General features: G+C 45.2%; 2 protein-coding genes across 7 annotated transcripts; one reads left to right on the forward strand and one right to left on the reverse strand.

Annotated features, from left to right (window-relative positions):
* Positions 1 to 5,893: 5,893 nt before the first annotated feature.
* Positions 5,894 to 7,117, reverse strand: LOC102998693 (nuclear envelope pore membrane protein POM 121-like). The gene has a single exon (XM_007168472.2). The coding sequence runs from the start codon at positions 7,115 to 7,117 to the stop codon at positions 5,894 to 5,896; it is 1,224 nt and encodes a 407-aa protein (XP_007168534.2).
* Positions 7,118 to 61,731: 54,614 nt separating this feature from the next.
* FLT4 (fms related receptor tyrosine kinase 4) lies at positions 61,732 to 102,299 on the forward strand. 6 transcript variants are annotated; one of them, XM_007169828.2, is made up of 30 exons: positions 61,732 to 61,812; positions 76,409 to 76,505; positions 77,203 to 77,447; positions 77,643 to 77,755; positions 77,880 to 78,042; positions 78,249 to 78,388; positions 78,684 to 78,852; positions 79,141 to 79,258; positions 82,008 to 82,162; positions 82,252 to 82,414; positions 83,891 to 84,020; positions 85,095 to 85,203; positions 86,218 to 86,580; positions 86,857 to 87,003; positions 87,103 to 87,234; positions 87,403 to 87,509; positions 87,797 to 87,932; positions 88,407 to 88,511; positions 88,858 to 88,971; positions 89,170 to 89,258; positions 89,400 to 89,550; positions 90,033 to 90,127; positions 90,521 to 90,643; positions 91,793 to 91,904; positions 93,170 to 93,269; positions 93,629 to 93,734; positions 94,351 to 94,502; positions 95,451 to 95,571; positions 96,612 to 96,697; positions 100,376 to 102,299. In XM_007169828.2, the coding sequence occupies exons 1-30, from the start codon at positions 61,746 to 61,748 to the stop codon at positions 100,572 to 100,574; spliced, it is 4,107 nt and encodes a 1,368-aa protein (XP_007169890.1). In that variant the 5' UTR covers positions 61,732 to 61,745; the 3' UTR covers positions 100,575 to 102,299. The 6 variants fall into 6 exon arrangements, with proteins under 6 accessions (XP_007169890.1, XP_057397733.1, XP_007169891.1 ...); XM_057541750.1 differs by having other exon boundaries at positions 100,379 to 102,299; XM_007169829.2 differs by having other exon boundaries at positions 83,894 to 84,020.
* Positions 102,300 to 121,896: the final 19,597 nt, after the last annotated feature.

Genomic DNA, 121,896 nt, shown 5'->3' on the forward strand with positions numbered 1-121,896 from the left:
TGGTGCCACTGACAAGGGGCTTTATGATGCTCTGGACACACAGACGCTTCAGTGGCATGACACAGAGAGTGTTCCGGAAGGAGGAAGGGGTGCTTCCCCCAAGCTTTGCATGGAAACTGGAACTGCTTGTGGCTCCTTGGGAAATGAAGGGTTGAGGAGCGTCCTGAGCCAGCACCTTAGCTGAAACATGAGCATTCTCATGACAGCCAAGTGAAGCAGGAGGATTCTCTAAGGGAGGACAGATGTAGTCAACAGAGGGGGGGGGCACTAGTCATAATAAGAGATAAAATGTATCAAACACTTAAGTATATGTCACACACTACAGTTAGCACTCTAGATGATTATCTTATCTACGTATAAAAATAACCCTACATGGAATGTGATATTGCACTACAAGAACAGAGTACAGCCTAGGTGCTCATGTCTGAGGGTCAGCTCCTATGCAGATGAGTCATGATGTCACCATTCTCAAGTTATTTGATTGCTCAGGGTCTCAGCTCCATCATCTGTAAAAGACAAAAATAGTTGTGATTACATGAAGAAGAATAAAAGGGATAATAAATGCAAAGCACTTGACATCATAGAGGGCTTATATAAACACAGTTTAACTCTCACTTATGATTATCTCCATTTTATCTGTAAGTAAACAGAGGATCAGTACCTCACCCAAGACACATACTGGAGTGTACAAGTCCACATTTGAATGACTGACCCTGAAACAAGAACAGAAAATCTTATCCTTGAAAATGCATTGCCCAACAGACTCAAAACTTAACAGTGTCATCAGATCACCATGCCTTAATATCAAAGTGGTGAGGTGATTTATGTATCAATCCAAAAACTTTGTACCTATCCATATTATCTTTCAAAAGTAACTGCCAGAGACCTTCAAGATGGTGGAGGAGTAAGACATGGAGATCACCTTCCTCCCCACAAATACATCAGAAATACACCTACATGTGGAACTCCTACAGAACACTTACTGAACGCTGGCAGAAGACCTCACTTCCCAAAAGGGAACAGATGCCCTCAGGCGACCTACACTCAGAGGCGGGGCCAAATCCAAAGCTGAACCCCAGGAGCTGTGCAAACAAAGAAGACAAAGGGAAATTTCTCCCAGCAGCCTTGTAGATTAAATCTCCACAATCAACTTGATGTACCTGCATCTGTGGAATACCTGACTAGACAATGAATCAGCCCAAAATTGAAGCGGTGCACTTTTGGAGCGACTGTAGACTTGGGGTTTGCTGTATGCGACTGACTGGTTTCTGGTTTTACGTTTATCTTAGTTTAGTATTTAGAGTTTATTATCACTGGTAGATTTGTTTATTGATTTGGTTGCTCTCTTCCTTTTTTTATATGTTTATATGTATATTTTTTCCTTTTTCTCTTTTTGTGAGTGTCTATCTGTATGCCTCTTTGTGTGATTTTGTCAGTATAGCTTTGCTGTAACATTTTTCCTAGGGTTCTGTCTGTCCGTTTTGGGGTTTTTTTTTTAGTATAGTTTTTAGCACTTGTTATCATTGTTGGATTTGTTTTCTGGTTTGGCTGCTCTCTTCTTTCTTTCATTTTTCTATTTTTAAATTACTTCTTAATTTTTAAATTTTTAATCATTTTTAAATTTTTATTTTAATAACTTTATTTCTTTTTATTTTATTTATTTATTTATTTATTTATTCATTCATTCATTTTTCTCTCCCTTTTCTTCTGAGCCATGTGGCTGACAGGGTCTTGGTGCTCCAGCTGGGTGTCAGGTCTGTGCCTCTGAGGTGGGAGCACTGAGTTCAGGATATTGGTCCACCAGAGACCTCCCAGCCCCACATAATATCAAACAGTGAACGCAATTAGGAATTGAGGAAAGTATATCATCTCCTACCTTAGCGATATCAGAACTATAAGAAAATACCATAAACAATTTCATGCCAACAAATTACATGACTTAGATGAAGTAGGCAAAGTCCTCAGAAAGCCACAAACTATTGAAACTGACTCAAGTAAAATTAGAAAACCTTAGACCTATAACAAGAGACTGAATTAGTACATGAAAATTTTCCCATAAATCAAAACCCAGAGCCAAATGGCTTCATTGGTGAATCCTCCCAAATATTTTAAGAATAAATTGTACCAATCCTTCTACAAATTCTTCCATAAGTAGAGGAGGGAAGGAAGCTTTCCCAACTCATTCTGCATGGGCAGTATTAACCTGATACCAAAAGCAGACAAAGGCATCACAAGAAAACAAAATTTCAGACCAGCATCGCTCATGAATACAGACACAAAAATACTCAAAAAATGTAAGCAAACTTTACTCCACAAAGAGTGTTTTACTTTGCAAATTAAAATCGACCAGGTTGTTGGAGGAACCCAAAATGGAATGCAGACTATGACAAATGAATCTAAGTGTGGTACAAATTGATTACATAACCTCACTGCAGGGTTGCTGAAAGGAGCTAAACCAAGTAATTTTTAAAAGCAGTGTTTGCCTGGATGCTGCAAGGCTAAATACAGAAAGAATTGTACACAAGCACTGCGGTAAGTTGCTCACAGGGTTGGAAATTGTGAAACTATGTGCATTCTTAGTTGAACACAGAAGTAAATATACTGTAGATAATTAAACCAGGTTTCTCTGGAGAAACTGTTGAAGAAGTTACACATAAGCAAAGGGTAACGTTTCTAAAATGAAACCTGGTTCTGCACTACCTTAGAGTCTGAGGTATCAGTATGAACTCATTCACACACACACACAGAGATGCATACACACCCACAGAAGCATAGAGAAATACAGAAATATATGTAAGTGTGTGTAAATGGGAACATATATTTCCAGTTCTGTCTGCTGAGAGGACCTAGAAAAAAAAAGCCTCCCTAGTAGCCATGAGCACACCGAAATGCCCAGGTTTTGTTTTTTAAATTCCTTCTCCAATAAAAGGAACCAAAGCTCCTTGGAAAAGTAGTTGACTCCAGAACTGGGGCAGGTAAAATACAAGATAACCCTGGAGCATCTTGTGGGGCTAGACAGTAAATAAATCCTTGGGAAAAGCGGGGAGGAAGATGCAGGCATGTTAAAGGGACTCAGTATCTGATCTGAAAGAACTCATAATGGTCAAATCTGGAACAATTTGAGCAACAAAATTAACAGCGATAATAATAGATATAGCCCAAATAAAAAAATAAATACTGATGAGTCCAAACAGATATAAATGACTGAATAAATAAATAAATGCAGAGAACTCTTCCTTAGAGAAGAATTCTAATTAAATGTAGAAGAACAAGAGAGGCAGAAAATCACCATTAGAACACCACAATCATAGATAATTGCTGCAGACAAGGTCCACTGGTGATGGCAAAATTAGTGGTGAAAGTTTAAGGATAAACAGGAGTTTTCTGTAGCATCAAAGTATGACTCACTTAAATATGTATTACATAGGGAGAAATAGTAACTACTCAGTGGAGAATGCTGGCAGATTCCACCTTAATCAGGTCATCAAGATGAATATTTCCCATATGCTGAGAAGGATACATCACCTATGTGGGACTTTTTCTTAAAAATCCATAACCTCAATGTACTCATGAGAAAACAGCAGACAAATCCAAATTGAAGAAAATTCTACAAAATACCTAACTGGTACTCTTCAAATGTATATAGGTCACAAAAGATATTAAGATAGAAAAATGGCCACAGTTTGGAGGAGACTAAGGAGACATGACAACTAAATGAAATGTGGGATTCTGGACTGATACAGGTACAGGGAGAAAATTTTACTGGAAAAATGGAGAAATCCAATTAAAGTCTGAAGTTTAGCTAATAGCATTGTAACAGTGTTAATTACCTGGTTTCAATAACTGTTCTGTAAGATGTTAACTTTAGGAGAAGCTAGATGAAGACTAGTTGGGGATCTCTGTACTATCCTGTAAGTCTAAAATTATATCATATTTAAAATTTTTTAAAAGACTAAAGTTGTCACAAGTCATTTCCTAACATACACTAGGCATGATCCAGCCCATAGTGAGGTCAGGTAGGCAGGTGACAAGCAGAGAGAGAAAAGGCAAGTGCCCTTCCAAAACACAGAAATCAGGACTCAGCATCTAGAGGTGTAAAGTGGTTCCAGATTTCCCAGCTGGGCCACAGAAAACTTGAAAAGTTAAAAGTCTGGCCACTCATACAAGCCAATTCTTCCTCCACATTGAATTCAAAAAGCAAAGATAGGAATATTTGATAAATGAGCAAAAAGTCATATACGTATTCAACATATATTATTATATGTAAGGTAATATTATATATGAATGGATAAAGAAGATGTACATATATACAATGGAATATTACTCAGTCATAAAAAGGAATGAAATTGGGTCATTTGTCGAGATGTAGATGGACCTAGAGACTGTCATACAGAGTGAAGTAAGTCAGAAAGAGAAAAACAAATATCGTATATTAAAGCATACATGTGGAATCTAGAAAAATGGTACAGATGAACCTGCTTGCAAGGCAGAAACAGAGACACAGATGCGGAGAACAAACATATGGACACCAAGGGGGAGGGTGAATGGGATGAACTGGGAGACTGGGATTGACATATACACTAATATGTATAAAATAGATAAAAATAGAGAACTAATGAAAACCTGCTGTATAGCACAGGGAACTCTGCTTAATGCTCTTTGGTGACCTAAATGTGAAGGAAATCCAAAAAAGATGGGATATATGTATACATATAGCTGATTCACTTCCCTGTACAGCAGAAACTAACACAACATTGTAAAGCAACTATACTCCAAGAAATAAATAAATGCAAATAAAAAGCAATAAATATGAGAAAAATAATAAATGTTATAATATTATAATTCTAATAAAATAAAATATGCAAAATCAAAAATATATATATTCTATACATAATGTATTAAACATGTATATGTATATGTTATAAGAATGTAATATGCACTGTTATACATATTACATATGAATATGTAATATATACATGCAATATTACAAATATTATATATTGATATTATACATTATAATCACATACTATACACACATATATACATATATTATATATTATACATATATACATATGTAATATATAATGTATATATACTGTGTATTCTTATAGGTTACATTATATAATATATAGTATACACATAATATATATTACATTATATATGACTTTATATATAAATATATATGACATATAAATATGTGACATATATGACTTTGTTCATCAACTGAGTGTTCACGTGGTACCAAATGTTCAGAGAGAGAGAGAGAGAATATATAGATTCTAAGAAAGATGGACCAGGGCTCAATTAAGAAAATGGAGAAGGTGGGAAGAGGCAACTATAGCAGCAGTGGGTGTCCTGCTTGCTCCTGCCTGGAGGAAAACTGGTCCAAAGCGTCCCTCTTCTGTTGCAAGGACCCTGGCCACTGGGGTAGGCCAGACTAACAACCTCAAGCCACCCAACTTCTAGGGGCACGTCTGACAGAAAGACAATAAGAATGGAACATTGTCTCTCTGGAGAGAACTGACTTGGTGGAGGAATGGGCCCACAGGAGCAGCACCTTGGGCTCCCTCAAGGGCAAAGCTGGACTCTCATGGTGTCCTGCAATGCTCCTCTGAGGAACCACTGAGGGGCCAAGCAGCAAAGTACTGGGGAACAGACCCTGGTGGGCCAGGGAAAAGGAACAAAATTTTTTTATACCAGGTGGAGCAAGACAAAAAGGGAAAACCAGGACAAACAGCCCATAGAATTGGCTGCTCCAGCCAGCTACGGGAAGTCCCTGGGCCTAGGGAGCTCTACATCTTCCAGAAGCTCCTCAGTTGTGAATTAGTGCTGGGGGCTGGCAGAACGGAAACAGGAAGGCTGAGGGGCTCTGCAGTCTGAGATGGCCTCTGTCTTACCCTTCCAAGACCTTGTTGATCCACTGGATCGCAGCTCTCTTCTCCAAGTCAAGGTCTTCAGCAACCACTGGATAACCAGGTTGGGGTGGTGGGGGCAAAATCAGTGGGCCATTTCGTCTCGACGGCAGCAGCAGAGGAATCTTGCGTTTCTTTTTCCGGGGCCTGGAACTGTCAGATGGCTGTGAGCAATTTAAGTTTTGTTTCTGCTCTAAGGGGCCATCCGCAACCTTTTCATGCTTGATCTTCCTCTGTGGTTCCACTGAGGCTGAAGGGCTAGACTGACAGCCTTCCTCCCTGGCTTTCTTTGAGAGCACACGAGGATGCGATGAGACTGGGCCCAGGAGCCCCGCTGTGCCTGGACCGCTCCTCTGCAGCTGTGGGAAACCTCTAGTGGAGCTGTATGAACTGGTGATGGCATTTCGTTTGCTGCACGAGCTCAAAAAGTAGGTCTGGGATTTCCTAATCAGGATATCTTCAGAGCTCTTGGAACAGAAGTCTCTCTTCAGAGGCCCAGGCCTGGGCACAGAGGAAGAGAGGACCCCATTGGCCATCAGGGGTCTAAACACGGACTGTGCATTCCCACCGGGGTTCGATCCCCTTCTCTGTTCGTCCTGACTCTCGGGAGCTGAGTGTTCTTTCTTTTGCTTTGTTAGCCCTTTCCTGCTCTCAGCCAGGGCTGTCAGGTCCTTCTCTTCCTTGGCTCTCAGTTGACCGCTTTCTTCGAGGGCCCTCACCAGGATCTCTTTTCCACAAAAGTTTGGGAGGTGAACAGACAGTGAAGACCACACACAGATGATTATCTGCTTCAGAGCCAAAAGGAGCATCAGTTTGCCCTTAGCAGGGGCCATCTTCAGGATCCCTGAGGTACAGAACATCTTGGAGCTGCAAGCAGACAGCAGTGGCTTCTGATGGCCACTCCAGGGCACTAAGGAAAAGACCCCCAGAAATAAACACCAGGCTTGCTGGATTGGATACTGCCACCGACGGGCTATGATAAACAGCCGACGGTGCCAACGACGACGGGGTGAAGCCACAGGATCCTCGTATGACAGCCTGTGAGCCAGGTCCAGGGTTGGGACCGCCGAGTGAACCCGGAAAGGGAGGGGAACACGGCGAGCGGGATGCGCAGGCCCGAGGCTCTCAGGTCTCCCCGGCTGGTCCCCGCCTCGCAGAGCAGGTAACTGCGGGAGAGGGCAAGGCAGGCTCAGGTAACCGCCCATGAGGCGCAATTCTGAACGGTCGGATCTTTAGCCGCTCGCTGTTGGCGTGTGCCGCCTGTGACGAGTTGTTGGAACGAGTGAGCGAAGAAAGGGGGCGCGAGACCCGCGAGAGGCCTCGCCTGCTTCCGGACCGCTGCTGCGGGCCTCGGGTGTTGGCACGTGGAGGACCGGCTCCCTGGGGTGCAGCCGCCCTTCTCGCGGCCAGGCCCCAGCTTCGTGGCGGGAAAGTGACGGGCGGTGTTCCCCCAACCCGAACGGCTCTGGGCTCAGCAGCGCCCACTCTATGCTGGAGCTCTGGGGTCAGCACCGGATACCCCAGGGGAAAGCCTTTCAGAACCCGTGCCACCGAGATCCTGCGGGATGGCATAGCCACCCAGGCGTCTAGGGGGCAGGAGGACCGCAGGAGGGAACACACTGGAGGCGGGAAGCCAGAGTAGATGTGCTGCCCCCCATCTTCCTCCCTTCCCAGAGAATCTTACCTTCCAAGTGCCCCTTCTCGGCTCTTCGTCGCCTTCCCTGGGAAGTAAGGTTTCCAAGACAGTTTATAATGACCAGAAGTCAAAACTTACAGGTAGAGAACTGGTATCTTTTTAGGCAGCTCTATATCCAGGAGCTATGTTATCTGGGACCTAAAACTTGAATTCCTGTTTTGAAGGTCATGCTTTACCTTCATCCTAATCTTTGTTTTCTGCCTCTTAGCAGATCCTATAGGCCTTTGTGTCATTCCTTTTCAGTAAGTCTGTGTCTATGGGTTGGGAGAAGTGACCTGGCAATTTAAATTGGAACTCAGAATTTGGCTCCCTATAAGTATTCTGACTGAAGTTAATATTATTAGTTGAATGGTGAATACATTAGAATATTCAGACTATATAAAAATCTTTGATGTTTTAGTAATTACCCCCACTTCTTTGGTTTTGTTTTTTGTTTTTTTGTTTTTTTGTTTTGTTTTGAAATCTTTTTGCCTTATTTTGAATTGTTATCACTTAGTGAATGACCCGTGACCTTTTACCAGTCCAGGTCATTTTTCAAAGGAGTTATTCCAGTCAGTGCTGCTCTCAGCAAGCAGAGGAGGGAAGTATGATTTTGTGTAGCCAACATCTAAAGGGCTATACTTAAATATTCTAGTGGGTTCTAAAATTCAGGAGTTTGACTTTCATTTTTATGCAAAAATTTTTAACAATATTGACTTAACCTCCCAGTGTTTTATCTGCCTGCTGTGCTTCAAAGCCCTTTTTAAAATGAAATAAAAGAAAAATTCATGATGGGTGGATATTCTACCACAATATGAATGGAGTTGTTCCAGGTATTTGAAGGTTCTCAGTTAAAGAATAAATCCTAATTATAGACGCATTAGAATTTGTTATCCAACGAATATCATCTTAAGGAATTTTTTCAACCATTAATTTTTAAAACAACTTTATTGAGATATAATTTACATACTATAAAATTCACCTGTATTAAGATTACACTTCAAGAATCTTTAGTAACTTTGTAAAGTGTGTAACTTTCACCAATATCTAATTTTATAACATTTCCATTAACACAAAAAGAAAACTCATGCCTCTTTGCAGTCACTTCCCATTCTTACTCACAGGCCTGGGCAACCACTAATGTACTTTTTGTCTCTATAAATTTGCCTCTTCTGGACACCTTTCATAAAAACAGACTCTTACAGTATATGGTCTCTTGTGCCTAGTTTCACTTAGCATGTTTTTGAGGTTCATCCGTGTAGCAGCATGTATTAGTAATTCTTCTTTGTTGTTGTTGTTAAACAACAGAAATATATTTTCTCACAATTCTGAGATCAAGTTGTCAGCAGAGTTGATTTCTCCTGAAGCCTTTCTCCTTGGTTTGTAGGTGGCCTGTGTCTTTTCTCCCTGTGTCTTCATATGGTCTTTCTTTTCTCTGTGTGTGCATGTCCTGATCTCCTCTTCTTATAAGAACACAAGTCGTATTGGGTTTAGGCCCACTCCCAATAACCTCATTCAACCTTAATTGCCTCTTTAAAAACTCTGTATCCAAATACAGTCACATTCTGAGGTACTAGGGCTTAGGACTTCAACATATGTATTTTGCAAGGATACAACTTAACCTATAACACTCCACCCTCTCAGCCTCCAAATTTCAAGTCCTCACATGCGAAATATATTTGTCCCATTCCAACAGCCACAAAAGTCTTAACCCATTCCAGCAACAACTCTAAGTCTAAAATTTCATCTAAATAGCATCTAAATCAGATATGAGTGAGACTAGAGGTATGATTCATCCTGAGGCAAAATTCCTCTACAATAGTGAACCTATGAAACAAAACAAGTTATGGGCTTCCAAAATACAATGGTGGGACAGGTATTGGATAGATACTCCCATTCCAAAAGGGAGAATTGGAAAGAAGAAGGCTGACAGGTCCTAAGCAAGTCCAAAACCTAGCAGGGCAAATTCCATTAGATTTTTAATTTTTTCAAAGATTTAGTTTATTATATCAACATCAGTACTAGAACTCACAACTTTTACTCTCCAGTCTGCAATATTTCTACAGCACACATTTGTGTGCTGACATTATTTGTGTGACATTAACATATGTGGCTAATTTTAAGAAACTTCTGTGGAAAGTTCCATCAGATTTTAAGGAAATCCACTTTGGCTCAATTTTCTGTCCAACAAGGGTGGTAGCTCTGCCTTCTTCTCCCTGCATTTTGTCCCCAAACCCTCTGGAACCAATGAGGAAACAGTCCTGCTGCCTGGGCCTGTGCGTTCGGGACCCGTGGTGGCAGTAGCAGCCCTGCTGACCCCTAACACACCTTTAGAGTCACTCCTCCCTGTACTCGAAGGATGATGCATGTTTGCATCCAGACATCTCTATCATCTAATTTTCTGCTTGTAGAACCCCAGAAGTCTGACAGCCTTCCTTCATTTCATCCCACCTCTGTCCTCTTCAGTCCAAGCTGACAGTGCTTCTGCTGTGATTGGATCCATGTCACATACCCATAATCTCTTTAGTAAAGACTGTCCAGCCACATCTTTGGTGTTCTCTCCTGAACACACTTTCTCATTTTTTTGCAATATGAATAGGCTGAGAATTTTTGGCCTTCAAGTTCTGGTTCCTTTTTGCATAATAATTTCTTTTTCAGTTGTCTCCCTCTCACACTTTACTATAAGCAGCAAGGAGAAACCTGGTCACAGCTTCAACATTTTGCTTAGAAATATCCTCTGTTAAATATCCAAGTTCATTACTGACAACTTTTACTTTCTACAAAACACTAGAACACAATTTGGTTAAGTTTTCTGCCACTTTGTAACAAGGACTGCTTTTCCCCCAGTTTCCAATAACATATTCCTCGTATCCATCTGAGACTTCCCCAGAAGCACATTTAACATTCATATTTGTGTCAATATTCTGTTCATGATGAAATATATATTAACAGATATATATAGCATATATATATATATATATATATATATATATATATGAGCAGATATAGTGATAGGAGCTTTCTGTACAGTACTCTCTTTCTGAGCTCTCAGAAGAATCACCTTGAATGACCATATTTAGTCTCTTCAAGACAATCTAGGCTTTTCTAACATGCTCCTCAAAACTCTTCCCATTACCTAGCTCCAAAGCCACTTCCGCATTCTTAGGTATTTGTTACAGCAATACCCAAATTCCTGGTACCAAAATCTGTCGGAGCTGCCATAACAAAGTACCTCAGAATGGGTGGCTTAAACAACAGAAATTTATTTTCTCACAATTCTGGAAGCTAGATGTCTGAGATCAAGGTGTCAGACAGGGTCGATTTCTTCTGAGGCCTCTTTCCTTGGCTTCTCCCTGTGTCTTCATGTGGTCTTTTGTCTTTATTACTTATTTTGGCTGAAAAATATTCCATTGTATATGTATATCACACTTGTTAATCCATTCATCAGTTGATGGACATTTGAGTTGTTTCCATTTTTTGGCTATTGTAAACAATGCTGCTGTGAACATTTGCATACAAGTCTTTGTGGGGACACTTTTTTTTTTTTGGAGAGGATTGTCAGATGATATAGTAGATCTATGTTTAACATTTGAAGAAACTTCCAAACTGTTTTTGCAAAGTGGTTGCTGCATTTTAAATTCCCACCAGCAATGCATGAAAGTTTCCATTTTGCTGCATTCTCACCAGCAGTTGTTACCGTCTGTCTCCATCTGTACCCATTTCAGTGGGAGAGAAGTGGTATTTTATTGTAGTTTTAATATCCATTTCCCTAATAACTAATGATATTAAGCATCTTTTCATAATATTGGCCATTCAGATTTCTTCTTTAGCAAAATGTCTATTCAAATATTTTGCCCATCTTTAATTGGATCATTTTCCAAGTTTCAGTTCTGTATGAATTCTGGTTACAAGTCCCTTATCAGATAAATAAGTTGCAAATATTTTCTACCAATCGGTGGCTTATGTTTTCACTTTATTGATGGTCTCTTTTTGAAACACAGAAGTTTTTAATTTTGATGAAGTCCAATTTATCATTTTATCACCTGTGCTTTTGGTGTTATATCTAAGAAATCTTTGCCCAACTCAAGATGTGATACTGTGATTTATAATAAGAAATATATATTTGGTCTTTGTCTCTATTCCTGGCACAGAGTTCTTGATAAGAGCACTAAGAGCATCTTTTTTTTCCAATGAGGTGACTGGGTGGACTCGTGGATGGTTCCTGGATGGGCACTAGTCACCAGAAAGACCAAACCATAATTAGAAGTTTGGGATTTCCAGCCCCACTGCCAGTTCTCCAGAGAGGAGAAAGGGGCTGGAAATGGACTTAATAATTGATCATGCCTATGTGAGGCAGCCTCCATAAAATCCCAATAGCATGGGGTTCAGAGAGGTTCCAGGTTGGTGAATATATCCATGTACTAGGAGGGTGATGTACCACAACTCCACGGGGACAGAAGCTCCTGAGTTTGGGACATTTCCATACCTCACCTGATATATCTCTTCATGTGGGAGATCATCTGTATCCTTTATCATATCCTTTATTGTATAATAACCAGTAAACATAAATACAGTTGACCTTTGGAAAACACAGGTTTGAACTGTGTGGGTCCACTTATACGAAGATTTTTTAAAGTAAACACTACTACAGCACTACAAGATCTGCAGTTGGTGTATGTGAAACCATAGATACAGAAGGCCAGTTGTAAAGTTATACTCAGATTTTCAACTGTGCAGGGGTCACCACCCCCAACTCCCGCAGTGCTCACTGCTTAACCGTGTTTCCCTGAGTTCTGTGAGATGTTCTAGCAAATAAGTGAATCCAAAAGGGAGGAGGTCATGGGAACCTCTGATCTGCAACCAAGTGGGATAGTTGTGGGGAAACTTGGGACCTAGTACTTGTGATTGGCACCTGAATGGGGGGCAGTCTTGTGGGACGGAGCCCATAATCTATGGGATCTGAGATGCTATCTTCAGGTACACAGTGTCAGAATTGAGTTAAATTGTAGGACACTCAGCTGGTGTCACAGAATTTCTTGGTGTGGGCAAAACCCTCACATACCTGGTGTCAGAAGTGTTGTGAGTGTAATAGTAGTGTGACAGTAAAGAAGAAACACACAAGAGGCCGGGTGAGGTTTTTCTTACACACAGGTCTCAAAGATTTATTCCTACGTTTTTCTTCTAGGAACTTTATAGTTTTAGCTCTTACATGTAGGAATATGATCTACTTTGAGTTAATTTTTGTGTATTGTGTGAGGTAATGGTCCAAATTCATTCTTTTGTGTGTGGCTATCCCGTGGTACTAGCATCATTTATTGAAAAGACTGTCCTTTCCCCCATTGAATTGTGTTGGCACATTTGTCCAAAACTAATTAACCATAAATGTAAGGGTTTATTTCTGGAATCTCAATTCTGTTCCATTGGACTATGTGTCTCATGCCACTATCACTCTGTCTTAATTACCATAGCTTTGTAGTAAGCTTTAAAACTGGGAAATATATGTTCTTCAACTTTATTATTTTTTAAGATTGTTTTAGCCATTCTTGGTTCCTTGCATTACCATGTGAATTTTAAGATTAGTTTGTCAATTTCAAAAAAAAAAAAAAAAGACCAGCTGGGATTTTGATAGGGATTGCATGGATTTGTAGAATCAACCTGGGAAATAGATCCATCTTAACAATATTAAGTCTTCCATCCATATACATAAGATATCTTTCCATTTATTTGGGTCTTCTTTAGCTTTTGGTACCAATGTTTTGTAGTCTTCTGTGTACAAGTCTTGCACATCTTTCATTAAATGTGTTCCTATGTATTTTATTCTTTTTGCTGATAAGTGAATGAAATTGTTTTTCTTACTTTCATTTTCAGACTGTTCATTGCTGTTGTATAGAAATGCAATTCATTTTGGTATATACATCTATCCTGCAACATTCTTGAACTCCTTTTTTAGTTGTAGAAGCACACACACGTGTGTGCGTGCATGCATGTGTCTCTTAGGGTTTTTCTATATATAGGAACTTGTTCCATGTGAATAAAGACTGTTTTACTTATTTTCCAATCTAGATTTTTTTTCCTTCTCTAATCTCACTGGATAAAACCTCCAGTGCAATGTTGAATAGAAGCAATGAGAGTAGACTTCCTTCTCGTGTTCCTGATTTTAGGTCGAAAGTGTCTAGTCTCTCACCACTAAGACCACTACGTATAATGTCACCTGTGGGTATTTTGTAAATACTCCTCATCAGGTTCAGGAAATTCCCTTCTATTCCTAGTTTATGAAGGATTTTATTATGAGAGGGTGGTGGATTTTGTGAAAAATTTTATGCATCTGTTGTGATGATCATTTGCCCTTTATTCTATTATTATTGTGAATTACGTTCACTGAGTTTCAGATATTAAACCAACTTTGCATTCCTAGGGTAAATCCTACTTGATCATGGCATATAATTTGATATTTTGCCAGATTTGTTTTGCTTTTATTTTGTTGTTTTGGGGGGTATGAAGAATAGTGGTCTGTAGTTTTCTTTTCTTGTGATTTGTTTATCTGAGTGGTATCAGGATAATCCTGGCCTCATAGAATGAGTTGAAAAGTGTTCCCTCCCCCTCTATTTTCTGGAATAATTTTTAAAGGATCGATATTATTTCTTATTTAAATTATTGAAAGAATTCACAAGTCTTCTCATCTGGGCCTGTGCTTTTTTATTGTGGAAATTTTTTGTAACTTTTTCTTTTCAAATAATTATACATTCACAGCAAAAAAATATATTTATACAGGAATATTCCATGTACCAGTTTCCCCAAATGGTGATGTGCACGTGTGTGTGTGTGTGTATCTCTATGCGATTTTATCACGTGTAGTTTCACATAACCAACACAACCAAGATTCAGAACTCTGCCATCACCACAAGGCCCTCTGATGCTACCCTTAATAACCACATCTACACTCACTGCTTTGAGAAGATTTTTAGTTATTATCAATATTTCTTACAAGAAGATTTAGGTTTTCTGTTTCTTCTGGATTCAGTTTTGGTAACTTGTGTCTTTTTTCCTAAGAATTTTCCATTTCATCTTAGCAGTCTAATCTGTTGGCATGAAGTTGTTTATACTGCTCCCTTAAAATCCATTTGATTTCTGTAAGGTTGGTAGTGATAGTCCCTCTTTCATTTCTGACTTTATCAATTTGTGTCTTCTCTCATTTTTCTTGATTAACATGGCTAAAGGTTTGTCCGTTTTTTAAAATGTTATCAAAGAACTAACTTTTGGTTTTATTAATTTTCTCTATGTTTTTCTGTTTCCTATTTAACTTACTCCCACTACCATCCTTATTAGTTCCTTCTTTCTGCTTACATTGGTTTAGTTTCCTCTTCTTTTCCTAGTTTCTTAAGGTGGAAAGTTAGGTTATTGATTTATTTCTCCTTTTCTAATATATGTGTTTTAAGCTGTAAATTTTCCTCTAAATATGATTTTATCTGCATTTCATAAATTTTGTTTCTTGTGTTTTTTATTTAATTTGGCTCAATTTCTTTTTTTTTTTTTTAATTTTAAATTTCTTTATTTATTTATTTATTTTTGGCTGTGTTGAGTCTTCGTTTCCGTGCGAGGGCTTTCTCTAGTTGTGGCGAGCGGGGGCCACTCTTCATCGCGGTGCGCGGGCCTCTCACTATGGCGGCCTCTCTTGTTGCGGAGCACAGGCTCCAGACGCGCAGGCTCAGTAGTTGTGGCTCACGGGCCTAGCTGCTGCGCGGCATGTGGGATCTTCCTGGCCCGCGGCTCAAACCTGTGTCCCCTGCATTGGCAGGCGGATTCCTAACCACTGCGCCACCAGGGAAGCCCTTGGCTCAATTTCTTAATTGTCAATTTCCTTTGTGATTTATTCTACTCATTGGTCATTTGAAAGTGTGTTAATTTCCACATATATGTGGATTTCATAAATTTCCTTATGCTGTTGACATCTATACATTAATTAATTTATTAAATTTATGAGAATTGTTTTATTGTATGGCATATGGTTTATCCTGGAGATTATCCCATGTATACTTGAGAAGAATTTGCATTCTGGTGTTGTTGGATGGAATATTTGATAGATGTCAGTTAGGTGTAGTTGATAGATAGTGTTGTTCAAATCTTCTACATTCTTGCTTATTTTCTAAGCAGATTGTCTAGTTGTCTTATTGATTATTGGGATTGGTATTGGAGTTCCAACTATTATTGTTGAATTGCTCACCTCCCTTCAGTTAGGTCAGTTTTGCTTCATGTATTTCAGGGTTCTGTTGCTGCGTTCATATATGTTTATAATTGTTATATTTCTTGATTGCGACTTTAATTGTAATAAAGTTTCATGGTGTCTAGAAACATTTTTTGTCTTAACATCGATTTAACCTGATATTAATATAGGCTTTCCTGCTTTCTTTTTGTTACTGTTTGCATGATGTATCTTTTTCTATAATCTTACTTCTAATCTATTTGTATATTTGAATCAAAAGTGTCTCCTTTAGAATCCTCTAGCACTGTTGGTGGGAATGTAAATTGATATAGCCACTTTGGAAAACAGTATGGAGGTTCCTTAAAAAACTAAAAATAGAACTACCACACGACCCAACAATCCCACTACTAGGCATATACCCTGAGAAAAACATAATTCAAAAAGAGTCATGTACCACAATGTTCATTGCAGCTCTATTTACAATAGCCAGGACATGGAAGCAACCTAACTGTCCATCGACAGATGAATGGCTAAAGACGATGTGGCACAGATATACAATGGGATATTACTCAGCCATAAAAAGAAATGAAATTGAGTTATTTGTAGTGAGGTGGATGGACCTAGAGTCTGTCATACAGAGTGAAGTAAGTCAGAAAGAGAAAAACAAATACCGTATGTTAACACATATATATGGAATCTAAAAAAAAAAAAGGTTCTGAAGAACCTAGGGACAAGACAGGAATAAAGATGCAGATGTAGAGAATGGACTTCAAGACACAGGGAGGGGGAATGGTAAGCTGGGATGAAGTGAGAGAGTGGCATGGACACACATACACTACCAAATGTAAAATAGATAGCTAGTGGAAAGCAGCCACATAGCACAGGGAGATTAGTTTGGTGCTTTGTGACCACCTAGAGGCGTGGGATAGGGAGGGTAGGAGGGAGACACAAGAGGGAGGGGATATGGGGATATATGTATACATATAGCTGATCCACTTTGTTATACAGCAGAAACTAACACAACATTGTAAAGCAATTATACTCCAATAAAGATGTTTTAAAAAAGGTAACAAACTGACAAAACTTTAATTACAATGACTAAGAAAAAAGAGAGAAGACTCAAATTATTACAATCACAAATGAAAGTGGAGACATTAAATGACCTTACACATATAAATAAAAAGGATTCCAACATAATTCTGTGAACAATTGTATGCCAACAACTTAGATACATGGATGAGCTAGAAACATTCTTAGAAACAGAAAAACTACCTAAATTGACTCAAGAAGAAATAGAAAACCTGAACAGACCTTTAAAAAAGCAAAGAGTTTGAGTCAGTAGTTAAAAACTTCCCAATAAAAAAGCCCAGGACCAGATGTTTTCAATGATGAAAACTACCAAACATTTAAGGAAGAATTAACACTAATTATTTTCAAACTCTTCCAAAAAACAGACAAGGAAAGACTTCCTAACTCATTCTATGAGGCCTGCATAACCCTGATAGCACAACCAGATAAAGCCACTGCAAGACAAACTGCAGAACAGTAAGCCTTATTAATATAAATACAAAATTCTCTACAAACTTTTAAGAACAATATCCAGAAGCTTATAAAAGAATTACACATCATGACGAACTGGGAATTATCCTAGGAATGCAAGTGTGGTTCAACGTCCAAAAATCAGTGTAATACAACACATTAATAAAGTGAAGGAAAAAATACTTGATCATTTCAATTGATGAAGGAAAAGCATTAGACAAAATCTAAGAAACTTTCATGAGAAAAATATGCAACAAACTAGGAATAAAAGGGCACTTCCTCAATATAAAGGGCATCTATAAAACCTCAGCTAAAAATCACACTTAATGATGAAAGACTGGAGGGCGATCAAGATGGCAGAGTTAAGAGGACATAGAGCTCACCTCTCCACTGCCCCAGCCCCAAACACATCAAAAATACATCGACATGTGGAAGAGTCCTCACTGAAAACTAACTGAAAACTGGCAGAAGGACATCTGTACAACCAAGCTGTAAGAAAGATACACATGTAATCGGGTTGGAAGGAAAAAATAGTAGTTGGATTAGGACCTGTGCCCCTGGGATGGGACTCAGAGGAAAAGGGAGATTGCATGAGCATACGTGTGCCCTGGGGAGTGAGCAGGTCAAGCCACAGACTGGGTGTCCATTCCTGGCGTCCTAGATGGAGGAGACACGTCCCCTTCACTGGTTGGAAGACCACTGCAGTAAATAAAAGGGTGGAATAAGCCTGGACTCTGCTCATGAGGAGCGCAGGCATGCTGGCTGGCCCCCAAGGCAAGGCAAAGAGATGTTCACAACAGAACGGCTTCACAACAGAACAGGGGTAGCAGAGGCAGGGTACAGTGTTTAGCTATGAGAGACAAAGGGGGCTTGCACCTGAGACTGTGTCTGAATGGAGCCATAGATACCTACAAAGGCAGTGCATCAAACCTGTCTGTGCCCAGGCCCAACTTGCTTTAGCACTCCCTTCCTCTGGGGAAAAATTCCAGTGCAAGGAGAGGGAAAAACACACACACTGAAAGGGAACAGAGTTAGCACAAGACTGACCCTCAGGGCTTCTGCTCCAGCAACTTGGGCTCAGACCCCTGACAGGGTGCTGGTGGCCACTGAGCAGAGAGGAAGTCCCACCTCACACTGGGCTCCAGCTCTAGCAACTCCATCTCCAGCCTCACCCCCTACCATGGTGATAGTTGCCAGCACACCCTGAGGAAAGATGTGACAGCCATCCACGTCAAAGCCAACCCTCCCACTAAAGGTATTAGGCACACACAGTTTGCATAGGGATGCTCCCACATAAGACTATCACTTCAAGACTGTTTCACACAATTCAGAAAATAAAAAGGCAGAGGAAATACTCTCAATTAAAAGATCAAGAGAAACCCTGAAAAAACTGATGAAATAAATAAACAATTTACCAGATAAAGAATTCAAAACATTGGCAATAAAAATGTTAACAGAATTAGGGGAAAGAATTGATCTAAACACAAAACATTTTAATAAGGAACTAGAAAATATAAAAAAATACCCAATTAGAAATTAATAATCCAATAGCTTAAATAAAAACACACTAGAAGTAATGAATAGCAGATTATATGATACAGAAGAAGGCATAAGTGATCTGGAAGAAAGAAAATGGAAATCACACAATCAGAACAGCAGACAGAAAAACAAATTTTTAAAAATGAAAGTAAGAGATTACTGTAATAACATTAAGCATTCCAACATTTGTATTATAGGGGTTCAAGAAGGAAAAGAGAGAGAGAAGGGGATCAAAAATCTATTTGAAGAAATTTTGGCTAAAATCTTCCCAAAACTAATGAAGGAAATAGATATCCAGGTACAGGAAGGACAGAGGGTCCCAAATAAGGGACCCCAAACAGATCCACAACAAGACATGCCATAATTAAAATGGAAAAAGTTAAAGAGAGAATTCTAAAGGCAACAAGAGAAAAAGAGTCATATACAAGGGAACACCCATAAGGCAATCAGCTGATTTCTCTGCAGAAACTTTGCAGCTAGAAGGGAATAGCATGACATATTCAAAGTGCTGAAAGGGAAAAATCTGCAACCTAGGATGCTCTACCCAGCAATATTATCGTTTAGAATAGAAGGAGAGATAAAGAAACTCTCAGACAAGCAAACACTAAAAGAATTCATCAATACTAAACCTACCCTTAAAGAAATGCTGAAGAATATAATCTAAATATAGAAGAAGTAAGAATCTATAGGAAAAGGAAAATCACACTAATAAAGGCAAATATACAGTAAAGATTGAAGATCAACAACTTAAATAAGCCAGTACATTGAATGAAAGACAAAGAAGTGTAAAAGCAACTATAATTAAATAAACAGTTAAGGGATAAACATTAAGATGTAAAATATGACATTGAAACCACAAAATGTGTGGGAGGGGAGTAAAAAAACGTAGATATTTTAGAATGTGTTTGAAAGTAAATGACTACCAGTTTAAGGCAAGTAGATATAGCTACTAAGTAAATATATGTCAATATATAGGAACCCCATGGTAACCAGAAATCAAAAACCTACAACAGGGACACAAAAACCAAAAAGAAAGAAACACAAGCACACTATTAAAGAAAGTAATCAAACCACAAGGGAAGAAACAAAAAAAGAAGAAATGAAAGGAGAAGAATTAGAAAAACAACTGGGAAAAAAGTAATAAAATGGCAATAAGTACATACCTATCAATAATTACTTTAAATGTCAGTGGACTAAATGCTTCAATCAAAAGACCTAGGGAGGCTGATTGGATGTGGTGCTGGGAAAACTGGACAGGTACATGTAAAAGTATGAAATTAGAACACTCCCTAACACCATACACAAAAATAAACTCAAAATGGATTAAAGACCTAAATGTAAGGTCAGACACTATCAAACTCTTAGAGGAAAACATAGGCAGAACACTCTATGACATAAATCACAGCAAGATCCTTTTTGACCCAGCTCCTAGAGAAATGGAAATAAAAACACAAATAAACAAATAGGACCTAATGAAACTTCAAAGCTTTTGCACAGCAAAGGAATCCATAAACAAGACCAAAAGACAACCCTCAGAATGGGAGAAAATATTTGCAAATGAAGCAACTGACAAAGGATTAATCTCCAAGATTTACAAGCAGCTCATGCAGCTCAATAACAAAAAAACAAACAACCCAATCCAAAAATGGGCAGAAGACCTAAATAGACATTTCTCCAAAGAAGATATACAGATTGCCAACAAACACATGAAAGGATGTTCAACATCATTAATCATTAGAGAAATGCAAATCAAAACTACAATGAGATATCATCTCACACCAGTCAGGATGGCCGCCCTCAAAAAATCTAAAAACAATAAATGCTGGAGAGGGTGTGGAGAAAAGGGAACCCTCTTGCACTGTTGGTGGGAATGTAAATTGATACAGCCACTATGGAGAACAGTATGGAGGTTCCTTAAAAAACTGAAAATAGAACTACCATACGACCCAGCAATCCCACTACTGGGCATATACCCTGAGAAAACCATAATTCAAAAAGAGTCATGTACCAAAATGTTCATTGCAGCTCTTTTTACAATAGCCAGGACATGGAAGCAACCTAAGTGTCCATCATCGGATGAATGGATAAAGAAGATATGGTACATATATATAATGGAATATTACTCAGCCATAAAAAGAAACGAAATGGAGTTATTTGTAGTGAGGTGGATGGAGTTAGAGTCTGTCATACAGAGTGAAGTAAGTCAGAAAGAAAAAAACAAATACAGTATGCTAACACATATATATGGAATCTAAGGGGAAAAAAATAAAGGTTATGAAGAACCTAGTGGTAAGACGGGAATACAGACACAGACCTACTAGAGAATGAATGGACTTGAGGATATGGGGAGGGGGAAGGATAAGCTGTAACAAAGTGAGAGAGTGGCATGGACATATATACACTACCAAACGTAAAATAGATAGCTAGTGGGAAGCAACCGCATAGCACAGGGAGATCAGCTCGGTGCTTTGTGATCACCTAGAGGGGTGGGATAGGGAGGGTGAGAGGGAGGGAGATGCAAGAGGGAAGAGATATGGGAACATATGTATATGTAAAACTGATTCACTTTGTTATAAAGCAGAAACTAACACAGCATTGTAAAGCAATTATACTCCAATAAAGATGTTTAAAAACAACAACAACAACAACAAACAGCTATCAGAATCAAAGGTCCAGGACCAGATGGCTTCACAGAAGAATCCTACCAAACATACAAAGAAGAATTAATACCTCTCTTACTCAAAGTATTTCAAAAAATTGAAGAGGATTCAACACTCCCAACTCATTCTATGAGGCCACAATTACTCTAATACAAAAACCAGACAAAGACACTACAAAAAAAGAGAAAATTACAGGCCAATATCTTTGATGAATATAGATGCAAAAATCCTCAACAAAATATTAGCCAGCAGAAATCAACAACATATAAAAATCATCAAGAATAAGGAGGGTAAGATGGCGGAAGAGTAAGACGCGGAGATCACCTTCCTTCCCACAGATACATTAGAAATACATCTACACGTGGAACTGCTCCTACAGAACACCCACTGAACGCTGGCAGAAGACGTCAGACCTCCCAAAAGGCAAGAAAATCCCCATGTACTTGGGTAGGGCAAAAGCAAAAAGAAATAACAGAGACAAAAGAATAGGGACGGGACCTGCACCAGTGGGAGGGAGCTGTGAAGGATGAAAGGTTTCCACACACTAGGAAGCCCCTTTGCGGGCAGAGACTGCGGGTGGCAGAGGGGGGAAGCTTCGGAGCCACGGAGGAGAGCGCAGCCACAGGGGTGCGGAGGGCAAAGCGGAGAGATTCCCGCATGGAGGAGCGGCACCGACCAGCACTCACCAGCCCGAGAGGCTTGTCTGCTCCCCTGCCGGGGCGGGCGGGGCTGGGAGCTGAGGCTCGGGCTTCGGTGCTAGCCAAGAGGGAAACCGGGAAAAAGTCTGCAGCTGCCGAAGAGGCAAGAGACTTTTTCTTGCCTCTTTGTTTCACGGCACGCAAGGAGAGGGGATTCAGAGCGCCACCTTAACGAACTCCAGAGATGGGCGCTTGCCGCGGCTATCAGCGCGGATCCCACAGCAACAGGGGCGCAGAGGGAAAAATGGAGAGATTCCCGCACAGAGGCTCGGCGCCGAGCAGCACTCACCAGCCCGAGAGGCTTGTCTGCTCACCCACTGGGGCAGGCGGGGGCTGGGAGCCGAGGCCCGGGCTTCGGTCGGATCACAGGGAGAGGACTGGGGCTGGCGGCGTGACACAGCCTGAAGGGGTTAGCGCACCACAGCTAGCCAGGAGGGAGCCCGAGAAAAAGTCTGCAGCCGCCGAAGAGGCAAGAGACTTTTTCTTGCCTCTTTGTTTCACGGCACGCAAGGAGAGGGGATTCAGAGCGCCGCCTAAACGAACTCCAGAGACGGGCACGAGCCGCGGCTATCAGCGCGGACCCCAGAGACAGGCGTGAGACGCTGGGGCTGCTGCTGCCACCACCAAGAAGCCTGTGTGCGAGCACAGGTCACTCTCCACACCGCCCCTCCCGGGAGCCGGTGCAGCTCGCCACTGCCAGGCTCCTGTGATCCAGGGACAACTTCCCCGGGAGAACTCATGGCGCGCCTCAGGCTGGTGCAACGTCACGCCGGCCTCTGCCGCCGCAGGCTCGTGCCGCATCCGTACCCCTCCCTCCCCCCGGCCTGAGTGAGCCAGAGCCCCCGAAGCAGCTGCTCCTTTAACCCCATTCTGTCTGGGCGAGGAACAGACGCCCTCAGGCAACCTACATGCAGAGGCAGGTCCAAATCCAAAGCTGAACCCCGGGAGCTGTACGAACAAAGAAGAGAAAGGGAAACCTCTCCCAGCAGCCTCAGAAGCAGCGGATTAAAGCTCCACAAACAACTTGATGTGCCTGTATCTGTTGAATACCTGAATAGACAACGAATCATCCCAAATTCAAGAGGTGGACTTTGGGAGCAGGATATATTAATTTTTCCCTTTTTCCTTTTTTGTGAGTGTATATGTGTATGCTTCTGGGTAAGATTTTGTCTGTATAGCTTTGCTTTCACCATTACCCCTAGGGTTAGGTCCGTCCGTTTTATTTGATTTTATTTTTTTTACTTAAAATATTTTTTTCCTAATAAATGTTTTCTTAATAATTTTTCTCTTATTTTTTATTATAAACAATTAATAAATCTATTTTTAAAAAAATAAAAAAAATTTTCTGAATACATTTATTCTTAATAATTTTTTTCTCTTATTTTTTATTATAATAGCTTTATTTTATTTTATTTTATCCTCTTTCTTTCTTTCTTTCTATTTTTTTCTCCCTTTTATTCTGAGCCCTGTGGATGAAAGGCTCTTGGTGCTCCAGCCAGGCATCAGGGCTGTGCCTCTGAGGTGGGAGAGCCAACTTCAGGACACTGGTCCACAAGAGTCCTCCCAGCTCCACGTAATACCAAACGGTGAAAATCTCTCAGAGATCTCCATCTCAACATCAAGACCCAGCTTCACTCAAAGACCAGCAAGCTACAGTGCTGGACACCCTATGCCAAACAACTAGCAAGATAGGAACACAGCCCCATCCATTAGCAGAGAGGCGGCCTAAAATCATAATAAGGCCACAGACACCCCAAAACACACCACCAGACGTGGACATGCCCACCAGAAAGACAAGATCCAACCTCATCCACCAGAACACAGGCACTAGTCCCCTGCACCAGGAAGCCTACACAACCCACTGAACCAACCTTAGCCACTGGGGACAGATACCAAAAACAACAGGAACTACGAACCTGCAGCCTCTGAAAGGAGACCCCAAACACAGTAAGATAAGCAAAATGTGAAGACAAAAAAACACACAGCAGGTGAAGGAGCAGGGTCAAAACACACCAGACCTAACAAATGAAGAGGAAATAGGCAGTCTACCGGAAAAAGAATTCAGAATAATGATAGTAAAGATGATCCAAAATCTTGGAAATAGAATAAACAAAATGCAAGAAACATTTAACAAGGACCTAGAAGAACTAAAGAGGAACCAAGCAACAATGAAAAACACAATAAATGAAATTAAAAATACTCTAGACAGAATCAATAGCAGAATAACTGAGGCAGAAGAACGGATAAGTGACCTGGAAGATAAAATAGTGGAAATAACTACTGCAGAGCAGAATAAAGAAAAAAGAATGAAAAGAACTGAGGAGAGTCTCAGAGACCTCTGGGACAACATTAAACACACCAACATTCGAATTATAGGGGTCCCAGAAGAAGAAGAGAAAAAGAAAGGGACTGAGAAAATATTTGAAGAGATCATAGTTGAAAACTTCCCTAATATGGGAAAGGAAATAGTTAATCAAGTCCAGGAAGCACAGAGAGTCCCATACAGGATAAATCCAAGGAGAAACACGTGAAGACACATATTAATCAAACTATCAAAAATTAAATATAAAGAAAACATATTAAAAGCAGCAAGGGAAAACCAGCAAATAACACACAAGGGAATCCCCGTAAGGTTAACAGCTGATCTTTCAGCAGAAACTCTGCAAGCCAGAAGGGAGTGGCAGGATATACTTAAAGTGATGAAGGAGAAAAACCTACAACCAAGGTTACTCTACCCAGCAAGGATGTCATTCAGATTTGACGGAGAAATTAAAATCTTTACAGACAAGCAAAAGCTGAGAGAGTTCAGCAGCACCAAACCAGCTTTACAACAAATGCTAAAGGAACTTCTCTAGGCAAGAAACACAAGAGAAGGAAAACACCTACAATAACAAACCCAAAATATTTAAGAAAATGGGAATAGGAACATACATATCAATAATTACCTTAAATGTAAATGGATTAAATGCTCCCACCAAAAGACACAGACTGGCTGAATGGATACAAAAACAAGACCCATATATATGCTGTCTACAAGAGACCCACTTCAGACCTAGGGACACATACAGACTGAAAGTGAGGGGATGGAAAAAGATATTCCATGCAAATGGAAATCAAAAGAAAGCTGGAGTAGCAATTCTCATATCAGACAAAATAGACTTTAAAATAAAGACTATTACAAGAGACAAAGAAGGACACTATATAATGATCAAGGGATTGATCCAAGAGGAAGGTATAACAATTGTAAATATTTATGCACCCAACATAGGAGCACCTCAATACATAAGGCAAATACTAACAGCCATAAAAGGGGAAATCGACAGTAACACAATCATAGTAGGGGACTTTAACACCCCACTTTCACCAATGGACAGATCATCCAAAATGAAAATAAATAAGGAAACACAAGCTTTAAATGATGCATTAAACAAGATGGACTTAATTGATATTTATAGGACATTCCACCCAAAAACAACAGAATACACATTTTTCTCAAGTGCTCATGGAACATTCTCCAGGATAGATCATATCTTGGCTCACAAATCAAGCCTTGGTAAATTTAAGAAAATTGAAATCATATCAAGTATCTTTTCCGACCACAATGCTATGAGACTAGATATCAATTACAGGAAAAGATCTGTAAAAAATACAAACACATGGAGGCTACACAATACACTACTTAATAACGAAGTGATCACTGAAGAAATCAAAGGGGAAATCAAGAAATACCTAGAAACAAATGACAATGGAGACACGACGACCCAAAACCTATGGGATGCAGCAAAAGCAGTTGTAAGAGGGAAGTTTATAGCAATACAAGCCTACATCAAGAAAGAGGAAACATCTCGAATAAACAACCTAACCTTGCACCTAAAGCAATTAGAGAAAGAAGAGCAAAAAAACCCCAAAGCTAGCAGAAGGAAAGAAATCATAAAGATCAGATCAGAAATAAATGAAAAAGAAATGAAGGAAACAATAGCAAAAATCAATGAAACTAAAAGCTGGTTCTTCGAGAAGATAAACAAAATTGATAAACCATTAGCCAGACTCATCGAGAGAAAAAGGGAGAAGACTCAAATCAATAGAATTAGAAATGAAAAAGGAGAAGTAACCACTGACACTGCAGAAATACCAACGATCATGAGAGATTACTACAAGCAACTCTATGCCAATAAAATGGACAACTTGGAAGAAATGGACAGATTCTTAGAAATGCACAACCTGCCGAGACTGAACCAGGAAGAAATAGAAAATATGAACAGACCAATCACAAGCACTGAAATTGAAACTGTGATTAAAAATCTTCCAACAAACAAAAGCCCAGGACCAGATGGCTTCACTGGCAAATTCTATCAAACATTTAGAGAAGAGCTAACACCTATCCTTCTCAAACTCTTCCAAAATATTGCAGAGGGAGGAACACTCCCCAACTCATTCTACGAGGCCACCATCACCCTGATACCAAAACCAGACAAAGATGTCACAAAGAAAGAAAACTACAGGCCAATATCACTGATGAACATAGATGCAAAAATCCTCAACAAAATACTAGCAAACAGAATCCAACAGCACATTAAAAGGATCATACACTATGATCAAGTGGGGTTTATCCCAAGAATGCAAGGACTCTTCAGTATATGCAAATCAATCAACGTGATACACCATATTAACAAATTGAAGGAGAAAAACCATGTGATCATCTCAATAGATGCAGAGAAAGCTTTCGACAAAATTCAACACCCATTTATGATAAAAGCCCCACAGAAAGTAGGCATAAAGGGAACTTTCCTCAACATAATAAAGGCCATGTATGACAAACCCACAGCCAACATTGTCCTCAATGGTGAAAAACTGAAACCATTTCCACTAAGATCAGAACAAGACAAGGTTGCCCACTCTCACCACTATTATTCAACATAGTTTTGGAAGTGTTAGCCACAGCAATCAGAGAAGAAAAAGAAATAAAAGGAATCCAAATCGGAAAAGAAGAAGTAAAGCTGTCACTGTTTGCAGATGACATGATACTATACATAGAGAATCCAAAAACTGCCACCAGAAAACTACTAGAAATAATCAATGAATCTGGTAAAGTAGCAGGATACAAAATTAATGCACAGAATACTCTGGCATTCTTATATACTAATGATGAAAAATCTGAAAGTGAAATTAAGAAAACACTCCCGTTTACCATTGCAACACAAAGAATAAAATATCTAGGAATAAACCTACCTAAGGAGACAAAAGACCTGTATGCAGAAAATTATAGGACACTGATGAAAGAAATTAAAGATGATACAAATAGATGGAGAGATATACTATGTTCTTCGATTGGAAGAACCAACATTGTGAAAATGACTCTACTACCGAAAGCAATCTACAGATTCAATGCAATCCCTATCAAACTACCACAGGCATTTTGCACAGAACTAGAACAAAAAATTTCACAATTTGTACGGAGACACAAAAGACCCCGAATAGCCAAAGCAATCTTGAGAACGAAAAATGGAGCTGGAGGAATCAGGCTCCCTGACTTCAGACTATATTACAAAGCTACAGTAATCAAGACAGTTTGGTACTGGCACAAAAACAGAAATATAGATCAATGGAACAGGATAGAAAGTCCAGAGATAAACCCACACACATATGGTCACCTTATTTTTGATAAAGGAGGCAAGCATATACAGTGGAGAAAAGACAGCTTCTTCAATAAGTGGTGCTGGGAAAATTGGACAGGTACATGTAAAAGTATGAAATTAGAACACTCCCTGACACCATACACAAAAATAAACTCAAAATGGATTAAAGACCTAAGTGTAAAGCCAGACACTATCAAACTCTTAGAGGAAAACATAGGCACAACACTCTATGACATAAATCACAACAAGATTCTTTTTGACCCAGCTCCTAGAGAAATGGAAATAAAAACACAAATAAACAAATAGGACCTAATGAAACTTAAAAGCTTTTGCACAGCAAAGGAAACCATAAACAAGACCAAAAGACAACACTCAGAATGGGAGAAAATATTTGCAAATGAAGCAACTGACAAAGGATTAATCTCCAAGATTTACAAGCAGCTCATGCAGCTCAATAACAAAAAAACAAACAACCCAATCCAAAAATGGGCAGAAGACCTAAATAGACATTTCTCCAAAGAAGATATACAGATGGTCAACAGACACATGAAGGAATGCTCAACATCATTAATCATTAGAGAAGTGCAAATCAAAACTACAATGAGGTATCATCTCACACCGGTCAGAATGGCCATCATCGAAAAATCTAGAAACAATAAATGCTGGAGAGGGTGTGGAGAAAAGGGAACCCTCTTGCACTGTTGGTGGGAATGTAAATTGATACAGCCACTATGGAGAACAGTATGGAGGTTCCTTAAAAAACTGAAAATAGAACTACCATACGACCCAGCAATCCCACTACTGGGCATATACCCTGAGAAAACCATAATTCAAAAAGAGTCATGTACCAAAATGTTCATTGCAGCTCTATTTACAATAGCCAGGACATGGAAGCAACCTAAGTGTCCATCATCGGATGAATGGATAAAGAAGATGTGGCACATATATACAATGGAATATTACTCAGCCATAAAAAGAAATGAAATGGAGGTATTTGTAATGAGGTGGATGGAGTTAGAGTCTGTCATACAGAGTGAAGTAAGTCAGAAAGAAAAAAACAAATACAGTATGCTAACACATACATATGGAATCTAAGGGGGAAAAAAAAGGTCATGAAGAACCTAGTGGCAAGATGGGAATATAGACACAGACCTACTAAAGAATGGACTTGAGGATATGGGGAGGGGGAGGGGTGAGATGTGACAGGGTGAGAGAGTGTCATGGACATATATACACTACCAAATGTAAAATAGATAGCTAGTGGGAAGCAGCCGCATAGCACAGGGAGATCAGCTTGGTGCTTTGTGACCACCTAGAGGGGTGGCATAAGGAGGGTGGGAGGGAGGGAGACGCAAGAGGGAAGAGATATGGGAACATATGTATATGTATAACTGATTCAGTTTCTTATAAAGCAGAAACTAACACACCATTGTAAAGCAATTATACTTCAATAAAGATGTTAAAAATATCATCAAATATCATGATCAATTTGGATTTATCCCTGGGTCACAAAGATGGTTCAACATTGGCAGATCAAAATGTGATAAACCATATCAACAAAAGGAAGGATGAAAATCACATCATCTCAATAGATGCAGAAAAAGCATTTGACAGAATTCAACACCCATTTATGATTAAAAAAAAACCTCTCATCAAAGTGGGTATAGAGGGAACATATCTCAATATAATAAAGATAATTTATGACAAACCTACAACTAATTTAAAACTCAAAGGAAAGCCTTTCCTCTAAATCCAGGAACAAGACAAGGATGCCCACTCTAGCCACTTCTTTTCAACATAATATTGTAAGTCCAAGCTGCAGCAATAAGACAAGAAAAGGAAACAAAAGACATCCAAATTGGAAGGGAAGAAATAAAACTGTCACTATTTGCAGATGACACGATACTATATATAGAAAACCCTAAAGCTGCCACCAAAAAAACTATCAGAATTAAAAAATAAATTCAGAAAAGTTGCAGGATAGGAGATTAATATACAGAAATCTGTTGCTTTTCTATATGCTAAATGAACTATCAGAAAGAGAAAGCAAGAAAACAATCCCATTTACAATTGCATCAAAAAGAATAAAATACATAGGAATAAACTTAACCCAGGAGACAAAAGTCTTATACTCTGAAAACTATAAAACACTGATGAAGAAAACTGAAGATGATACAAAGAAATGGAAAGATAGCCCATGCTCCTGGATTGGAAGAATTAATATTGTTAAAATGACCATACTATTCAAAGCAATTTACAGATTTAATGCAATCCCTATCAAAATATCCATGACATGTTTCACAGAACTAGAACAAATAAGCCTAAAATTCATATGGAACCACAAAAGACTCCAAATTGCCAAAGCAATCTTGAGAAAAATGAAAAAAACTGGAGGTATCACCCTCCCAGACTTCAGACTGGACTACAAAGCTACAGTAATCAAAACAGCATGGTACTGGCACAAAAACAGACACATAGATCAATGGAAGAGAATAGAGAGCCTATAAATAAACCCACACACCTATGGTCAATTAATCTATGACAAAGGAGACAAGAATATACAATGGAGAAAAGACAGTCTTTTCAACAAGGGGTGCTGGGAAAACTGGACAGCTCCATGTAAAACAATGAAATGAGAACATTTCCTCACACTATACACAAAAATAATCTCCAAATGGATTAAAGACCTAAATATAAGACCTGAAACTATAAGACTTCTAGAAGAGAACATAGGCAAAACACTCTGATATTTTGATATGGAAGCAACCCAAGTGCCCATTAGCAGACAAATGGATAAAGAAGATGTGGTATGGAATGGAATATTCCTCAGCCATAAAAATTAATGAAATTCTACCATTTGCAGCAACACGGATGGAGCTAGAGAATATTAGGCTTAGTGAAATAAGTCAGAGAAAGGCAAATACTGTATGATATCACTTATATGTGGAATCTAAAAATAATACAAATAAATGTATATGCAAAACAGAAACAGACTCACAGGTATAGAAAACCAACTAGTGGTTTCCAAAAAGGAGAGGGAAGTGGGGGAGGAGAGTAAGTTAGGGGTATGAGATTAAGAGATAAATTACAATGTGTAAAATAGATAAGTAACAAGGATATACTGTATAGCACAGGGAATTATAGCCATTATCTTGTAATAACTTTTAATGAAGTATAAATCTGTAAAAATTCTGAATTACTATGCTGTATGCCTGAAACTAATATTGTAAATCAACTATATTTCAATTAAAAATGATGCAAGACTGAAAGTTTCCCCCTAGGGTCAAGAACATGATAAGACTGCCCACTCTCACCACTGCTATTCAACATAGTACTGGAAAGTCTAGCCAGAGCAGTTCGGTCAGAAAGACGAATAAAATGCATTCAAGTTAAAAAGGAAGAACTGAAATTATTTCTATTCAAAGATGACATGGTCCTATTTATAGAAAATCCTAGAGAATTCACACAAACACACAAAGAAGATATTGATGCAAATAAGTGAATTTAGCAAAGCTACAGGGTACAAGATCAAGACACAAAAATCTGCTGTATTTCTATACACTAGTAATGAACAACCCAAAAATGAAATTTAGAAAACAATTCAATTGACAATAGCATCAAAAAGAACACATAGGAAAAATTTTAGCTAAGGAGGTGTAAGTTTTGTACAATTAAAACTGAAAAAAATTGCTAAAGACCTAAGTAAATAAAAAGACGTCTGGTGTTCATGATATGGAAGACTTAATATTGTTAATATGCCAGTACTCCTAAAGCAATCTACATAGTCTATGAAATCACTACCAAAATCCCATGGCAGTTTTTTTAAAAAGTAAAGGAAGAGCCAATCCTAAATTCATACTGAACTGCAAGGGCACTTCAATAGCCAAGTAATCTTGAAAAAGAAAAACAAAGTTGGAAGACTTGCACTTCCTGATTTCAAAACTTACTACAAAACAACAGTAATCAACACAGTGTGGTACTGGCATAATAATAGATACAGAGATATATGAAATAGAATTGAGAGTCCAGAAATAAACTCATATATCTGTAGTCAATTGATTTTCAACCTGGGTGCCCCAAACAATTCAATGGGGAAAAATAGTCTCTTAAATAAATGGTACCAAGACAACTAGATATTCAACATGTGAAAGAATTAAATTGGATTCCTATCTCACATGATAAATAAAAATTAACTCAAGATGGATCAAAGATCTAAATGAGAGAGCTAAGACTCTAAAACTCATAGAATAAAAGGGGTCATTCTGTGTGACTTTGGATTTAACTATGGTTTCTTAGATATGACATCTAAAGCATAAGCAACAAAGAAAATATAAACTGGACTTCATCAAAATTAAAAATTTTGTGCTTCAAAGTACACTATCAAGAAAGTGAAAAGACAATCCTCAGAATGAGAAAAAATATTTGCAAATCATATATCTGATAAGGTTCTTGTATCCAAAATATATAAAGAACTCCTACAAGTCAATAACAAAAAGACAAACTACTCAATTAAAAAATGGACAAGGGATTTGAATAGGCATTTTTCCAAAGAAGATATACAAATGACCAACAAGCACATGAAAAGATGTTCAATGTGATTAATCATTTGGGAAATGTGGATCAAAATCACGAGACACTATGCACTAGGATGACTATAATCAACAAAACAAAAAATAACAAATGTTGGCCAAGACATGGAGAAATTAGAGCCCTCATGCATTGCTGGTGGCAATGTAAAACAGTGCAGCTGCTGTGGAAAATAGTTTGACGTAACTCAACAAATTAAGCTAGGATTACTAGGTGACCCAGCAATTCCACTCTTAAGTATGTACACAGAGGAACTGAAAACAGGTAATGAAACACATACAAGTACACACTTGTTCAGAGCAGCACTATTCTCAATTGCCAAAGGTGAACACATATCCATCAATGGATGAATAGGTAAACAATATGTGATCTATCTATACAATAAAATATTACTTCGTCACAAAAAGGAATAAAGTACTGATACATGCTACAACATGGATGAACCTCAAAACAACATGTTAAGTGAAAGAAGCCAGACCAAAAGGTCACAAATTGCATGGTTTTTATCTGTATGAATATCTAAAGTAAGCAAATTACAGAGATTAAAAGCAGATTTGTAATCGCCAAGGGATGAGGAGAGGGCGGAAGGAGATGTCTGCTTTATAAGTAAAGCATCTCTTTTTGGGGAGATGGAAATGTTATGGAACTAGATAGTGGTGATGACTGCACAACATTCTACGGTACTAAATCCCACTGAATAGTACACTTTAAAATGGTTAGAACAGTCAATTTTGTTTAGTGAATTCTACCTCATTAAAAAAGGAGCTAATTACTGATATACACAATAAGTTAGATGAAACTCAAGAGCATTATTCTAAGTAAAAGAAGCCACTCCAAAGATTACCTACCTACTGTGTGATTGCATTTATACGATATTCTGAAAAGGCAAATTAGATTCGTGGTTGCCAGGGGTTGGGGCTAGGGGACAGAATGAAAGATTTGGGGAACTGATGGAATTGTTGTGTGTCATGATTCTGAATTGATACACCCATGTATGCATTTGAAAAACTTATAAAACTGTATACCACAGAATTTATTATAGGTAAATAAAACCTATATTAACACAGACACACAAAATTTATTTGAAATCACCAAGAGACTTCCCAAAGAGAAAAATAAAGAGGTGCGATTTCCTCTACCAGATATCAGGATGTATTCTGAAGCCATAATAATTAGGATAGTTTGGTACTGGCACAGGGATAGATGAAGAGACCAGTGGAATAGAACAGAGGGCCCGGAAATAGACCCAGCTCATATGCAACAATTCCATCAGTTCCCCAATATATAGTAGATGATAGATCTTGACAGTTCTGAGGGTCTGAAGGGACTACTCAATCTATATGTTTTAAGTATTTGGCACTTTAGGCAAAGAAATATCTAAGTCTTAATTTCATGAGTGGATAAAATACTAATTGAAATTGAAGATTCACTTCTTTATAGGACTTCTGTGTTTTTCTTCAAATATAAAGGGAAGCTTAGCTTGTTTCATCAACTGCTTTACAAGGGCTGAGTCCTCTAAAACTGAACATACACAAGCCAAAGCAGAAGCCCCCCTGCAGTGGACGCTGTGCTAGGTTGGAGGGAGAACTGAATCACCTCTCAAGGCCCTTCCAACTTAAGGTGCCCACTAAGTAGCCCTAACTGATTGTTCATGTGTGTCTTCAAGAGCTCCTTATACAGAAGCTAATGAGTGAGTGAGTGTGTGAGTGAGTGAGTGAATGGAAAATCCACAGAAGATGGAGACATGGAGATCTCCTGGCCTGCCAGGCAGTGCTCCTCCCATGTGTGGCCCTTCCATCCCCCAAGAGATGGCCTCTGCTGGAGAACATGGATGGCAGAGGCATCTCCAAACCACTGATCCAAGTCACTGCTCCATGACACAGTTTCCAAATACAAAAAGCAAAGAGTAACATAGTACCTACCTCACAGGGTTGTGGTGAATCCAGTAGATTATATAGTGTATATTCTATACACAAGGAACTCCTGCTGATTCTTCCCTGTATCATGAGTGCCTGTCACCTGGTAAGAATGCAAGAAATAACTGTTGAATGAATAAGTAAATTATTAAATAAATGCATGGAGTGCTTAGCATGGAGGCTGGCCACAGTCAGTACCTGATAAATATAATGACCATTACTGGATCTGTCACCTGCTCTAATGAAGGGTTTTCTTCTTTGGACACCCCAGCGCAGGTGGAAAGAGGAAAAACAGATCCTCTTGACACACTGTCTACACAGCTCTTCTCAAAGTTCAAGTCTCTCCTCATGCACTCTTCTTTTCTAAAGGTATAAAGTATGTAAATTTGAAATTTCATACTAAAAATCATTCATAAATCCTCACCCTGTGAACAATTTTTGAGGATAACGTGAATCCCTCTAAATTAAAAAAATTAATTGGGGTCATGATCTTCAAAGATCACCAGCATTCAGCACGTTGCCACATGGCACAATATGGCCACAAGGTGGCACCATTTAGGCAGTAACCAAACTGTTGCCATAGTTGCTTAGACTCTTGTAAGCCAGACTGTTGACTGTATCCCTGCATCTCACCATCTGTAAGTGGTTTCTGTGACTATGCTGTTTTAAAATTCTTATCACAGTGTAAGCTTGGTATCCATTAGGTGGCAGCGCTCGTGCCAGGGTTGAGAAACACAATCAGCGCTTGAAATTACATGTGGTACAATGTTATGAAGCAGACAAAACTTCTACTGCAGTAAGCCATGCTATAATCCAAGAGAGAGAGTCTTTAAGGTATAAGAGACAATGTGGAGAAGAGGAAAGACAGTACTAAAGTAGAAATGCATGACAATAGCCTCAGATAAGTGATCACCAAGAACACACACATACACAAGTCTAAGGGAAAAATTAGTCTTGAAAAATGTATATTTTCGTTATGCAGGGTCTTCAAAAGCACATTACTTCAAACAAAATGGAACCACTTGAAAACCTGATTGTGTTCCAATTGGTCTCCCAAAGCCAGGTAGAAAGAATCAAATCTAGTTCCCCACAACAGACCATTAGCTATCTGAAGATGGGGTACTGTGGGCCAGTCTTGGGGGAAATGAAGTCACAGACATGCCCTCTGCAGTGGGAGGGAATGGGGACCAACAGGCAGGGTGGCCTGTGAGGGTGGGGTCAGGGTTGCTGGTATGTGCGGGGGCTCTACTACGGGGGTCTTCCTCTTCCTCCACTAAGATGGGCCCAAGGCCTGGAGCAGCAGCACCCTGACTATGAGGCAGTGGCAGGTCCTTATCATTCATCCTCCCCACCTGTCTCCCTCCCTCCCTTCCTTCCTTTTTCTCACTTAAAGGGAATCACACTATACATTTTTCTCTGCCATTTGCTTTTTATCACCAAACAATATCTCATGGGCTTCTCAGTGCATATAAAGCAATCACTTCCATTTAATGGCTGTCTGGTATTCCATGCTGTGCAGCTATATTAATTTATTTAACAAAATCTCTTCTTGGGGCTCCTCTCTTGAAAATGTGGAGGTTTTGCCATACACAGATTGTAACACAGAGGCACAGAAATATATGTTTTTTTTACCCATAATTGGATGAAATTATTCTCAAGCACCATCCCCCATTTCCACAGATGTTGTAAACAAACCTGTGCCTATGTGTTTGTTAAACCATTTCTAGGCTGACTCTCAGATCCTCCTCCAAGCTAACTCAATCTCCTTTTAGTAAATGCTTGGTCTGTCAAGGTTTCCCTCACTCTCCATTGTCTCCCCTCCTCCCTGAAGGTGATCTAAGTTTGAATGTCATAGAGGCTTCCTGAAGTTCATGCTTCAGCAGCAGGCTTAAAATCTCCTGTCTTGGACCACTGGCATGTGGCTGGCCTGTCCAGTGCTCCGCTGTGGCTTCCAACTGTGACCACAGCTCCTCCAGGCCATACCTGCTGGGTATGTGCTACGGTAACCAGTCCCGGGACCTCTCTTCTGCCCTCCTGGCATGCACTGTACAAAGCTATCGCTGGGAGGCTACCTTGGGCCTGTTATTGCAGGCATCTCCCTTGGCCCTCGCTTGTTTACTCTGCACAGGCTGGGGTCTCCAGCACTGTGCTGGACATGGGCATCTCTGTGGTGCCCACATTATTCCTGGGCCAGCCCCAAGCAAACAAGGCACTGCCTCTGTGCCCTGAGATAGCCCCCCAATAATCATCTCATGACCCCTTCCTGGGGTATGGCCCAAGTACTGGGGACATCAAGTTCCTCTGAGGACCCAGGCCTCATGAGACTCCTACTCCAGTCCCTACTCTTCCTCCTGTCTACCTATGACACACAGACCTTCCCAGGACAGTGAAACTACCCTGTAATGGTGGATACATGTCATTATACATTTGTCTAAGCCCATAGAATGTACAGCACCACAAGTGAACCCTAATGTAAACTATGGACTTTGTGTGATAATAATGTATCAGTGTATGTTCATCCGTTGTAACAAATGTGCCACTCTGGTGGGTAATACTGATTATAGGGAAGGCTATGCAGTGCGGGAGCTGGAGGTATAAGGGAAATCTCTGTACCTTCCACTCAATTTTGCTGTGATTCTAAAATTCCTCTTAAAAGTCGATTTAAAAAAAAATTAATCCATAAAAAGTAAGAAAGAAGAAATAAATCAACAGTACAAAGATTAAACAAATAGAAAACAAATAGCAAGATGGTGGACATAAACCTAAATATATAAGTTATTATATTAAATGTAAATAAACTAAAGTCAAAGATTGCCAGTCTAGTTTTCTTTAAGCTAACTATATGCTGATTACCAAAGACATTTTATTTTTTACTTTTTTCACATCTTTATTGGAGTATAAATGCTTTACAATGTTGTGTAAGTTTCTGCTTTATAACAAAGTGAATCAGCTATATGTATACATATATCCCCTCCCTCTTGAGCCTCCCTCCCACCCTCCCTATCCCACCCCTCTAGATGGTCACAAAGCACCGAGCTGATCTCCCTGTGCTATGCAGCAGCTTCCCACTAGCTATCTATTTTACATTTGGTAGTGTATATACGTCAATGCTACTCTCTCACTTCATCCCAGCTTCCCCTTCCCCCCCAAGCCCTCAAGTCTGTTCTCTACGTCTGCATCTTTATTCCTGCTCTGCCACTAGGTTCATCAGTACTGCTTTTTAAAATTCCATATATACGTGTTAACATATGGTATTTGTTTTTCTCTTTCTGACTTAACTTCACTCTGTATGACAGATTCTAGGTCCATCCACCTCACTACAAATAACTCAATTTCATTCCTTTTTATGGCTGAGGAATATTCCATTGTATATATGTGCCACATCTTCTTTATCCATTCATCCGTCGACGGACACTTAGGTTGCTTCCATGTCCTGGCTATTGTAAATAGTGCTGCAGTGAACATTGTGGTACATGACTCTTTTTGAATTATGGTTTTCTCAGGGTATATGCCCAGTAGCGGGATTGCTGGGTCATATGATAGTTCTATTTTTAGTTTTTTTAATGAACCTCCATACTGTTCTCCATAGGGACTATATCAATTTACATTTCCACCAACAGTGCAGGAGGGTTCCCTTTTCTCCACACTCTCCCCAACATTTATTGTTTGTAGATTTTTTGATGGCAGCCATTCTGACTGGTGCAGGTGATACCTCATTGTGGTTTTGATTTGCATTTCTCTAATGATTAGCGATGATGAGAATCTTTTCATGCATTTGTTGACCATCTGTACGTCTTCTTTGGAGAAATGTCTATTTAGGTTTTCTGCCCATTTTTGGACTGGGTTGTTTGTGATATTGAGCTGCATGAGCTGCTTGTATATTTTGGAAATTAATCCTTTGTCAGTTGCTTCATTTGCAAATATTTTCTCCCATTCTGAGGGTTGTCTTTTGGTCTTGTTTATGGTTTCCTTTGCTGTGCAAAAGCTTTTAAGTTTCATTAGGCCCCATTTATTTATTTTTGTTTTTATTTCCCTTACTCTAGGAGGTGGGTCAAAAAGGATCTTGCTGTGATTTATGTCATAGAGTGTTCTACCTATGTTTTCCTCTAAGAGTTTTATAGTATCTGACCTTACATTTAGGTCTTGAATCCATTTTGAGTTTATTTACCAAAGACATTTTAAATATAAGGGAATAGCTACAGTCAATTGTGTTATAATGCTTGCTGTAAATATTTGACTTTGATCCAACACAATTGATATATTAGAGAACAATTTGAGCATAACATGAATTTTGCATTTGCCCATGTGTGATTTCATTTTCAAGAAACACAAGGGAACGCAGAAAAGTATACCCAGTCCCAGCTGATTCAGTCATGTAGAAGTGCACAAAAAGCACAAATGCACACACCTCCATTGCCCACCAGCTGTGTGTGTGTATGTGTTATGAACTACACCCATCCACATTTGGTATAACAACTCTCCATCCCATCTTATTTCAGATAACCTTCCTTCAACCACTTCCAGAAGCAACCTTAAAATTTTGTTCAGGGTAAAATGCCATATTTATTGTAGTGTTTCTTAACCATTTATTTCTTAACCATTCAATGTGTGTAAAACTGTGCTATCAATTCACATATCATACAGTTCATCCATTTACAGTATATAATTCAATGGTATTTGTATATTCAGACAGTTATGCAACCATCACTACAGCCAATTTTAGAATATTTTCATCACTTTGGAAAGAAATCTTGTAGTCTTTAGCTATCATTCTCCTATGTTCCCAACCCCCAGCCCTAAGCAACCTCTACTATACTTTCTGCTGCTCTATATTTGTCTACTCTGGACATTTTATATACAAAGAGTTATATAATATGTGGTCTCTTGTGATTGGCTTTTGTTCCTAGCATACTGTTTCAAGGTTCATCCATGTTGCAGCATGTGTCAGTACTTCATTCCTTTTTAGAGCAGAATAACATTCCATTGTATGGATATACCACATTTCACTTATCCATTCATCAGTGGAAAATTTGAGTTCTTTCCATCTTTGGGCTTTTCTGAATAATACTGCTCTGAACATTTGTTTGCACAGTTTTGTGTGGACATATATTTTCATTTCTTTTGGATATACACCTAAGAGTAAAATTGTTGGGTCATATGGTAACTCTATGTTTAACTTTTTGAGGCACTGCCCAACTGTTTCCAAAGTGGCTGCACCATTTAATGTTCCCACTAGCAGGGTATAAGGATTCCAACTTGTCCACTTTCTCACCAAAACTCATTTTCCATTGTTTTGATTATGGCCATCTTAATAGGCATGGTTTTGATTTGCATTACCTTGATGGCTAGTTATGTTCAGCATCTTTTCATGTTCTTAATGGCCATTTGTAGCTCTTTTTTGGAATAGTGTCTATTCAGATCCTTTGCCATGTTTAATTAGATTATTTGTCTTTTTATTATTGAGTTATGAGGTCTTTATAGATTTGAGATACAAGTCCCTTATCAGATAGATATATGATTTGCAAATATTTCCTCCCATTCAGTGGTTTGTCTTTTCACTTTCTTGGTAGTGTCTTTTGATGCACAAAATTTCTTAATTTTGATGAAGCCCAATTTAGCCATGTTTTTCTTCTGCTGCTTATGCTTTTGGTGTCGTAACTAAGAATCCATTGCCAAGTCCAAGATTTATCCCTATGTTTTCTTCTAAGAGTTGTATAGTTTTGGTTGTTATATTTTAGTCTTGGTACGTTTTGAGTTAATTTTTGTATATGATGTGAGGTAAAGGTTCATTCTTTTGCATGTGGCTATCCAGTTATCTGAGCACCATTTGCTGAAGGGATTACTCCTCCCTGCATCAAATGTCTTGACTACCTTATCAAAAATCCATTGACCATGGATAAATGTTTATTTCTGACTCTCAATTCTATACCATTCATCCTTATATCTACCTTATGCCAGTGCCGCACTGTCTGGATTACTGTTGCTTTGTGGGAAGTTTTGAAAACAAAGTTGCGAGTAGTCCAACTTTGTTCTTTTTCAAAATTGTTTGGCAATTCTGGGTACCCTGGGTTTTCATGTAAACTTTAATGTCAGCCTGTCCATATATTCAAAAAGGCCACTAGATTTTTTTTAAATTTTTTAATTAATTAATTTATGGCTGTGTTGGGTGTTCGTTTCTGTGCGAGGGCTCTCTCCAGTTGTGGCAAGCAGGGGCCACTCTTCATCGCGGTGCGTGGACCTCTCACTATCGCAGCCTCTCTTGTTGCAGAGCACAGGCTCCAGATGCACAGGCTCAGTAATTGTGGCTCACGGGTCCAGTTGCTCAGTGGCATGTGGGATCCTCCCAGACCAGGGCTCGAACCCGTGTCCGCTACATCAGCAGGCAGACTCTCAACCACTGCACCACCAGGGAAGCCCCTGGGCCATTAGAATTTTGACAAGGATTACATTACAGTTTGGGGAGTATTGTCATTTTAACAATTGAAGCCTTCCAATCCCAGAACATGAAATATCTTTCTTTCCACTTATCTAGATCTTCTTTAAAGTTTCAACAATATCTTGTAGTTTTCAGAGTATAAGTTTTCCACTTCTTTTGTTAAATTTATCCCTAAGTATTTTGTTTATTTTAATGCTATTGTAAATATAATTGTTTTCTTAATTTCATTTTCAATTGGTCATTGCTAGTTGATTTTTGTAGAGTAAACTTATAATCACTTGTACCTTATAACCTTGCTGAACTTGCTTTTAGTTCTAATAGATTTTTTTTTTAGAAGAGTACTTAGGCTTTTCTATATACAAGGTCATATCATCTGTGAATAAAGAAAATTTACATCTTCCTTTCCAATCTGGATGCCTGTTGTTTCATTTTTGCCTAATTTCCCTGGCTAGAACCTCCAGTACAATGTTGAGTAAAAGTGGCAAGAGCAGACATCTTTCTCTTATTCCTGATTTAAGGGAGAAATTATCCAGCATTTCACCATTAAGAACAATGTTGGTTGAGGGATTTTCATAGATGCTCTTTATTAGGTTGTTTAAATTCACATCTATTCCTATTTTTTTAGTGTTTTTATTAGGAAAGGGTGTTGTATTTTGTCAAATGTGCTTTCTGCATCTATTAAGGTGATATTGTGGATTTTGATTTTTAGTCTCTTTATATGTATACTACAGCAATTGATTTTCAGATGTTACACCTTGCATTGCTAGAATGAATACCTCTTGTCATAGTATATAGTTATTTTAATATGTTGATGGAGATGATTTGTTAGTATTTTCTTGAGTATTTTTGCATCTATATTTGTAAAAGACATTGGGGCGTAGTTTTCTTTCTTTGTGATGTTTCTGTTGTTTGGGTACCAGGATAATAATGGCCCAATAAAATGAGTTGGTAAGTGTTCCTTCCTCTTCTATATTCAGAAGAGTTTCTGAACTATTGGTATTAATTCTTCCTTAAATGTTTAATTGAACTTACTAGTGAAGCCATCTGAGCTTGAGTTTTTTCTTTGTGGGTAGTTTTTTATTCCTCATTCAATCTGTTTACTTATTATAGATTCTGAGGTCAGTTTTGATAGTTTGTGTCTTTCTGGGAAATTTTCCATTTCATCTCAATTATCTAATGGCATACCATTATTCATAATATTCCTTCATCATCCTTTTTTTTTCTTGTAAGTTCAGTGGTTATGGCCCATCTTTCATTTCTGATTCTACTAATTTGCATCATCTCTTTTTTTCTTAGTCTAGCTAAAGGTTTGTCAATATTGGTGATCTTTTCAAAGAATCAACTTTGGTTTCATTAATTTTCTGTTGTTTTTCTAGTCTTAATTTCATTAATTTCCACCATAATCTTTATTATTTCTTTTCATCTTCTTGCTTTAGGCTTAGTGTATTCTTATTCTAGTGTCTTCAGGTGGAAGGTTAGGTTACAGGTGAGCTCTTTCTTCTTTCTAATATGGGCATTAACAGCTATAAATTTCTTTCTAAGCATTGCCTTAGCTGCACCCCATAAGTTTTGGTGTGTTGTGTCTTCACTTTCAGTCATTTCAAATTAGTTTCTAATTTCCCTTTTGATTTCTTCTCTGACCCATCGGGTATTTAGGAATGTGTTGTTTAATTGCCACATGTTTGTGAGCTTCCCAAATTTCTTTCTGTGATTGATTTTTAATTTCATTTTATTGTGGTCAGAGAACATACTTTGTATAATTTAAATCTTTAAAAATTTTATTAGCATATCATCTCTTCTAAAGACTCTTACATCTGCTCTTGAGAAGAATGTATGATTCTGCTGTTGTTGGGTAGAGTGTTCTATATGTTCTATGGGTCTAGTAGGTTTATAGTGTTGTTCAGGTCTTTTATCTCCTTGCCAATCTTGTGCCTATTAGTTCTACCCGTTATTGAAAGTAAGTTATTAAAATCTTTAACTTTGCCATTAATAGTCCCTTTATTGTTGCCAGTTTTTTATTTATATATTTTGATGTTCTGATGTTAGGGGTATCTATGTCTGTGATTGCTATATCTTCTTGATGGATTGATTCTTTTTAAAAAAATTTTTAAATTAATTAATTAGGCTGTGTTGGGTCTTCATTGCTGCAGCTTTCTCTAGTTGCGGCGAGTGGGGGTTACTCTTCATTGCGGTGTGCGGGCTTCGTATTGCAGTGGCTTCTCTTGTTGCAGAGCATGGGCTTTAGGTACGCGGGCTCAGTAGTTGTGGTGCCCAGGCTTAGTTGCTCTGCAGCATGTGGGATCTTCCCAGACCATGGTTTGAACCTGTGTCGCCTGCATTGGCAGGAGAACTCTGAACCACTACACCACCAGGGAAGTCCCTGGATTGATTCTTTAATCATTCTAAAATGTTCCTCTTTATCTCTGGAGACATTATTTATTGATATTTTAAAGTCTGTTTTGTCTATTAGCATAGCCAGTTCAGCTTTCTTATGGCTGCTATTTACTTGATATATCTTTTTCTATCCTTTTACTTTTAATCTATTTGTATCTTTGAATTTAAAGTATGTCTCCTGTAGATAGCATACAAGTGGATCTTATCTTTTTATATAGTCTGACAATCTCTGCCTTTTGGCTGGATCATTTAATCTATTCACAATTAACATTACTATTTATACAATTGGATTATGTCTGCCATCTATATTTTTCTATATGTCTCATGTTTTTTTTCTTCTATTCATCCTCTACTTTCTCTTGCATTACGTGACTATGTTACATTACGTAATATTTAAGTTACATGCTTATATATGTGACATAATTATGTAACATTTTAAGTTCTTTAATGATTTTTTGCACTATATTTTTATTTCCTTAGTGATTGCTCTTGGGCTTACATATACATCTTAGTCAATCAGAATCTAGTCAGATATATAGCAACTTAATTCCAATGAGATATAGAAATGTTACTATTATATAGCTCTATTCCTTTTTCCCATTTTTGTGGTATTATTTTTATACACAATTTCATCTATAAATATTAAAAATATAACAATATATTGTATAATTATTACCTTATATAATTGTATGTCTTTTAAACAAGCTGAGAAAAGAAAGGAGATCAAAGATATAGTTAATAGCTTTTGTCATATTAGCCTTCTAATTTACCACCTCTGGTTCTCTTCATTTGTTCCTGTGGCTTCAAGTTAACATCTGGAGTCATTTCCTTAGCCCAACACAGATTTGTTCCCATACCCCTCCTTTGAGCTATTGTTTCTATATGTTAAAGGACCAAAACACAAATATATACACATTATTTCATACAATTTTGTTTTAGATCTGTTAGGAGTAGAAAGAAAAGGAAATATGCATTTATACTATCTTCAATATAATTACCTTTACTGATGTTCTTTGTTTTTTCATGTGGAATTAAATTACTGTCTGAGATTACTTGCTTCCAGCCTGAGGAAATTCCTTTGGTATTTCTTGTAAGATGGGTTTTCAGGAAACAAATTCTCTCAGATTTTGTTTATATGAGAATGTCTTTGTTATGTCTTCATTTTTGAAACATAACATTCTTGGGTATATGATTCTTGGTTGACAATTTTTTTTAATTGAACACTTTGACTATGTTATCCAAACGTCTTCTGGCATCCATTATTTCTGCTGAGAGGTAAAGAAATCTTACTGAGGTTACCTTGTAAGTGATGATTTATTTTTCTCTTCTTGATTTAAAGATTTTCTCTTTGTCTTTGGCTTTCAGCATTTTTCCTGTGATGTGTCTGCTTGTGAATCTCTTTGTGTTTATCCTACTAACAATTCATTGAGCTTCTCAAATGTGTAAAGTTTTTCCTCAAATCTGGGAAATTTTCAGCCATTTTTTCTTTAAATATTTTTTCTGCTTTCACTATCTCCTATCCTTCCGGCACTCTGATTACACATATGTTGATGCACTTAATGTTGTCCCACATTTCTATGAGGCTCTGTTCATTTTTATTCTTTTTTATCTCTATTCTTCAACTGATATAATTCCTGTTGATCTATCTTCAAGCTCACTAATTTTTCTTCTGATAGTTCAGATCTGCTGTTGAGCCTACTATGGTGAATTTTTCATTTCAGTTATTCTACTTTGCTCTAGAATTCCCATTTGATTCTTTTTAATCATTTCTACTTCTTATTGATATTTTCTATTTGATGAGACATTGTCATCATACCTCCTTTACTTTAAGCATGGTTTTCTTTAGTTCTCTGAAGATATTTATAATGGCTATTATGAAGTATATGTCTGTTAAATCAGACATCTGTCCTTTCTCCAAGCAGTTTCTGTTGCCTGCTTTTTTCTCCATGTAAAAGTCAGATTTTCCTGCGTTTTTTTTTCCATCTTATGAAATATTTTTTGTTGAAAACCAGACATTTTAGGTAATATATTATAGCAATTCTGGGTACTGGTCTCTGTCCTCCCCGTCCCCAGGACTTGTTGTCATTATTTGCTGTTTATTTGTTTAGTGACTCACAATTATTTTAGTGAAAATTTCTCCCCTTCAGTGTGAAGCCTTGGAGGGTGCAGCCTTAAGCATGTGCACACTCACCCCGGGAAGATAATGATTTTAGCCTCTTTGTCTCTCTCCCTGCCCACACCCAGACGTTGAGCTACACTAATTGCTGACTGATTGCTCTATTGTTTTTAATAATGCCCTGGGGTTTAAATTGCTGCACAGTCTGATCAAATTAAATTTGGGTTCCTGAACAGGGATAGATTTTGAAGTCAGTGTTTGAGATTTGTTCTGACAACAAAGAGCCTAAGGAGAGCTCTTCTTAGTGGTCTCATTTCCTGGTTGTCTCTGTTAAATTAGGCACCCTGTGGTTTAGCTTATAGTTCTAATAAATCTAGCAGTGTCCCCTTTTATTGTTTTTCACCACAACCTCTATTATTTTTTTAGCATAATGCTAAACAGTCTTTAGGCTTGAATCATCCTACTTTCTGTTGCAAATAAGCTCAGTTCCTTTTGGACGAGCTTCAAAGTATTCTGTTTTACACCTACCTCTCCCTCTGGGAAAAATCTTTGAGCCACAGCTCTAGAGTTGGGAGTGGGGACAGTGGCATGCTTTTCTCTGAGACAGACATCTGCTTTAAGAAGTGGGTACTCCGTAGAAGAGGAGGGCAAGCTGCAGCCTCTGGTCTTGGTTTGCCTCTCCTGGTATGGAATCTCCACTTCACATGCTAGCTGGGGTGAGGGCCATAAGGGCCATTGTATTCTCAGTGGACCACACTCAAGGTAGAGCCTCTCTTGTACAAGTAGAGACTGAACAGCATATGGGAACCCCCACCTCTTGACCACATTCACCAGGAACTTAGCTTCTACAATGGATAGCCAAGGGCAAGATGAGAAATGTTGATGCCCTGCCCCTCCTGGGCCTCCAATTGGGGGATGAGGAAGAGGTCGCCATGTGTTCTTGGCTGCACTGTCTGGAGTGGAGTATCCACGGGGGGAAGGGAGCTGGGGGAAGGGTTGGAGGGAGCAGGTTGTGCTTCAGTTGCCATAGACTATCACTGTTTTTACCAAATTTTAGCAGGTTTTCTTGAATAAATGTTTCTTCCTTTTCTGTATGCTTCCGGTCATTTCTAGAGAATTTAAATGTTTGTTTTAAGATAATTTTCAGTAGTGTCCATAGAGCTCCTCATACTGCCATAACAGTGGAATCTGTGCTACCATTTTTACTAGGTTCCTATCTTTTGTATGTATCCCTGATGAAGTTTTTGAGTGTTACGCCCCTGTCCCATTTCCCCCATACGCTCCATGGTTTTAGTGGTGGAATGTTTGTATGACATGATGAGTTTTAAGAACCCCTATGTTGAATTAAAACAGAGTTGATGGTGGGTTGAAAGTAAAAGATAAACCACACAAATAAAAACCAACAGAAAGCAGGTATGGCTATAACAATGTCAGACAAATTATACTTAGTTAAGATGTATTTCAAGAGTTAAAAGTTACAAATATTACACACATCTAAAAGGGTCAATTCAATAAGAAGATATAAACAATCTTAAATTTGTATGTCTCTAATAATATTCTTTCAAAATACGTAAAATTGATGATAGGAGATACCAAGTCACATTGTAAAGGGCATGGATAGAGAAGTAAAGGATGGTGACCACCTTTGCCATCTATCACATTAATAGAAGAGAAAAAAAACAATAAAAAATACTTGATTAATCCATTAAAAAACAGAAAACCACTTCATTAACTCACAGAAAACAAATACATAAACATGTCATAATATAAATTGAAATTACGTAAAGCAAAAATTAACAAAACTAAAAGGAAAATTGACAAATCCTAATTATAGTTAGAATTTTAGCATACCTCTTTCAGTAATTGAAAAGAACAAGAAAACAAACAAATAGAAAGTTAAGGAGATAGAAGATTTGGACAGCATGATTAAACAACTTGATCTAGGTACATGTATAGTGCCATGCTACACAAACAACCTTTTCAAGGTTGGTAAGTTTATCAAGATAGACCACATACTGAGCCTAAAGGCAAGTTTCAACAAATTTCATAGTATTGAACTCAATGAGAATACATTCTCTGATCACATAAAATTAAACTAGAAATAAAAAGTCCCCAAGTATTTGTAAATTAAACAACATACTTCTAAATAACCCATAGTTCAAAGAAGAAATAACACTGGAAATTAGAAAAGTCTATGATCTGATTTACAATAAAATAAAGGAAAACTACAAAACATTATAGATATAAATAAAAGAAAAACTAGATAAATGGATGAGCATACCATATTCATAAGTGAAAACTGTTAAGATGACAATTCTTCGAAATTCCTCAGTGTAATTCCAATCAAAGTTCTAGCATGTTTTTCATTTTTTAAAATTGACAAGCTGGGCTTCCCTGGTGGCGCAGTGGTTGAGAATCTGCCTGCTAATGCAGGGGACACGGGTTCGAGCCCTGGCCTGGGAAGATCCCACATGCCGCAGAGCGGCTGGGCCCGTGAGCCACAACTGCTGAGCCTGCGCGTCTGGAGCCTGTGCTCCGCAACGAGAGAGGCCCGTGCATCGCGATGAAGAGTGGCCCCCGCTTGCCACAACTGGAGAAAGCCCTCGCACAGAAACGAAGACCCAACACAGCCAAAATCAATCAATCAATCAATCAATCAATCAAACATACGCATCTGATTCAAGATCCTCATTAAAAAAAAAAAAAAAAAATTGACAAGCTGATTCTATAGTTAATACGGAAATGCAAAAAGCCAATAAAAAGTAAGACACTCTGGGGAAATAAAGCATGAATTTCAAGGACCAAAACCACTACATATTAAAAGTTATTATAGGGACTTCCCTGGTGGCGAAGTGGTTAAGAATCCGCCTGCCAATGCAGGGGACTCGGGTTCGAGCCCTGGTCTGGGAAGATCCCACAAACCGCAGAGCAACTAAACCCATGCACCACAACTACTGAGCCTGCACTCTAGAGCCCGTGAGCCACAACTACTGAGCCTGTGTGCCACAACTACTGAAGCCCGCGCATCTAGAGCCCACACTCCGCAACAAGAGAAGCTGCTGCAATGAGAAGCCCACACACCTCAGCAAAAACCCAATGCCTCCAATAAATAGATAAATAAATAAATAAATAAATTTATTTTTTAAAAAAAGTTATTATAAAACCACAGTAATTACAACTGTGTGGTACTGGGCAAGATAGGTAAGCAGACAAATGAAACATAACAGTCCAGAAACAGATTAATCCATATAAGGTGACATGGTTTATAATAAATGTCCATCTGCAATGCAGTGAGAAAAGGCTGGTTATTTCCATAAAATAATCTAATTCAACTAAATAGCAATACAAAAAATCTTGATACCAGTCTTACACCATACACAAATCAATTCTAGATGAGTTGTCAATATAAATGTAAAAAAAGAAAACAAACACATTGAGAAAAAAAGTTGAGGAAAATATCTTTATGGCTTTGGAGTAAGCAGAAAATTTTTAGACTAGAACACACAAAAATGCACAACAGAAAAAATTATAAAATGTACTACATTAAAAATAACTTCCATACTCCAATAAAAATTAATTTAAAAATAATAATATCTTCCATTTACCAAAGGTAATGTTAAAGCAATGCAAAGGCAAATCACTGAGTAGATGATATTTGCAATGTAAATGCTTATCAAAGGGTTTGTATCCAGCATACATAAAGAAGTTCTACAGATTAAAAACAAAAAGACAACTACATAAAAAAATAGACAAAAGAACTGAACAGAAACTTCAAAACAGAGACTATCCAAATAACCAATATACACATAAATGCAAATTCAGCTAAAATGAGAAGACTTCCAATTCCACCAGGACAAATTTTCCCTCTGACCATAAACTAGAAAACCATACAAAATATATCAAACAATGCTTTTCAAATATTGGACAACAAACCAGGTGAGTTCTACAAATAGTCCAACTGTCTGACTGGATGAAGTCATACAAAATTTTCAACTTTCTAGATCATGGCACAAGGAGAACAAACCCAAATAAAGCATAGTAGACCTGCTGAGTTAAGACAACATACCTTAGAATTAGGGAGGCCAAGGCAGCTGAAATTTGTGGTACAGTGCTCAGGACAAGATTAAGTTATGCATAAGAAGTACTCCTTAAATCTGTAAATGAGTCACCTCAAGTTTTTTGGTGAGTGTTAAGCTGCATTTGCCTTTGCATAAGGCAAAAATCCAAGAGGTTGGGAAGAGGGCTATGGGCCAAGCAATTCCAAGAACACACAAAGGGCTGGAAGCAACAGCCAGAGGAGACCTTCTTGAACACTTGAGACATTCAGTAGAAACCCCAAAATAATAAAGTCTTAGTAAGAGAATACTACATCTCTATACCAAAGCTTAAAAATAAGTGTCAAAAGAAACAAGCTGATCTACAAATAACTTGACTGTCTACCAGAACAAATATTAGTACCCTCAGAAGGAACATAACAAGCCCAGACATTCATAAGTAGAATATATAAAATATCTAACATCCAATAAAAATTACTAGACATGCAAAGAAGCAGGAAAATGTGACACAGAACCAAGAGAAAAACAGTCAACAGAATACAAACTCATAAATGAGAGTGATAATGGAATTAGCAGACAGTGGCTTTAAAAGTTATACATTGAGAGGAACAAAGATGGCGGAGTAGAAAGACGAGCTCTCACTCCCTCTTGCAAGAACACCAGAATCACAACTAGCTGCTGGACAATCATCGACAGGAAGACACTGGAACTCACCAAAAAAAATACCCCACATCCAAAGACAAAGAAGAAGTCACAATGAGACGGTAGGAGGGGCGCAATCACACTAAAATCAAATCCCATAACTGCTGGGTGGGTGACTCAAAAACTGGAGAACAATTATACCACAGAAGTCCACCCACTGGAGTGAAGGTTCTGAGCCCCACGTCAGGCTTCCCAACCTGGGGTACTGGCAACAGGAAGAGGAATTCCTAGAGAATCAGACTTGGAAGCCTAGTGGGAATTGATTACAGCACTTCAACAGGACTGGGGGAATCAGAGACTCCACTCTTGGAGGGCACACACAAAGTAGTGTGTGCATGGGGACACAGGGGAAGGAGCAGTGACCCCAGGGGAGACTGAACCAGACATACCTGCTAGTGTTGGAGGGTCTCCTGCAGAGGCTGGGGGTGGGGTGCTGTGGCTCACCATGGAGACAAGGACACTGGCAGCAGAAGTTCTGGGAAGTACCCCTTGGTGTGAGCCCTCCCAGAGTCTGTCATTAGCCCCACCAAAGAGCCCAGGTAGGCTCCAGTGTTGGGTTGCCTCAGGCCAAACAACCAAAAGGGAGGGAACCCAGCCCCACCCATCAACAGTCAAGTGGATTAAAGTTTTACTGAGCTCTGCCCACCAGAGCAACAGTCAGTTATACCCACCACCATCCCTCCCATCAAGCTTCTTAGATAGCCTCATCCACCAGAGGGCACATACACAGCAGAAGCAAGAAGAACTACAATCCTGCAGCCTGAGGAACAAAAACCACATTCACAGAAAGATAGACAAGATGAAAAGGCAGAGGGCTATGTACCAGATGAAGGAACAAGATAAAACCCCAGAAAAACAACTAAATGAAGTGGAGATAGGCAACCTTCCAGAAAAAGAATTCAGAATAATGATAGTGAAGATGATCCAGGACCTCAGAAAAACAATGGAGGCAAAGATCGAGAAGACATAAGAAATGTTTAACAAAGACCTAGAAGAATTAAAGAACAAACAAACAGAGATGAAAAATACAATAACTGAAATAAATGAAAACTACACTAGAAGGAATGAATACCAGAATAACTGAGGCAAAAGAGCGGATAAGTGACCTAGAAGACAGAATGGGGGAATTCACTGCTGCAGAACAGAATAAAGAAAAAAGATTGAAAAGAAATGAAGACAGCCTAAGAGACCTCTTGGACAACATTAAGTGCACCAAAATTCTCATTATAGGGGTCCCAGAAGGAGAAGAGACAGAGAAAGGACCAGAGAAAATATTTGAAGAGATTATGGTCGAAAACTTCCCTAACATGGGAAAGGAAATAGCCACCCGAGTCCAGGAAGTGCAGCGAGTCCCATACATGATAAACCAAAGGAGACACACGCCAAGACACATAGTAATCCAACTGGCAAAAATTAAAGACAAAGAAAAATTATTGAAAGCAGCAAGGGAAAAACGAAAAATATCATACAAGGGAACTCCCATAAGGTTAGCAGCTCATTTCTCAGCAGAAACTCTACAAGCCAGAAGGGAGTGACATGATATACTTAAAGTGATGAAAGAGAAGAACCTACAACCAAGATTACTCTACCCGGCAAGGATCTCATTCAGATTCGATGGAGAAATCAAAAGCTTTACAGACAAGCAAAAGCTAAGAGAATTCAGCACCACCAAACCAGCTCTACAACAAATGCTAAAGGAACTTCTCTAAGTGGGAAACACAAAAGAAGAAAAGGATCTACAAAAAGAAACCCAAAACAATTAAGAAAATGGTCATAGGAACATACATATCGATAATTACTTTCAACGTGAATGGATTAAATGCTCCTACCAAAAGACACAGGCTTGCTGAATGGATACAAAAACAAGATCCATATATATGCTGTCTACAAGAGACCCACTTCAGACCTAGGGACACATACAGACTGAAAGTGAGGGGATGGAAAAAGATATTCCATGCAAGTGGAAATCAAAAGAAAGCTGGAATAGCTATACTCCTATCAGATCAAATAGACTTTAAAATAAAGAAGGTTACAAGAGACAAGGAAGGACACTACATAATGATCCAGGGATCAATCCAAGAGGAAGATATAACAATTATAAATATATATGCACCCAACATAGGAGCACCTCAATACATAAGGCAACTGCTAACAGCTCTAAAAGAGGAAATTAACAGTAACACAATAATAGTGGGGGACTCTAACACCTCACTTACACCAAGGGACAGATCATCCAAAATGAAAATAAATAAGGAAACAGAAGCTTTAAATGACACAATAGACCAGATAGATTTAATTAATATTTATAGGACATTCCATCCAAAAACAGCAGATTACACTTTCTTCTCAAGTGCGCAGGGAACATTCTCCAGGATAGATCACATCTTGGGTCACAAATCAAGCCTCAGTAAATTTAAGAAAATTGAAATCATATCAAGCATCTTTTCTGACCACAACGCTATGAGATTAGAAATGAATTACAGGGGAAAAACCGTAAAAAACACAAACACATGGAGGCTAAATAATACGTTACTAAATAACCAAGAGATCACTGAAGAAATCAAAAAATACCTAGAGAAAAATGACAATGAAAACAGGATGATCCAAAACCTATGGGATGCAGCAAAAGCAGTTCTAAGAGGGAAGTTTATAGCAATACAAGCCTACCTCAAGAAACAAGAAAAATCTCAAGTAAACAATCGAACCTTACATCTAAAGGAACTAGAGAAAGAAGAACAAACAAAACCTAAAGTTAGCAGAAGGAAAGAAATCATAAAGATCAGAGCAGAAATAAATGAAATAGAAACAAAGAAAACAATAGCAAAGATCAATAAAACTAAAAGTTGGTTCTTTGAGAAGATAAACAAAATGGATAAACCATTAGCCAGACTCATCAAGAAAAAGAGGGAGAGGACTCTAATCAATAAAATTAGAAATGAAAAAGGAGAAGTTACAACAGACACCGCAGAAATACAAAACATCCTAAGAGACTACTACAAGCAACTCTATGCCAATAAAATGGACGACCTGGAAGAAATGGACAAATTCTTAGAAAGGTATAACCTTCCAAGATTGAACCAGGAAGAAATAGAAAATATGAACCGACCAATCACAAGTAAGGAAATTGAAACTGTGGTTAAAAATCTTCCAACAAACAAAAGTCCTGGACCAGATGGCTTCACAGGTGAATTCTATTAAACATTTAGAGAAGAGCTAACACCCATCCTTCTCAAACTCTTCCAAAAAATTGCAGAGGGAGGAACACTCCCAAACTCATTCTATGAGGCCACCATCACCCTGATACCAAAACCAGACAAAGATACTACAAAGAAAGAAAATTACAGACCAATATCACTGATGAATATAGATGCAAAAATCCTCAACAAAATACTAGCAAACAGAATCCAACAACACATTAAATGGATCATACACCATGATCAAGTGGGATTTATCCCAGGGATGCAAGGATTCTTCAATATATGCAAATCAATCAATGTGATACACCATATTAACAAATTGAAGAAAAAAAACCATATGATCATCTCAATAGATGCAGAAAAAGCTTTTGACAAAATTCAACACCCATTTATGATAAAAACTCTCCAGAAAACGGGCATAGAGGGAACCTACCTCAACATGATAAAGACCATATACGACAAACCCACAGCAAACATCATTTTCAATGGTGAAAAACTGAAAGCATTTCCTCTAAGATCAGGAATGAGACAAGGATGTCCACTCTCACCACTATCATTCAACATAGTTTTGGAAGTCCTAGCCATGACAATCAGAGAAGCAAAAGAAATAAAAAGAATCCAAATTGGAAAAGAAGAAGTAAAACTGTCACTGTTTGCAGATGACATGATACTATACATAGAGAATCCTGAAAATGCCACCAGAAAACTACTAGATCTAATCAATGAATTTGGTAAAATTGCAGGATACAAAATTAATGCACAGAAATCTCTTGCATTCCTATACACTAATGATGAAAAATCTGAAAGAGAAATTATGGAAACACTCCCATTTACCACTGCAACAAAAAGAATAAAATACCTAGGAATAAACCTACCTAGGGAGACAAAAGACCTGTATGCAGAAAACTATAAGACACTGATGAAAGAAATTAAAGATGATACTAACAGATGGAGAGATATGCCATGTTCTTGGATTAGAAGAATCAACATTGTGAAAATGACTATACTACCCAAAGCAATCTACAGATTCAATGCAATCCCTATCAAATTACCAATGGCATTTTTTACAGAACTAGAACAAATCATCTCAAAATTTGTATACAGACACAAAAGACCCCAAATAGCCAATGCAGTCTTGAGGGAAAAAAACGGAGCTGGAGAAATCAGACTCCCTGACTTCACACTATACTACAAAGCTACATTAATCAAGACAATATGGTACTGGTGCAAAAACAGAAATATAGATCAATGGAACAAGATAGAAAGCCCAGAGATAAACCACGCACCTATGGTCAACTAATCTATGACAAAGGAGGCAAAGATATACAGTGGAGAAAAGAGAGTCTCTTCAATAAGTGGTGCTGGGAAAACTGGACAGCTACATGTAAAAGAATGAAATTAGAACATTCCCTAACACCATACACAAAAATAAATTCAAAATGGATTTGAGACCTAAATGTAAGGCCGGACACTATAAAACTCTTAGAGGAAAACATAGGAAGAACACTCTTTGACATAAATCACAGCAAGATCCTTTTTGACCCAACTCCTAGAGAAATGGAAATAAAAACAAAAATAAACAAATGAGACCTAATGAAACTTCAAAGCTTTTGCACAGCAAAGGAAACCATAAACAGACGAAAAGACAACCCTCAGAATGGGAGAAAATATTTGCAAACGAATCAACGGACAAAGGATTAATCTCCAAAATATATGAACAGCTCATGCAGCTCAATATTAAGGAAACAAACAACCCAATCCAAAAATGAGCAGAAGACCTAAATAGACATTTCTCCAAAGAAGACATACAGATGGCCAAGTAGCACATGAAAAGATGCTCAACATCACTAATTATTAGAGAAATGCAAATCAAAACTACAATGAGGTATCACCTCACACCAGTTAGAATGGGCATCATCAGCAAATCTACAAACAACAAATGCTGGAGAGGGTGTGAAGAAAAGGGAACCCTCTTGCACTGTTGGTGGGAATGTCAATTGATACAGCCACTATGGAGAACAGTATGGAGGTTCCTTAAAAAACTAAAAAGAGAATTACCATATAATCCAGCAATCCCACTACTGGGCATATACCCAGAGAAAACCATAATTCAAAAAGACACATGCACCCCAATGTTCATTGCAACACTATTTACAATAGCCAGGTCATGGAAGCAACCTAAATGCCCATCGACAGACAAATGGATAAAGAAGTTGTGGTACATATATACAATGGAATATTACTCAGCCATAAAAAGGAACGAAATTGAGTCATTTGTTGAGATGTGGATGGACCTAGAGACTGTCATACAGAGTGAAGTAAGTCAGAAAGAGAAAAACAAATATCGTATATTAACGCATGTATGTGGAACCTAGAAAAATGGTACAGATGAACCGGTTTGCAGGGCAGAAGTTGAGACACAGATGTAGAGAACAAACGTATGGACACCAAGGGGGGAAAACCACGGTGGGGTGGGGATGGTGGTGTGCTGAATTGGGCGATTGGGATTGACATGTATACACTGATATGTATAAAATTGATAACTAATAACAACCTGCAGTATGAAAAAACAAACAAACCAAAAAAAACAACTAATACTAAAGTTTCTTTGGGTTATTTGTATGGAAATATGTTAATATAAATGTTTCAGACATTACATGAAATTTCTAAAAATCTTATATGTTCTGGTATAATGTTATAAGTCATAATTCTAGTTATTACTTTAAAATGTATATCTCAGAAATAACTAAATTTCCTTGTCAATTGCATTATTATGAACTTTCATGAAATCTTTAACCGTGGTCATTTTTAAGTCTTCTGTCATTTACAGACAGTTCTGGGTGTACTCTGATGCTTTTGCAAAAATTTTCCTATAAAAGGGACAAGGAATTCATGGAAAAGACTCTGACAAGTACAGGTGTCTGTTAACTGACTATACTGCTGAACTGCATGAATAAGCATTTTCAGAACTCTAATGGAAAACTGATGAATTCATAAAAGTGCTAACAAAAGATCAAGATAAAAAAAATTAATTACATGGGACTGAGTGAACTGATGAGGATGATTATAATTTTTGTGACTTTCTGTTTGAATAAAAAAAAAATCCCACAAGGACTCAGAGGCAAAAAATATACAAATCAATTTTCACTGCAAAGTAAAGGAGCTGTTACAGTGGAGGATTACTGGACTGAATGGCAATATTATGACATAGTATGAGTGTGTTTCGTGTTTGGTAATTGCAATCATTGTTGCTTTTGTTGTGGTCATCCATTTACAATGCTTGGTGTCAGTTTATTTATCTCTTGTAAAAATAAAACACAGTGTGTGTGTGTGTGTGTGTGTGTGTGTGTGTGTGAAAAAATAAAAATAAAAAATAAAATAAAATTTTAAAAAAGTTATAACTATGTTGAAGAATTTTAAAAGAAAAACAAACAAACACAATGAGCATGGAACTTGCAGATATATAAAAATATCAATTGGAATCCTGGAGCTAAAAATTATAATATCAGAAATGAAAAATTCATTGGAAGAGTTAAATAGCAAATTAGCAGAAGGAAAAACCAGGGATCTTGAAAAACAACAATAGAAACTATCCAACTGAAACATACTAGAAAAAAAGGCTAAAGGAAAAAAACCAACCCCAATTTTTAAAGTGGGCAAAAGACTTGAATAGACATTTCTCCAAAGATGTACAAATGACCAGTAAGTACAAGTAAAGATGCTCAGCATCACTAACCATGAGGGAACTGCAAATCACAATGACAAGTAGATACTATCTCACACCCATTAAGGATGGATACCATCAGGGGGAAAAAAAGAAATAACAAGTGTAGACGAGGATGCAGAGAAATTGGAAGCCTTGTACACTGTTGGTAGGAGTGTAAAATGGTGCAGCTGCTATGGAAACAGTATGAAATTTCCTTTAAAAATTAAAAATAGAATTATCATAGGATCCAGCAATTCCTTTAGGAATTTAAATCAGGGACTCAAAAAAAAAAAAAAAAAAAAAAAAATATATATATATATATATATATATATATATATTTGATATATATGATCCAGTGATCCCACTCCTGGGCATATATCTGGACAAAACTATAATCCAAAAAGATACATGCACCCCAATGTTCATAGCAGCAGTGTTTACAACAGCCAAGACATGGACGCAACCTAAGTGTCCATCAGCAGATGAATGGTAGCAACAGGTAAAGAAGATGTGGTATATATATACAGTGGAATATTACTCAGCCATAAAAAAGAACAAACTAATGCTATTTTCAGCAACATGGATGGACATAGAGATTATCATACTAAGTGAAGTAAGTCAGGCAGAGAAAGACAAATATCATATGATATCGCTTATAAATGGAATCTTAAAAAATGACACAAATGAACTTATTTACAAAACAGAAATAGACTCACAGACATAGAAAACAATATTAAGGTTACCTAGGGGAAAGGGGGGAGGGATAAATTAGGAGTTTAGGATTAAAATATACACACTACTATATATAAAATAAATAACCAACAAGGACCTACTGTACAACAGAGGGAACTATACTCAATATCTTTTAATAACCTATAATGGAAAAGAATCTAAAAAAGAAAAAAATATATATATATATAGATCACTTTGCTGTACACCTGAAACTAACACAACATGGTAAATCAACTATATTTCAATAAAAATTTCTAAAAATCTTATATTTGTATGGAAATATGTATGGAAATATGTTAATATAAATGTTTCAGACATTACATGAAATTTCTAAAAATCTTATATTTGTATTTGTATGGAAATATGTATGGAAATATGTTAATATAAATGTTTCAGACATTACATGAAATTTCTAAAAATCTTGTATTTGTATGGAAATATGTATGGAAATATGTTAATATAAATGTTTCAGACATTACATGAAATTTCTAAAAATCTTGTATTTGTATGGAAATATGTATGGAAATATGTTAATATAAATGTTTCAGACATTACATGAAATTTCTAAAAATCTTATATTTGTATTTGTATGGAAATATGTATGGAAATATGTTAATATAAATGTTTCAGACATTACAGGAAACGTCTAAAAATCTTATATGTTCTGGTATAATGTTATAAGTAATAATCCTAGTTATTACTTTAAAATGTATATCTCAGAAATAACTAATTTTCTTGTCAACTGCATTATTATGAACTTTCATCAAATCTTTAACCATGGTCATTTTTAAGTCTTTTGTCATTTACAGACAGTTCTGGGTGTACTCTGATGATTTTGCAAATATGTTCCTATAAAAGAGTTTCATCTTCAAGAAATTCATGGAAAAGACTCTGACAAGTACAGGTTTCTGGTAACTGACTGTACTGCTGAACTGAATGAATAAGCATTTTCAGAACTCTAATGAAAAACTGATGTACTCATAAAACTGCTAACAAAAGATCAAGATGAAAAAAAAGAAATTAATTACATGGGACTGAGTGAACTGATGAGGATGAGTATAATTTTTGTGACTTTCTGTCTGAATTAAAAAAAAAAAAATCCCACAAGGACTCAGAGGAAAAGAATATACAAATCAATTTTCACTGCAAAGTAAAGGAGCTGTTACAGTGGAGGATTACTGGACTGAATGTCAATATTATGACATAGTATAAGTGTGTTTCATGTTTGGTAATTGCAATCATTGTTGCTTTTGTTGTGGTCATCCATGTACAATGCTTGGTGTCAGTCTATCTATCTCTTGTAAAAATAAAATACAGTGTGTGTGTGTGGAAAAAAAAAATTGAAAAAAATTCTAAATTTTCTGTTTAGTGTATTTTACCACAATTAAAAAAAAATAAAATGGTTAAAAAATAATGAAGAGACTTTCAGGAAAGTATGGGATATTATCAAGTTGTTAATATTCATAATATTCATATCATCAAAGTCCCAGAATAGAGAAGAAGAAATAAAGACTTTCAGACATACCAAAGCTGAAAGAATTCATCACTAGTAAACCCAGAGTAAAAGAAATGTTAAAAGAAGTCCTCCAGGCAGAAGGGAATTGATACCTGATGATACCTGATGAAAATATGAGGTCATAAATAATAAATATATAATATTTTTCTTTCTATTTAAATGTCTTTAAAAGATAAGTGACTAGCTTATACAAAAGTAATGACAATATATTGTGGGGTTTATGATATGTACAAATAAAATGAATGACAACAATATCATAAAGGCTGCGAGGGAAGAATGGAGGTAAACTGTTGTAAGGTTTTTATATTGTACATGAAGTGGTATATTATCAGTTTAAGGTAGACTACTATGAGTTAAAGATGTATACCATAAACCCTAAAGTCAGAAAACAAAGAGATGCACAGCAATAATACCAAGAACAATAATAACCAGAACTGGCAAAGGACTCATACCCAGAATATATAAAGAACTACAAATAAATAAGAAAAAGGTAGTACTAAGAAGCAAAAGACTTGAAATCCAAATGGACCATTATAAAAATGTGCTCAAACGCAACATTAATTAAGGAAAAGCTAGCAAAAGTCATAAAGAGATGCCACTACAAACCAACTAGAATGGCTAAATTTAAAAATTAAAACTGACAATAAGTGTCAGTGAAGATGTGGAGAACAGGGAGCTAGTTATACTGCTGTGGGGTGCAAAATGGCACAAATAATGAAAAAAATAGTTGGTACCATCTACAAAGTTGAAGATACATATAGTATGACCTAATAGTGTCACTCCTAGACACATAACTTAGAGAAGAGGGCACATGTACACCAAGAAACATATAAAAGCATGTTTGTAGCAGCAAAAGTTGGAAACTGGTAACAACTCAAACTCCCATCAACAGTAGATGGACAAGTGAACTATGCTGTATCACCCAGAAGGCTATGCAGTAATGAAAATGAGTGAAGTATAGGTCTTCATAGCAGTACACATAAATCTCACAAAAGATGCTGAGCAAAAGAATATATGCGTGATGAATCCATTTAAATAAGGTTAAAAAACAAGCAAAACATATTTGGGCAATAAAATGATAAAGAAAAGCAGGGAAATGATAAAGCCAGGATTTTGGGGGTTAGGGAGGGGAAAGGGAGGGCTTCTGGAAAGCTAGTGCCATTCTATATACCTTGATCTGGAGGGTTGAAACATAGGTGTTTGCTTTAAAATTTACATTTATAATACATTGATATATACTTTCCATATATTAAAACTAAACAAAAATTGAAAGAAAATCAATATATGGTTGAGGAAAAAAATCTAACTTTATTTGGTTGCTTACTTTCCCTAACATTACTTATTAAACCATCTATATGTGATTACAACTTAATATATTCCATTCTTACTTGCACTTGAGATTTGGTAACTGTTGTTATCAACAATAGTTTTTGGCAAGGATGAATGGACTTTTGCGGGGGGTGGGTGAAGGGGAGAGATAGTAAAAGTGTGAACTAAAATGCAGGAGACGGAGATAGTCATCCTCATGGGATTTGTTGTTAAATAGGAAAATTCTAGAGACAGAACCGAAAAGAGAGAGGAAGTCTGTGAGAGGTTTGCCAAGTCAGAGAGCAAAGTGTCACCTGATAAAAGGACTTATTTATGAATGAGCTCAGAGCAAAACTATTTGGAGGAAATCTAAAGAGGACATGCCTGCAGGATGGAGGTTGGTTATACTGGGTGCCTGGCCCAAGGGTACAGCCTCCATTTACACCATGTAGGCGGTAACATAAAGTTTGCCTAATGTTCTCAAATATTTGATATATTGCTATTTTTAAATATGTTTATTGCTCGCTTTTTCTTACTTTAAACATAGTATTTATTTTTTAACATCTTTATTGGAGTATAATTGCCCTACAATGGTGTGTTAGTTTCTGCTTTATAACAAAGTGAATCAGCTATACATATACATATGTCCCCATATCTCTTCCCTCTTGGTCTCACTCCCTCCCACCCTCCGCATCCCACCTCTCTAGGTGGTCACAAAGCACGGCGCTGATCTCCCTGTGCTATGCGGCTGCGAGTGGCATAGACATATATACACGACCAAACGTAAAATAGATAGCTAGTGGTAAACACAGCATTTATTGATGGAAGAAAATTACAGAAAAATATGTAGTGCCACATTTTGTCCAACCTTGACGGCGGGATTCATTCCCTTTTTAGCGCACAATGAAGGACTGGCCGGAGCAGCCCCAGGGCCGGCCTGAAGGGCTGCGGTTGATCTGGAAGTGGGGCACGGACCAGCCTTGCCTCCACAGTGCAGAGCCAGCAACCCTCCTGTCTAGGCGGGAGTCTACCTAGGTTGCAGGGCGGGACTGAGAGGTGCGAGGGCTGCTTTAGATGCCAGGCCCTTTCCCGGGAGCCCCGCCCAGGCCCCGCCCCGCCCCGGCCGAAGCCCCGCCCCGGCCCCGCCCGCGCCTTGCCGCGCGCCCACACTCAGAGCCCGAGCCGCGGTCGCTCATCTGACCCGAGCCACAGCGGCCGGAGATGCAGCGGCGTGCCGCGCTGTGCCTGCGCCTGTGGCTCTGCCTCGGACTGCTCGACAGCGAGCGTGGTGAGCCCTCCGCCTGCCCCAGTGTACAGCTGGCCACGAGGGGGGACGTTTTCCCTGGGCAAATGGTGGGACCTCACCGATGGGAGGCGGGCGGGGGACAGGGCCCGCGGGACCCTCCGGCACGAGACAGGGTCGGGGGCCAGGGATTCAGACACCGGAAGGAGCACGGCGAGTCGGGCCGGGCTTGCCGGGGTGAGGAAAGGGCGGGGACGGGGCGCGGGGCTACACCGCAGCTTAGAGGTGGTGCCCAGTCCCCGACTGCGCTCCGCAGTCTGTGGCTCAGCTCCCTTGGACCTGGGCCCCTTCGCGCTGCACCCTCAGCCTGGATCCTTCGCTTGCTTACACGCTTTCCCGCGGAGTCCAGGCACCGCACTGCTCTCCTCGGACCCGGGAGCACTGGGGATTGTCCCCCCGCGCAGAGGCTGCAATCCCCGCCGGGTCATAGACCTGGGTGCGCACTTCCCGACACCTCTAGTCTGCGTTCGAGATCGGTCCTCCAGAGGGAACTCTGGTTGGTGTCTACCTTCCCCAGGCCAAGGACTGCGGGGGCGGGGGCTCGGGATCGTGGGAGATAGGCGCCGTGGGGCGGATTGGGCGCAGGTGCCTGTTGGAACTTGAGGCGAATCTTGAGTCGGCAACTCGTAAGTGATCAGCATGGCAGAAGAGGCAGAAGGCCGGCCCTCGCCGTATTTGAGGGGGTAGGACCCTGGAAGGCCAAGCTAAGGATCTTGGATCATAAGGCAGGGACCGACAAGGACGGGTCTTAAACACAGGAGAGGCAAGGTCTGGTTTGTGATGGGAACATGACTGGAGGTTGCTGCTGAGGGATCGGAGGGAAGAGAGTGTGGGGGATGAGGGAGGGAGCAGAGGGGTATGGTTGTTTGGAGATGTCAGGATAAAGCATCAGGAATGAGGGGAGGATGAGCTGGAAGCCCATGCAAGATCTGGTGACCCTGGAAATCAGAGGGTGGAGGAGGGGTAATGGGTCCCCAGTGGTTGAGGAAGGAGTTCTGGGAGGTCTGAAGGGAGAGATGGGGACCTCGCTATTTTTAAACACCATGGGCATTGAATAGTGGCTTTACATGCCTCATTTCTTTTAATCCTCACAAGGGAGTGTTAGACCCATTTTACAGATGGGAACAATTAGAGCATGGACACTTATAACTTCCCCCAAAGTCCCCGGGAAGCCAGTAGTAAGGGAAATGGTCAACCCAGGTCTTTGGAATAACAGAGCTCTGTTCTCTGTGCCTATATGGGCTGAAGAGCTGGGGATAGTGGAGGTGAGGAAGGCGTGGGTGAACCTAGGGGGAGGAGGAGGGAGGAAGACATCTGTCTGGCCTCCAAGTCAGGGCAGGTCTGAGCAGAGGGGCTGCCACTTGGCCCTTCCCCGCTCCCCTGCACCCTGCCCAGGACCAGGCTCTCACAGGTGCTCAGCATGTGTTAAGTGACTGAATGAGTGTGGGGAAGGAATTGAGTGGCGCCATGGCTGGGCTTCGGGGCAGAGGAGTGGGAGATCCCACCTTGAGGCGACATCCAGCAAGCACTGGGTGTAGTGTCCAAGGCTCAGGAGAGAGGCTGGGCTGGAGAGCTGGAGAGGAAGCAGAGCAAAGGGTCTAGGATGGGACCCTCTCCCCCAAGGAGGGGACCAGAGAGGGAGAGGCTTCCAGGGAGACGGGAAACATTCTGCATGCAGGGTTTGCGGAAAACCAGGAGAGGCTTGTGTCCTGGTGCTCCTGAGCGGAGCAGAGTGGGAGGCGGAGGAGGGAGGGGGGATGAGGTAAGTCTTTCAGTGAGTGCAGGTGATTCTTACCAAAGTTGGGCAATGAAGGAGAAGAGAGAGAATGAAGCTAAGGGGCCCATGGAAGCGGGGTGGCCCAGGCTGGACCAGGGCATGGGTCGCGGGGAGATGTCCCATGGAGAACAGACCATTGCCGCTGTCCCTGAGCCTTGCATTTGCACCACCCATTTCTGGGCTGAGGAGGACCCGAGGAGCTGCCAGCTAGATGGGGGATACTGGAGCAGAAGCATAAACACTCCAGTGCAGCCAAGTGTCAGTGCAGCCAGAGTAGGAGGCCAAGTGCTGGCAGGTGAGCAGCCTGGCCGTGAAGCTGACCCTCAAAGGTGTGATGTTGGTCCCAGAACGAGACTCTTGTCCTAGCTCTACCCCTAAATTCCTTGCTCTATTACCTGGGCCCCTCTCTTCCTTTCCTTGTGCCTCAGGTATCCCATGCATAGGAGTGCAACAAGCTGGCAAGCACTGAGGGGCTGTGCTTGGGGTTGGGCTTTTTGCCCCAGTAGTGTCCCTGTAGAGAAGGTAGGTGGCAGAGGTCACCTCCAACAGACTTTGTCTCTTGGAGCTTAGTCTAGAGAGAGGCTGTTTCTGCCTCTGAACAGTGGGCAGTCAGCTCAGGGACATGTCGGGTAAGGAGGCAACTGCTGGGAAGCTTGGTTGGCCCAGCCTGAGGATGCTGGCTCCTGCCATGGGCTGAGGCACACATGACCATCCCAGCTCTTCGCTGTCCCTGCTCCTCAGCCCTGAGCCAGACCCAGGTGTGGACAGAGGTGTGGGGGGTGGGGGGGAATGCAAGTCAGTGCAGGCAGAATGTGGGGGCTGGGCCCATCTTACTTGGTGCCTGTGGATCAGTGGCTCAGTGCTCTGGGGACTCAAGTGTAGGTGCTGCTCACATCCCCAGCATGCCGGAGGCACCGGGTCAGTGTAGCTGAAGGCTCTCTGCCTCCCCAGAGCCCAGTGCCCACATGGCCAGGCACCAGACTGGGCATGAGGTATAACAAGGGGACTGTCTGGCCAGTTCCTTGCTGTGCTATCCCCACCCTGACCCCCAGGCAGTGGCACCCCAACCCAGGGAAGGGGACTGCAGTTCTGTGCAAGTTGAAAAGTATAGTGTCTGCTCTGGGCTGTCTAGGGAGGATTTGGACCAAGCGCATCCTGCAGGGGTTTCCTGAGTGCCAGACTAGCAGGAACACAAACATGGTATCGTAGCCCAGGGGTGAAAGTGCTCAGTGACCCAGTGAGGCCCAGCTGGTGGCTGTGTGCTGCACGGGGTTGCTTCTAGCTTGGGGCTTCCTGGAGGGGTCTGCAGACTCCAGGGAAAAGGGTTCCAGGTAGGGCAAAGACCCCCTCAAAGGCCCAGAGGCAGAAGAGTCAGACGGTGATCAGATGAGGCTAGACTCCTAGGGGCGGAGGGATGAGATGGAGGAGACAGGCAAGTGGAGGTGGCAGGAGCCAGAAGCACACCTGGAAAGGGGAGGTCTGAGCAGGGAGTCACCTGGTCAGATTCCCCTGAAGGCATCACCAGAAGGGTAAGACCAGATGCAAGCCCACAGCAAGGAGGCTGTGGGTGAACCCAGGAGATACGCCAGGGAAGGAGGCAGCAGGGGATGGTGGAGAGAGAGGGACGAGTGCCAGTCTCCGGCTTAAACAACAGACAGGTCATGAAATTGTTTACCAGATGGGGACCCTGAGAAGAGGAGGAAATGTGGGGAAAGATGAGACACTCCACTAGGGAGGCAGGGCCTCAAGTCGAAGGCAGGGAAGAGGAAAGTTGGGAGCACTTGAGTGTGATGAGGCAGAGGGGAGTCGGGGAACCCAGGGAAATTAAGTGGGGTCTCAGCCATGAGGGGAAATTCTTCTCTATGTCTAGCTTACACCCCTCCCGCTGCCGCTTGGGTGTCCCCCCCACCGCCCCGCCATTGTAGATTTCTCTCCACTAGGGCCTAGCCTGTGCCCCTGAGATACCCCTCAGAGAGGGGGGATGGGTAGGGAGAGGGGTCCGGAGAGCCTCTCACACTCCTTGCACCGACCTCTGAGCAAGACACAGCCGACGTGTCCAGCTGGAGCCAGGGATTCCTGAGTTTCGATCCTTTTCAGACACTTGCTTCCTCTGGGATCTCGGTTTTCCGGTCACGCCAAAGGGAGAAGTCTGGGAGCAGGAAGATGCGGGCTTTGGCGCTGGCTGCCGCTGAGGCTGGGTGTGGCCGACAGCAGGCACGCTGCTGCTGGCTGGCTCTGGTGCCCCAGGCCACCCCCATCCCCGAGGCCTGGCTGGGGTGTGGGTGGCCCAGTGAGCAGGCACAGGTTTCAGGGTGGCAAGTGGGGGAGCCCCGCCACGTGGCCAGCGAGGTCAGCATGGGTTCATGGGAAAGGACTTGTCAGCCACAGGAGAGGACATCCTGCCTGCATTTCCCTCTTCCTGCAGCAGGAGCCCATGGCCCAGATTTAGCAGCGCTGGGGGGCCACCTCTGAGCCAGCTGGGCTGTCTGATAACACCACCCGTCCTGCTGCCACAGAGCAGAGCCCTGATCCCAGAAAGGCCAGGGCTACTGCCTGGCACAGTTGGCTGTGCTGCACTGGGAGCTCCACATCTACCAGGGTGCCCTTCTTCCCCATCTTACCCCCAGGGGGTACTCAGGCAGCCCACGGTCCCACTCAGCCTCTCCAACACTCCCTGCTTCCCAAAATTGCCTCTATGCTGCTTCAGCAGGACCACTCTAAAACACAGATCTGAGCCTTCCTCGGGCCACCCGCCCCCGCCGGCCCCTCTTGGGCTGGTAGTACAGGCCCTCCTGCTAGGGTCCCAAGGGCAGCCGTATGTAGCCCTACATCCACCTAGCCTGCACCCATCACATACCCCAGCCTCAGCACATGACCTTTCTCCTGCTCCAGATACGTGCAGAAGGCTGCTGAGAATTCCAGGCAGAAGGTGATGCTGCTCCAAGTGGGAGGGGTCTACTAGGGCGGGAGGGGGGCTTCATTCCCACTCCCTGTGTGCCCCAGGAGCACGGAATCTAGGCTTTCAGGTAGGTTCAGGGGAAGCTCTTATCCTTATACAACCTAAAGCACCATCCTCAAAGCTACCCTGAATTCTACCAAATGGAGTTTCGTTTGTATGAAGCAGCACTTATGTGCACACAGGCACGCACACACACTTGGAGTGTCTACCAGTGAGCCACACCTTGGTCTGAAATGGTTAATCAAATTTCTTCACACTAGGGTGTGTGAAGATTTTAACCTTGTGACGTAGGCTATTGTGCCCATTTTAGAGATTAGAAAATTAAGGCCAGAGGAATGAAGTGGTTCATTAGATGCTAGAGCAGCTTTGAGGGAAGTGACAAGCGTCTGGTGCCTGGGGCCAGATGGCATAGGGACTGAGGGGCAAGAAGGGGCAGGCATGGCAGGTGTTGTCCACATTCCCCAGGGAAAGCACTAGAGAGGTGGGCATGTGGGGTCCTAAATTTCTGACCACCTCATGGACATTTCCACCTTGATGTCCTGTACAGCTTTCAAAAGCAGCATGCCACTAGACACATTGCTTTCCCCCAGGCCTACCCCTGGCAGATGTGCCTACTTCAGGGCAGGACATCTGCACCTCCATCCCTTGCCTCCACACCTGTCCACACACTGTGTGCTGTTGCTTTGTTCCCTGGATCCTCAAAGCCAGTCAAGAGCAATCCAGGGTCAAGTCCATGCTGGGGATGCCACCTTGAAAAGGCTCTCATCCTTGCACTGAGGAACTGTCATGCGCAGTGAGTCAAGGCGCTGCATGAAGCCATGGAAACATGCAGAGAGGCCCCCAGGAGGGGACCTAAAATTGCTACCCTGGGGCTGGAGCAGGCACCAGGCAAGTGATGAGGGTGACTGCTGAGTCCCTTGAAAAGATCAGGTTCCATCCCTAAGCAGCGGAGAGGCAGGAAATTGTTTTAGGCAGAAGAGGGATTTGTGTTCTAGAAGGCTCCTCTGACCAGTGGGAAAGGCCTGGACCAGTGGGGAGACACTGGTGTGGTGAGCCAGAGGAGGGATTTTGAGGCTGGCCAGGCAGTGGGGTGACAAAGAAGGGGACTGGAAAGGGCAGCCCCAGAATGTCTAAGGGTGGCACTCGGGCTGGAAGGCATCTACTGCTAAGCGTCTGAGCTCTGCGAGTGCAAAGCACTTTGCCAGGTGGCAGGGAGAGGAGAGGGGCAGGCCTGGTGCTTCCAGCCACCCTGCCGTTGGTGCTGTTTCTGAGGAAGTATAGAGTAAGTAGCAGCTTCCCATAATCCTGTCCCCCAAAGATAACCTCTGACTAGCAAGTTAACCTCTGTGCCTTAGTTTTCTCATCTGCAAAATGGTAAGAATAGTACCCACCTCAGGGGGGCAATAGAGGGGTGTGGTATGCACAAGTGCAGAGGCTGTGCTGGCATACAGAAAATATTTGCTCTTGTCTGTTGTTGCAACAGGGTGTATTGGGGTAAGCAGAATTTGGGGCTCAAAGTATATGAGCATTTTTTTTTTATTACTGTGAGCGCCTGTTTGTCCACATCCTTGCCAACACTGGGAATTCTCTATACTTTTAACACTTGCTCATCTGGGCTGGGGATACTTCTGTGCCCTGTGGCTCGTTGTCCTCCTCAGTGGGTGGTGTGGTATGAGGGCTGGGGGCACCTGGCAGGAGACATCTGGGAAGCAGAGTCCCCTGGGGCTGGAGCTCAGGAGAGCTGCCAGGGAGGGTGGGGGGCTCAGAGGTAGGCTTGAAGCCCTGGGGCTGTGCCACCTCCAGGAGGAAAGAGCACACCTTGAGCAGCTCCAGTTAAATGAGCCACCAAGAGCCTAAGGCTGGGCCTGTGACCCAGGGCCCTTCTCTGGAGACTCATTCCTCCACACCATGCTCCATCTGTTCCACCTACCTGACAGTCCAAGGTCACCCGCACTCTGGTCTTTGCACATGTCCCTCTGCCCTCTGTGCCCTCCTCCTGGACCAGCAAGCTCCTGTTCAGTCTACAAAGCCTATTTCAACTCACAGGAACACTCCTTCCCACTGGCAAGGCTTTCTCTGACCACCCCCCCCCCCACCTTGGCACTGTGACCAAAGCACAGAGTCACAGTGAGATGCAACTCCTGTGACATGCAAAAGAGTCGGCAGGCAGTGACAGCGAAGGTGTCAGTGTGCCTGAGCCAGCAACAGTTTATTCTTACAATGGTTCTTAGTGTGGTATTATAGTGGTCTGTGGTTCCCAATAAACTTGGGGACAATTCTCATTTCATAAGCTTGGAGCAGGGGAAGTGACTTGCCCAAGGTCATACAGTCAGAGTGACATTGTAGGGCGTGCAGCTGGGCTCACGGAGCTTCGGGCACTCTCTCTCGGAACAGCCCCTCCCATCTCAGCCCTCTCGGTCCTGCAGAGTGGGAGGTGGGAGGACTGATGGACTATTGACCTCACCCTTGACCTCTGGAGGCACAGCGGCTGCCATCCAGGTGGGGGTGGGGGGACTCCCAAGACAGAACACCCCTGAGCCTTCTCCCAAGGTCTATGCACAAGCCTGGCCCCAAGAATGAAGGGAGAGGGCCTTAGAGCCAGCTCCCCAACTCGGCCCAGCCCTGGGACTGATGCATGGAGACCCCAACCTGGCCTCACCTGCCCCCAGTGCTTTCCCCTCAGCTTGCCTTCAGTCTGCAGCCATGGGCCTGGCCCTGGCTTCCTCTGTCCTCCAGGGCACAGCTGCTAAGGAGAGTGTGGACCAGACTAGCAGGACTGCAGTACAGCCCCTGTCACCCACCAGGTGACCATGACATTTCCTTGAAATAAGGAATTGCAAATGCAAAAACCACTACTGCTACACTCTGCCAGAGTATGTAGGGGAACCCCTGAGCTTGCACACCATCCTGACATCATCCCTGGGTTGGTTGTGCTGGACCTGAGGACAGAGCCATGGGCCAATGACATCCTGGCCCCCAGGAGCCACCCAAAGGTACAAACCTTCCCCATGTGGTGGGTGAGGGCCTGGTGTGCTCAGCAGGTGGATACTGGGTGGTGTGGCTGGTGTCTTGACTGTGTGTCAGAAGCATTGGGAGGTGAAGCTGGTTAGAAGGGGGGCCTGTTGGGCAGGGCATCGCCCTGGAGGCTGGGCCAAGGGCATTCACAGCTCCAGAGGGCCACAGGGAGCCAGTGAGGGTGTCCGCTGGGCTGCGGGACAAATTGGAGGCCAGGAAGGAGACTGCTAGGGAGCAGAGAGGTAGGGAGACTGGCACTCGGGGTGGCAGTGGGAGAGAAGGAGATGGAGAGATGGGACGGCTGAGTCCCAGGCAGGGATGGGCCTGGACTTGGCCAGACTTGGGCTCCTGCACAGCTGCTGGTTATCACTAATGTGGAGCCTGGCGCCTCAGTTTCCTCATTGCTGACTGGACTCGTGATCCCTCCCTCCCTCCCAGGCTACGTGAGGATCAAATGAGGCAGTGACTGCTGGGCTGTGGTTCAGTGCCTAACCCACAGGACTTCCCACCCCTCCTGCCTGCCCCTCACCCAGGATCCTGGTGTGCTGCTTCCACAGCCAGCGCCTGTGGCTGACCCCAGGGTCCCACTGCCCAAGGCTGCTGACAGCACAGAGAAGAGGAGGTATGCTCTCTGGCCTCCCTGACCTCGGCCTGGCGCCTGCCCGGATTGCTCTGCTCAGGCTAGGGGGCCAGGGCTGCTGGCCAGGGGAAGGAAGAAGCCAGTTCCTGGGTCAGGAACAGGAAGGCAGGGGGAGTGCGGCAGAAGTCAGGATGACAGTGCTTCCTGCTTCGGGAAGGGAAGGACAGCGGGGACAGACAACAGCCAGGCAGGAAGGATGCACCTTCTTTGGGGTTTCAGGTGGGGGCTGGGCAGCACGGAGCCTCTGGGCATGGCAAACTAGGCCTGAATCTGCCCCAGCTGCTGAGCAGCCTGGGGTACAGATGGTCACCAAGGATCCTGGCCTTTAAAACCAGAAACATCTTTTCCAAAGGAACAACAAGGTTTGACAAAGTTCCAACCCAAAGAAAGACCTCAGAGGTTTGTTTAGCCAACCAGTCAGCCACTCATCCCTCCTTCCATCCACGCATTCTTCCATCCATCCATCCACCCATTCTTCCATCCATCCATCCATTCATCCATCTATCCATCCTTCTGTCCATCTGTCTGTCCATCCGTCTATCTGTCCATCTGTCCTTCCATCTAGCCATTCTTTCTTTCTTCCAACTTTCCATCCTTCCATCCATCCATCCGTCTGTCCATTCAGCTAGCCATCTTTCCTTCCATCTTTCCACCCATCCATCCATCCACTCAACCTTCCATTCACCCACTCATCCATCCATCCATCCATTCGTCCATCTGTCCATTCGTTTATTCATTCAACAAGGATCTATGGAACCTTGACTCTCTGTCAGGTGAAGTGCTAGGCATGGAGTGGGGTAGAAAAGAGGACTGTTTGGGTCCTTACCCCATTGAAACTTACTGTCTAGTAGAGGAAATGAAAAAACATAACTTAAATAAAAAAGTAAATAACAAAATTACATATTGTGATAAGAAGAATGAGATAAGCAACCAGGAGGTTAAGGTGGAGCTTAAAGGAGGACTTTTAGGTTTTGGAGGGGGTGAGGAGGTCACGTCTAGGCTGAGGCCTGAAGACGAGAAGAAGCCAGCTGTGCAAGGCATGTGAGAGGAGACAAATCAGGAGGAGAGGTGTGTGTAAAGGCCCGGGGGTAGGAAGGAGCATAGCATGTCATGGAACAGCCTGGAGGCCATGGTGGCTGGAGGACAAGAATAGGACGTGAGAGTGGACCAAGAGAGTGTGGAGAGGGGGCGGGGGCCAGGCCACGGTCAGAAGTTTGGACTTTCTTCAAAGTGTAGTGGAAAGTCACTGACGAAATTTAAGCAGGAGCATGATTTGGCCCCTTTGTGTTATTAAACTATCACTATCAACTGTGTGAAGGATTGGAGGAGGGCAAGAGTGGGCCAGGGGGCCACTTTGGGGGCGAGTGCAGTTGGGTAGGCTCCAGCAGGAGAGTGGGGGCTGGCTCTGGGATGCTTTGGTGGTGGATGGATGGGCCGGGGTGGGAGAGGTGGGCATCCACAGGAGCTCCCATTTGGGGAGATGGGAGCTATCAAGGAGACAGCTTTGGCAGGGGTGGAGAGGATGTGAGTCTGGAGTTCAGCATCAGAAATGTGGAACTCAAGGTGTCTGTGGGGTGGCCAAGTGAAGTGGCAGCTGGATACTTAAGGCTGGAGTTGAGAGAAGGGGTCTGGGCTGGAGGTAGAGATTTCGGAAGTAAATGGACGCTTAGGAGAGAGACTGGTAGAGAAGAGAAAGTGAGGAGCAGCAGCACTTGGTGTTGGGCAGAGGGGACGGAAGACGAGGGGAGAGTGAGCTCACAGAAGCTAGCAGAAGAGGGAACAGCTCTGCCCCCTGCCCTGGAGGGCCTCCTACAGCAGCATAGAGGTCACAGGATACCTTGACCAGTGGCTCTATGAAGCAGGGGAGGGGGCTGCACCCTGTGGGAAGATGAGCGAATGTGAGAGGAAGGAGTCAGCGAGCAGAGCTTTTGCTAGGAATGGGAATAGAAAAGAGGAAGGGAATATAGGATCAAGGAATGGAGGAGTTTTTGTTTGTTTATAAGATGGGAGATGATTCCATAGAGAAAAATTGGTAATCAGGAAAGAAAGAAATTATCTACAGTGGTCAGATCTGGGGGGTTGGGATTCCTAGCTTGATGGAGGGCTTTGCCTTGGGAGTAGGAATGTCCGAGAGTTTCCAGGGCCTAGGGCAAGGGTGTGGGATTTAGATGTGGGAAGATGAGGTGTCTCCATCTGATGGCTCTACTTCCTTAGTGCTGAGAGTGAGAGAGGAGGGAACACCCTGAACTGCAGCCCGGGGGTCATTGAGGGTCTGCCAAAAGGAAAAGAAAGGGGAGGCAGCAGCATGGGGCTCTGGCTTTGTGCTGCAAGCCGAGCCACTGAGGGACATGGGTGCTGCAGGGTTGCGGTGGAGAGCAGGGGCAAGGGAGCATTCAGAATGACGGGCCATGAGACATGCAGTGCCAAAAGAGAGGTGAGGCCAGGAGGAGGTAACAATGCAGAGGGGTCCTTGACCTCAGAGTTTGGACGAGGTTGAAGAACTTAGCAGTGGTGAGACAATGGCAGCTGGCAGGAGGCAGAGGAGGCAAGGAGAGAAGTGCAAGAAGATAGGCACTCAGTGATGGTACAGCTTCTGGTGGGCACCAGGTCCAGGGTATGCCCAGGAAGTGAGGGGCTGAGGGGAGGAGGGAGGACAATGGAGATGAGGACTGCAAAGGCCAGGGTGCTGGTGACTCACCCGGGTGGATGTCGAAGTTATGAGGAATGGCCTGAGTTGGGGTGGAGGGGCCTGAAGAGCCCGGAGCAGAGAATGAGGGGAAGTGACCAGGACAGCGGCTGATGACAGCTTTAGTGGGGAGCGGCTGGTGCTGCTGGAAAAGGGGAAGTGACCGCAAGGAGTTCTCCGATGTATGCAATGGGAGCAATAATCACCCCAGGGGCAGTGGTGTCCTCAGAAAGCCAGGTTTCAGTTAAGGCAGGAAGGATGGAGGAGGACAGTGATGTCTACAGTGAAGACTACTGATCACACAGGGTCCAGTGGAAGTGACTGAAGAAAGAGAAGCACTGGGGAAATTCAGGGCACGCGGCAACAAAGGAAAGGCTCTCTCAGATGGGTAAAAGGGTTGGCAAACGCTATAGATCCTCCCGTTTAGCACAGTGATGGAGATGCTTCCTTTGGTGATATGGTGGCCTCTAGGGAGGAAGCTCCTATAGGCTCCATCCCCCATCCATCCACTCAACCCACCCACCCTCCCCCATATCCATCCATTTATTCTTCTGATCATCCATCTTCCATCCTACCATTCTTTTTTTTTTTTTAATTTTTAATTATTTATTTATTTATTTATTTATGGTTTTGTTGGGTCTTCGTTTCCGTGCGAGGGCTTTCTCTAGCTGCAGCAAGTGGGGGCCACTCTTCATCGCGGTGCGCGGGCCTCTCACTATCGCGGCCTCTCTTGTTGCGGAGCACAGGCTCCAGATGCGCAGGCTCAGTAGTTGTGGCTCACGGGCCCAGTTGCTCCGCGGCATGTGGGATCTTCCCAGACCAGGGCTCGAACCCGTGTCCCCCGCATTGGCAGGCAGATTCTCAACCACTGCGCCACCAGGGAAGCCCCATCCTACCATTCTTGAATCCATCCCCTCAATCTTTGGTGTGCACCTCTTTTGTACTAAGGTTAGAAAGATGAATAAAATACAGCCTCTGTTCAGATGTGACCAGAAAACCACAGTTCAGTCCATTAAGTGTTCTAACAGCATGAGCCTAGGAGGCCAACACTGCCTGAGTAACAGTGACTGCCCCATAGAGAAGGGACTCATGAACTAGACCCTAAAGAGGGAGCTCCACAGGAGGGAAGGAAGTACAAATGTCCAGGGCAAAAAAAATTAGCAGACAGAGACTTCAAGATATGAAAAGCATGGCACTTTGGGACAGTGGTGAGAGGTCTGTTCCTCTCAGATGTGTCAGGAGTTGAAGCTGGAGAGAAGGGGAGTAGGCAGAAGGGAGAGGGCTGGGGTCCCCCACTTTATCTTGGAAGCAAAGAGGAGTTGCACAAGGAAGCTGGGCTGACAAATGCCATAGCTCTGTCGCCGGGGTGCCGGGTGTGTGCCCTGGAGGAGCACCCCAGAGAAGGGGACCCTTGCTTGGCCTCCCCAGGGGCCCCAGGGCAACGCTGCAGGCCTCACCATGGGGCATACATAACCCAGGGCAGGTGGGTCCTGGCCGCTGCACCTCTCCTCTGGTGCCCACATGCCAGCCTCAGGCCTGACCCCTGACTGGTCCACAGGGACAGCCAGTTCTTTCATCCCCTCACAGGTCCAAACCCAAGTCCATCATTCCCTTCTCCCTCCACTTATGTAGCTCAGAGGCCAGTTTGCCTAGCATGGCTTTATTCACTTTCCACTGCCTGGAAAATCCTACTTCTCTTTCGAAGCCCATCTTAGTGGTGTCCGCCTCGGATTCCTTCCTGGCCCCTCACCACCAGAGGGGGGCGTCCCCACTGTGGGGCTCCTCCACCCCAGCAGCCCTGGGGGTACCTGGTGGGGAGGTGTGTTGGGGGGGCTGGTACCACCCTGGGGAGGAGTGGACCTGGTGGCAGAGCCCAGGGCTACTTTCCCATCTCGGGGCCCCAGGGTGGGGCCACTGTCCTGAGTGCCAGGAGTGGGTGCACTGGATTCGAGTTAAGGAGAGATTTCACAGTGTTCACAGCAGCTGGCTAGATGAAGGGCTGCCTTCTTAGGGCTGTGGTGTAGTCCAGCTGGAGGGTCTCAGTTTCCCTGGCTGTACTAGATACTAGTGTGATTAGATGCTGGATGAGGGCCTTCTGCCTCTGACCTACAGTGGTGTGGTACCTAGAAAAGTTTGGCCAGCAGGAGGCACAGAAGGGAGAGGCCAGCCAGGCCCTGGCAGCCAACTTGTCCAGGTGTTGCTGAAATGAGACCTTGGGGTGCAGAGTGTGCCGTCCTGGTGCCTCTTCCTAGGGCAGCTTGGGGTCAGGGTGGTGTAGAACCAACTATGGTGGGGATTCCCCCAGCCTCTGCCTCCCGCAATTAGCTGCCAGGGCAAGACCCCAAGCCTCAGGGAGCTGGGCTGGGAAGGGCAGAGGAGCTGAACCTGTGGGACTGGGGGCTGGGGCAGGATAGTAGGCTGTGCCCCCCAGGAGGACAGGGACTTGGGGGAGGGACAGGACACAGCCCTGGGCCTCCGGCCACACAGTCCTCTCTTCCTGTTGTCTCAGGATGGTCCTGGCAGGATGCATCTGCTAGAGTTCCAGGTCCAGACCTCCCCTGGGGCCTGCTCCCACCCTCCCCCAGGATCACACACACACACACACACACACACACACACACACACACATACAAGTTCACATGCATGCACACGCAGACATGTCAATGACACACACACAAAGTCACAACACTCACATATCAGTCCTATAAACACACGTCTACGCACACACAGAGACAACACACACACGCGCACGTGCACACACACATGCACACACTACACACACTATCCTGCTGGGAGGAGGATGCTGGGTAAGGAGCTGCGTGGGCAGCAGGGCCAAGGTCCTGGAGGGCCACAGGAGGGTGTTTAACCAGGCGAGGCAGTTATCTGTTTGGGGATGAGCCCTTTTGGAGGAATGGGGGGTTGAGGCAGGGGGAGCAGGGAGAGGAGAGCTGGGGCAGCCAGAGAGCGCCTTGGGGGTGAAGAGAAACTGATGGAACCAAGGACATGTGAGCTGGACTCCATGGGACATGGGAGAGGGCGAGGTCACAGGCAGAATTCCAGGGAGAAACCGAGGCCTGAGTTCTGGGCATGTTTGGCGGTCTGCACTGTGCAGGTCTCCCTCACAAGCAGTAGCTGTGCATCTGTGGGGAGGAGCCTTCAGGCAGAAATGTGGGGGTCGCAATGCCGAGGAGATGTGCTCCAGGCCTCGCCCAATGTAGGATGAGGCCTGTGGTCTCCCCTATTGACTTCGTGTTGGCAGCTCTGCTCATGCGGGGCTAGAGGTTCAGTCCAGGCCTCAATCAGGGCTCACTTGGGGCTGGGCCCAGTCTGCGGCCCGGGGGCAACCTGAGGTGGAGGTTACCAGTTGTCTTGGGGCCTTATAGGTACTGCTCAGGGCTGAGAGCCTAGGCAGCCCCTGCCCAGGGAGGGGCCCATCAGCACCGGGTGCATGTCATCGTGTGAACTCATGACCCAGTCCCATGCTAACCCTATCTCCCACCCCAGGCCTGGCGAGCGGCTACTCCATGACCCCCCCAACCCTGAACATCACGGAGGAGACACACGTCATCGACTCCAGTGACAGCCTGTCCATCTCCTGCAGGTATTCAGCCCTCAGCCAGGAGGGCAGGGGACTGGGTCCCTCCTACCTGGCAGGCCAAGGAGACTACAGAAGGCCGAGCAGATGGTGGTGGAGCACCCAGGAGGCAGCCTCTCCCCAGGGCAGAGGCCTCGAGGCTTAGGGTTGCTTCCAAGTGGCTTGAGTTGTAGGTGCCTGGAGGCATAGACCATCCCCTGCTCTGCAGACACAGGCACCCTGCACCCACCCCCATTTCACCCATACCCACCCCTCATAATTTCATATGGACCACAGATCAGTCACCCTGCATCCACCCTTGGGTCACCCCACACTGACCCCAGTCCACCCCATGCCCATGCCCAGGTCATCCTGCATGGACCCCAGGTTGCCTGCACCCACCCTCAGCCACGCTTCACTGGCCCCAGGCCCACCCACACAGACCCCAGACCTGTTATCTTCCCTGCAGCCCCAGCTATAATCTGAGGCTCAGGCTTCTCTGCAGGACAGCCTGCCACATGCAGGCCCAGGAGCCAGGCAGAGGCCCCAAGGGGCTCAGGGAGCACCCTGCCCCGGGTTCATGGTATGTGCCCAAATGCTGGTCTGCCCTGACCTCTGGATGAGATAAGCTATGGGCCAGGCTTGGCTCCTGAGGAGGTTTCACAGGGACTGTCCCCCAGGGCTGCAGCCTGGGCCCCTCTTGATGTCCTGCATCCTCTGCCAGGGGGCAGCACCCCCTGGAGTGGGCCTGGCCAGGGGCTCAGGATGCACCAGTCACAGGGGAGAAGGACGGCGAGGACATGGGGATCGTGCGAGACTGTGAGGGCACAGATGCCCGGCCCTACTGCAAGGTTCTGCTGCTGCAGGAGGCCCACGCCAATGACACGGGCAGCTACCGCTGCTACTACAAGTATATCAAGGCTCGCATTGAGGGCACCACTGCAGCCAGCACCTACGTATTTGTGAGAGGTGAGAGGGGTCCAGCACTCACCCCTGTGGCCACTCAGGAGCCACAGGCAGGGTCCTGGGTCCTGGAGGGGTGGCTGGCACCTGCACCCCCATCCCCAGCCTTTGAACCCCACATGGCTTCCCTGCGGCCCCAGACCTGGGCAGAGACCCCCTGAGCCCCGCCTTCCCCTCCCACAACATGTCCCCTCTCCTCAGACTTGGAGCAGCCATTCATCAACAAGCCGGACACACTCCTGGTCAACAGGAAGGACTCCATGTGGGTGCCCTGCCTGGTGTCCATCCCCGGCCTCAACGTCACGCTGCGCTCGGTACAACCCCATGCCAACACCCACCCTGGATCTGGCCCTCCAGTCCTGTCCCTGGGAAAACTGCTGCTTCTCTGGCCAAGAGGAAGGGGGCAGCTGGGTGCTGACAGCCGCCATGTCTCTACAGCAAAGCTCAGCACTGTGGCCTGATGGGCAGGAGGTAGTGTGGGACGACCGCCGGGGCATGCGTGTGCCCACTCCCCTGCTGCGTGATGCCCTGTACCTGCAGTGTGAGACCACTTGGGGCGGCCAGGCCTTCCTATCCAACCCCTTCCTCGTGCATATCACAGGTAGGGGCTGCCTAGGGCTGTAGGGCCCTCCCCCAGCAACCACTCCCCATGTCCTGGGAGGAGAACTGCAGGAAGAGGACAGGGACCCCCCAGTTCACAGTAATGAGGCTGTAGGTGCCACGGTTTGGCTGGTCTCAGTGGGTGCCCTGTACTCTGTGCACGTTGTCCTATGAGGGGCATGGGGGTCACTGTGTGTGTGTCACCAGGAAATGAGCTCTATGACATCCAGCTGTTCCCCAAGAAATCACTGGAGCTGCTGGTTGGGGAAAAGCTGGTCCTGAACTGCACTGTGTGGGCCGAGTTCAACTCGGGCGTCACCTTCGACTGGGACTATCCAGGAAAGCAGGTGAGGTCAGCAGCCCTGCCAGGGGCTGTGCCTGAATCATCCCCAGGAATCTCCATCACTACCCACACTCACCCTGGTCAGGCACACACTTACCTCTGTGTAGAAGAGGTGCAGACTCAGTCCTGCCCCAGGAGCCCCTGTCTGATACAGAAGTTTTCCTATCCCGAGGAAAACTCTGGGTCTGGGTCCAAGGCTTCTGGAGCTATTGCTGGCTGGGCTGGGGTGTGTGCCTATGGGGGTTAGTTCTGTCAGAGTCAGCCTGCTCTGACGCTATGCTTCCCCTGGTCCTGGGCAGGCAGAGCGGGGTAAGTGGGTGCCAGAGCGGCGCTCCCAGCAGACTCACACAGAGCTCTCCAGCATCCTCACCATCCACAACGTCAGCCAGCACGACTTGGGCCCATATGTGTGCCTGGCCAACAATGGCATCCAGCAATTCCAGGAGAGCACTGAGGTCATTGTGCATGGTACGGCCTGTCAGGTCATTGTGCCCAGCATGGCCTGGGCTAGGTCAGTTGTCAAGCCTGGGGAACAAGGGTTCTTGTGCAGTGTGGGCCGAGGGTCATAGGTCATGGTGCACCTGAGCAGTGTGGAGTCCAGCCAGAGGGAAGGGAGGGCCGTGAGTGGACGGACTGCCCGGTTCCCACACCCCAGAAAGCAGAGCATCTGGCCACTGGGGGTGGCTGTGAATCCCTGGGTGGTGGTGGGTCAGCGATGCTGGCCCCAGCTTTACCCTGATGCCTCCCGTCTGGCAGAAAAGCCCTTCATCAGCGTCGACTGGCTCAAGGGTCCCGTCCTGGAGGCCACGGCAGGAGACGAGCTGGTGAAACTGCCCGTGAAGCTGGCAGCATACCCGCCACCGGAGTTCCAATGGTACCTCCCTCGCTCCTGCCCCTCACTACCCACCAGGTCCAATGCAGGAAAGAACCACAGGGAGGGAAGGGCAGCGTTCTCCCCATCACGGCCTACTCCTTGAGACCTGGATGGGGAACTGTCCCCACTATCAGGGCCTGCACCCTGGGCAGGGAACCCCTATGAAGATTCTAAGGAATATGCACATAATGAGATATTTTGGCTAGAGGAAAGGTTGGCCTGAATTGCTGCTAAACTGTGAAAGAGTGTAAATACCAGTCTCCTGTTATGTGTGGGTGTGGCGGGCACAGCATAATCTAACTGTTTCCTGCACCCACTCAGCCTCTCTGAGGGCCCCCGCTGGAGGGTGTCATAGAGGGATGACTTCAGGTTTTCTAGGCCCCTCTCCAAATAGGTTGCCACCCCCAGGATCCTTCTAACCAGAATTTTGGAGATGTCAAAGGGGTTTCACAAATTATTATGGTGCTGGGCCCTGGGCTGGGCCTGATCTGTGTGGCAGTGAGCTAGAACTTCCGGAAGGCCTCCAGGCTCCAGATCCCCAGTTCTGGTGTGTGACCTGAGAGTATGGTCTCCCTTGCAGGGTATGCCAAGGGTCAGTGAGGGGTCCCTCACTGGTGGTTTCACCCTCACCGGGCGCTCCCTGAGAGCTCCCTGAGAGCTGAGAGCACAGCACCCCACCATGCACCCTTCGGCCATCTGAGCAGTCCACTTGGCCTGACCCTGGGAGGTCACACTCTAGCCTGACCCTTATCGTACACATGAGGAAAACAGGCCAGGAAAGGGGAAGGGCACTCCCGCCCAAGCCCTGAGCCTCCTGGGAGGGGTCTGCTCCATTCTTTCACAGTTGGCCAGAGGAGCCTTGCCTTCCCAGCCTGGAGCACCTCCCACCAGGCAGGATGACCTTTGCTGAAAGCCTGGAGCTGGGCAAGCAGAAGCCCAGACATTCTCAGCCAGCATCCCACTTCATGGGCCATAGGCTGGAAGCAGGCTTCTCCTGGGAGAGCCCCTGGATGTCCTGGGCCTGCGCCTTCTGTGACCCTACCTCTGAGGCCACAGGCTTTGGGGTCCATCAGGGGCATCTGGTGCAGGACCAGGACCCTTGAGACAGGGTCCGGAAGGGCACTGATGCAGCCTGGAGCCTCCCTCACAGGTGCGGTCTCCTGGAGACGCCTAGGGCCCAGTACCCTGCCCTCCAAGGCCAGTAGTACTGACCCTGTCCAGGAGGGTGGCCAGCTCTGTTGCATCAGAGATCTGGCCCAGGCCTGATCCTCAGGCAGCTGACTGCCTCTCACCATTCCCACCACATCTGGCCTTTCTTTTCTCACTTGGCCAATACCTGCCTCCAAGAAGTGCTCAGCTGGGCCCACTGTTCACTGAGACACCTGCCCCAGGGCACTAATGGTGACCATAGCTCCACAGGGGCCAGTTCTTCCAGGTAATCGTGTGATGATTGGAGATCTAGGGGACAGACAGACAGGCTGGTCCTGGTTCCCAAAGCAGCCTCTGTGTGTCCGGCATCATGCTGACCCTAAAGGCCATATCTTGGGTAGGCCTGACGACACCTGCAAGAAGGTTCATTTGGTTTCCCTGGTTTTCAGATGAGGACACAGGGGCTTGGGGCAGTGAAGCAGTTCATCTAGGATCACAAATGCGGCAGGTGGCAACCAGGATTCTGCACCAGAGCCCAGCAGGCCTCACAGCCTGGGTCCTGCTCTGCCCTGCTGTGTGACTCCTGGCAAGTCACGTCTCTTCTGGCTGGGCTGTGGTGTTGCAGCTGAGGGCCAGACCCCTGCATCCCCCTCACTGTTACTCTCTGCCCCGAGGGCTGTGCTTCTCCTAGTGTCTCTCTGGCTTAGTAAACCAGGGTAAGGCACCTGCCTAAGGGAGGGCAGCTTCCAGGCAGAGTCCAGAGCTTGGGTTGCAGGAGCACTGCCTGCAGCACTCCCAGCTCAGTACTGGGGAGGAGTCTCCTTTGGGGTGTGAGTTTATTTATTCATTCACGTGTGCATCGAGCACCTACGTGTGCTGGGTGCTGCTCTACGTGTAGGGGATATGGCAGTGAGGGGACAGTCCCTGTACAGCTCAGTAGGGGAGACGGACAGTCAACAGACATACGCGTGAACACTAGTGTGCAGATGAGCAGGCACAGGCCCAAGGGCCGGCTCCCGGTTCACACAGCTTCTCTGACGAGCGGGTGATATGAATATAGGAGAGAGGGAGACTTGCAGGTGTCTAGCATCCAAGCAAGGCAGGACAGTGAGTTGCATAGCCCTGGGGAGGGGGCAGGGCAACAAGAAGGCCCCGTATCTGGAGAGATCCAGAAAGGGCAGAGCCAGGGTCAGGGCTCCTGGACCCCCATGTGGTAAGGAGCTGTGCCCCTCGGGGACTGCACCTCCACCCCGTCACAGCACACACCGGTGAAGCCTATGAGAGACAGACAAGGCCCCCTGGGGACTGCAGTTGGTCCTGAGCCTATAGGTGTTGTGAGACCCGGTAGGCTGAGCCCGGAGACCCTCCCCATAGCCTTTAGGCCATCTGTTCCCCAGTCCAGAGTCAGCTGCTGCAGCCCACACCCCTACTACTCTTCCCAGCAGCCTGGTCTGGTGCAGGAGGGGCCTCTTGCTCCTGGCCTCTCCTGCCTCCTGACAGTATATCCCAGTTGTAGGGGCTGGGGTGCTTTATGGAAGGAGTGCCAGGACAGGGCCGGGGTGGGGTCCGCACAGCCCCCTGAACTCCCTTCCTGGGCCAGGTACAAGGACAGAAAGGCAGTGTCAGGGCGCCATAGTCCACACGTTCTGGTGCTCAAGGAGGTGACGGAAGCCAGTGCGGGCATCTACACCCTCGCCCTGTGGAACTCCGCGGCCGGCCTGAGGCGCAACATCAGCCTGGAGCTGGTGGTAAATGGTACGTGTGGGCAGGACAGGAGAGGAGATGGTGGACAGGCGGGTGTGGTGGGGGAGGCTGACTGACTGGCTGTCTGCCTGTGTCTCCAGTGCCTCCCCACATCCACGAGAAGGAGGCCTCCTCCCCCAGCATCTACTCCCGCCATAGTCGCCAGGCCCTCACCTGTACGGCCTATGGGGTGCCCCCTCCTCTCAGCATCCAGTGGCACTGGCGGCCGTGGACCCCCTGCAAGACCTTCACCCAGCGCAGCCTGTAAGTGTGGTTCCACCCTGTCTCCCCTTGCTTCCCAGCCCAATCTCCAACCTCAGTCATAACCCCCACTGACTGTCCACAGCCCTCCCCAGACCCCTGCTCTAAACCCAAACCCTATCGCGATTCAGGGATTGTAGCCGATCCCTGACCTCACCTCGCCTGAGCAAGGCTCGCTTATATCAATCAGGCCGGGCTGGACACTGGGGATGGTCCAGCCCACCCACCTCCCTTGAAAGCAAAGCCCCCCAGACACACAACTGCATATCTGGAGAGGACCTCTGGGCACCAGGGAGGACACCCCTCACCAAACAGGCAGATCTAGGCTAGTTTTGTGAGACTTGTACCAAGCCCCAAGGCACACTAAGCATGTCCAATGCTCATCAGCTCGTCTGTGCAGCGCTCACCATGACCCCTTAGAGAGGAGAAAAGTGAGGTCAGAGAAGGGATGTGACTTTCCTAAGGTCACGGCAATAAGCAGCAGATCTTGCCCAACTGCTGGGCCACACTGCCCTACCTGACTGGTCGCCAACAGGACAGACAGTCTGGGAGAACAGAGAAAACTTGGACAAACAAGGGCCCGGAATGGAGGGGCCAAGGTGGTCAGTGGTCTGGAAGGCACTAGAGAACCCGTGAATGGTGTTGAGCAGGGGAGTAACTAGTCACATTTGCCTTTTAGCAAGAGATGCTAATGGGCAGGGTGCAGGGTCACAGGCTGGGGAGAGACAGGAGCTGGGAACCCAAGGGAGACAGGGTGGCTATACCGGCAAAGGGGCTGTGGCCCTGGCATGGTCAGTTAGGAAGGTTCAGTCAGGGTGGCCAGCCCACAACATTCAAGGCTTATAAGAGATTCTTCTAGACCACAAGGCTGCAGGTCACTGGCACCTCCAAATGTGCTTCCCTCTTACGCTCTACCGTTATGCTCTGCATGATTACAGAACCCTGGGGCCAACTCTGCTCCATTAGCGGCAGACAAGAGCCTCCCTTGGGCCACCCCTTCCCCCCAGACCCCCATCCCAGCAGGAGACCAAAGGTGCTGGGATGCACAGCCAGCCCAGGGAGGGGCTGCAGCTCTAGAAGGGGTAGGGAGGGAGAGGGCTTCCTGTAACAGGAGTGGTGACTTTGCTGCCCTAGGAGGTCTGGGTGGACTTTGCAGGAAGGGACACGTGCAGGTAGGAGCAGGAGGCACAACAGACTAGAGGATGACCGCAGAGCCACGGGCCTGTGGTGTTCTGCAGGCGCAGGTCCTGGCTTACTGGGCAAGGCTGTGTCTGGCAGCTCGTGCCGTATGGGTCGCCAGGCCCTGAACAGTGTTCCAGAAACAAAGCCCCCGCCCCCCTCTCTCACTTCAGCCCAAGGGCCAGCCTTACCCACCATGATGTGAGATGAATCTGAGTAGGAGAAAAGCTTGACCCTACCCCCAGTGTGGGCCCTCTCTGCCTGTATCCCTGACCTGCCCTTGCCCCTCCTTGTCTTCAGCAGCCAGCGGCGGCAGCAGCGAGACCAAATGCCACAGTGCCAGGACTGGAGGGAGGTGACCATGCAGGACGCTGTGAACCCCATTGAGAGCCTGGACACCTGGACTGAGTTTGTGGAGGGCAAAAATAAGGTATGGGCCAACCAGGCCACTGAGTGGCTGGGGGAGAAGAAGAAAGGAGGCAGGGTGGGGCCCTCTCCTGGCCTTCTAGGTTTCCACTGGGCTTGCAGAGCTCTTGCGATAGCAGCTGAGAGTCAGTAACCTTTCTGCAGTGTCTCTGGGCATCAGTTTCCCTGCCTGCATGTAGACTGTGGGGGCCAAACCTCCAACTGCTTCCCAGACAGGGAAGCTGAGATTCAAGGCCATGGGCCCAAGCCACCCAGGGCTGGGAGGGTTGGGGCTGGGGGCCGCCTCCATCCTTACCAAAGGCTGCTGAGCTGCTGGCTCAGGCTGGGGGCAATGCCTAGAAGAGGCCAGGCAGGGGAAGGACTGAACAAAGGCACCCACTTCCTACAGTCACTTCCTGTTTTCCTACACACCTCCAGAGCCTCTTCCTGTTCCAGGCTGGCCAGGAAGTGCCCGGCTTGGGGTTGGGGGGTGGGGTCTTTGGATGGTAGGCAGGGCCTATGGCCCTCTCTCCTCCTCTGCTTCCAAGCTTCCTACTCCCCCAGGCCAGAGTCCTTCCGGAGCCCTGGAACCCAGCCCCTCCCCTTGCCACGACCCAGGGCACTTGTGGGCACACCACAAGGATCTCACACAGTGACCAGCTGCTCCCCTTGGACCACAGGCTGACCCTTGATGTGACCAGAGCATGAATCCTAGCTCTGGCTTGGACCATCCCAGTGCTACCAGGCCCCTGTCCCCTCCTCGACATGGCCACAGCCTGAGCCCATCCACAGCCAGAGGTCTCTCTGGTCCTGCCTGATGCTGCCCTCTGACCTCAGCCACAGTTGAAGCCAACTGTCCATAGTTCTGTCCCTTGGGTTTTCTGGGGAGCGACCTCTTGCTGCTGCCCGAGGGCCTCACCACCTTCTCCCTGCCTCGCCATTCCTGGTACTGTCTCTGAGCTTTGGTCATCTCCCGCTCAGAGCCTCAGTTTCCCTCATTACTGTGGTGGGCACAGCAACCTCCGTGCAGAAAAGGAGGTTGGGGTAGGGGAACTCATGCGGGAAATGGATCCTTATGCCTGACACATGTCCTGTCCAGACGGTGAGCAAGCTGGTGATCCAGGACGCCAATGTGTCTGCCATGTACAAGTGCGTGGTCTTCAACAAAGTGGGCCAGGATGAGCGGCTCATCTACTTCTATGTGACCAGTGAGTGACTTGGGCAGGCCTGGATGGAGGTCAGGAACCAGGTGGGCACAGGAGGAGAGCAGGCCTGGGAGAAGATGATATGCCTAGATTGGGGCCCATGGAGTTTCTGGTGACCTTGAGGCACCCAGGAGAGATATCCAGGGTCCACTGGGCCCCTGGGTCTGGGCAGGAGGGATAGATTTGGAGGTCATCGGCATATGGACCGGGGTGGTAATCCACTGGGATGGATTGGCCCCATCTGCCCCCAGACCTGGAGTGCCTCCCCTATGGGTGCCCTCTTGTTCCCCACAGCTCCGCCTAACTCCACTTCCCTCCCACCCCCTTCCTAAGCCCTGGATCCTGCACAGCAGCTGGTTCCTATGTGCGTTTTGCCCTGGGGAGAAGGTCCATAGTTTCCTCAGATTTTCAAACTTGTTAGTGACCTCAGAAAAGCTAAGAAGATCATGGAAGGACAGTCACTGGGCCCAGAGGTGTAGACAAGGGCACGTGGAAGAAAGATGGAGCCAAAGAGAACACTTTGGAGGGGAGAGGAGCCCATAGGAGCTTGACAATGAACGGCCAGAGGGACAAAAGGAAATTGGGAGGCATTGCCACAAGCTAATGAAACCAGATTGTTTCAAGGAGGGGACAGTGGTGGGGAGTGTGGTCAGCAGTGAGGGAGAATGGGGACCCAGGCCCCTGCTGAGCCTGGTAGCAAGGAACTCAGTGATGATCTGGGATCCTGGGAGAGGTAGGAGCAGCAGCCAGTTGGGGCTTGTCTAGGAAAAAGCTAGAGGGAGGCAAGGCCAGAGGAGAGCCTGGTGGAAATGACTTCAGAGAGCTGGTCTCTTGTAAGTGAGAGGGAGAAGGGCTCCAGAGTGGTGTCCCTGCCCCAGATACATGTGATGTACACCCTTAGTTGAGAGCTGAATGAGTCCAAAGGCCAATGAGAAAGGGAGAGAGAGGCCCTGGGCAGGGTGGTAAGTGAGCCAACACTGTGACACAGCTTCATAGTGGTTCCTCCTCCCTCCCCAGCCATCCCCGATGGCTTCAGCATAGAATCGGAGCCATCAGAAGATCCTCTAGAGGGACAGGCCGTGCACCTGAGCTGCCGGGCCGACAACTACACTTATCAGCATTTGCGCTGGTACCGCCTCAACCTGTCCACGTTGCATGACGCTCACGGGAACCCGCTGCTGCTCGACTGCAAGAACGTGCACCTTTTCGCCACGCCGCTGGCCGCCAGCCTGGAGGAGGCAGCGCCCGGGGTGCGCCACGCCACGCTCAGCCTGACCATCCCCAGCGTGGCACCGGAACACGAAGGCGACTACGTGTGCGAGGTGCAGGACCGGCGCAGCCACGACAAGCACTGCCACAAGAAGTACCTGTCAGTGCAGGGTGAGGCAGGCAGGGCCTGAGGGCAGGGCAGGGCGGCGCCTCCCAAGGAGCCTTCACCCCCAGCCCAGCACGCGCCTGGGCGGTCCATTCCCAAGCCCGAGCCTGCAAGAGCGTCACCCTCCCCAGCCCTTCTGTGGAGGTGCGCAGCCCGGCCCACCCCCGAGCTCAAACCCTGACCCTTCAGCTTCGAGAGTTCCCAGCCCTGGAGGGCCCCTGCCTGGAGTGCCCTCCCGCTTTCTGCAGCTCCACTTAGCTCCGTCTCCACCCCACCCCCAGCCCTGGAAGTCCCGCGGCTCACGCAGAACTTGACCGACCTCCTGGTGAATGTGAGCGATTCCTTGGAGATGAGGTGCCCGGTGGCCGGGGCGCACATGCCCAGCATCGTGTGGTACAAAGATGAGAGGCCGCTGGAGGAAGAGTCCGGTAGGGGGATGGACATGGGTAAAGGGCGGGGTCCGGAAGCTGCTGAGGCCAAGGCCCCAGACCTACCTGAACTCGAACCTGCACCCCAACTCGCTGCAGGAATCGACCTGGCGGACTCGAACCAGAGGCTGAGCATCCAGCGCGTACGCGAGGAGGATGCCGGGCGCTATCTGTGCAGTGTGTGCAACGCCAAGGGCTGCGTCAACTCCTCCGCCAGCGTGGCCGTGGAAGGTCCGGCCTCCCCTTCGCGCCCGTCCACCCACCCTCCGCCTGCCCTTGGCGCCGTCTTCTCGTGGCCACCTCACTGCTAGTTGTGCACACCAGAAGGGGCACTTGACTCAGGGTGCACCGTCTCCCCCCTCACAACACGCACACACTAGCCTCTTTCTGCCCACTCAGGCTCCGAGGATAAAGGCAACATGGAGATCGTGATCCTTATTGGCACCGGGGTCATCGCCGTCTTCTTCTGGGTCCTCCTCCTCCTCATCTTCTGTAACATGAGGAGGGTGAGCACTCCTTCCCCAGCTGAGTCTCTCCCCAGCTCCTCACGGGGTCTCTCTCCACCCTGGCTAGCCCTTAAGTTAAGGAATATCGTTCCACTTGGAAGCCTTGTATCCTGGGAGGCCTCCCTGACCCCTCCATGCTGGGCTCTTACAGGACCAGAGGTTGTCTGTCCATCTGTCCCCTCCTATATTGAAAGTCCCTAAGGAGCTCCCATCTGTCCCAGGCAAAATTTTACCCAAGCCAGGGTGGTATGGCCAAGTCAATGAGCTGTCCCCATCCACACCCCCAGCCAACCCATGCAGACATCAAGACCGGCTACTTGTCCATCATCATGGACCCTGGGGAAGTTCCTTTGGAGGAGCAGTGTGAATACCTGTCCTATGATGCCAGTCAGTGGGAGTTCCCCAGGGAACGGCTGCACCTTGGTGAGACCCCGCACCCAGCCTACTTCACCCACCCTGTACTGCTGGGCAGAGACAGCTTCAGCTGCTGTGGGGCTGGGCAAGCTACAGCCTTGAAATCCCTCCATTCTCAGAACTCATGCCAGAAGGTCCCACCTAGCCCCCACCTGGCCCGACCTGTCCATCTAGGCATGCATCCCCAGAACAATGATTGGGGCTCTCAATTCCCAGGCCCCCGAGGTCACTTCCTGCTGCTCTAAGCAGGGTGGGCCCATCACACCTGCTGGGAGAGGATGCAGGCCTTCCTGTCTGCCTCTCCTTTCCCTCTCTTCCCACTCCCACTCCCCATGCACTTCCTGTTTGGCAGAGGGGAGCCCGACTTTCCTCCGCCTCCTGGGCCTTCCTTCCTGGCCCTCCACAGGGGTTGTCCCTTCTGCCCAATCCTCTCCACCCTCACCCCCATACAGCTCACCTGGAACCGGCTCCCTGCCCCTACAGGGAGAGTCCTCGGCCATGGGGCCTTTGGGAAGGTGGTGGAAGCCTCGGCCTTTGGCATCAACAAGGGCAGCAGCTGTGACACTGTGGCCGTGAAAATGCTGAAAGGTGTGGGGTCAGCTGGTAGAAGGGGTGGCTGAGCTGGTGGGGATCAGCAGCCCTGGGTGGGCTGGTGGGTCTGTGGTACAGGAGGGGAAACAGGCTCAGAACAGACTCTTACCCTAGGTTCTACAGGGAGTCCGTGGGAATCAGAGCCGAGCCTGGGGCTCACATCTGAGTAATACTTACCAGTTCCACCTAAACTCTTTGCCTCAGAGAGGCAGGTGGGATGTGCTGCGCCCCCACCAGCAAGAGCACTGGCCATGCCTCAGCTAAGCTAGTGGCGCGGAAAGAGGGTCATGCAAGGGCTGGGTGATGGGCTGGGCACCACGCGAAGCCCCCATGTTCCCTCCAGAGGGCGCCACAGCCAGCGAGCACCGTGCCCTGATGTCAGAGCTCAAAATCCTAATCCACATCGGTAACCACCTCAACGTGGTCAACCTCCTGGGGGCGTGCACCAAGCCCAACGGTAAAGAGCTCAGGTGCCCTGGCGGGAGGGTGAGTCCCCCAGGGTGCTCTGTCTTTGTGGGTGCGAAGGGCCAGCTGGGCTGGGAATGGGCGGGGATGAGGAGGGGCACAGGAGGGCTTTGGGGCAGGGCCGTGGCTGTGGTGCTTGCCCTCCAGCGTGCCCTCAGTCACCAAGATCCTGGCTCCTGCCCTGCCCCAGGCCCCCTCATGGTGATCGTGGAGTTTTGCAAGTACGGCAACCTCTCCAACTTCTTGCGCACCAAGCGGGAGACCTTCAACCCCTACGCGGTAGGTAGGCGCCCCACCAGGGGCCAGAGCTCTGCTGGTGAGCAGGCAAGGTGCTTAGATGGGCTGGGGAGAAGGCGCGGGGAGTGCTTTTGCAGTAGATGGCCAGCCTCCTCCCCCTCGGACCTGCTTTGTGCATCGCAGGAGAAGTCCCCCGAGCAGCGAAGGCGCTTCTGCTCCATGGTAGAGGGTGCCAAGGCTGACCGGAGGAGGCCAGGGAGCAGCGACAGGGCCCTCCTCACAAGGCTCCTGATGGGCAAGGGCGGGGCAGGACGAGCCCCTCCGGTCCAAGAAGGTAAGAGTCTGGCTTCCCCTTGCCTGAGTTCGCTGGCACACTCATACCTCATGATCAGGGACCCTGGGATAAGCCAGCCTGGGACCCTCCTGGAGAGACTTATGTGGGAGAGCATGTAATGCACTCTGCCTTAGGAAGGGAGGACACCTCAGGAACAGTTTTCACAGAGACTTTTGATGTTTGATTTGGACATCTAGAGGTGAACAGGAGTTTGCCCTGCAGACATGGTGGGGAACAGTCCAGGCAGAAGTAGCAGGGGCAGAGGTCTAGTGTGGCAACAGTAGTCACCGCTCTGGAAGTGGTTAGTGGGTGTCACGGAGAGAATGGAAGCTGAGGGGCAGGAGAGGGGGCCAACATGCTCGTTAAGCCTGGCCAGGAGGGATGCAGCCAGGTTCAGTGAACAAATGCTCCCTTTGGGGCTGGGTGGAAGATGGGAGTCACGGACGAGGACCCTCCTGAGCCAGCCTTGCTTCTTTGTGCAGCTGAGGACCTGTGGCTGAGCCCACTGACCATGGAAGACCTTGTCTGCTACAGCTTCCAGGTGGCCCGAGGGATGGAGTTCCTGGCCTCTCGCAAGGTGACTGCCCCGGCAGGCTCTTCAGAGGGGAGAAAGGCCAAAACTCACCAGCATGCCAGGCTTGGTCCTAGCTCACCCCACAGCACAGCTATGATCAAGGCGCATCTCTCCCACTTCGCAGAGTTATAAACTGAGCCCAAAGGGTGGAATTGACTTCCCAAGATCTCCAGCTAGTCAGAGGCAGGGCTAGATATAGAATCAGTCTGTCCCACTGCATAGCCTCTTCTGCTGTCCGCACGGTTCCACAAGCTCTCTCCATGGCAAGTCCTGGGGGCACACAGAAATCTGTTGTCAAAAGAGCAGGGCTCAGGTGGGGCACCCTGGAGCTCTAGGTATGGGTGTGGCCCCAGGGGCCTGCACTGATCACTGCATTGCACCTCATTGCACCCCTAGTGCATCCACAGAGACCTGGCTGCTCGGAACATCTTGCTGTCAGAAAGTGATGTGGTGAAGATCTGTGACTTCGGCCTGGCCCGGGACATCTACAAAGACCCTGACTACGTGCGCAAGGGCAGCGTGAGTGCAGACCACAGAGGGAGGATGGGGGTTGGGGGCCATGGAGCAGGGTGGTGGACTCACTGCCATCCACATGGAAGGTCTGAGGGCCTGCGCCTACGGGAATGCTGGTGACCTTGCTGAGGCACCTGGAGCAGGTGAGTGGAAATAGGAGCTGACAAACAGGGACCACAGCGCTCCAACTGGAGCTTGTGTTTGGCCCCGTACCTTGGTCCATTAGGTGGGCACTGACTCCCCATGCCTGCCCACGAGGGGCTGGGCATGCAGAGGTGGACCCTACGTGGTGTCTGTCCTGGAGGTGGACAGACCTGGTGTAGCAGGGTCACAGCAAAGTACATGGGTGCTAGGTGCAACTTGTGTCTCGTTGGTGGTGCTCAGAGGCAGGCATCTGAGCATCCATAGCTGATTAGGGTTTTGCCCCAGGGGAGGAAGGAAGAGGCTTAGAGGGAGGTCAACAGGCAAAATGGGTCCAGGCTATGAGAGGCCCACCGTGAAGGCTTTTGTACTTCATTCTAACTGGCAGGTGTGTGGGGGCTGTGGAGGTAAGAGTCGGGTGTGCGGTCTAGAAGCCCCCCCTCTGCAGGCTGTGAGGAGAGGGGAGTGGGGGTGCTGGGGTGGAGGCAGAGGCAATTCTGGAAGGGCCGTGGCCCTCAGGGCTCCCAGGTAGAAGCCATAGGAGGAGAAGCACATCAGAAGCCACAGGAGGAGGGGTCAGGAATGATGCCATGCTTCCAGTTTGGGGACCAAGTGAGTGGAGAAAGGTGGAGCTGGTGAGGTTGTGCAGGGATACAGGTGTTCCTCAGGATGCTGGGCTGAGGGGTCTGGAGCTGGAGGAGGGCTGCAAGTTTTCCTTGGGAGAGCACAGAGGAAGAGAGGGACCCAGATGGACCCAGGAGAACAGTAGCAGGGCAGAAGCCTTCAAGGGAGGAACGAAGGCTTCTGCATCCTACCTGCAGGATGTGGGAGTGGGAACAGGGCAAATTGCAAGAGCCCTCCGAATACACACAGGGTGGATGTGATCAAAAAGCCTTTCTTGGGATGTGACTCCGCAGAGTCCTGGGGAGCCCGGGGGCAGGAGGAGGGCTGCCCAAGGGTTTGGCCTCTTCCCTCTCTTCGCTCCCCCACTGGGGACACATGTTCCTCCCACAGGCCCGACTGCCTCTGAAGTGGATGGCCCCCGAGAGCATCTTCGACAAGGTGTACACCACACAGAGCGATGTGTGGTCCTTTGGGGTACTGCTCTGGGAGATCTTCTCCCTGGGTGAGTGCAGGGCAGGGTGCAGGGGAGGGGGCAGGCAAGATCACAGGTTCCAGGTCGCTCCACCAGCCCCTCTGCACAAGGAGCTGAGCAGCCCAGGTCATTCTGAGGCAGGTGGTTGGAGAGCGCCCTACCTCTCCCCTTCACCTCCAGCCTGTGCCAGGGCAGAACCCTGTGTCCACTCAGCAGCTCCTGGGGTCAACACAGGTCACAGAGGGTAACACCATACGAGTTCCCCCGGATCTCTCCCTCCCTGGCTGAGCCCCTTCCTCACCTGCCACTGGGGGTGCTGCTCCTGCTTTTGCAGGGCTGGGAGCGGCTGGGAGGAGACTGGGTGCTCACTCAGTGACCACACCTGCGAGAACCTCACATGGGAACCTGGGCCCTGCTGGGACCAAGGTGAAGCCCCCCCCCCCACCAGGGTAGGGGTGAGGCAGTAAACAAGTGGGAAAGTGAAAACACTGAATGGCAGCCATGACCGATGCTGTTACTAAAAATAAAAGAACATGGAAGAGCGCAGGAAGGACAGCACTGTGTGTGAGCCAGCGGGGCCAGGAGGGCCCAGGCTGATGAAGGTGGGTGGAGTAGAGGCAGGTGGGCCTGGGAAGACAGCAGTCCAGGATGAGGGGTTAGCCACGGCCATGGTCCCCGCCTGTTGGAGGTGGGCAGCGTGTAAGCAGGTGGCATTGGGAGATGCAGTGAGAGCTAGGAGAGGTGGCTCGTGCAGCCTCTGCAGGCCCACTGGGATGAGAACCTGGAATTTAAGTCTACTGGGAGCCATGCAGGGTTTTGAGGGAAGGATAGAGCAGTCTGACTCTTGTCTTAAAAGGGTCGTTCCACTGCTGTATGGCTTGCAGGAGCTGTTTTTCCCCTGGTCAGGAGAGGCAAGGAGGGAGCTAGGAGGGGTTAGGTCCTGTTTGCTGGTACAGCCACAGGACTTAAAGAAGAATTAGAGGAAGCTTCTCCTAAGAGAGGTCATTGTGACAGGGCAGCTCAAATGGCTCATCGAAGCTCTACTGACCCTGATGATCCCAGGATGGGACATGTTTTCGCTAATGTGCCTGTGATAAGCGCTGATGCTCATGGCAGCTCTAGCAAGCGCGTGCCACCGTCCTCTTAACCCGATGAAGAACTAGCAGTTGGGGAGGGGAGCAGCAGGCCGAGCGGTCTGCCATGGAGGGCCAGGACAGAGGCGATTCGGGGTCTGGGCTGAACAGTAGTAGCCTGCTCCCCACCCACCCACCCACCCATCCTGTTCCTGCCCTCAGGGGCCTCCCCATACCCTGGGGTGCAGATCAATGAGGAGTTCTGCCAACGGCTGAAAGAAGGCACCCGGATGAGGGCCCCAGAGCTGGCCACTCCTGCCATGTGAGTCTCTTGGGAAGCTGTGAGGCACTGGGGGGCCAGAGGGGTGGGTGGGCATTGGGAAAGGGGAAGAGGGGTTGTGTACGGGCATGGGAAGGGCGGCATGCAGGCAAGGGTGGGAGGTGGGAGGTTGTTCAGTCACAGGGGTGGGCGTGGAGGCCTGCAGACACAGTCTCTCACTCCACCACTGGTCCATTGACAACTCTCCTCCCTGCAGGCAGGAGGGACAGCCCTACCTAAGCCCTGGGGAGGGAGGGAGGCAGAGCAGGCGTGAGGGGTCGTTAGGCAGGGGGCTTAGGGTCTGCTGGGGTAGGGTGAGGGGTGCACTCAGAACACAGTCCAGCATCTGGCTGTACCCGCAGACGCCGCATCATGCTGAGCTGCTGGGCCGGAGACCCCAAAGAGAGGCCTGCGTTCTCAGATCTGGTGGAGATCCTGGGGGACCTGCTTCAGGGCAGGGGCCATCAGGTGAGCCCCCACTCTCCCTGTCGGGCTACAGCAACCTCTGGCCCCAACCCGGGGACCATCACGTGGATGGTCAGAGCCCAACTTTGCCCATGAAGAGCCCCAGGCTGGTCCTCAGGGAGCCTACAAGGAGCCCTGTCTCCCAGCAGAATAGTGGTGTGTTCCTCTACCTCCCTCTCTGTCCCTCTGCCCCCTTCACCTGCCTTTGACTTGTATCTCCCCCCACAGGGGTGGGGAACAAAGGCAGCTCAGGGCCTCAGCAAGTGCCCTGGGACCTGGAGGAGGGAACAGGGAGCTGCCTGCTGCCCCAGCCTCAGGGGCTGGAGACAGGCACTTGGGGTCCACTTCTGCCCAAGAAGAGGGTGGGAAGCACTAGTGCTGGTTCTTGAGGCTGCGGGGCAGCCGGGGCTCTGGAGTGAGGATGGTCCTGTTGTGCCGACCTCCTCCTCAGATGGGGCGCCTGGGAGGGCTGTGGAGAGAACTTGCCTGCTCCTTTAGTCCTTGGAGCCCTTGAGCACGGCACTTGAAGGGTCAGGAACTCCAGCAGTCCTGAGGGCAGGGACGGGCCTAAGGGGGCACAGAGGCCTCTGACCCTGGCCATTCGTGCCATTCCTGCCAGGAAGAGGAGGACTGCGTGGTTTCCTGTGGCTCTCAGAGCTCAGAGGAGGGCAGCTTCTTACAGACGTCCACCACGGCCCTGCATGTCATGGAGACCGACGCTGACATGGAGGACAGCCCACCGAGCCTGCACCGGCACAGCCTGGCTGCCAGGTCAGCCGCCCTCTCCAGGTCCAGGGGTCCCCCAGGCAAGGGGGACATAGTTTGTTTTATCCTCATCAGTCATCAAGGAAAAGTGAACTACAAGGGCTTGAGAGGCCATTGTATGCCAACTCAACAAAGTGACATTCAATGACAGTGCCGGTTTCGGTGACACCCTGGTGGTCCTGGTCAGTCTCGGGGCCCCTCCAAGGCCATGTAGCCTTGCGACTTTGCTTTTCTCCACACCTCCTCAGTTCTTCCCTCTGGCATCCTCTGCTTGCCCGCACTCCTAGCCCCTGAGAGGCCCTCCCCCTGCCAATTTCAAGGAAGTGCCCATCTCAGGCACAATGCCCTGGCCAGCTCCACACTGCAGGGAAAGAAAGCGGAGCGGGTGGGGAGAGGGGCGAGTCCCAAGGGCCACTGGTAGGGACCCTGGGAGCAGGGCAGGTCACTCACTAACCTGTATTTAGGATTTAGAATGCAGCCTAAGTTCCCAGAGTTCGGAGTCAGAGGTCTCTTGCCAGTGTATTTCTATAGTCCAAGAAAGTCCATCCACATTCCCATTGACGTTGCTGAGAGAAGGGCTCTGAGACTCCCCACCCCATCTTCCCCAGCATAGAGCAAAGCCAGGCCTGGGGGACAGGAACACCCAGCTGGTTCTTGCCAGGCTCCTTCCACCAGCCCCCGAACAGGCACTCGAATGTGCACACACATACACGCACGTGCAGGTCAGGCAGTAGCTTGCAGCACCGGGACTGCCTGCATTGTACAGGGTGGCCCATCCTGGGGCGAAGTCCCCCCCCAGTCTCTCTCCAGTTCCATGTCACACATAAGCTGGGTGCCCTCCACTCACCTTCCACACCCTCCCCAGTGGAGAAGGGTGCAGAATGAGAGGTGGAAAGAGCTTTCAGGAAGGGTGCTGGAGTGCGTTTCTCAGCACTTTACGTTTTCTCCCCACAGATATTATAATTGTGTGTCCTTTCCGGGATGCCTTGCCAGGGGGACTCAGACCCAGGGTCCCTTCAGGATGAAAACGTTCGAAGAATTTCCCATGACCCTGACAACCTACAAGGCCTCAGTGGTAAGTGGGGTGGGTGCACCTGTGCGCCCCAGGTCAGGGCCACTGGGCTCTTTCCACAGGGAGTCAGATATCAGGAAGTCCTGAGGCCAGCAGCAGAAACCAGCTTGAAAATGTCAAGTCCAGGTTGTGCCACCGTGTCTCTGCTGCTTTCACCTGTGCCCTCCTCACTGACAGAGGGGCTCCCCTCTCTAGCACCCCAGCCTTTCTCTCCCAGCAAGGTAGAAACTCCCGTAGGAACCCAGCAGAAAGATGACTCCTTCTAGATGGTTCTCCTGGGATCAGCCTGAGTCAGGACCCCCCCTTTGGTGGCCATCAAGCCACATGGCCAGAGAGGAGGAGATGGTGTCACTAGAGGAGGAGGCTGGGGTAAGGGGCACGGAAAACCACCTGTGTTCTCAGATGCAGTCAAGCAGAGTAGACCTCTTACAGCTCCGTGAGGCTGAAGGCACAGACAGCCTCCCAGCCTCCCTCCAGATGGGGTTGGTGAGTGAGCGCAGGTCCAGGGGAGGCTGGGTGCAGAGGCGGCAGTGGGTGCCCTGGACCAGAGCCATGCAGACCCGGGCTCCCATTCCCAGGGCCAGATGAAAATGCTGGGGGGCCCCCATCTTTGACAAGAGTGCACTTCCTCTCCACGGAAATCAAAATGAAAACCATGCCAAGTCGTGCTAAAGGTGACCTAGCCCCCCTAAACCTGGGATGCGTCTAAGGATCATTTTTCTATACTATGAGCTGCCAGATCCTTTCGATACTTTCCCTGTTTCTCCTGGTGCTCCTGCTCTGCCTGTGCCTTGAGCATGTGTATAGCCACCTTTTATGTCTCCCAGTGGGGTGTTCCAGTTTTGCCACCCTCCTGAGTAGTGAGGCATGGTCCTGTCAGGCCTCAGTTTCTCCCTCTGTGGTGGGGGCATGTGACCCTAACCTACAGGCTCTGGTGATGGAACGGATGCCTGTTTCCCGCACACTTCCCGTAGGATGAGTGTCAGGTTGGCAGCGGGGCAGGTCCTTGGGGCCCACAGCCTTGGCTTGTTTTCTCTGCACAGGATAGCCAGACGGACAGTGGGATGGTGCTGGCCTCCGAGGAATTTGAGCGGCTGGAGAGCAGGCACAGACAAGAAAGTGGGCTCAGGTAGGGCTTCTGGAGCCTCCTCCCCTGGAAGGGGCCAGGGAAGGGAGGCCAGGCCGGCATGTGCCTGTCACTCTCTTACCTGAAACCTTTCATGGCTCCATAGTGCCTTTCTGTGTGTTCAAGGCAGGCCACTCTGGGACTTGAGGCCTTTGTCCACCAGCCTTACCAAAGGCCCCCTCTCCCCCATCACTGTCCTGACCCAGTACACCTGGTGCTGGTCCCCAAACCTCCCTGCCATTCGACAGATACTCAGACAATATTCTTTGTGAAACCAGGAAAGATCCACCATGCCCAATGCGTGTAACACCCTTCCCCCAGCCAGGGGAGGCCACAGATCATGTGACCTAGAGATGGCTGGTGTCCTACTTTGATAAGAATATGGTTACAGAGAAATCCTCCTGTGTGCTTGCATAGGGGGGTGACCTGCATAAACAGTGACCTCCATTTGCCCAAGAAGATAGCCCCCGTCTCTAAAAAGAAAACCTGAATATTTAAACTTTTAAGGGTATATATAAAGTAGTTAAATGTCTACTTATCCACTTTACTGGTTGACTTGCTCATAGCTGTTTAAATGACAGGACTTACAATATTATATAAAACAGTGCTCTTTTCTGCTTTCTTCAGATCCTTGTGTTCAGACCGTTCACTTCTACCTTTGACACCTGTGTCTGTCAGGGTCCCCTTTTTGGGTCATCTGACACAGTTTTTCAGAGCAAATCTTGGCTTCTGCCTAGGCTGTTTTTGAATCAATAGATGTTGTCTCTGAATATTTTACCCTAGACCACAGGTGTTAATTTTTATCACATTAGGATAGTTGATGCCATTTTTCGCCTTTCTGATAGGTATAGTTAAGATCTCTACAACTTAGCCAAATATCTGTTATTTTCCCAGAAGCTTACAAAGGGCATGTTTGCAACACTGTGGACACTGGTGGTTGTGGGGTCGTATGCCTAGGGATAATTACTGCATCTGTATCATACATCTTGGCCTTTTTTGTTTTTATTGATTCTGTCGGGTGATCTCTATTAGTAACCTAGGTTTGGAAAATTAATGCTAATTTATTTGACAGAAATAGTTTCTGGCTGTTTCTTTACAGAACAGTTTTTTTATCTCCCCAAAAAGTAATTCAGTAAGAGGGTGAGCCAGAGGATGGTAGCTAGTTAAATTCAAATCTCCACAGATCTTCCTAAAAACAACACATGGAACAAGGCCTGTCAGAGCCCATGCCTATGATATAACCAGGGGAGAGACTTCAGCTATGTGTGGGTATAGAACTCAGCAGCAGAACCAGCAGAGCCATGCCCAAGCCCTAGCAGAAGGAGGGCAGGATGGGGACTGCCCCGTGAGAAGGGAATGTAAAGGTCCTTGGGACGGTGGCCACAGAGACTGGGGAGACAACAGAGTATGAGCACTAGAACAACTGCTTGGGAAGGCACTGCTTCTGAAAGGGCAGTGAGCAGGAAGTGAGTGTACACCTCAGGTGCCTGGTGGTGAAGGAAAAAGAAAGTTGCAGAAGATTCTTATGGAAGCAAGATTGTATTAAGAATCCAGAAGACAGATACCCAAGGATCTGTTCATTACAGAAACTGCACCTCATGATAGGGGCAACAAAGTGCACTATTCTCTTCCCAGGTCCCCTTAGAAACACGTTGTGATGAGCCACAAAGAGGTGTAGCAGGTGACTTGGCAGGTGCATTCACTTGGCATATGGAACATTCTCCAAACAGGTGCAAGGATGGAATGTGCCTTGGAGGCATCTGTCAGGGAGAAGGAGGGAGTTTATCTGCCCAGTTCTTTCCTATCTCCTCTTAACCACTGGTTAGTACTCACCCTATGGGAAGTTAACTCACCCTCACTTCCAGGTGGTTCACCCAGCCCTTTCAATGGCCGCTCAGGATGCCAGATCTCATTCCCTGTGGTGTGGCATTTCATCCAAGTCTGTAGGTGAAAGGAAGATCTGGAAACCCTGGGCTTGTGGTTGGTCAGTATGGATGAATGGCAGCAGCCAAGAGGGGGTCCAGCACTCCCTGCTAAGTGACTGGCTGGTCCCCAGTGGTGATAGAGCATAGGACACAAACAGAGCCTTTGGAAAGAGGGATGCAGTTGAAGGAATTCAAGGTGATATGGATCTGATACAGCACTCCTGAATGAAGAAAACTAGGGAGACACCCACATCCCTGGCCCCCCTTCCATAGGGTAATCTCAGCGTGAATAATCATGAACAGAAAAAATAAGCACTATCCATATAAGAATAAAAAAGAAAATTAGAATTAAAAGGTTTCAATAGCTGTAAACACTCCAAAAAAAAAAAGCATGGAAAAACTGTGATACAACACATCAACATGAATTAAATTTATAATTAAATAAGCAGCTGCACAATGAATCATAAATTCAAAAATTCAGAATAGAAATGGATGAACAGTGTGAAGATATCAAATGGGAGCTGACTAAATTCATGGAAGAAATTGAAATAAAAGACAAATCCTCTCAAAAATGGAAAGCAGAGTGCCCAAGGGACAATTAGATATGATCAGACTTACAGTGGAGGGCACATTTGATAGACATGAAAAGAAGTCAAGAATTTAAAACTGAAATAAGTAAAGAGGTAAAGAAGCGTCAGAAAGAACGTGAAAAATTTAGAAGTTGAGTAGAAAAGATCCAACATGTGTACAATTGGTGTCTCTGAGGAAGAAGAATGCCAACAGTGAAATAGAACTAATATTTTAAATATGTAATTCAAGATAACTCTTAAATAAAAGGAGACCTGAATCTACATATTGGAAGGGTACCTGGGAAAACTGGCCCAAGAAGAGTAAACTCTGAGGCATATCCTAGTTGACTTTAGACTTTAGAGATAAACGTTCTGGAAATCCAGGCAAAAAGACCAAGTCACTTAAAAAAAAAGAGAGAGAGAGAGAGAGATTGGCATCAGGTTTTTCAATAGCACCAAGCAAAGCAAAAACAGAAGCAAAAGCAAAGAAACAAATTTAAAAAAAAAAAATGAGTGCTAAGGAGGCAGAATCATAGGGCCATCAGTGAGGCAGGTGGGGACTGGAAGCAGCAAGGCCTCCTGGGCCAGGGGGAGAAGCTTGGATTTTATTCTGAGGGTGATGGGAAGCCACTGAAGGGTGTATCAAGAGGAGAAGGACACCATCTAATTTGAAGGATCTCTGAAGACTGGCCTATAGGGAGGCATGAGTGGGAGAAGAAAGATGTGCTAGGGCAGCCCAGAGCATGCAGTTATGGAAGCTCAACTCTAAAGTAGGGGCAGAGCATGGATTGAGGGGCATGGATGCATTTTGGAATAGACAGGACAGGACTTCTGGGTGGGCTGGATATAAGGGATGAGGGAAAGGGAGGAAGAAAGGATGACACCCAGGTGCTTGAGTCATTGAATCAGCGTTGGTGTCATTTACAGAGACACAGGGGAGAGAAGCAGGTTTGGGGGAATGAAGTTGGGCTTTCTCCATTGTCCCACACCCAGGCTTGGGACAGAGAAAGCTCTGGTGTTTTTGCCAACAGTCACATCGGTTCGTTTTTGTATTTAAGTCAAGTCTGCGTGTGCTTCCATTGGCTTTTCTTATTGCTCCGGTTGTGTCTGGTGATTCCTATCAGACCCAACATGGTTTCAATCACTCTTCTCTTCTTTTCTGACTGACGTCACCTTCCCTGTCTCAGCAGCTGTAAAGGACCAGGCAGGAATATGGACGTGACCATGGCGCACCCTGACCCCCCAGGGAGGCGGCAGAGGCCAGACCCAGGGGCCCAGGGCCAGGTGTTCTACAACAGCGAGTATGGGGAGCTGGCAGGGCGACCAGAGGAGAGTGATGGCATCCCATCTGCCCAAGTGCCCTTCTTCACAGACAGCAGCTACTAAGGCAGCTTCGGGCAAGGCCCACTGGACCCTGGGCTCCAACAGTTGGTGGGGACCGTGCCTGGCCAGCGAGCAGAGGGCTGGAGGCCCAGGCTGGGAACTCATCTCATTCGGTCTGGGGAAGAGCAAAACCCAGGCTCCAGGGCTCTCTTGAACTCCATCACCATGCCTGCCCAGGACCACCCTGCCGATCCCTGGGGCCCTTCTCCCCTTCAGATTCAGATTCCGCTTAGCTCAACATCCACAGGGGCCAGCCCTGGGTCGGGCACTCTCATGGGAAATATCTCTTTGGGTGCCTCCTCTCATCATGGTGGGTGGTGTGATCCCTGATTTCTGATGAGGAATATGAGGGTCTGAGAATCACATAGTAATCAAGGTTCAGCTGTGGTCTCCCAGCATCCACCCAAAATGCTGCCCCCTCCATGCAGCCTCTCTTCCCGTGGGAATGGTTTTCCTCACTTGCCACTCCAAGGCTCAAGAGAAGATGCATATGGCTCAAAGATGCATTCCAGCTCTAAGCAACAAATGAGAAATTTGTGGGGGGAATGGGGGTGTCCTCTCCTGAGCCTGGCCAAACAGCTCAAAGTAGCCATCTCCGCAGTGCCGAGCCAGTTACAGCAAGCCTTCTTCTCCTGCGTGTTGAGAAGTACTATTCAACATTGTTTTTTTCCTTAGAACTTCAGAGACTATTTGAGCTGCTGTGAAGAATTTACTTTTTAAAACTTCCGTCTGAGGGGAGCCCAGGGAAGGTTTTTCTGAATCTGGACGATCCTTGCCTCTGACACCCAGTTAAGTGCTGTCACAACAGACCCCACTCTGGCCACCTCTTTCTGGAGAAAGTCCCCAGCCTCACCTGCCTAGCCCAGAACTGGAAGAGTCACCCGATGGTCTAGAGCTGCCCCATTTGAGAATCACCTGGTTCTTCCCTCTGGGACCTAGATCTGCCACCCAAGGCACCATCCAAGCTGTGAACAACCTTATGAGAGGCAAGCACTGTGGGTTCCACCGAGGAAGGCTTTGGGGTTGGCCCAGAGGACCCACCAGCATAGCTCTGTACCAGGAGGCAATCAGTGGATGTCCCTGTGGCCCCAGGGAGGCCCTGTCTTCTGCCCCCTGATCTGTACCTGACATCAGTGCCCTGGCAGGTCAAGCCTCTCTCACAGAACAGCAGAGGACCATCTGGAGGCAGGAGCCATTCTGCCCAGGGCCCCCGCCTCCCCAGCCCAGTTCACACTCCCTAGCTACCCACACCCCTAGCAGGAGAAAGACCCTCATCCCAGTTAGCACCACAATGTTTGACACCCCACCCCCACCCCATGAGACGCTTGCAGGACAGGCGGCCGTGCAGCGAGCAGGGGCTTGCCCGGCAGGAACCCCCCCACATTGTGTATTGTTCCTTTAAGATATGGTGAATGCAGGTATGACTGTCCCCAGTGGACCTCCTCCTCTGATGTCACCTGCCTGTGAGACTTGGGTCTCAGGTTTACCTGGTGGAAGTCCAGAGGCTGTTTTCAATCAGAGGAGCAACTCATGATTTGCGTGCAGGGGCCCAGGCCTGAGACCCCTTCCCACATGTGTACCACCTGTTTGTGTTTGTGTCACTTATTCTCCTGTCACATAACTGCACACACAAAAATGTACTGGGAAGAAAATCTACCCCCACCCCCCCTTGTAGAACATATGCTCCGAAAATATAAAATATTTAACAAAAGATAATAATAAATTTGATGCCAGTCCTGAGTTACAGTGAATGGGTTCTCAGCTAAATCCCAGGTCTCTGTGATCAGCCTTCCTCCTGCTGATCATCAGCCCCACAAGGTCACAGGACTGGCCACGCAAAGGAAAGGGCAGCAGAGGCAGCTCAGCCCCCCTTCTCTGCCCAGTAGGCTGTGGAGTCTCCCAAAGCCACCAGCAGAGGGTGCTGGAAGCACCAGGACGCAGGGTTCCACTCTGAGCTGGGAAGCGACCAGCTTGGCTCCTGAGAGAGCTAGGAACACACTCCCCTAATGTTTACTTTATGAATAAAGTGACAGTGCTTTGTCCCCACCTACCAGAACCAAATGCTGCCTCAGGCCCTAAGCACCGGTGGCCCATGGGCCTGAGAGCACAGCCCAGGCTGGGTCCCTGCCATCAGCTCCCCAAGTCTCACCCCCCACCCCAGAAAGAGCCTATGACCACCTCCATCACAGACCACAGACGGGGACAGGACAAGAGGGGTTCAGCGCGCACCCAGGGTCACCTCCATGACTGAGTGGACTCCTGGACTCCAAGATCAGGGGGTTCTGAGCTAGGACCCTTACTTCAATCCCTACCCAGAGAGATGAGCTCCACCCAGGAGAGTGTGGCAGGGCCCTGCCCTGGGATGTTTGTATGCCTTCCCTTCACAAGTGAGTGGCTGGCATAGAGGTGGCTTTCGATTGAGGTGTGACACTGGCCCTCTGGGCACGACCTCAGCAGGCTTCCCAGGAGGGCCTAGCCCAGGAGCAGTCCCAGGGACTCAGGAAGGAAATCAGGCCATGTCACGTGGACCCAGCTGTCAGCACAGCACAGTGGGCACCTCACCCAAGGGAGCAGACAGAAGCCCAGCAAAGGTCAGGAGCCAGAGGCCACTTTGTGGCCAGGCCCTGCGCCTACCTGTTCAGGCCTCTCTCACTCCTCGGGCACCTGCTGTGTTGCCTATACCCCGCGGCTGCAATGCCCACTGTCCCGGCCTCGTTTTCACTTTCATGGGCAGAGTCCCTCCTGACAAAGGCAGCTTTTGGTGGTAGTGGGTTTGCTGTTATTTTTACCTCTATAATAATTCTAAATGTGAATACGGAAAAGACCCCCGCTGAGTTTGGACATTTTAACTTTACAATATCACTGGTTGAATTTAACCACTTTCCGTTGGCGAATGTCTCAACCCAGGTGTCAGCCATCTGGATGCCTGCCTGTTCACCCAGCCCAAAGTGCACCCACATGTTGTGGGAACCAGTGCCCCCACTGTGCCCAGTTCCAAGAGGTGCTGCCCTTCTGGGCTACTCTGGTCCTGCCTGGGATGGGTGCACAGGGCTGCACTGAATGTCCCCACCTGCCCTCACTCCCCAGAGCACCAGAGACTCCAGGTGTGAATAGGAACTCGGCCAGCGAGGGTACCATCCAGGAGCATCTTAACAGGCAACAGTGTATTCCCACCTCGGGGTCCCTCAGCCCCTCCCACGTCCCAGGAACCTTCTCTTCTCTCCTCCTCTCAGGCCCCAGCCCTTCACAGGGTGCCCACCCACCCCCTTGTCCCACCTCCCCTCCTCCCCAGTCTCACACTCCTATTCATTTCTACCAGAGAGCCATGAGTCGCCTCCTTTAGAAGGAATCAGGCCACGGGAACACTTGAGTGTCCCTTGATTCTGTCCTAATGTCACCACTGCCCCTTGGCATCGGGCCCTGCTCTGAGCCACACATTGTCCTAGGCCCTGGGACACGGCAGAGTCCCTGTCCCCACAGTTCCCATTGTAAGGAGTGACATGTGGGTGGAGCTCTGTACAGGAGGAAGATTGGTGTGGAAGGCCTTGGGTCAGAAGGAAGGAGGGACCTGGTTGGGGGGGGTGGGTGGAGGTAAAGAGGAGAGGCTGACAAGAGTCCTGGGAGCAAATTAGGAGTTGGTTTCTTGTTTTAAGGTGAAGCTTAGAGAAAGTGGTGATGAGCTCTGACTTACATTTATGCTCTGAGAAACACACCTCTTGAAGGAGCAGAACAGGACCTCCTGGGAGCCGGGTGAGGCCTGGGTGGGGAGAGTCTGGGCTGCACCAGGGTGGGCTGTGAGTCCCTGACCTTGATGTTCACTGTCAGTAGGGGGAACAGCTTCCAGCACAGACACTGGCCTCCCCCACCCCCATGGTGGATCCTCCAGGCCACTTGTCCCTAGGAGGCCTGGGCCAACTCTTGAGGCCGGGCACCTCAGCCCAGATAATCAGCTACAGAGAGTGTCCGAGGTGCTGGCCAGTGCCCATGTCATGGGGTCCACCCCACCAGATGTCCACATGCAAGTTCAAGTTCAGAGAGGGAACGGCAGCATCACCAAGAAGGAGGCCTGCCCTGTGGACCGCTGAGCGAGGCCTGGGTGCCATGAGCCACCAGGAAGAGAGCCTGGGCCAGGCTGTGCTCTGAGGGCTGTTCGCAGCTGAGAGTGGAGAACGTGGCACCCTGAGGCTGGGTGTGCTGGGCCAGGCACTGCCCCTTAGGGCCTTAGTTTCTCATTTGTGACTTGCCACCTTGCCACCTTGATTATGAGATAACAATTGAAATGCACCTAGGAGTGACCACACTAAGGAGGAAGCCCTGCCCTCACCAAGTCATGTCCTTCAAAAGCAACATTAAAAGTCAACTGGGAAAGACACTGTCTGCAGTGGTATCCAACCCCAACACCTCCCCTCCATGGACTCACCCACCTACCCATCCCCCAGATACCCACTGCTCCATCCACCCACACATCCATCCACCGACCTGTCCATCCATCCACCCACCCATGCATGCATCCATCTATCCATCTATCCATCCATACATCCATCCATTTCCCCACCCATCCATTCATCTGTGGCTGAATAAACGGGAACTCAACCCACCCACAAATGCCCCTTTCAGGAATCCCAGAGACCTTTTGGGGCTTCAGCCAGGGAGGATGGAGACAGAGTTATTCTCAGCTAATCGGTGAGGGCTTCAGTGAGGAGAACAGACAGGGGATTTGCAAAGCCTGGTTTTTTTTGTGTGTTTTTTTTGTTTTTTTTTTAATTTTATTTATTTTTTATATTTTTATTTTTGGCTGTGTTGGGTCTTCGTTTCTGTGCGAGGGCTTTCTCTAGTTGTGGCAAGCGGGGTCCACTCTTCATTGCGGTGCGTGGGCCTCTTCACTATCGCGGCCTCTCTTGTTGCGTAGCACAGGCTCCAGACGCGCAGGCTCAGTAGTTGTGACTCACGGGCCTAGTTGCTCCGCGGCATGTGGGATCTTCCCAGACCAGGGCTCGAACCCGTGTCCCCTGCATTAGCAGGCAGATTCTCAACCACTGCGCCACCAGGGAAGCCCGGAAAGCCTGTTTTTAGAAGGATTAGGGTCAACCTGATGTTGAAAGAAGAAAACGTATCCCTTGTATGAGACCAAACTGGGGAGTTCTAGAAGTCAATGAGCAGCCTCTGAAGATCTGCTGGAGCAACTGGCTGCAGGCACCACTGCAGGGCAAGTGAGTCATTCCTGTTCTGGACCGCAGTGGAGTGGGTGCACCTCTGTCTCTTCAGAGCCAGATGGAAACCTCTTTACTTCCCAGCTGGAGCCATAGGTGGCAAAGTTTGTCATAGGCCAAATGTGGGAGGCAGGAGGGATAATGAAGGGGCTGAGGGAGGAACTCAGAGAGGTTGGGGACAGAGAATCGAGGGCTTTGGAAGGTGGTGGGGCAGCATCTTTGAAGGTCTTGGTCACCATCCATGGGACACGGGGTCCAGTTAGGCAGGTCAGAATGGCTCCCAGGGTGTTATCTCTGCGTTGCTCTGGGCTACTGCCAGAAGTCCATCAGAGCTGGTTTGACAGCCAGGTATGGACCACCTGGAAGGAGGGTGCTCCCTCTCCCCAGAATGGAGGGCCTGGCCCCCTTGGGCACAGATAGGTATCATGGTTCCCTCCATGGCCTGGAGAGATGGGAGTAACAGAAGGGATTGCTATTAAACCCTTGGGTTTTAAGCTGTTGAATCAGCTTCAAAGAGTCCTCACTTTAGGATGGCAGGGAGCACTTCTTTCTGTGGGTTGGGCCTTGATCTGGAGTCTGGGCTGGGACATCCCCTGGGGTTTGATCCACCAGCTCCCATTCCTCACCTGGCAGGCAGCTGCTCCCAGTCCCAGTGTGTGGAGGCAGCACAAGGTGCTGGTCAATGGGGGACCTTCCAGTCCTGAGGGGCAGTAGAAGGCATGGGAAGAGAGCCAGGTGTGCAGACACACCTGGAACTGGCCTGGGAACCCCTGGCAGGTCACTGACTTTCTCTGAGTTGCCTTTCTCCTGACTCGTGAGGGCGATACCATTCCATTTAAGGAATGACTGCTGGCTACACCTTCAGTCCATGGATCGTAGGGCCCCACTCTAGCCCAGGCTGAAACAGGTGGACTGGACTTAATTATATAGGACACAACTTGGCCACAGCCACTGCAGTCAGCACAGCCACTTAGAGCAGTGCAACCTGGAGGAACCTCATGGGAGACCCCTGGGGATAAGTGGCTTGTCCCCCGAGCCTGAAACAGTGTTTGAGGTTTGGTACTGCTGGCTGCCGGCTTGTCACCCCAGGGGGACACCTATCTGAAAAACCAGAATTTCAGTCTTTGCTTAAGCCATCACTTTCACCAATGCCGGGAACCCACACAGCAAAACCATGTGGACGGCAGCTGACCCTGTCCACCCTACCCACAGCAGGGTTTTGCGGGGAGGAGTGCCGTGGACAGGAAAGGGGAAGAAGGAAGTAGTCGAGGGAGCCCAATCAATACTGACCCAAGGGAAGCTGCCCATGCAGACCGGAATAGACATGTTGGTAACACAGCTCAGAGCCTCAGGGCCCAGATGACTGAGCTATGAGGAAGAGAAAGGAGCCCAAAGTGGGTTGTTGGGATAGATTCATGGCATGACCATGGGCAGGACACCACAGCTCTGAGCCCAGCAACCCTCCTGCTCTGGCCCTGCCTCCAGCCTGCTTATCTTCAACCACTCCAACTTTTATAATAGAAAGCCCCGAAGCCTTGCTGGGATGGCCTCATCTGGGCTCCCAGGAGAGCCCTGGACAAGTCCACCTGAGTCATGGTGACTACTCGGGACAAGAGAGGGAGGGGTCTCCTGGTTGGTTGGTGTGGAAGTCCCGGCCCAGGAGGACTTCCCTGGGAGGGGACAGGGTGGCCATATGGACAGGGGGAGTCTCTGAGTCCAGGCTATGGCAAAGGGACCCCAGGATCCTGGGAAGCCCCTCAGGATTGCCCATCCATGCCCAGCCTCTGTGGGAAAGGAGCACAGAGGAATGAGGGAGGGCACCATGAGAGCTGTTTCCAGGCTTGTGTGCGCACCGACTTCAGAGATTGACAGAGGAGAAGTTTATACTTGAGGAACATCACAGATACAAGGAGAGTACACCATAGTGAGTTATCGTAAAAAAAAAAAAAAAAAAGAAGTGGGCATTAAGGACCCTCCAATGATGTGCAGTAACCAAGGCACCAGCTGCCCACTGACGTGAAAGGCGCAGCTGGGTCCGCCCACCCAGAGCGGCCACACTCCTCACTGAGAGGTGGAATTGGTGTCCACAGTCCTTTCCAGTTTGCTTCATAATTTACGTAGCCAGGTTCTCAGACAGGGCTCAGAAACACAGACGCTGGTCTGACAGAAAGAGAATGAGAAGAGAATAAGAGAGCTCCTGGGGCCTCACGGGAAGGGGTTGCCTTGCAAGGTGGCCCCAGCCCAACGCGAAGGGGCTGCTGGCCTTGCTGCCTTTGGCACAGCACGGCAACAACTGCCAGACACCCTCCCCAGGTGTTTGCTGAAGTCAGAGCCACAGGGGAGGCCCAGGCAGATGCTGATGGCTTCTGCTCGCCTCTGCACCCTCGCCCTGCGCCAGGTGGGCTCCAGCATCCCTCTGGGACCCTCTACTGACCTGGTGGGGAGGAGGTCATGCAGATCTTGGAGGATGTGGTGGCTTGAGAAGTACCCCCAAACTATCCAGCTCCTAATTCCTGAACTTTTGAATGTTACCTTATATGGAAAGATCGTCTTAGCAGACGTGATGAAGTTAATTACCTTGAGATGAGGAGATTATCCTGGAATATCCAGTGAGCCCTGAATGCAATCACATGAAATCTTATAAGAGGGAGGCAGAGATTTCACACACACACACATATAAAAGGAGGAGGCAGTGTGACCATGAGGCAGAGATTGGAGTGGTGTGGCCACAAGCCAAGGAATGCTGGCAGCCACCAGAAGCTGGGAGAGGCCCATAGAGCCTCTGTGACAATGTGCTAGGTGTTCTCCAGTTACTTCTACTCAGGGTCGATGGTTTCTCCGTGAGCTACATGATGCCCAGAGCTGAGGACCAGCGATGTACTTAGGGCCATGGAAAGGTTTTCATTTTAATTTCTCTTTAAATCAAAAAAAAGTCAGAGTAATGAATACGTATATATAAAATAATGGATCCAGCCAGGATTATATTTTTTTATTGAAGCATAGTTGATTTACAATGCTGTGTTAATTACCGCTGTATAACAAAGTGATTCAGTTATACATATATATACATTATTTTTTAAATATTCTTTTCCATTATGGTTTATCATAGGATATTGAATACAGTTCTCTGAGGTATACAGTAGGAACTTGTTGTTTATCCACTCTATATATAAAAGCTTACATCTGCTAACCCCAAACTCCCACTCCATCCCTCCCCCAACCCTCTTCCCCTTGGCAACCACAAGTCTGTTCTCTATGTCTGTGAGTCTGTTTCTATTTCATAGACAGGTTCATTTATGTCATATTTTAGATTCCACATATAAGTGATATCATATGGTATTTGTCTTTTTCTTTCTGACTTCACTTAGTATGATAATCTCTAGGTCCATCCATGTTGCTGTAAATGGCATTATTTCACTCTTTTTTATGGCTGAGTAGTATTCCATTGTATATATGTACCACATCTTCTTTATCCATTCATCTGTAGATGGACATTTATGTTGTTTCCATGTCTTGGTTATTGTGAATAGTGCTGCTATGAACATAGGGGTTCATGTATCTTTTTGAATTATATTTTTGTCCAGATATATGCCCAGGAGTAGGATTGCTGGATCATATGGCAATTCTATTTTTAGTTTTCTGAGGAACCTTCATACTGTTTTCCACAATCAGCCTGGATTATATTCATCTTTATGCTAACACAGTCATAAACTGTATATTTTAAACAGTTTTTATGGAGGAAGACACCCACCTACTAAGGCAAAAGTGCCTGGGGCCCACAAAAGGCACAATGCAGGCCTTCTTCCTCTTATAAGTAATTGTCATGGGGGCTTCCCTGGTGGTGCAGTAGTTAAGAATCCGCCTGCCAATGCAGGGGACACAAGTTTGAGCCCTGGTCTGGGAAGATCCCACATGCCATGGAGCAACTAAGCCAGTGCGCCACAACTACTGAACCTGTGCTCTAGAGCCCACAAGCCACAACAACTGAAGCCCGTGTGCCACAACTGCTGAAGCCCACTCACCTAGAGCTCCTGTTGCTCTGCAAGAAGAGAAGCAACCACAATGAGAAGCCCATGCATTACAACGAAAAGTAGCCCCCACTCGCCGCAACTAGAGAAAGCCCGCATGCAGCAATGGAGACCCAACACAGCCAAAAATAAATAAAAATAAATGAATTTTTAAAAATTGTCATGGACGCTCCCATAGGGTATTTTTGTTGGCATGTCTGCTTATATTTGTAGGACTAATTTCTTTTTTTTTTTTATCACACACACACACTGTATTTTATTTTTACAAGAGATAAATAAACTGACACCAAGCATTGTAAATGGATGACCACACAAAAGCTACAGTGATTGCAATTACCAAACATGAAACACACTCATACTATGTCATAATATTGACATTCAGCCCAGTAATCCTCCACTGTAACAGCTCCTTTACCTTGGAGTGAAAATTGATTTGTATATTTTTTGCCTCTGAGTTCTTGTGAGATTTTTTTTTAATTCAAACAGAAAGTCACAAAAATTATAATCATCCTCATCAGTTCACTCAATCACATGTAATTAATTTTCTTTTTCATCTTGATCTTTTGTTAGCACTTTTATGAATTCATCAGTTTTCCATTAGAGTTCTGAAAATGCTTATTCATTCAGTTCCACAGTATAGTCAGTTAACAGACAACTGTACTTGTCAGAGTCTTTTCCATGAATTCCTTGAAGATGAAACACTTTTATAGGAACATTTTTGCAAAAGCATCAGAGTACACCCAGAACTGTCTGTAAATGACAGAAGACTTAAAAATGACCATGGTTAAAGATTTGATAAAAGCTCATAATAATGCAATTGACAAGGAAATTTAGTTATTTCTGAGATATACATTTTAAAGTAATAACTAGAATTATGACTTATAACATTATACCAGAACATATAAGAGTTTTAGAAATTTCATGTAATGTCTGAAACATTTATATTAACATATTTCCATACAAATAACCCAAAGAAAGTTTAGTATTAGTTGTTTTTTTGTTTGTTTGGTTGGTTGGTTTTTATACTGCAGGTTCTTATTAGTCATCAATTTTATACACATCAGTGTATACATGTCAATCCCAATCACCCAATTCAGCACACCACCATCCCCACCCCACCGCGGTTTTCCCCCCTTGGTGTCCATACGTTTGTTCTCTACATCTGTGTCTCAACTTCTGCCCTGCAAACCGGTTCATCTGTACCATTTTTCTAGGTTCCGCATACATGCCTTAATATATAATATTTGTTTTACTCTTTCTGACTTACTTCACTCTGTATGACAGTCTCTAGATCCATCCACATCTCAACAAATGACTCAATTTCGTTCCTTTTATGGCTGAGTAATATTCCATTGTATATATGTACCACAACTTCTTTATCAATTTCTCTGTCAGTGGGCATTTAGGTTGCTTCCATGACCTGGCTATTGTAAATAGTGTTGCAATGAACATTGGGGTGCATGAGTCTTTTTGAATTGTGGTTTTCTCTGGGTGTATGCCCAGTAGTGGGATTGCTGGATCATATGGTAATTCTCTTTTTAGTTTTTTAAGGAACCTCCATACTGTTCTCCATCGTGGCTGTATCAATTGACATTCTCACCAACAGTGCAGGAGGGTTCCCTTTTCTCCACAACCTCTCCAGCATTTGTTGTTTGCAGATTTGCTGATGATGCCCATTCTAACTGGAGTGAGGTGATACCTCATTGTAGTTTTGATTTGCATTTCTCTAATAATTAGTGATGTTGAGCATCTTTTCATGTGCTTCTTGGCCATCTGTATGTCTTCTTTGGAGAAATGTCTATTTAGGTCTTCTGCCCATTTTTGGATTGGGTTGTTTGTTTTTTTAATATTGAGCTGAATGAAATGTTTATATATTTTGGAGATTAATCCTTTGTCCATTGATTCGTTTGCAAATATTTTCTCCCATTCTGAGGGTTGTCTTTTCGTCTTCTTTATGGTTTCCTTTGTTGTGCAAAAGCTTTGAAGTTTCATTAGGTGCCATTAGTTTATTTTTCTTTTTATTTCCATTACTCTAGGAGGTGGATCAAAAAAGATCTTGCTGTGATTTATGTCAAAGAGTGTTCTTCCTATGTTTTCCTCTAAGAGTTTTATAGTGTCCGGTCTTACATTTAGGTCTTTAATCCATTTTGAGTTTATTTTTGTGTATGGTGTTGGGGAGTGTTCTAATTTCATTCTTTTACATGTAGCTGCCAACTTTTCCCAGCACCACTTATTGAAGAGACTGTCTTTTCTCCATTGTATATCTTTGCCTCCTTTGTCATAGATTAGTTGACCATAGGTGCGTGGGTTTCTCTCTGGGCTTTCTATCTTGTTCCATTGACCTATGTTTCTGTTTTTCTGCCAGTACTATATTGTCTTGATTACTGCAACTTTGTAGTATAGTCTGAAGTCAGAGAGTCTGATTCCTCCAGCTCCGTTTTTTGCCCTCAAGACTGCTTTGGCAATACGAGGTCATTTGTGTCTCCATACAAATTTTGAGATGATTTGTTCTAGTTCCGTAAAAAATGCCATTGGTAATTTGATAGGGATTGCATTGAATCTGTAGATTGCTTTTGGTAGTATAGTCATTTTCACAATATTGATTCTTCCAATCCAAGAACATGGTATATCTCTCCATCTGTTGGTATCATCTTTAATTTCTTTCACCAGTGTCTTATAGTTTTCTGCATGTAGGTCTTTTTTTCCCTAGGTAGGTTTATTCCTAGGTATTTTATTCCTTTTGTTGCAATGGTAAATGGGAGTGTCTTCATAATTTCTCTTTCAGATTTTTCATCATTAGTGTATAGGAATGCAAGAGATTTCTGTGCATTAATTTTGTATCTTGCAACTTTACCAAATTCATTGATTAGATCTAGTAGTTTTCTCGTGGCATCTTTAGGATTCTCTATGTATAGTATCATGTCATCTGCAAACAGTGACAGTTTTACTTCTTCTTTTCCAGTTTGTATTCCTTTTATTTCTTTTGCTTCTCTGATTGCTGTGGCTAAAACTTACAAAACTATGTTGAATAATAGTGGTGAGAGTGGACATCCTTGTCTTGTTCCTGATCTTAGAGGAAATGCTTTCAGTTTTTCACCATTGAGAATGGTGTTTGCTGTGGGTTTGTCATATATGGCCTTTTTTATGTTGAGGTAGTTTCCCTCTATGCCCATTTTCTGGAGAGTTTTTATCTTAAATGGGTGTTGAATTTTGTCAAAAGCTTTTTCTGCATCTATTGAGATGATCATATGGTTTTTATTCTTCAATTTGTTAATATGGTGTATCACATTGATTGATTTGCGTATATTGAAGAATCCTTGCATCCCTGGGATAAATCCCACTTGATCATGGTGTATGATCCTTTTAATGTGTTGGTGGATTCTGTTTGCTAGTATTTTGTTGAGGATTTTTGCATCTATATTCATCAGTGATATTGGTCTGTAATTTTCTCTTTTTGTAGTATCTTCGTCTGGTTTTGGTATCAGGGTAATGGTGGCCTCATAGAATGAGTTTAGGACTGTTCATTCCTCTGCAATTTTTTGGAAGAGTTTGAGAAGGATGGGTGTAATTATTAGCTCTAATTATTATTAGCTCTTCTCTTCTCTAAATGTTTGGTTTTTTTGATAGAATTCACCTGTGAAGCCATCTGATCCTGGACTTTTGTTTGTTGGAAGATTTTTAATCACAGTTTCAATTTCATTACTTGTGATTGGTCTGTTCACATTTTGTGTTTCTTCCTGGTTCAGTTTTGGAAGGTTATACCTTTCTAAGAATTTGTCCGTTTCTTCCAGGTCGTCCATTTTATTGGCATAGAGTTGCTTGTAGTAGTCTCTTAGGATGCTTTGTATTTCTGCAGTGTCTGTTGTAACTTCTCCTTTTTCATTTCTAATTTTATTGATTAGAATCCTCTCCCTCTTTTTCTTGATGAGTCTGGCTAATGGTTTATCAACTTTGTTTATCTTCTGGAAGAACCAGCTTTTAGTTTTATTGATCTTTGCTATTGTTTTTTTGTTTTGTTTTGTTTCTATTTCATTTATTTCTGCTCTGATCTTTATGATTTCCTTCCTTCTGCTAACTTTGGGTTTTGTTTGTTCTTCTTTCTCTAGTTCCTTTAGGTATAAGGTTAGATTGTTTACTTGAGATTTTTCTTGTTTCTTGAGGTAGGCTTTTATAGCTATACACTTCCCTCTTACAACTGCTTTTGCTGCAACCCATAGGTTTTGGATCATCGTGTTTTCATTGTCATTTGTCTCTAGGTATTTTTTAATTTCCTCTCTGATTTCTTCAGTGATATCTTGGTTATTTAGTAACGTATTGTTTAGCCTCCATGTGTTTGTGTTTTTTACGTTTTTTTCCCTGTAATTCATTTCTAATCTCATAGCGTTGTGGTCGGAAAAGATACCTGATATAATTTCAAATTTCTTAAATTTACTGAGGCTTGATTTGTGACCCAAGATGTGATCTATCCTGGAGAATGTTCCCTGCGCACTTGAGAAGAAAGTGTAATCTGCTGTTTTTGGATGGAATGTCCTGTAAATATTAATTAAATCTATCTGGTCTATTGTGTCATTTAAAGCTTCTGTTTCCTTATTTATTTTCATTTTGGATGATCTGTCCATTGCTGTAAGTGAGGTGTTAGAGTCCCCCACTATTATTGTGTTACTGTTAATTTACTCTTTTAGAGCTGTTAGCAGTTGCCTTATGTATTGAGGTGTTCCTATGTTGGGTGCATATATATTTATAATTGTTATATCTTCTTCTTGGATTGATCCTTTGATCATTATGTAGTGTCCTTCCTTGTCTCTTGTAACATTCTTTATTTTAAAGTCTATTTGATCTGATATGAGTATAGCTATTCCAGCTTTCTTTTGATTTCCATTTGCATGGAATATCTTTTTCCATCCCCTCACTTTCAGTCTGTATGTGTCCCTAGGTCTGAAGTGGGTCTTTTGTAGACAGCATATGTATGGATCTTGTTATTGTATCCATTCAGCAAACCTGTGTCTTTTGGTTGGAGCATTTAATCCCTTCACGTTTAAGGTAATTATCGATATGTATGTTCCTATGACCATTTTCTTAATTGTTTTGGGGTTTTTTTTGTAGATCTTTTTCTTCTCTTGTGTTTCCCACTTAGAGAAGTTCCTTTAGCATCTGTTGTAGAGCTGGTTTGGTGGTGCTGAATTCTCTTAGCTTTTGCTTGTCTGTAAAGCTTTTGATTTCTCCATTGAATCTGAATGAGATCCTTGCTGGGTAGAGTAATCTTGGTTGTAGGTTCTTCCCATTCATCACTTTAAATATATCATGCCACTCCCTTCTGGCTTGTAGTGCTTCTGCTAAGAAATCAGCTGTTAACCATATGGGCGTTCCCTTGTATGTTATTTGTCATTTTTCCCTTGCTGCTTTCAATAATTTGTCTTTAATTTTTGTCAAAATGATTACTATGTGTCTCATCATGTTTCTCCTTGGGTTTATACTGTATGGGACTCACTGCATTTCCTGGACTTGGGTGGCTCTTTCCTTTCCCATGGTAGAGAAGTTTTTGACTATCATCTCTTCAAATATTTTCTCTGGTCCTTTCTCTCTCTCTTCTCCTTCTGGGACCCCTATAATGCAAATGTTGTTGCGTTTAATGTTGTCGTAGAGGTCTCTTAGGCTGTCTTCATTTCTTTTCATTATTTTTTCTTTATTCTGTTCCACAGCAGTGAATTCCACCATTCTGTCTTCCAGGTCACTTATCCGTTCTTCTGCCTCAGTTATTCTGCTATTGATTCCTTTTGGTGTAGTTTTCATCTCAGTTATTGTATTGTTCATCTCTGTTTGTTTGTTCTTTAATTCTTCTAGGTCTTTGTTAAACATTTCTTGCATCTTCTTGATCTTTGCTTCCATTGTTTTTCCGAGGTCCTGGATCATCTTCACTATCATTATTCTGATTTCTTTTTCTGGAAGGTTGCCTATCTCTACTTCATTTAGTTGTTTTTCTGGGGTTTTTTCTTGTTCTTTCATCTGGTACATAGCCCTCTGCCTTTTCATCTTGTCTATCTTTCTGTGAATGTGGTTTTTGTTCACAGGCTGCAGGATTGTAGTTCTTCTTGCTTCTGCTCTCTGCCTTCTGGTGGATGAGGCTATCTAAGAAGCTTGATGGGAGGGACTGGTGGTGGGTAGAGCTGACTGTTGCTCTGGTGGGCAGAGCTCAGTAAAACTTTAATCCACTTGACTGTTGATGGGTGGGGCTGGGTTCCCTCCCTGTTGGTTGTTTGGCCTGAGGCAACCTAACACTGGAGCCTACCTGGGCTCTTTGGTGGGGCTAATGACAGACTCTGGGAGAGCTCACGTCAAGGAGTACTTCCCAGAACTTCTGCTGCCAGTGTCCTTGTCCCCACGGTGAGCCACAGCCCACCCCCTGCCTCTGCAGGAGACCCTCCACACTAGCAGGTATGTCTGGTTCAGTCTCCCCTGGGGTCACTGCTCCTTCCCCTGGGTCCCGATGAGCACACTACTTTGTGTGTGCCCTCCAGGAGTGGAGTTTCTGTTTCTCCCAGTCCTGTTGAAGTCCTGCAACCAATTCCTACTAGCCTGCAAAGTCTGATTCTCTAGGAATTCCTCTTCCTGTTGCCAGACCCCCAGGTTGGGAAGCCTGACGTGGGGCTCAGAACCTTCACTCCAGTGGGTGGACTTCTGTGGTATAAGTGTTCTCCAGTTTTTGAGTCACCCACCCAGCAGTTATGGGATTTGATTTTATTGTGATTGTGCCCCTCCTACAATCTCATTGTGTCTTCTCCTTTGTCTTTGGATGTGGGGTATCTTTTTTGGTGAGTTCCAGTGTCTTCCTGTCGATGATTGTCCGGCAGCTAGTTGTGATTCTGGTGTTCTTGCAAGAGGGAGTGAGAGCCCATCCTTCTACTTCACCATCTTGGTTCCTCCCCTAGGAGTAATTTCTTGAATTAGATTTGCACAGAGGGAGACTAACGAGGTCCGGATTTGAAGAGTTTAGACCCCTGAGGCCTCTTCAAATCCCACAAGGAATTTCTATTTTCTGAAGGCCTTTGTAAATTGGCAGTTTTTTCCCCTAAAGTCTTTTCTTGTCTTCTATCAATAAATCATTGAAAATTTCAGAACAACTTTAGTCATTACTTGTTTGGGAAAACATGGGTCTTGCTTTATCTGTGCTTGATTTGACAGTGGTCATTAGAAGTGAAAAGCTTTGCTCCCATCAGTGAGAGGAGAGCAGGAGAATGGAGCTGCTAGGGAGACACCAGAGACCTTTTCAAATTTAATTCTTGTCATTTCCCATTAAGCATAGTAAATTCAACACATGTATTCACTTTACTCTCTCCCAAAAATCTACTGAAAATGGACTTAACAATAATTTTTTTAAGTTGTAAATCCACAAGGGCAAAGAAAATTGGAGATAAAACAGTGACAAAACATGCCAACAAATTCTTGAAAGATAAAAAGTGGATAGAGGTCTCTTCAATGAACTGATTATACACGTGCAAAAGAATGAAGTTGGACATATACGGACGTGCGCTCACTCCCTCTTGCGAGATCACTGGAATTACAACTAACTGCTGAACATTCATTGACAGGAAGACACTGGAACTCACCAAAAAAGATACCCCACCTCCAAAGACAAAGGAGAAGTTACAATGAGACGGTATGAGGGGCACAATGAGAATAAAATCAAATCCCATAACCACTGGGTGGGTGTCTCATAAACTGGAGAACAATTATAACACTGAAGACCACCCACTGGAGTGAAGTTTCTTAGCCCCACGTCAGGCTTCCCAACCTGGGGGAGGAATTCCCAGAGAATCAGACTTTGAAGGCTAGTGGGATTTGATTGCAGGACTTCAACAGGACTGGGAGAAACAGAGACTCCATTCCAGGAGGGCAAACACAATGTAGTGTGCACATCAGGACCCAGGGTGAAGGAGCAGTGACCCCACAGGAGACTGAACCAGACCTACCTGCTAGTGTTGGAGGGTCTCCTGCAGAGGTGAGGGGTGGCTGTGGCTCACCATGGAGACAAGGACACTGGCTGCAGAAGTTCTGGGAAGTACTCCTTGACATGAGCCCTCCCAGAGTCTGCCATTAGCCTTACCAAAGAGCCTGTAGCCTCCAGTGCTGGGTTGCTTCAGGCAAAACAACCAACAGGGAGGGAACTCAGCCCCACCCATCAGCAAATAAGTGGATTAAAGTTTTACTGAGCTCTGCCCACCAGAGCAACACCCAGCTCTACCCCCCACCAGCCCCTCCCATCAGGAACCTTGCATAAGCCTCTTAGATAGCCTCATCCACCAGAGGGCAGACAGCAGAAACAAGAACTACAATCCTGCAGCGTGTGGAATGAAAACCACATTCACAGAAAGATAGACAAAATGAAAAGACAGAAGACTATGTACCAGATGAAGGAACAAGATAAAACACCAGAAAAACAATTAAATGAAGTGGAGACAGGCAACCTTCCAGAAAAAGAATTCAGAGTGATGATAGTGAAGATAATCCAGGATCTCTGAAAAAGAATGGAGGCAAAGATCAAGAAGATGCAAGAAATGTTTAACAAAGACCTAGAAGAATTAAAGAGCAAACACCTTGAAGAATTAAAGAACAAACAAACAGAGATGAACAATACAATAACTGAAATGAAAAATACCCTAGAAGGAATCAATAGCAGAATAGCTAAGGCAGTAGAATGGATCAGTGACCTGAAAGATAGAATGATGGAATTCACTGCCGCAGAACAGAATAAAGAAAAAAGAATGAAAAGAAATGAAGACAGCCTATGAGACCTCTGGGACAACATTAAGTGCACCAACATTCTCATTATAGGGGTCCCAGAAGGAGAAGAGAGAGGGAAAGGACTGAGAAAATATTTGAAGAAGAGATTATATTTGAAAACTTCCCGAATACGGGAAAGGAAATAACCACCCAAGTCCAGGAAGGGCAGAGAGTCCCAGGGAGGATAAACCCAAGGAGAAACATGCCGAGACACATAGTATTCAAATTGCCAAAAATTAAAGATGAAAAATTATTAAAAGCAACAAGGGAAAAATGACAAATAACATACAAGGGAATTCCCATAAGGTTAAGAGCTGATTTCTCAGCAGAAACTCTACAAGTCAGAAGGGAGTGGCACCATATATTTAAAGTAATGAAAGGGAAGAACCTACAACCAAGATTACTCTACCTGGCAAGGATCTCATTCAGATTTGTTGGAGAAATCAAAAGCTTTACAGACAAGCAAAAGCTAAGAGAATTCAGCAACACCAAACCAGCTCTACAACAAATGCTAAAGAAACTTCTCTAAGTGGGAAACACAAGCGAAGAAAAGGGCCTACAAAAACAAACCCAGAACTTCCCTGGTTGCACAGTTGTTAAGAATCTGCCTGCCAAGGCAGGAGACACGGGTTTGAGCCCTGGTCCAGGAAGATCCCACATGCCACAGAGCAACTAAGCCCATGCACCACAACTACTGAGCCTGCGATCTGGAGCCCCAGCCACAACTACTGAGCCCACTTGCTACAACTACTGAAGCCCATATGCCTAGAGCCCGTGCTCCACAAGAAGAGAAGCCACTGCAATGAGTAGCCTGCTCACTGCAACGAAGTGTAGCCCCCACTCGCCACAACTAGGGAAAGCCCATGCACAGCAATGAAGACCCAACGCAGCCAAAAATGAATAAATAAAATAAATAAATTTATTTTTTAAAAAACCAAAACAATTAAGAAAATGGTAATAGGAACATACATATTGATAATTACCTTAAGTGTGAATGGATTAAATGCTCCAACCAAAAGACACAGGCTCACTGAATGGATACAAAAACAATACCCACTGTCTACAAGAGATCCACTTCAGACCTAGGGACACATACAGACTGAAAGTGAGGGGATGGAAAAAGATTTTCCATGCAAATGGAAACCAAAAGAAAGCTGGAGTAGCTACACTCATATCAAATAAAATAGACTTCAAAATAAAGGATGCTATAAGAGCAATCCAAGAAGAAGATATAACAATTATAAATATATATACACCAACATAGGACCACCTCAATACATACAGCAAATCCTAACAACTATAAAACAGGAAATTGAAAGTAAGACAATAATAGTGGGGGACTTTAAAACCTCACTTACGCCAATGGACAGATCATCCAGACAGAAAATTAATAAGGAAACACAAGCTTTAAATGACACAATAGACGAGATATATTTAATTGATATTTATAGGACATTCCGTCTGTAAACAGCAGACTACACTTTCTTCTCAAGTGCACATGGAACGTTCTCCAGAATAGATCACATCTTGGGTCACAAATCAAGCCTCGGTAAATTTAAGAAAATTGAAATGATATCAAACATCTTTTCCGACCACTACACTATGAGATTAGAAATCAATTACAGGGAAACAACCATAAAAAACACAAACACATGGAGGCTAAACAATACGTTACTGAATAACCAAGAGATCATTGACAAAATCAAGGAGGAAATCAAAAACTACCTAGAGACAAATGACAACAAAAACACGATGACCCAAAACATATGGGATGCAGCAAAAACAATTCTCAGAGGGAAGTTCATAACAATACAATCCTACCTCAAGAAACAAGAAAAATCTCAAATAAACTATCTAAACTTGCACCTAAAGGAACTAGAGGAAGAAGAACAAGCAAATCCCAAAGTTAGTAGAAGGAAAGAAATCATAAAGATCAGAGCAGAAATAAATGAAATAGAAACAAAGAAAACAATAACAAAGATCAATAAAACTAAAAGCTGGTTCTTTGAGAAGATAAATAAAATTGACAAACCTTTAGCCAGACTCATCAAGAAAAGAGGAAAAAAAAAAAAAAAGAAAAGAGGGAGAGGACTCAAATCAATAAAATTAGAAATGAAAAAGGAGAAGTTAAAATGGACACCGCAGAAATACAAAGTATCCTAAGAGACTACTACAAGCAACTCTATGCCAATAAAATGGACAATCTGGAAGAAATGGACAAATTCTTAGAAAAGTATAACCTTCCAAGACTGAACCAGGAAGAAATAGAAAATATGAACAGACCAAACACAAATAATGAAATTGAAACTGCGATGAAAAGCTTCCAATAAACAAAGTCCAGGACCAGATGGCTTCACAGGTGAATTCTATCAAACATTTCAAGAAGAGCTAACACCATCCTTCTCAAACTGTTGCAAAAACTGCAGAGGAAGGAACACTCCCAAACTCATTCTGGAAGGTCACTATCACCCTGATACCAAAACCAAAGATACTACAAAAAAGAAAAAAATTACAGACCAATATCACTGATGAATATAGATGCAAATATCCTCCACAAAATACTAGCAAACAGAATCCACCAACACAGTAAAAGGATCATACACCATGATCAAGTGGGATTTATCCCAGGGATGCAACGATTCTTCAATATATGCAAATCAATCAATGTGATACACCATATTAACAAACTGAAGAATAAAAACCATATGATCATCTCAATAGATGCAGAAAAAGCTTTTGACAAAATTCAACACCAATTTATGATAAAAACTCTCCAGAAAGTGGTCATAGAGGGAAGCTACCTCAACATAATAAAGGCCATATACAACAAACCCACAGCAAAATTTTCATTCTCAATGGTGAAAAACTGAAAACATTTCCTCTAAGATCAGGAACAAGACAAGGATGTCCACTCTTGCCACTATTATTCAACATAGTTTTGGAAGTCCTAGCCACAGCAATCAGAGAAGAAAAAGAAATAAAAGGAATACAAATTGAAAAGAAGAAGTAAAACTGTCACTGTTTGCAGATGACATGATACTATACACAGAGAATCCTAAAGATGCCACGAGAAAACTTCTAGAGCTAATGAATGAATTTGGTAAAGTTGCAGGATACAAAGTTTACTCACAGGAATCTCTTGCATTCCTATACACTAACAGTGAAAGACCAGGAAGAGAAATTAAGGAAACAATCCTATTCACCACTGCAACAAAAAGAATAAAATACCTAGGAATAAACCTACCTAAGGAGGTAAAAGATCTGTACTCAGAAAACTATAAGACACTGATGAAAGAAATCAAAGATGAC

This window comes from Balaenoptera acutorostrata, chromosome 2, assembly GCF_949987535.1.
Source record: "Balaenoptera acutorostrata chromosome 2, mBalAcu1.1, whole genome shotgun sequence".
Classification (NCBI taxonomy): Eukaryota; Metazoa; Chordata; class Mammalia; order Artiodactyla; family Balaenopteridae; genus Balaenoptera; species Balaenoptera acutorostrata.

Excerpts from the sequence above, each read along its gene's own strand:
- FLT4 (XM_007169828.2), top strand. The coding sequence starts at position 61,746 with ATGCAGCGGCGTGCCGCGCTGTGCCTGCGCCTGTGGCTCTGCCTCGGA. Across the intron at positions 77,448-77,642 it reads CACCTACGTATTTGTGAGAG|ACTTGGAGCAGCCATTCATC; the intron begins GTGAGAGGGGTC and ends CCCTCTCCTCAG. Across the intron at positions 88,512-88,857 it reads GGCCGTGAAAATGCTGAAAG|AGGGCGCCACAGCCAGCGAG; the intron begins GTGTGGGGTCAG and ends TGTTCCCTCCAG.
- LOC102998693 (XM_007168472.2), bottom strand. The coding sequence starts at position 7,117 with ATGGGCGGTTACCTGAGCCTGCCTTGCCCTCTCCCGCAGTTACCTGCT.